Genomic DNA, 140,445 nt, shown 5'->3' with positions numbered 1-140,445 from the left:
TTGCCCAATCTACACTAGCTGCTCTTCTTTCATGTAATCCCTGGAGTGCAGATGTTGTCAACTCGATTACAAGTCCTGGCATGAAAGCACACACTTGGCACGCTGACATTTTTTAGATAAAATATCAGTGTACTTGAGATGACACTTTTAAGCCTGGAGCTGCAAGATTAAATGGCCATGCAATTGTTACGGAACCTGAAAACAATTTTGAAACAATACAGATTAAATATCGAGATCCTCTTAGTTTTCATGCAGACCGAGGGGAAAGTCACATTCTCTTTATCTGACAATTTAACCTAAATCCCCCCGGTCACAACATACTCCTCGCTGTCTATGTAAGGGGATCCAATATAATGTTACTTCCCCAAAGATAATAATGCTTACAACCTTAGAAATGCTGGGTTAAAAACAATCCAATTTGGGTTAAAAAAATTTGCACAGAGCAACCCATTTTTTCATTCAAAACAATGCAACAATTTGGTTCTTTTTTTTTTTTTTTTTTGCAAATCAACAAAGTTGCGGGGTGTGAAATCTTATTTGCATTTCTGATTGGCTATTACACCTGCGATTAACATTTTCAATCACTGCAAAAACAGCGGCTGTTATCGAATCCTAAAAAACAGTTGCCGAACCTCACACCCTGCTCAACAGTTTAGTTGGTTAGTGGTGGGCTTCGCATTAAATGACATGAATTGTGTATTTTAGTACAAATTGCCAGTATTTAAATGTTGATCTAACGATACTTAAATAATTTCCATTTATGTTTTCAGCACTGTAGAACTGCACTGTGTCATACCAAAAGTAAATAGATAGATCATTTTCTCTAACATGATTATTATTTGCTCGTCTGCCATTTTGGAAGTCGAAATTGAAAGGATAGGCGAGGCGTGACACTATAAATCTAGGGGAGTCGATTCGATTCGTGTTTGGTTTCTCTATATAACTGGAGTCAGTTAATGTCCATTTTTTCCTGAATTTTCCATTCTACTACAAGATGGGTGCTATAACTTGAGAGAAAATAAAAAAACTTTGGATCCAGTGGCAACGACATTGTACAGTGACAAAGTGGCAGTCATAAACAACAACGATCCCTACAAAGCACTCCAATTCACAGAAAGTCTCAAATTGTCGACACATTGTCGTTAAGTTGCCACATGGTGCTTTCAACTATTCCCATGGGGTGCACTGTGAGAGTAAGCAAACTACAGCAGAGAGGAAGTTGGCTACTTTCACTAATAGGGTGTGATCTGATCTCCTTTCAATGGAACCTTTCAATGGAAGAGGTTTATCTTGAAAAGGAAATGTTTCAATACTCACTGGAGTCACAATGTCAGTCTTTCCCTTGACAAATGTTAGCTGTGTATTTGTTCTCATTCTAGTTTGGCACATTTATCGCTCACAACTGTATCTTAGCCAAACGCCTAGTGCAGAGGCGGTGAGTTCGATTCCGGCTCTGGCCTTCCTGTGTGGAGTTTGCATGTTCTCCCTGTGCCTGCGTGTGTTTCCTTCATATACTCCGGTTTCCTCCCACATTCCAAAAAATATGCCAGGTATGCCAATTGTGCACTTCAAATTGTCCGTAAATATGTGCACGCATAGATATAATGAAACAGAAAAATACCGAACAAAAATATGCAGGAAAACAGATTAAATCACTCACTCAATGCATCTTGTTGTGAAGTCTTGTGACTAGAATAATCTCCTGTTTGATTCAAGTATTATTGTTTTGTATTATTGCTGTCCATCTCACAGCTGATACGTCTCTTGTGTGCATAATCATGCTAATTACACACTGCTGCGATGTGGAGACACAAAGATTGACAAATGTCCGCTGGGCTGCATTTAGTGCTTGTTGCTAATGTGTGTACATTGACAACGTGGACGTGAGGAGGGATGTGTGTGTGTGTGTGTGTGTGTGTGTGGGGGGGGGGGGGGGGGGGGGGGGTTGGTTTTGAGTGGAAATCCAGAAGAAAAAGTGTCAGTGAGATAACAGGACTGAACATGAGAGATGGGGAAGGTAGGAGGGAGACAAAATGGGTACCTGCCACAAGTCAAATAGTGGAAAAAGAGGGTGTGTGCGTTGTGTGAGAGAGAAAGAGCGAGAGAGACAGCGAGAGAGCGAGAGCCAGAGAGAGAGAGAGAGAGAGAGAGAGAGAGAGAGAGAGAATGTGGTGATGAGAGAGAATTAGTGTGAGAAAGAGAGGGAGGCAAAGGGAGGTGCGATAGAGTCACAGAACAAAAGGAAAACTGAAAATGGGGAGGGAGGGCTGAGGAAAAACTGCCGCTGGAGGCAAGCGCGTGACAGACGGCGGGAAAGTGCTAGAGTGCCCCCCGCAGGCCATCAGCGGTAGCAGGCAGACTGCGGGGAGGGGGGGGGGGGTGGCTTGTAGAAGTGTTGCGCATTGCCTGTTCAAATAAAAACATTACACCACCACCACCTGAATGCTGCTAATAGACAACACGCAATCAATGAAATGGGTGCCATTTATTTTCCAGCAAACAAATTCTCTCCTGCTATAAATCAGACTGTAGGTTCAAGTGTGAATGCAACAGTAGACGACGTAATGACGAGACAACGTAAAGAGTAGCATTCGACATGTTGCCCTTGTGAAGTTCCTGTGTCTTGAATGTAGCCTACCTTCATGTAAAATCATGCGGACATCGACACACCACAGCCCCAAGGTCAACAAGCGCATCACATCCTGCATTGTGTTACCATGAGAACACGACTCCTCGCAGTCTCATTTATATTCACAGTCACACAGATGTAGATTCGCAATATCTATTAACTGTCATTTCCACATTATCTGTTGAAGGATAAACAGCGATATGGCCATGCCATTGAACTTGACGTGTCATGGATTGTTGGATTTGTTGTCATTATATGCACATTTTGTTTTCCCAGCAACATCTTGGATGACATGTTAAAAGGCCAGCGACAGATGTTAATTATTTTATAAGTGAACACTATACAGCTGTACAATGTTATGTGTTGCTTGTGGATGCTCGAAGCTGTCTGTGAGCGGTCAAGATGTATGGTTGCATCTGCGTCCCACACAAAATAGAAGGGAGAAGATGGGGGGTTCACAGACACACAGGATAGTGAGCACGCAAACTGCAAGGAAACATAACAGCATCACAATGACATCGTACATAAAGCTGAGGCTAAAAAACAAATATTAAGAGTATTATTTTAGAATTGATAGCCACTTTGATGGCAGACTGAGCAAAATTATATTTTTATATTGGGCAGGTTCCGCAAACAATCTGTATCGGGCCTATGCACGCTGTTTAAAATGACCAGTGTAGTCTGCTTTACGCTGACTCAGCTGGGACAGGCTCCAGCTTCCTGGGACCTGCAACAGGATAAGTGGTACAGAAAAGGGATGGATGAATGGATCTGTTAACACGACGTCTTACACGTCTTTTTCAATCCTCTTGTGTGATTTCCAGCTAAGACTGGATTTACTGTACAATGTGGATGAAATTCTGTTGTAATGCAAATGATTTGGGGACTCTCTGTTTTCACGTACATTTCAAGTGACATATATTCGATATGGCTGTGTTAAAATTCATAAAAGCATGAAACAACCCGTATGCTCACACAAATTGCTCATAAATAACTCCACAAGTGCCAACACTGAGCAGTAATGACATGGGGGGGAAACATATTGAATCAATAATGCAAATATTAACCCTTACATACAGTACTGTTCATTTTCCATGAACACAGACTGCATTATGTTCCAGATCCACTTTTAAGAATACCCTGACGGTTTCTTTTTTTAAATCAAATTAAACAACTACGATAGATATTTTATTATATATATTTAATTTGAATTGCCATAATGTGATCAAACTTATAAGTGGAAATGTGTGTTTATCATCACACATTCAATCATAAATCTAATTTAAGGATGTAATTAATCCAGTTTGTAGCTCACGTTAGGAACTCAAGTATCGCTCTCAACACCAAATATCAGAATTATCCTGCAGTTTGTTTAACACGCAAAATCTCTATGAGAACAGCGCATATAGAACATGACTGAGTGATACCGTAGAGTTTACACATGATAATAGATCACTTTTCCTTCCTGTTGAGATTTTTTTCATCTGATTTTGTAATACTCAGTGATCCAATTTGTGGGGGTCGGGGGTTGCATGGCATGTGGCTCTCTGCAAGTAATTAGTACAGAGCAAGTGGACAATTCCCAGACCAACCCTGTGGGCTGAACTTGTCCTGTAGCAAGCCACGTATCGATCTGCCTCTTGAAGGCATTACTCAGCAAATAAAGAGCAGTACCTAAATGGTCATGCATTTATTCATAGTTCTGATGACGCTAGTAAGGCACAGATGTAATAAAAGAAGGTTTTTCACCAGGTAAACTGTCCTGAGAAGCGCACACTCGCTGTATTATAGATGCTGGTGTTGATTAATACTTCAACATTTTCTATAATGTAACAAGGCTAAGATGCACTTGAGCTTATAGTTTTTTTTTTCCAGAGTAGCAAGATAGCAATAATGTTTAGTTGCTCAACATGATTGATAAGTAACACATAATAATTGGCATTCCTGGACTATGGAAGTTCTGGCGAATTCCTTTTGGGTTGGGTTGCAATATATTATATATACCACTGCTCCAGCATGTGGATCTGTTTTTGAAACCGTACCTATTGTGGGTATAAGCCACTTGAATCCTACTACCTGTTCAAATGGACGACATGTGCCTAATGGCCATTACAGGCGACTCTGCCGCTGTGTGTAATAGTAAAGAGCGTACGTCGAGTCTCAAAGTACACCAAAATGAATACTTCAGAGATGGCACTTGCACTCGTGAGCAGAAAGGACCTAACAACAATAGCCCATCTGGACTCTGCCACTGCGGCTCAGCGTATTCAAACAATGCACACAGAGAAAATGCAGACATGTTCAAATCTGAAAGAATGACGTTAACGATGAGAGATGAGCACAATGACAGAGGGCTTTGTGAGACAATAAAATCAAGGCCATCCAAGAAGCAAGATGGATTGATGAGTCCATTGAGCGGAGATGGCAGGTGGCCAGCTAGCACAGAGGTCAGTGTGGAAGGATATCTCTTGGAAGGAATGATGCATTTAAGAGCACCAAGGCTGCCAGGGCGGCCTCTCCAAGGGAGGCTCGTATGGTGCGGAGGTGGGAAATGAAGCTGCCATGTCGCTGATGTGGACACATGAGAAATCTTCAAATTGGAGAGCGGCTGAGTGATGAAGCTCAGTGGATAAAGCGGTGGTGAAAAAGAGTGATGAGTCGAGAGCCGGGAGATAAAAGGCAACAGGTGGAGGAAACATGATGTGATGGGTCAGGTTAATTTGAATTAAAGCACTGTGAAATTATGACAAATATGACCCATTTTTCTTAAGACACCGATGCATAGCAGCTTCCTGGACACATTTGCCCAGATAGCATCACGACTGCCAGGAACTGTTTGCCTGTTGTTATTAATCAACCATTCAGTTTTTCAAACACTCACCCAAAGAGGGGAAATAATGGATTAGTGAGCAGGCCCACAAAAATGAAAAAAGACCACCCATATGCCCACTGTGATTCGCTGCGAGGGATCCGGCACAATGTCGTCTGACACCCCGCCTCGCTAATTGAGTTAGCTTTGTAACAATGAGGTCCACAAAAAAATGCATGCAGCACATCTGCCATACAGCAAACATATTCACCAGAGATGAAGTGAGTTGGTGAAAGTCAACTCTTCCAAAGGTCTTAAACAGTTATGCTTCAACTTCTTTTTTAAAGCAACCCTTGACATTCTAGCTTAGTCTACACACTGTGAAGATTTCATTAAGTCCAGCACCATAATTAAATGAGACCCATGCAGAGCTTTAAAAATGCTGCCTTCACAGTGATAACGGAGGGAAAAAGACAGCATGGTGTCACACGACACAATATATGAGCCTCCATAGTAATATAGGGGGGAAAATATTTATATTCAAATAGTTATTTAGGTTTATATTTAGGGTTAAATAGTTATTAGTTCTGAGGTGGGGCAAGTGAACGATCAAGGATGTTGACAGATACCGTATTTGCCGGTGTATAAGTCGACTCGGTGTATAAGTCGACCCCCTAAAACTCGACGGAAATTTACGATTTTATGATATATCCTTTGTATAAGTCGAGCTCAATTGTTGCATTATATTCAACTTCAAAATTCAATCAGAAATATGCGAAATTTATTGACAAAATGTGTTCAAATTCCGGGAGGCCGTGCGCATGCGCAGTGGCGGGAAATAGCTCCAGCCGAGCGGATCGGCTGTTTATAAGCACCGCGGAGGAGATCGCGGAGCCTCATTCGACTTCCAGCGGCCGGCGAGCTCGCGCACGCCGCCCGGCACCACCGGGAGGCCGGAAATAGCTTCAAGCCGAGCGGATCGGCACTTTATAAGCACCGCGGAGGAGATCGCGGAGCCTCATTCGACTTCCAGCGGCCAGCGCACTCGCGCACGCCGCCTGGCACCACCGGGAGGCCCTGCGCACGCGCCAACTGGCCGGAAATAGCTCCCGCCGAGCGGATCGGCTCTTTATAAGCACCGGGAGGAGATCACGGAGCCTCATTCGACTTCCAGCGGCCGGCGAGCTCGCGCACGCCGCCCGGCACATCCGGGAGGCCGTGCGCACGCGCCAAGTGGCCGAAAATAGCTCCCGCTGAGCGGATCGGCTGTTTATAAGCACCGCGGAGGAGATCGCGGAGCCTCATTCGACTTCCAGCGGTCGGTGAGCTCGCGCACGCCGCCCGGCACATCCGGGAGGCCGTGCGCACGCGCCAAGTGGCCGAAAATAGCTCCCGCCGAGCGGATCGGCACTTTATAAGCACCGCGGATGAAATCGCAGAGCCTCATTCGACTTCCAGCGGGCCGCGCACTCGCGCACGCCGCCCGGTTAGAATTTTCTAAGTGCAACGCACAATGAGATGCATGAGAAACGGCCTTGGTTACCATCACATTTAAAACGATGAATACGAAGTTAAATTGTATGACTCGGTGTATAAGTCGAGGTCGATTTTTTTCGGTCGATTTTGGATCGAAAAAGGTCGACCAATACACCGGCAAATACGGTATATAAGAATTATTTAAATCAGCGGGGGCTATCTTATTCTGTATTTAATATGTATAACTTCTCTGTTACCACACCAGTCAAGACAGGTGACAATGCCCGAGTCACTCAAGGATCACTGCGTCCTTGTCCGCACAGAGTGTGCCACATTCAAAGGGAATGAGGGGAGTCATTGGATTGGCGGCAACTTAAGGCTGTGACTGACTTGGCTATGTCCATCCCCACAATGGCGCAAACCGCCCTTTTTGAAATATGTTGGCACGCCGCTGCCAAATTACCATTACAAACCTGTCTCAATGCAATATTTTAATATTTTTACTTTTGCTTTATTTTTACTTTTTCTAAATTCAATTCATTTGCCACACAAAAATAGCCAATGGAAATACAAACTGTAATTATGGGTCCAGAGGTGAAACCAATTTTCTAAATTGTGATTGGAGAAACATTGGATATAATCATTTTAAAATATAATCGTAAAATACCTATTTGCTCATACTAGTGATATTTTGTTATTGGAGCGGGACGGCAGTCCCATCTTTCCCAAAGTAGCATAAATTACCTCACCTTTCATCAAAACTCCAGATCAGAAAGGTGAACACAGAGCTCAAATCCACTTTCAACTTTTCAAAAAATTCTACTTAATCTGTCAGCTCGTCTTATTTACCGCTCTTTAGAAAAGGCAGCGAAAGAATGATGCAACCAATGCCCTCAAGATGTCCTCAAGGGAAGATCCTCCCATTTTTTTTCCTCCTTCCTCCATCTGTCAAAATCTTATTCTCACTTCAATACACAGCCTACGGTGCATATTCGAGTCACGGGCTGCGAGACGTACATTGAGCCTTTTGGAAGTGCGCTTGACAACTAGCAAGGGTTAAATCTCTCACTTGAGGCGCAACCTGTTCTTCAAGCAAAACACATCATCCTTCTAATCCAGGTCATGTGAGAGGCAGCTTTCTGAGCCACGCAGACGTCATACATACATGCATGTGCGCAAAAGATATAAAAAGCATTTTCCTTTGAGGCAAATCACTGAGACGACTCAACTAAAACAGAAACAAATGTTGTTTTTGCATTAAGGTATTCCTGTGTTTCCATGCCCACTTCATACACACAGCAAGAGAAGTGATTTATTGAGGCTTATAAAACTGTAATTAAATGAGAACTCAACCCCAAATTTTCTTTTAATAATATTGTTAGGGTTCGAGGGAAGGAGTGTCGGCAAGGAAGAAAGAGTGGCTGCGGTTGAATCAAAACCAAAAATTTTATTTAAAGGAACAAAAAGTTGAGCACGATACTATGCACACTAAATCAAGAGAAATCCAAAACTAAAGTGAAACAAAATATCTTGGCCATTGTGGTGGTTTTTGCGCGTTCAATTCATATTCCACAAACGACGCATAAATCAGAACACTGGGGTTCAAATAGTTGGGCTGCACATATAATTACTAAGAAAATTTTGGGGCTGACTTCCCCTTCAAGCTTATATTCAAGCCTGTGCATTGCATGGATGCGCCAGCCTTTTTCTGACCTCGATTTGCTGCAGGTGCTCTGCTGTGCTCGGATGTTAGCTGCAAGCAAGCAATGTCATTTCATATGAGTCGCCAGGCCAGCAGCGCTTGAAAGTTTAGGATGCTCGTGCTGATGTTGTTACTTCAACCGCCGCATCGGGTACACTCTCCATCTGCCTGCTCCCTGTCAGTTTGGCAAATGTCCAACAAACCGAGGGCAACTGTAACCCCTCCTTTCACCACCGGCAAAAAAAAGAGAGCAGTGCTTTGATACATTTCTAAAGCGGCTGCCTTCCTGTGGATGATAGAGGGGTGAGTGAGCTAATTCCACCAGGAGGGAAATGTTGGACAAGTCCCACCTTTTTGACCACCACAGCCTCTTTGCAGGCCAGTCTCTACTTGTAAAAGCGCTGCCTCATCTTAAATCGGCTGGAAACAGGCCTTCTGATCCAGGGCTTTCACCAGAGGGCCCATTTTACTAAGCAGTAAAGTGGATGTGATTCTGTGTGGTAGGCAATATTTGGGATTTCCATTGTCAGTTGTAAAGCATCCACTATAAAAAATCTGTATTATTTGGCACAATTCCAACATGGCGTAGCAACGGCCATTGAAGTCTATTTAATGGTTAACAGATAACTAAATACTGCTGGTAAAATGGGATGAACAGAACACAAAAGGTGCTATGATTGGAAATCTCTCGACAGGGTTGAAACAAAAATTATTTGTTCATTCTACAGAAGGGGTCGATACACAGAAACAAGTCTGTAATGAGATTTGTTAAATGTTGGCAGTAGTCATTAATTCCATGTTTTCATTACTGTCTTATTGAAGACGGACTTTCCAGTTTAAAAATTGCAAGCGAGATTTGATTGTAACATCACTTCAACTCATCGAGTTTGACCAAAACTGTACCCCACTCTGACTTGCACCAACACAATTCTTAAACATGACTGTTCACAATTTCATGCAATCGTGAACATGCATAGTGCACAAATATGTATGGATTTTATTTTTTAGGCAGATGCTTTTAAATATATTTGGAAGAATGAATTCCGATAGCAGATCAATCGTCCGATTATTTTTTTTAAATATGTATTGATAATAAGAACTTCTATTTTGGTTCATTAACACTTAGAATAATAAATGAATTACAGGCAGAACATTTGACTCCACAATACTTTGATTTTACAACACAGAGAAAAATTATCAAAAATTGGCCTATTCTGGAGGATAGGAGGGATGTATGCGTCAATATCCTTGTCTTTGCAAAAAAATAGCCGGCCAATTTTTGCAGATTTAGAATTGGCCTAGTTATCATTATTGCGAGTGTGGTATCATTGAGTGCTTGTTTCCTTATTAAAAACCCAATGGGGAAAGATGATTTGAGATACTACTGTTTTGAGTTGAAAGCATGGTCACGGAATGGCACCATTGTATGGACACCATTGTATGGTCCCTTTTAAGCATGATCCAAATTCAGCTGGGACTATTGCCACTCAGCCTCCATACCCCACAGTGGAAACACAAGAAATATTACATTTTAGTCTTCCAAACCATGACATGGAAAACTGAAACAAACGGAGACACTCGGGTCGTAAACTTGGTGAAAGAAGGCCTTCCCTGCCAAAAAGGTGATAATGACATCTCAGCCTCAAGCATGCCTCTGCTGTGCTGCATGCAGAGGTGTGAGTCTCCCCCTAGCCAGAATAGCTTGGCCTACTGTCGTGCCTTGCGCACCAGTAAACACAGAAAGTGCTCACTTCCTCCTCTCGCTTCATCACTCTGCCAAATCACCCCCAAATTTCCAACTCACTGATACAGCCATTGCCATTAGTTATAAAAATGTTGCTCGACTACACGGAACATCTCTCAACAGACTGCACATTGATTTTCTCATTATAAGTTAATGTATTTGCTTTTTGTCGATTTGATTTCCATGGCTCTTAAGGTCAAACGTTCATTTAAAAAAAAAAAATGGATACCACATGTATCACTTTAAGAGAGTAAATGTATGTGATTCCTAGCCAATGAGTGAGATAGTAAAGAGAGCAAGAGAGAGCGAGAGAGAGCGAGAGAGAAAGGGAGAGAGAAAGGGAGAGAGAGAGCTGTACTGTATATTGGGGGTGCAACGGACACTATTTGTTGATGGTCATCCAAAGCACACAGTCTTTAAAAGGTCGGTCTGCAGGCTATGACATTGTGCTACTTTGTCCTAATGTGCACCCACGTGCGAGTTGGCCAGTGTTATCTTAACCTGCTCTGATCTTGTCTCTTTGCTTTGCCATAATGATATTTGACTTTCATGCGCCGACACACTTGCTGCACTGCCTTCCACAATGTGTGTTGTCGCTTTTGTCACAGACATCTTCCTCCCCCTTTTTGCATCTTAGCTGAAGCTGCAAACCTCACATATATTCACCAGCAACACCTGCTTTACCTGCAGTGTGTTGCTTGACTGCATTGTCAAGTCTACTGCATGGTGAGCAATGGTTCAAGAGCCACTTCACTCACTGCACTCACCAAGTGTCGTCAACATTTGTGTGCCAGGCTCCGTGGGGACATTCCAATTTGCCCTCCTCACACCCGTCTCTACAACAGCTGCCCACTGAATTATATTTTGTTTTCTGGAACAACTGGAATGTGCAAGAGAAGTTGACTTTCCACTTTGTGTGGAATTTGGTGAAGAGCAGATTAAAAATGCGATCATCCTATTACATTAAATGATTTCGCGTCGGTCCATCCCCTGACCCACATGTACTGTACTTGACTGACCAACTCATATTTAAATGAAAATAGCTCGAGAAGTGCAATATCAGCGCTATGGGGGACCTCCTGCAAACTCTTTTCTGTATTTCTAGAGATATCTTTCACAGGGGTTAACGTTTCATGCTGGATAAGTTCTGTGAAATGAAGTCTGAAAAGCAACACTGAGAAAAACCTGAAGCAGTTTTGTGGCAGATTCTTGAGCCTTTATGGAGCGTCAAATAGCACGGGGCAGGTTGTCCTAGGCTTCAAGGATTATTAGGTGAATTTGTATTGTCAGGGACATGCTGCACTCTCCCTGTTATAAATGGTCTGTTTCACTCTCGGCCCAATCCTATCAATCTAACACTTTAGGGTATCATCAGTACGTTAGACCTTGGTGTGCTCAGCAGCACGAATGAATGAAATGCCTTTCCCACAGGATGCATGATAATTGCACAGTTTTTTTTTCTCTTGCTCCATCATTCGTTTTAAGATAATTACATTCATGGAATTTGCTGCCTCCTTAAATGTTTTCTAGTTCAGCCGCTATTTAATGACATGTGTAAATTTACAGTAGAAGACCACGCATTGGTTAATGTCTTAATATATATGGGTTTCCTATGCGGGGGGTTGATGCTGTGCTGAGCCTTCTTGTGTTTACTGCTGTAGACGCTGTTTACTGTTGGATCTCAAAATAAATATTTCTTTTGAAATGCAAATGATGGCATGCTCAAAGAACATAAAAAATAAAAAGCATTTAGCCTTGTTTTCTGCTTCCGTCCTCCATGCTGAGGAGCATGTTACATCAAGAATCGAATGCTATGAAGCCAGGGTGGATTCGAGAAATAACTTCTACTTGGTTTTGCCACTATTTGCTGCAGCATTTACATCATGGTTGCACTCATGAAAAATAGATAAATTATGCTCAGTAGTGCAGGGCTAAGTAAGTGAAAGGCTTTTTTAAGCTGCATTTGAATGAGTCTCGAGTCCAGAAGACGAATGTCTCCATAGATTTTCAGGACTGTTAATAATTTTGATTTCCAATGAAAGAATGCATGTTGTATCACATCTCTTGACTCTAAAAGATGATTTGCCCTGCGTATCAATCAGATGAGCTTCTGCATTGTAGTAGAAATATACCACAACATGCTGCACACCTTTCATTGGCTCTGCACATTGGCCTGAAATGTTCATTTCTGTCATGTGCCTGTGCCGACTCAATTATGTAAATATACAAAAATCAGACTATATGCTGTCCAGGAAACTACAAATGGATATTTAATGAACATCATAGACTTTAATTTATCATTTCATGTGCACGTATGTGGGAGGGAAAAAATGCCCCAAAAAAGGAAAATTCTACTGTCCAAAAAAGTAATGTTTCTTTTCTTCACAACAGTTGACAGCTCGCTTAAAGTGCATTAAGTTGTCACTGCCCAAAACTGTATTTCATACAACTATTAAATGACTAAGCCTAAATTTAAGCCCAAATCTGGCACTTGTTACATAATATGAAAAATAACTGATTGATACAGTACACTGACTAACAAAAAAGAGACAGCTGAAGACAAATAATTGACATTTGCACATAATATCAACTGTCTCATCAGGCACTGATAGAAAATGAACTAAACATGTCAATAACCTATGCCTCATTTACATATAAATGGTGCAACTGCTGCAGTTCATCTCTCCGCAAGACTGATTTGGCTTTTGAATTAAATTACACGCGTTCACAAACATTGGTTACTTGTCTATGATCGAAATTATATTGCAACAAGCTGTAGCGCAGCATATGAAGGTGCAACGCAGGACTCTTTCAAGGAATGGTGTTAAACTAAAACAGGGATGTCGACAAAGATGAATGCCGCTGTCCAAGTAATGCACATTTCCTCATTACAGTGCAAGAAACAAAGTAATCCTGCTTCAAGTAGCACTAAGCCTGATTGATGAACCCTACAACTCAGTTGCAACAAGGGGCTGTAACTGTTTTGTTTAAATTAACACGCAACAGTCAGCACATAGTGCTTCTTCTCTGGCACAATACCAACTAAAAGTTTCCAGACAGAACAAGGCTTTTTTCTTTTTTTTTTTTTTTTAAGTTTAATCCACCTCCACATTCAAGCCTCTTCTCCCCCCCGTTGCTGCTTTTGATCAAAAGGCCCGCTGAGTCCTCACAACTCAATGACTAATACACTGAAGAATCCTCGAGCAGAAACTTGGCTTCCTGTCCTGCCTGTTTGCATGTGAGCAAGTACCTTTCAGCATTACAGCCACGTGAGAACAAAAAAAGTACAGGAATGCCGTTAATTTGTGATGCCAAAGTTGTAATATTATGACAAAAGAATTCATGTTTTTTGTTTTCACATATCACAGGTGACTATGGTTGAAAGGTGTGGTCCACCCTAGACTGATTGCAAGCCAATTGCAGATGTTATAAGTATATAAGTATATTCCCAAAGTTTAGGGTTATTAGAAAGATTGTTTTCGATTGACTGTCAACATCCTCCCTCAAATATATCAGCAACATCTCCATCTCGCAACATGCCACATATTGATCGGCTAGAGTCAACTGTCGTGTTCATATTTAATAGATACGTGTCTTCCACCTACTGCCTAAAGTCAGCTGGGATAGGCTTCAGCTTGCCTGCGACTCTCAGGAGGATTAACGGTTCAGATGATGGATGAATGGACAGATGGGCGGACGGACCGAGTCAGAGCTGCTCTATTCCTTCACCATTTTGATCTCCAAACTGTTTGTTATACTTTTCTTCAAACGGATGTCGTTTGCACTACAATATTTGTGGTGGTATATCACACAATACAAAATGAATGTATGTGTTGTGATTATGCAGCTTTTTTAAAGACATTATGGTGAGACTTTCATTTATTTGCTCATATTATTCTGTAATCTATACCGCACTGCATAATACAATGAATCAAGTTTTCTAAATCTGAATGTAAATGTTTTATGTATCAAATTCCAGGTTGAAATGTGTTGGCCAAAAGCAAGGAATGGAGAGAAACCCAGGAAAATAAAGAGTGAAAAAGGTAAACAAGCAAGCTGCAGATGACAAAGATTGTTGGAAAATACAGTTGTTTGGAAAATGGAGACACAGTAATGAAAATTATTATTTTTTTTGTTTGTTTGTTTACGTTTTGTTAAAGTCCAAATACAGACGACCATGTGTTCGGCCAGGCTCAAAACACTTTTGGTAAAAGACTGACCATTAAGTATAGCTTTTTCTCTAACTGAAACAAACATCAATCAAAACAAATGTAATTATTTTATACTGATAAAGTTGTCTTGTCACACACAAACAAAAGCGTAGCATAGCAAAAGATATGATCATGATCATTAAATAATATTGCATCATCATTTTGGTAAAACTATATGCTGTCAAGTTTATCTATAAATTTGTAAAATTAGGACAAGGTGATTACTTTATATATTTAATCATTTGAGTTTTTCCAATTCTTTTTCACAATGTTTTCATGCTAAATTTTTTTGTTTTCTGTGTTGCCCCAATCTGCTTTCGTAAGCAAGACTACAAGCACAGCTTCGGAGAAAAGGAGACACTCAGGAGATTTGCACTGACTTAGTGCACCTAATAGTTTTAGTCACAGCAGTTGTCACCTCATTAGACTTGTCATTCATGTGTATCCCACCAGCTCATCAGGTGATAGACGGATGAAGAAATCTGAAAGACAAACTTTAATCGTTTGTGGTTGCTCATTTAAGTCGACATGGGAACGTGTGATGAAATCTCTCCATTCTTTTGAACATATTTGTTCTCATCCCTGCTGTGAGAGCAAAGGATGAGGAATGAGACACAACCCTGTATAATGCAATTACAAGTTGCTCAGGGGTCTGAACACCCACGTTGCGCATTACAACAGGCCAAATTTTCTTTCTCCACAGTCAGTGGTAGCTCATACATATTGCACTAAGGAGAGATAATGTCGATTCATTTCCGCCAGGCTTTGACATCGTTTCACACTCATGGATGTTCCCACCCACCTCAAAAAAATTGAAGTCAGGGGAGAAGTTCACCAAGACCTGCAGTAAATTATTTTGCATTCGGGGGAGCAATTAAGTGATAATATACAGAGAGACTTACATGAGAAAATGTTTTTACAATGTGGCACAAACCTGCTTGCTGTGTGTTGCGTTTCAGAGTTGCTAGGCAACAGATGTGAAAAGTGGCCTCAGGGTTGTGGATCTTGTGGGACGCTGAATTGACAAACATTTATTGGCCACTGCCTAATAAGGCTCAAGCAATTTTCTGCCTTTACAAATACAGAAGTCTAAAAGTCTCCTTACACCAACAGAAAGGGAATGGACCTGTAGTAATTTCAGTCTATTCAGCCAGAAGACCATTTGTGAGGTCTCAAAGTCAATAGTTGGTTTAAAAAAAAAAAAAAAAACTCGTCTAAATCCTGTATTTTTAATTATATAAAGCACAATGAGTATAAAATAAATGACACAAATAAAGCGTTTTGCCTTGACTAAACTTTAGACCTGCTGGAATCATGTCTATATTCAAATTTCTATTACACTACCTACTCTAGGATGTAGTATGATGCAATTTGAGTGAATTCTGTCAGGCCAGTTGGATACATGTGCTGGATGTCATCATATTTAAATACATGTTTAATCTTTGTACTATGCATTGGGGCCCAGTCATGAAACAGAAAATGGTGCTCCCTGAACTGTTTACTCAAAGCTGAAAGCTTCAGGTGGGATGACTAATTTTTTTATCAAAAGAAAAAATATATATAGGAGTTTCTAATATCTTTTCTAGCTGCATGTGAAAATATTACCAACAGTTCTCGGTCTTATGGAGCACAATTGTACACCAAAAGTATACTAATGTGATTTTTGTTTTTTCAACACAAGGTCACTTACAAGGTTTATAAAAGTGATCTTTCAGTGAATATATATTTTTCCCACAGAGCAACTTGAACACCATTTTTCTCCCAAGCTATGATGATGTTACGCTGTGCAGACGGATAACTTTCATCAGCTCTTCATTACTTCTGGCCTAATCACACATCATAGCAGCTGATGCACCTGGGAGTGGAAGCGCCTTAATAGGGCTGCTGGCAGAGATGAGCTCTCCAGCTGTTTCCTCCCCTCCAAAACTGTCAGACCTCATTTGAGCCAATTGCCCTGTGGAACTCCATAATCAAACCTGTAATAACTGCGCATGCTGTACATTGGGTGTGTGTGTATGTGCCCTGGGTGAGCGGCCACAAACTCTCTATTTGGCCAACATCAGCATCGTACAGACTGATGTTGAAAATGGCAAACCTGCCGTCATTTATTTCACGGTCACTTGCTTGACTTGCAAATGCGCCAGCCTGAGAAATGTATTTCCAGGTTACAGCGCATGACTGGACAGTGTAGGGATGGCATTCCATTTTCAATATTCAAAGCCAGCGAATTGAGCACCAAGATGAAGTCATCGTATGCGCTCTATATGTTGGGATATTTTACTTTCGGATGAACTTTGGGCTTATCAAACTGGGAGCTATTTCTGGGCAACTGATTAACAACAAGGGCTATTAATTCTGATTCAGTGTTGAGCTATTTTAAGAGCAGCCCCTTGAGCTACTTATGTGGGCGTCATGGGCTGTCAGAGGACTTTTTACACATGCACTTTTATTTGTTGTCGATGTTTATTTGCCCAAAGGTGAACCTTTCAATTGCTACTTTGGTGGACCATAAACAATACACATAACCAGGTATGTCATCAGCTTGCAACTTCAAGACACTGCCGAAAGAGATTTTTTGTATGCAGAATCGTATGGCTCCATTGAAAACCTCAAACCCATTCACAATCCCAAGTCTCAGTTGAAATTCAAACCCAGGACCTCTCTACTGCATACTAGTACACGGCCATTTGTAGTTAACTTGGCATAGCGCTTTTATATGTTTGCACGTTTTGGCTCAGATTCAGATTCTAAGCTGGTCTTTGAAGCCACACATTGCGACAACGCAATGACAGCAATACTCAGCATTTCCACTACGCTGCTGATAGCGAGAACCGGTAGCTAGCAAGAAGCCATCCTTTAACACGTGACCCCAACTTTGACACAACATTGATGAAAAGCTCAAACTTTCGGAATAGTTTCCTTTTCTCATTTGCCTAACAAGGAGAGCACTGTAATCCATCTGACCAGAGAGCTTTCAGATGCTCTTTAGTCTCCAAGGTGCGATACCGTGTTGAGATATCCCAAGAGAAGAATTCTGCAATCTGTCGCTGTGCGGAGGATCAAAGCCATTTGGCAAGAATGCACTCACATCAAACGCTGATGTGCCCGTGTTACCTAGCAACTCCAGACCAGGTGTTGTTAGGAATAGGGAATATTAAAGCCCACATTCTTCCTTCCTGTTTTGTGCAAATACAGTTTTAAAGGAAATCGATAAGGCTGTGAATGGGTCCCGCGTACAAAGAGCATAGAGTGTTTTGCCAGGAGCTACAGCACAGCGGGGATGCCAGACGAAAGACAACATGGCGAAGTGACTCATATGCTCTCGTCATACTAATAATGCCGCACATAAACACCCCTTTAAAGTGTGAAGTCATTTGAGGCCACGAGTGGCCGTGGCGCAGTGCAGCTTGACAATAAAACATGTTGCGCGGCAGACACAGGGAGCCCAGCTTGGAGGACCAAGGTAAAGCTGCGGGCGGCTCTTTATCACGATAACAACACAGCTGTCATATTAGAAGCAAATTAAGCAGCACCATCCTTCGCTTTAACAAGGCTGAGCAGCAGCAGGCTGCGACAACTCCATCATACTGCTGGCAAAGTGCGAGGTCAGATATCCCGCAGTGAAGCCAACCATACGTTCGCCACAAGGGATCAAAACGCTGTAATGTTGTTTGACGCGCACCACTGCCTCGGGATGCAGGTAAATTGGTGATTTAAGACCACGACTGTATTTAACAACGGTGTCCTCGTTTGCACGCTGCTGGGTCGTGCCGTGGCAGGTCCTCTTTATTTACCTAAAAATTGGAACGGTCATTGCAGGGCGCTAATGTGGCAAGAGACGTATGCGAGCCCCTCAGGAACACTTGAGAGGGAGCGAGCTGGGATTGTGCGGCTCGGTGGCCATCCTGCCTTGTCTGTCTTAGCCAGCGGTGGCAGGTGTAAGCTGTGAGAGTGCTTGATGAATGTTCTATTTAGTGCCGCTGACTGACTGCCCTTATTCAAGCAGCAGACAGATCCTCTGGCTAAGTACTGAAGGAGCAGACACTGTACATGGCTCACACTGCCTTAGTGCAACACACATACTGTGTGCATGCATACAAAGGGACCTCCAAAGTCAAACAGGTCACCTTCCATGATGCTGGTTGACTTCCAAGTTGTTCTGGCAGTTAATGGATTATGAATTAATTTGTTCCTGGCCATCAAAATATAATATAGCTTACATATTATATATCTATATACAGGTAACGTTGCTAACTTCACAAAACTTTCTTTGGTAAATAAAATGGAAACATACAAGCAGTCTTGGCACAGATGAGTGAATGGATTTGTGTTTTCTTCTCAAACTGCGTCACTGGCAGCTTGCATAACACATTGCGTAAAGGAAGAACGCTGTTGAAGGGATTTTATTGTGGCAGCATTGAAGAAGAGTGGCTGAAGGTAATCATTTAAATGCTCACTTAGATGAACTCTCCGGAGATTTGTGTCACATCATGTGACCTTCAATTTTCTGTTTGCAAAACAGAATGTTTGAACAAATGAAACCACTTTGGGGGCTTGACTTTGAGGTTCCCGTCTACTATATAAACATATAAATACATTTTTATCACACTGAGCTGAGATCGCTTCATTTTGATAAGAGCACTCTCACAGTGAATGTGACCGTTGATTGATTTGTTTTGTTTTTTCTACAAGGGTGATGAGGAACTTGAGCACCTGTAGCTGCCCTCAATGTGTGTGTGTGCGTGTGTGTGCGTGTGTGTGTGTGCGTGAGTGCGTGCATGCGTGCATGCGTGCATGCGTGCATGTGTGTACTGTATCCATATATGTATTATATGTATTATATACCTGCACATATGACAATTTTGACATTGATATGTCATCAGAGGGCACAGCATCACACATGACAAACAAAGAAAAGGACAAAGAATAGGATTAAAGAGGACGTCAAATGTGACATGCGGCCCTCTTTTCATTTTCTATGAATAGAGTCGGAAACAAAAGGACAGGCGTGGATGGAAGGGCTGCTTGATGAAGACAGACTGTTCCCCTCTGGGCTGAAGGGATGACTGACAGACTAACAGAGTCACAATCTGACTCCCCCACCCCCCCCCCCCCCCCCCCCCGCCTGAGAAAGGAAATTAAGAGTCACATTTGAATAGAGAGATTGTAGAAATACGGCTTTCATCTCTTTCAGCGCGACTGTGAAAGTCGAAGCAAGCGAAAAACATGCGCAGGCTTTTGCGTAGACACCCAAAGGCATGGGAACAACAAATCAGCATGCGGCTGCTTTTAAAGATGTGCAACCTTTATTACTTTTAGGTTATTGCTTTTTTTTTCCCCTTGACTGGCCTTTGCCTTCACTTCTCTCTTCTGTTTCCTTTTGATCTCTTTTATGCTGAGCGCAATTATATGAAATGGAAACGCTCAAAGAGAAAGCACACTCCTGTTTTCCCATGTGCAATAACCGCGGGGACTCGTTTCTCCGAGGATATTGATGAATAGATCAGCGTGATGTGATGATGTGATGTTCTTAACAACTGTCGTTGGAGTCATATTTTGCAGAATGCTGTGCCCGGTGGCCTAATATAACCTCTGAGTTGACGCCCAGCCAGAGATCCCAAAGAAACCAATTACTCCCATGTCTGAAGCTTTTCCCATGCTCCATGCACCAACTTTTATCCTTTGGTCCAAGGCCACATTTATTCACTTCTTAACTATGGCTTTCACTGACTTGTTCTTTTGGTGTGGCACTGTGAGGTTTGGCCAAAACGGTGGAAGAAGGAAGCTTGGAATTTGTAGTTTACCCTGTTAGTTGATATTGCACGTTGGTCGGATTACAAATCTGAACAAACAAACAAAGCGTCACAATCTGGTCAGCCCGCTTGAGATCCCTCATGGATTTGCCCGTACTACGAGGTAATATTACCTCGAGTGATTGAGACTCAAGACATTTTGGTTAGAACCACTTTAACCAAGCACATACCGTATTTGCCGGTGTATTGGTCGACCTTTTTCGATCCAAAATCGACCGAAAAAAATCGACCTCGACTTATACACCGAGTCATAAAATTTAACTTCGTATTCATCGCTTCAAATGTGATGGTAACCAAGGCCGTTTCTCATGCATCTCATTGTGCGTTGCACTTAGAAAATTTGAACCGGGCGGCGTGCGCGAGTGCGCGGCCCGCTGGAAGTCGAATGAGGCGCCGCCACCACCTCCGCGGTGCTTATAAACAGCCGATCCGCTCGGCGGGGGCTATTTTCGGCCACTTGGCTCGTGCGCACGGCCTCCCGGATGTGCCGGGCGGGTGCGCGAGCTCGCCGGCCGCTGGAAGTCGAATGAGACGCCGCGACCACCTCCGCGGTGCTTATAAACAGCCGATCCGCTCGGCGGGGGCTATTTTCGGCCACTTGGCTCGTGCGCACGGCCTCCCGGATGTGCCGGGCGGGTGCGCGAGCTCGCCGGCCGCTGGAAGTCGAATGAGGCGCCGCCACCACCTCCGCGGTGCTTATAAACAGCCGATCCGCTCGGCGGGGGCTATTTTTGGCCACTTGGCTCGTGCGCACGGCCTCCCGGATGTGCCGGGCGGGTGCGCGAGCTCGCCGGCCGCTGGAAGTCGAATGAGGCGCCGCCACCACCTCCGCGGTGCTTATAAACAGCCGATCCGCTCGGCGGGGGCTATTTTCGGCCACTTGGCTCGTGCGCACGGCCTCCCGGATGTGCCGGGCGGGTGCGCGAGCTCGCCGGCCGCTGGAAGTCGAATGAGACGCCGCGACCACCTCCGCGGTGCTTATAAACAGCCGATCCGCTCGGCGGGGGCTATTTTCGGCCACTTGGCCCGTGCGCACGGCCTCCCGGATGTGCCGGGCGGGTGCGCGAGCTCGCCGGCCGCTGGAAGTCCAATGAGGCGCCGCGATCTCCTCCGCGGTGCTTATAAAGTGCCGATCTGCTCGGCTTGGAGCTATTTCCGGCCTCCCGTTGGTGCCGGGTGGCGTGCGCGAGCTCGCCGGCCGCGATCTCCTCCGCGGTGCTTATAAACAGCCGCATGCGCACGGCCTCCCGGAATTTGAACACATTTCGTCAATAAATTTCGCATATTGAATTTTGAAGTTTAATATAATGCAACAATTGAGCTCGACTTATACAAAGGATATATCATAAAATCGTAAATTTCCGTCGAATTTTAGGGGGTCGACTTATACACCGAGTCGACCTGTACACCGGCAAATACGGTACTTTAGCTTAGCACAGCTCAAGAGGCATGGTCAAACCCATGACAGGCACATTTGATGTGCTTGCAACCGTCAGAATTTTACCGAAAATGTTCCATTTGTTTGGACTCAAAAGGGCAATTATGAAACACTGACAAGGTTTGTCATGTGCAGTAATGTGAACGTAATGTGACTTAAGGTTTGGGCCAGTGGTGCAACGGGCAACAGCTAGCATTGTAACATGAAAAAAATGTTCTTGGTCCAGCATGACAGCGTCACATACTGAAAGGCAACCTCGAAAACACAATCCTGGATAATACATTCAGCAGTCACGCCATGTGCCAACTTGCAGCATCATGAAACAGTTAAAAATGAATCACAAGTGTATCAAATGCATCCCTCACAAAAAAGATTTTGTCCTCTAGCTTGGTGTAAAAATATAATAAAAGTAGTATTCTGAAAAAAATACCAAGCGCTGAAAACCGACCAACTTCTGTTGCCGTGGAGAGCTTTTTGTTCTCCTCAGCTATAAACCCTTTGAGGCAAAGGCTCTTCTTTATCCGTCTCAACGCAACCGAGCTTTACGCTGGGGATAAACTCTGTACGTGTGTACCGTTATATACCAGCATGGTGGCTGACTTTGTGGAAGAAGATGATTCTTAGCCCTCCTGTAGATTTTGCCAGTAACTGTCGTTTGACAAGTTTTAACTACCAAGACTTAGTGGAAAAATTGTACATTCCTAATAGATAGCTGCTTTAGTGCTATAATAACACAGCAGGGGTGTTATATAAACAAACATTTTGTTTTCATCATTTTTATGGTAGCATGATAACACCAATGGTACAAAATCTATACTTTTTTTGTCAGCATGCCCTAACATAACTATGATGTTCATTTTCTCAATTGCTGAGAGAATTTTTGCAGAATCTATTGCTAGTTGGGAATTGCAAACAGCAGAGTATATCAAAGCACCATATATATAACCCACTTTTACAATATACAAACACATTTAGACATACGTATACATTGGCAGAAAGCAAAATCAACGCAAAACACAAAAATATCGTACAAACATGGTAACTGTATTGATCCCACCCAATTTATGATAAATCCATTTTTCTAAACTAACAAAATTGTGTTAGATGTACATTATATAGCCTGGCATTTTCTGTAACCCTAAAAAAGCAGAATTATAACACATGACATTTAATAAATTTAAATAGAAGCTGGTCTGTGCTGAAATACAGCACATTATTTCCTGTGTTGTTCTTTGGAATTTGCACCATCTGAAACAAAATAAGTGTGCTACCATGTGGTAGTCAAAAGTGCAGTTATGAAGTTTACACACAAAAAAAACAGCAACAAACTCAGCAAGCGGGATATCGATGTTATCATACCCAACATATTTTACAGCTACTTACTGGGACTTACTTAACTATTAATAATGTATGAATCAATATGCAATGGCACACAGTCCTCAGCATTGGTTATTGAGTCCTCTGCTGTCTCAGTCGCCCCACTGTTCACTGAAGGGTTCTTCGGGAGTCCTCATATGAAGTACACTGTCAACATGGAGTCGTTAAGATCTGTCGCAACGATAATAAATTCATTTCTGATTGACTTATTTGTGTAATCGCTCAAATTAGAGGTTGTTGGGTGTGCAGAAATTGAATCTAATTTTGATTTAAAAATTATAGTGATGGGGAAAAGAAAAAAAACTTGAAATAAAAAGCCTTTAGTACAATTCTGTCATTGGTAGATACATTGAATCCAATTGTCACCCTTTGACTATGATTTTGAGATATTTCCTGTACCAATCAGCAGGGACTAACAAGCGCCATGCAAATCTGGCAACGTTTACCATCAAACTCGTTTTATTCGGGGTTTTGAAAGCAGAAGATGCGACGTGAACGCAAACTGCGATATATTGTGAATTCACTGCGCACAGCTTGACAAGAGCTTGACAATGGCGTTAGTAACACCCCTGGTGTCAATTGTCTCATTTCTATTCCCCCCACAGAGCTCATCGGATTGATCTCCCAAGAAACCGCTGCTTGGTGTCAAGATGCCATGCGACTCCGTCAACTCCATTGAAGATGTTGACTTGAGTTGTTTTATTTATTTATTTAGTTAGTTAGTTAGTTTTCAACACAGCACACAATGCCTCACTGGAGTTCTGCAAATCAGCACTTGTTTCAATGGGGAGAAACAAACAAACAAAAAAAAGTATCAAATTGCAATCATGCACAAGTGTTTGGTTCCACTAATTGAAGGCACAGTTTGTTATTAAGGAACTTGAGCCTGTCATGGATCCACACCAGAATAATGATGACTCTCAGAATTGTAATGTGAATAATAGCAGGAAGGGTACACAAAAGATGATACATAAATAGACTTCATTCTTCATTAGACAACATTTATACCCATCCTAAGTTGAGTTGGTAATGCTGTGGGAGAGTTTATTTGTGCTTCCTAACTGAAAATTGAATTAACACAAGTTGCTTATATTTTACTCACAATATATACTGTAGAACCAAATAACAAGAAAGTATCTTTTGACTAGAATGTGAGACCAACAGAATAATCGGTTGATTTTTAATAATTCTTTTGATTTTGTAGCATTCGGATTTTGAACTTACAGAAAAAAATTAAAAACATGAAAATCATTTTTTTAAGATAGTTCTTGGTAGGACCAATTGAGATCTAGATAGCAGCGAGACACATTATTAAGGAGCTTGTGTGGCATTTCACTCCCAATTTTCTGACTTGTTTTCAGTTCCCATTAAATAATAGCAGTGTGTGTGGTTGTCCGTCTCTCTCTGCCTTGTGATTGACTGGTGACCTGTCCTTTGTGTCATCTTTCTTTTGCTAGACCGGTGGGATAGGTTCCAGCAACCAGTGACTCCAATAGAAAATCGTTGGACCAAGCAATACCACTCATGTTTTGTGAAAGTCCAGTTAATTGTATCGTTCCTTTTGTTGTTTTTGCTGTGAAAATGTCATTAATAATAGACAGCGCTCCAAGATGCTTTACAAAGTGAAATCTAAACCTGATGTGAATGTGAACAGCTTGAGATGAATAAAGCAACAATTGCCATGGGAATCATTCAGCTAATGCGCTGAATAGGAATCCTCACAAATTGTTCTTGGCAGGTTGTTAATAGGTAACAATTTTTACTCATCTTGCAGTTATGTTCCCCACGGCGCGAGCTTCATTCAGTCCATAATGAAGATGGTCAATGACTGTGGATTTAGAACAGCAAACGTGAAAAATCTGAAAATGGGTCACTGTGGCTAAATCTTTGCTGTGCATCATAGATTCAACACACTTAACATATCGTGTCAACAATCAATACGTTTCCATCAATTCTTCAGATGGCTCGATCCACTCTGTGCATGTTCTCCTCATGAATAAGTTGCTTTTGTTCCACTTCTCTTGTTTCTGTCTACGCTTCCAATGTGCTCAAGTAAAATGGAGGCTCAGGTGAGGCACTAGTTGGTGTAAATGTCGTGGATTGCAAAGCATGCGATTCTATCATAGCTCTCTCGATCTCCTCAAGGCGTCTAACAAGCTACAGTTCCTCTGTAACATTTATTCCCTCCCACACAAAACAAATGTCAAGGATGGCCCATTTTTACCTGTATAATGTCGATTAGAAAGTTGATATTCCTTGTCTAGTAGATTTAAGCAAAATAAGAAAGTGGTTCCATAAATGGGAGTAATTCTAGTAATCCAGTCAATTGTAGAAAAATAATCCCCCCCTCCACACACACACACACACACACACACACACACACACACACACACACACACACACACACACGCACACACACACACACACACACACACACACACACACAGGTAAATTAAGATATCTTATGAATGTAATGTTACTCAAATATAAACGCCGTCTATAAAATAACCTAAAATAACCTAATATAGACGTCTATAAAATAACCTAATTTAGACGTCTATTTTAGGTCTACGTGTATATATATATATATATATATATAGACATAATTTAGACGTCTATAAAATAACCTAATTTAAAGTCATTCGTAGTAAGAGTAACACCTTGCGTAAATGGGCAGCTACTAGCATCAGTTGTTGTACAAACATCAATTTACTATCTTGTGTGGAACAAATGTGACTAGAACATTATCAATATTATTGTGTTTTTTCCCACTTCTCCACCAAATCTGTTTGTGAAATTCCAAAGAATATTGTTTGTACACTTGAGGTTCTGAAATATTCGAAGAGTAATCGTATTGAATGTCATATGTGCTAACTTTTAGTTTGATTTCTGAAAACTAGTTGATCAGAAGATGAGCAGTCATGTGTTTCCTGCAGTTGACAATTAACAGCTACCTCTCGAGACAGCTAATCATTTTACATGGGCTTTAATTGCAAATGGCAGAGTGATTTAGACACAATTTACAAATCAAGAAAGCTCAGCATTCCGGTATTCGGGCTACATTTGCTCTAGGAATCAAATCAAATGGCAAGTTGGGACTATAGAGACACGCTATACAATAAGAGCAATCATGATTGCATGAAGTAAAAAGTGAACAGCAGCAGAATGGGCACTCTTGAAAAGCCAACAGTGAAAGGACGATTCTACGTGTTCTGTTTCTCCCTCAAAGATAGAGGGAGAGTGAACGAAAATGTACAGCTTGGATCATAAATTAAGTCGGCAGAAAACCTTCCCTCGCTTATTTTGGCAACAGACTCACAAGAGGCTCGGGAAGAATTTACATTTTAATAAAGACTTTGCTGATTGCCATTTAGGCGGTTTCTCACAGAGTGCTGGACTGAATATTCCAGAAAAAAAACTGTTTATATGCGCTATGTTCACCCGAGTATGTATGACTTTGTGTGTAGTACAATACCTACTGCCCGATTTCCCTTGCATAATGTATAAAGAAATAGGCCAGCCAATTATAGACGAGCCTGCATCAGAGAAGAGAGCGTTCTGCCTTCTTGCCAAGAACTGCATTAGGGCATGAAAATCAGGTCTTTCAAGTAAAATAGGAAGCATATTGTATTTATTGACAGAATTTAAACGCAAACCTATGTATTTGTTTAGAGATGCTATCAGCAATGAAAGAGTTCAACTTAAGTCACCACTACAACACCAACCCCAAAGTAGACAAACAAACAGCATTATTTCCCCCACAAGAACCGTTGATAGTTGATTTCAAAGTTCACGAGTTCCTAAATTCATGCCCTCCAAAAACATGGATTTAGTCAACGCTTAATAGTATTACAAACACTCATGAAAGCTCAAATTTGTTTGCGCGAATAAAAGCCCAACTTCCAACATGTGCTTTACCCCAAACCGATGCACCCACCCCGCCCGCCCCAGACACACACACACACACACACACACACACACACACACACACACACGGCCCTAATTTAACACACGCCTCCTGAGAGCTTGTTGCAGAAAAATAGTGTCCTATAAACACAGTGATAGAGCCGAGAGAGTATTCAGGGATGTACAACATCCTCTCCCATTACAATGCAGCACCTGAAAAATATTTCCATGCATTATAAATATGTATATTTTCCAACCTTTGAACAAAATAGTAGATATGAGACCGCAGCAGGAAGATTTGCGGCTCCAGGGAATGAGAAGTTCATGTCTGTTGTGACAGGTACGGTGAGGAGTAGCGGGAGTACTTTGACAGGTGGCACAGTGACGAGCGTCACTGACAAATTTTGATCAAACGAAGACGTATCATGTCACTATCGTCAGGACTTGTCACTTCACTGTCATTTAGCGACAGCCCGTGTGGGAGCGCAGACCAATCCACATGCATGCGTCGTTATCGGGCGTGAGCTCTGACTGCTCGGGGTTGGGTGACCGCTGCCGTTTACCAGTCATTGCTTATGAGAATAGAATAAAAGGCGATGACATTAAAAGCCCTCCCTGCTGCGAAAAACAAATGTGCTCGTGTTGCGAGGCTCGTTGACGCAGTGCGCTGGCAGCTCTGACGTTGTTTTAAAAATGAGCAGCTTCTCCCTTGTAAATGGCATGCATGGGCTCCTGACACCTCCGGAGTAGGAGACATCTTATCTAGCGTTCCCTTCTTATCACCCAGCCCAGTGGAAACTATTGCGAGAAGGCAGGTTGTCATACGGCAAGCAGCGCTGTGACAAGCCGCAGTTCGGCAGACTTTGCCACACCACTGGCGGCTCCTAAGTGATAATACATAACACAACAGTACCTGCGGGCTTTTAGATAGCGCCGAGGGGAAATACGAACCCTGTGGTGATCTGTATCTGTCTTATTAAAGACCTGACCTTGACCAATGGGGAAAACCGGATTAGTCTGATTTCCAACAAAAAGGCAGTGTGATGTTCTGCTGTTGAAATGAAGAGCCTCTTCCCTTTTGTGCCCTCGTCCCGGCTCTCTCTTATTTTACGCTCTCAAAGTCTTGCTTTACTGGCTGTCTTTATTGTCCTGGTGAACAAAAAGAAAAGCTGATGCACGAGCTGATGTGTGGCCGGCCGGACGGCCGCAGGCATTAAGTAAACACCGCAAACACCGACTCGGCACCCAAACAAACAGGCGCACTATCGACACATGAGGGATAGACATGGACCTACTTTGGTACATGTAAGTGAACTTTTGAATCAAGCTCTTTCATCTATTAACTGTGTCTCCTTTATCGTACAGAGAGCTTCAGGCGAGCGTTGCAGAACGGTCTGAATAGTTGTAACCTTGAACACAGTGACCTTTGTTGGCTTTAAATCCATTTTGAACACCAGTAATTGGGGAATGAAAACTGATCGTCTCAAAGGACGAAGGCCAGTTCTTGACTAAATGAATGGAAAGGTATTTACATCGCTGAATTGACTGCGGGACATTGAATTGACCTTACATTAAAGGGTCATTTCACTCATTTCTCTTCTCCCATGTGAGGCATTAGTGCCAGCTTTCCTCCTCCTTCTGTCCTCCCCTTCCCTTTCTCCGACTCTCTCTCTTCTTCTTCCTCTGCGTTCACCGTCAGACGTTATCTCAAAGACCAGATCACTATGGCAACAATTAGTCACATCATCATCGCCCACACTTGCATTTGATGGCTGTTTTTACTTTGGAGGGTTTGTCGAGGCGCTCATACCTAAATGGAACAGAGCCAAGTCCCCTGCGATGACAGAGGAGCAATGTTGCCATCTGTTGGATTGGGATTTTTCCAGGCGGCCAGCGACACTGAAAAAAATCCAGTGTCACTGTGATGACTAATGACTGTCAATCACACGTCAATTAAGTCCTTCAGTTCCGAGTTGGAACAACGCAGATCCATAAATCTCTCCCCTGTGCAAAGGTCAGCTTCCCTCCCCTTGAAAGCTGGTATAAAATGTCGCAGATCATCATGAGAGAGGCATACAGAAGGGACTCAGGTAGCATTCGACAGCAAGGAGAAGGATGGCAGCGTGTCAAATTTAATCTAGAGCATTTGGGCTCATAACCAGATCCACTTTTATTCTCTGTTTGTCATTTTGTATATTTCTTAATGAAAAGAGTTCTCTCATGCAGCAAGAGCCAATCTAATGTAAGAGATAATCTATTGGCGGAATTTTTGGCTCAGTGTTACCATTATAACCTCAGTTCTGTCTGTTGCCTGGAGGCGATAATTACATTTTTTTCCTCATCTTTTCTCTTCTTGGGTCCTATCATTAACTGATGAAATATTTCGCAGACAGAAATAATGTTCCGTGTAGTGGGCAGATCATTGCTTTTGTTGTTGTAATCTTTTCTAGGAAATAGGTGTTATAATGTTTACCTACATTATCAGCAGATCTGCAGGAGACGCCGCCTAGGAAGATTTTTCTAAAGAACTGTGGCTGTGTGGTTGCGAGTGAATTACTGCAGTCTCCAAGTAAATAAACACTTCATATCTTTGGGTGTCTGCTAACATTCCACCCAATGGCTACTTCTTATCTTGCCATGTTATTTTGATCTGTACGGATTATATCAACATTGAAAGCCACTTTTACACATAAGTTACAATTACACAGTTTGAGATATTACTGTCTTTTACTTTATTGAATTGTACAAAAGTAACACTTGGGTAGTTCATATAAAATATTGCTCAGAGTCCAAAGCTTGATGAGTGCATAGAAAAATAATTTTGCATCCATTCATCCATTTTCAATTTATCCGGGTCCGGTCGCAGAGGCAGTCGTGGAAGCAGGAATGCCCAAGCCCATACCAAGCCGAGCCGAGCCGAGCCGAGCAACATCATCTGGCTTTACGGTAAGCCTCTTCCAGATGACCAAACTTCTCACACTAAGGGAGAGGATAGGAACCTCGACCGACCAGTAGCTTTGGCTTTTGGCTAAGCTGTTTCTTCAACATGAATACAGTCTGCATCACTGCCGATGTCAATCTCTTGCGCTATTCATCACTCACTTGTGAACAATATCCCAGGGTACGTGAACTCCTCCTCCAACTCGTGGCAGGATCTCATCTCCGAAATGGAGAGGGCACGCCACCCTTTTTCCGACTGAGTTATCATGGTCTCCAAATTGGTGGTGTTGATTGTCACCTCATCAACTTCACACTCTGTTGCAAACCGCTCCAGTGAGTGTCGAGGACTGCGGCTTGATGAAGTCGACAGAACCACATCGCTTGCAAAAACAGGGATGCAAAACTGAGGTCACTAAAGTGGACACTAAATTAGACACCCTCAACACCTCAGCTGCACCAATAAATTCTGTCCATAGAAATTATGAGCAGAGTCTGTGACAAAGAGAGCCCAACCCTCACTGGACAAGTCCGGACTTACTGTCGAGAATGCATACCAATTTCTGACACGGTTGTACAGGAAACAAATAACCCATATTAGGGCGTGCGGTACGCTATACTTTCAACCCCCTCCCTCAAGATCCCCCTGGACACAAGGTCAAACACCTGTAACAATTTGACACCAACTGTCTTCTTCCTGTTCCAGTGAAATCAATGAGCCTCAACTGTAAAATCGTCAGAAACACAAACAATTGCAACTTTTAGTGTTCCTGTAGGAGGTTCAAACGTGTGCCCAAAACTGTCCACTAATCTGTTGAATATAATGAGATCGACATTTTATAATGACTGTAATATTTAAAATATTCCTTCATTAACAAATCCTGTAAAAGGCATTCAGGGACTAATCACATTTTAAACATTATTTATCGGAAAATATAGAGCAACTTGTGCGATTTTAAATGAAGTCGTCATTCGCAAGTGTGGGAATTGCACAAGTCTGAATTGCTATTGCTAAAATGTATATTTTACCGCATTTCCATTTGCATGTATATTACATTTTCAAAGTCCTGTATATGCTCCAAAATGTACCGATGAATTTGACTCCAAGCCAACAATAAAGAAAATAGACTATTTCCATTTCATTTATTGTCATATACATTATAATTTAATAGTTTCCTCACCAAAGTACAGCCATGTTTGGCTGCATAATGCAGCACTCTGCCTTATAAAACCGCTCACCCCTGTTAAAGGGGGGGTGTTGGCGGAAGACTTGCTTTAAAGTTGTGGTAGGTTTTCTGCATTTTTAGCTGCACAAATGAATACGTGTACCTCATTTCTTTTCATTATTTATTCATTTGGAGCATGTATCCATGCACAGGCTTTTCCATTTTCAGGGTGCCGACATTGAAAAACTTAAGGCATAATTTACGTGGTGAAGAAAGGACCTTAGAAAAATACCTGTTTGCACTCCATATGACCTCCCATCAAGCAGCAGAGTAGAAACATTGTCTTGATAACAACAGATAAAAGTGGTTTATGACATCTTTCAATTATTGCTCCATTTTCCATGCTTCCCACCTCTCAGTCAGATTTATGGTAGTTTTCACGACAGAGATGGTTTGATTGTTGATCCCTTATTGGTTTATGTTATCCATGAATTCCCTTTTCCTTATTACATAAGGAATGCTGGGATGCAATTGGTATGTAATTGGTGATTGTTAATTCCGTTCCACTTGGGTAGTAAACATTCATTATGTTTTGTGCAAGTGCGTGTGTGCGTGTTGTATCTTGCGTACGGCATGAGTATAAAAGTTTTAGATTTTTCTTTTGATGTGTTTTTTTTTTAATTCACTTAGTTTCAATTAGGTTTCAGAGTGGGCTTGTAAGTTTTTATTACATTTTAGCTTTTAGAATAGGTATTGTTTTTTACTTGTTTTAGTATTATTTATTTATTTTATATACACAGAGTAAGTGTCCTGTGTAAGATTAAAAAAAGTCTTAGTAGTATTCGGCATAGTAACCTACAATTCACAAAAATCTTTTTTACCTTCCTTCATTTGTACAACCGTACAGGAATGCCGGGAAAAAAAATTACCGTAATTTTCGGACTATAAGTCGCGGGTTTTTTCATAGTTTGAGTGGGGGGGCGACTTATACTCAGGAGCGACTTATATATGGTTTTTTTTCACAAATTTTTACTTGATCATTAATACATCACTTACACGTATAGTTGACCACTTCACATGTTATTTTTAGTATAGTTGATCACTTCACATGCTTTTATATCGTTATATTGAACATATTCAAAACAAAAAATTGAGAAAAAATCAAATAAAGCAATTAACACTTTAAAGCGCCATATCCAAGTCCACTGTCTGCTGTATGCACACTTGCTCCATTTTTGCTCCTCTTATATTTATGTTATTTGTTTATTTATTATTTATTCATCACTCTTATTTATTCATTGTTTGTGCCTTTTTGGGGGTTTTTTTGTGTTGTTTACTAGTATGCATATTGTGTACTATGTCTTGTCACCGTGGGGTACTGGAAACGTAATTTCGATCTCTTTGTGTGTCTTGGCATATGAAGAAATCGACAATAAAGCAGACTTTGACTTTGATGAAACAACCAAATAAACAAAACAACAAAACGACATCTGGAAAAAAAATATATTTTCAGATGAAACTAGATGAGGGCGCTCTAAATGGGAAGGGCTTAAGAAAAATGGCACCAAAAAGAAACTCATATTTTGCAGGTAACAAACTTCAAGTTGTAAAATATGCAGCCGAAAACAGTAATCGAGCAGCATAAAGAAAGTTTGGAGAACCGTGATGTACCAAAGCATTACTGTAATTTGAATTTCAAGTGACGTCAGTGGCGCGGCGCGGCGCGGCGGTTGTTTACATAAAGGACAAACGTACCCACGTACATACTACCGGCATCGCTCGGCCGGGTGGCTGTCCGCGGACGGTGCATGGGGCTCGGACATGGCTTTTACGCACGCCCGGTCCTATTGTATGGAGCTCTCTTCCACATTGGTGGCTGGAAGTCCACGTCGCCACACCTTTGGAAGTTTGTTTTTTTAAATAAAGAGCCGTTTACCAAACCCACGTCTTTCCTTGTACTTTGTTAACGCTACAATATAGTTATATAGTAGATCTGTGGAATAACGACGAGGCTGACGTCAGGATGCACGCGCCGCGTTGTTGACAAAGGAATTTGATCGATGGATTTAATGATTTAAAGTGCACAGTTGGTTTGATAATATTGCTTATATCATAGTTATTTGAAATATAATTTATAGTATATCGTTATAAGGGCCTGTGGAATATTTTGAATTGCAAGCGCCGTCAGCTGCGCGCACCCATTGTTGACAAAGAACGATCGATGGATTTAATGAATTGGAGTGACACCGATGGTTTTATAAATGTGTTATTTATGTAATAGTTCTCTTTAATAACTATATGTTACGTCAGGCCCATTCTCAGCTCTTCGTTTGTGTTTGTCACGTTAGCATACCTATCGTTTAGCCTGTTGTTGCTATCGTATCGAACGATCGATGGATTTAATGAATTGGAGTTACATAGATGGTTTTATAAACATGTTATTTATGTAATAGTTGTCTTTAATAACTCTATATGTTATGTCAGGCCCGTTCTCAACTCTTTGTTTGTGTTTGTCACGTTCGCATACCTATCGTTTAGCCTGTTGTTGCTATCGTTTAGCCTGTTGTTGCTCGTTCATGACTGTTCTTGGTGTGGGATTTTGTCGAATAAATTGCCCCCCAAAATGCGACATATATGGGTTTTTTTCACTTTTTGGGGCATTTTATGGCTGGTGCGACTTATACTCCGGAGCGACGTATAGTCCGAAAATTACGGTAAGCCCGAAACCTCATTCATGATATAAACTGACAAAAACAAAGGATATTTTTGCTTCATCATATTTATATTAACATAAAATCTAGTTTCAGTTCTATTTTTGGGGGGTACTTTTGTTATTCTTTTATGTTAACAAAAAACTGTTTTTTTTGCTTTAAGTTTTAGTCGTTGTACAAGTTTTCCTTAAGTGTACTAACGTCGGTGTGTGCTAATCGATCTTTGATTTCAATTTGTATTTGTTCATAGTGTTGCTATTGTGGCTGTCTTTAGTGATTCGGCACACCATCTCACATCATCCAGTGCGTCGTCGACTGCGGTTTTCATTGAAAGCCTTTCCCAACCCTGAAAGGTCTACCAAACAAGACGTCCTCAAGACTTCATTGATCTTCTTAGGCACATTCACCCTTCCGAGGAGGAGGAGGATGAAAAGCATGGAGCATATCCACCACCCTGACTGAAGAGGTCACAGAGAAGCACCTAAAGTAAAACCACAAACCACATCAATATTGATGAGATGGACTTCATGCTATGCCGCATCTATCACCGAACAAAGATATCCCGATTATGTATGGCCGCTTGGGTGGCCGCAGCTTTTAAGCCTCTGGCACATGTAGACTATTGGAGCGCGTCCGAGGTATTGATAAGGACACGCAACGCCGTCGGGAGGAAAGAGTCATCAGCCATTGAGCTGCAGTGTAATTAAAGTGCAATGGGGGGGCGCTTGTAGCTTTCATGCTGTCTTTCTCATTGACTTTCATCCATGTGAGAGCAAGGTCACCTGCAAGGTGTTTGGAGCAATCTCCTCAAATTGGTGGACTGGGCCTTGATAATCTCCAAGGTTTTTAATGGATCTAAGATCTGTTTACCAAGTGAGTGCACTTCACAAAGTCATTTGGCAATTGTTTTAACCTCTAACGTAATAATAGAACTGGAATTGGCTTTTTGATCAATGACATCAGCGGTTAGGTTGATATATTCAATAAGCACGACAACCTTGAGCCTCATAGAATTACTGTGTGTTTATGTGTGTAAATGGGCCTGTGTGAATTACACAGAGAGGTGGGCGGTCTCTTTATAGTTGGCTCTTGCATTGCACAGACTACAACACACCGCAGGTATTCACACTTGAAAAGGAATTACTTTCGATTTCTTCCAGCTGTGTAAAGTTTTGATTATTAAATGTAACAAGGGAGGGGGTTAATGAGTTGAGTAGTTATGTTTCAAATTATTCTGATTGCGTGAATTTATTAATTATTCTGCCTTGAAGCAACTGGGACAAAATGGAGTGCACCAATAGGCTGCAACCGGTTGAGGTGCTGTTGACTTCACATCATCCAATTTCATTCAACTAGTGAGCAGGCAAAAGGAAGACTATGTCACTGGCCCTGTGGCCAGTCAATCACTGGGCATGGATTGATTGTCACATTCACACTGTCGGTGAGTGGGAACTGAATCCAGACTGCCTGTTGGGAGAAGAAATCACTGCAGCATATACGTACGTACATGATTCACTGTGTGGTAGTGTGAACATGAGTGTGGATGTTTGTCTCTACAGTACAATGTATGTTCCTTTGGACACAGGGAAAAATGCTGGTAATGACTTTAATACCAGTGCTACTCATTAAATCAGAATATTTTTTTAACCGCAGTTCCACTGTTAACCTGGTAATCTATTTCTTTGTAGCTTTCACTCCAATTTGGCATTTTTGTCTTGATGTGTATAGCTTTGCAGAAACAGCAAATCTAATAGTGGCCAAATATATCTTTGCACAGAACTGAGCTGAATGTGGAGGAGGAATATCTACTGGCATGGCCTACTGTACTTTACTGTCATGTCATGTGTAAGAATGTATAGTGAGGAATCAGTGAGTGTAGAGGAGCAAAGGGACCTTGGTCTCTGCGAGGGCTGTAATGTGTCCTCCGGTCTACTCTCAGGCATTAATGGTTGAATGGATCGGATTGGACGTGCCTGAAGAAAGGACCAGCCTCTAGAGTTGCTGCCAGCAAATCTCAACAGCCAGCATCTTAAGATCAAATAAGCGCTGCGGTCACTGCCCCGCCAATAATTTCAATAACTCCCAAGTGTAAAGTCTCTCTGTTTGAATAGTGACTTTCTCACATCTCTGTGCAGTGCACCAAGACAAACGTAAGTTCGTTAAGATAAGCAAAGCGATAGATGGGGAACAAAAAGATGACTTCCTACTCTCAGCCCATCTGATGATCTCTTAGACATGGATCACATTTGGGGAAGATCATTTACAGCTTTTTTAGAAAACCGAGAGTGATGTTTCGAGCCAAATCAGACTAGACCAAATGGAAAGGGAAGGGGGGGTGGGGGGCGGGGGGGTACAGTACATTTTTAGAAGTCCTCAACAAATGCGGCGACTTATTACATCGTGCTGTAGCTCAGATGCAATGGGGAGAGATGTTTCCAGTCTTTTAACACAGCATTCCTTTACCCACTCCCATTTCTTTGTCATCTTAAGTTCCCCGGAACAATATTCATAAATCAGATCCGTTTTCCTGGCTTCCTTGTTGCTCTCGTGGGGAAAAGTTGCTGGATGGACTCCCCCAAGTTTCCCAAAAAAAAAGTGTCAGATTCACAGGCGTACAATGAGAACATGATTAGGGGACTTGGCACAGAGATGCCTCAAAGGCCCAACCACAAAAGCCTGGAGAAATTGAGGAGATAAAAGCACAAACTCATTAGCTTACCAGGTTTCCTATCATATCCTTTTTTTTTTGCTGGGTGTCTCAGTCTGCAGGGCTCTTGTACAACCAGAGATTTTTTTGTGCAACTTCAAAGGATTCACTGCTCCATCAGAATTTGAGTTGATGTATTGGATTAAAATATAGGTGACAAGCCTCTCCCTCTCAATGTGCTGAATTGGATACTTCTATCAAAAAGCACACGGCACCCCGTCCTTTTCCATTTTGGTGCATGAGCAGAGAATATAGACACCCTCCCTGCTTTTTGCTTCGGTATGACAAACTTACTTCTTCACAATTTTCTTTTTGTAGCCATCCAATATAATACCGCTATGAGGCAAGATATTTCCCCAAAGACACAGCACTTATCCGTCCAGAAACAATAACTGACTTTGTGTCCGCAGCACAAAGTGGCAATGGAGATGCAGATGGATCCAGTAGATTTCACTCATTTTGAATTCCACTTAATAGAATGTTTTGACATTTGTGGATATGATTAGGTATTGAACATCAGAACGTCCGATCAATAAAGAATCACTGAGAAACACCTGCACTGCATCATACTAACAAATGTTTCTATATTATGCCTCTTCAATCAGCCTATGGAAACCATAGGGGAGTATCTGAGCCATTTTTGTGGCATGGTCAGGCGCCACAAAAGTGAAATCCAAATTTGGAATGATTTTCTTTTAACGGTTCTTTTCAACAAGCAATAAAAGTATTAAAACCATGCAGCACTTTCAGATGAAAAACTACAGAAACACTCCCCTTATGCCTAAAAGATGGGCTAACCCACCTCTGCACCACGCAAATGCCCGCCGCCCCCTTTGGGATGTACTTTAAATATCTGATCCGAGGATCTCTCCTGATGTAAACCAAGATATTAGAATCACCTTGCAATGTGAAGTGGGGCATTTAGATATGAAATCACTCAAACAAACATAAACATGAGGAGCCTTAATTGTTAACACGAGTGGGTTTACAGGCATTCCTGTGATTTCTCTCAGCCAATTATTAGTGATAATGAAAAATTAACACAGTCGAATGTATTGAATGATAAATGCCGTGATGACAACAGCTCAAACTGTAAAAATAATTTTATTTTTGACTTCATAGATTAGACGCTCTCTGATGCTGTCGACTGAAACAGAGCATTATACTTTCTTTGAGCTGAATTCTATTTATGCTTCTCTATAGAGATTGTGCAGGGGTACCTAATCAAATGACCAGCGAGTATAGTTATAGAAGCATTTTTCAAACACATGCCTCTGCTTCCACTTGTAAATAGTTTTAGTTTCCTTGACTCCCACAAGATATTCACAAGCTGCTGTGTACAACGCAGCTCCTGGGGATTCAAACGAAATATTATTTTGACTTCCCACATGCACATTTTCTCTCCTGCTTTTGTGTCAAAATGTTAACTCCATGCTTGACAACGATGATTCTTCTCGACGCAGGCTTGGTTGTGAATGACTGTATTCAAAAGTGCATGCATCCAAGTCAGTGTGCCCCACTTTGGATCATCCCCCTGGGTACACCATATGGGTGATGTTGAAAGATACTGCTGTCATTTGTGATTCCGTCTTTTGGGAGAAACAAAATATGCTGCCTGGTGAAATAATGGAAGAGGGACGCTATGAGCCTATTATCCCATTTAGGTGGCCACGTCAGAACATGCAGCCTTCCTTTCCAGACGTCTCATCCTCCTGCACCATTTCCTCTGCCGTTGGAGAAAAGCTTCTCTGTGATGCTGCACTACCATCTGGTGGGCAAGCCACGGGCAGACGCACTCATGGCAAACGTTCAATCCGCCTCCTCGCCCTCCCTCGCTCTCCCCAGACTGATTTATCTGTCTGTCACTGATGACATTGTATAACTGCTGGGTTTAAATTAGCAGCAGTCTGATAAAACCCTATAAATGAATCAAATCTCCTCGGGCCTAAAGTCTTCTAATTAGCTGACCAAATATATTGGAGTGCAGCAGCAGTTACAAAGGCACTATTAATAAGGCTCAGAGTTGACAGATACCTATTTATGATGGGGAGGGGGGGGGGGGTTGCTTGGATAAAGGAGAGTCCGTGGCAGCTGTTTGACTTCTCCAAAAGCCAGGACAACACATTATGTAATGCAATTAGCCATCAGCATTAATAGCAAGAAATTGTGCCGGCAAGAAGCCAGATGGGATGGCGTTATATAACTGCCAAAAAATTGACAAATCCAAGAATCACGGTCACCTTTTTAGCTCACAAAGAGCACCCACACACACACACACGCATGCAGGGACACAAAAAACATAACTTATGGTTATGTTTGTGCACCAGGGCCAGAGACAGCTTAACAAATTGCTATGACATAATTGTAATATTGCTTCCCGTATGTTTCATTGTTAATCTGTGCAGCTTGGTTTACAGTCGTCTCCTCTGTATGGAGGTCAATCATGGAGGAAAGTGCTCTCACACAGATTCATTGAATTACGCCTGCGTGCATAAAGAAGATGGAGAATAGCTGTAAGGACTTCGTGTGTACTATTTGCATAATTCCCTTCATTTGGCTTCATTTTTTTATGATGCCCAAAGGGGATTTTGATATACACACTATAGACAAGCACGCAATAAGTATAATAGATACGGCAGATTACTAAAACAAATATGTTAACAACATATGTTACATAAATTAACATCCATTCTCTTGGGGGCGTGTGTGCGTGCGCTTAAGGACATTCTGTGCCTCCCTAAGGACATGCTAAACAAAACAGAAAAATTTAAGCAACGTCAAATGAAGATTGCTTCAATTTTATATGCTGTATTCATCATACATTCTTTATTATGTTGGATGGGGTGAACATGGTTTTCAAGGTGATGACTTCATGTGTAATTAAATCTCCAAGAAAGCTATAGAGAAGAGACATATTGTAAATATTTCTATGGCAGTGTATGTGTGTGTGCGCATATTAATTCCAAGTGATGCATGGGTGTCCTGAGTATATCTGTAGCATGGTTAATGTGAGGTGAATAGCAATGGCCTCTGCGGAAGTTACAGTCTCTGCTGCCATCTATAGGCAGCGAGTCTCGATTACGATTGTGGTGCATTCTCTTTAGCAAGTGTGTCTAATATCCATGCAATTCATTATTGGGATTCAAGGTCACGTGCATGCACGTCATCACCACCTCATGGCATGGAAATGACTTGCAGTCAGGTCGGTGTAAATCAAAGCAATAGCGCAACCCGGGTCCATGTCAAGGTTTTATAACTCTGATTAATCGGGATTATATAACGATGCCGGTGACTGGATGACTCCATTCAATGAGTCTGTAAAAGGAAAGCTTATCGCGAGAGCACAGGTCGTAAAAGGCCTTAACAGATAAAGGCCAATTCACTCAAGGTGGCGAGAATAGGCCAACAGCTGAGGCTGTGAAATCAGATTGGGAAAGTGAATTTGAGTACGTTGCGCACATTTTATTTTACAATTCACTTTGTAACTTTCAACTGGGTAGATGTGAAAAACAAGATGGCTGCCTTTGCAACCGTTTCATCTGTTTCTCATGTGCCTTTTCATATCTTGGATGAGAGAGACTAAAAAGTGAGGAAAAACCCCTCTAGAAAATGGATGAATAGATTTTAATGAAGTCCACTTCATAAGAGCTTTTCTCAGCAGGTTCTTTGTTCCTCTCGGGAGCTTGTCGTAAGCTTCTAATAACTGTCCAGCCTTTGAGGACACCTTTGTGGTCCATTTAACAAAGATCTTCTTTACCACACTACTTGTACATTAACGTGCACCACACTTCAGATGAAAACGACAGACACCCAGAAATGTGCTACATATGAAATCAAAAGGAAGGAGAAATAGAATCACATTAGCTTTTTAGAAATGAACTTCAGTAGATAATGTGTTTCACGGTTCACTGCAGAATGGCATCAAGTTGGTTAAGTGCTAATGGGTACATTGCAGTGTAAAGACTTCTGGAGGAACATCACAATTGTGCCTTCAGATAACCTCGTAAAGTAGGAATTTTGAGTATCCTCTCACAAAAAGTGATTTATACCACCTGAACACCAAGTTAACGTAAAAAGTGCATCAAAAGTAAGTTTGTCTAGTTTGATACTTTGGCACAGCACTATCACAACAGTGTGTTGCCATAGCTGTCAAGTGTTATTTTGCCAGTGACAAGGAGGTGAAAAATCCTTAAATACAAAAATAACCCATTTTTGAATAACATGTATTTTTTTTAACACAGGAAGTTAAATGAATTTTACAGATAATACACCTAAGTAGTTATATTTAATTTAGGAAGAATGTAAGTATAATTAGATTGGGTACAAAATTAAGTTTTGCAAATTAAATGCTTAACCATCGAGCTGCTAATCACACGCAGGGGAGTCAAGCACAATGAATGACCAAAACTTGTCTGTACCCTGCATTTTACTTCTTTTAAATTGATTAATTTTTATTTTATACACAAAGTTAAATTATTAACAGTCTTCATTTTAATATGTACTTTAAACAATTTTAACAAAGGTTTTAACTAAGGAAGATCTCAAACTTGAGTATTACGTTACTGTTTCGAGCATTAATTGACACAGTGTGCATTTGTTCTTCTAGTATCCCGCTTAAGCCTTTTACAGAGACAATTAGTACAAACTTCACCCACAACAATGTCAGAGGGCGTCCATTTTGACAAGAGTCCACGTGATCTTACCGCTAGGCAATGGCACGTCAGGTTGACAGCCTCAGATCCTCACGGTGTTTGTGGGTGTTTACTGCCGTCCTTAGTCCGGCGCGCCCCATCCGAATGACACATGCACGCATTTATAATCCACCCGGCGTACACCTCTGTTTTCACGTGCGGGCTGGAGCAAACGCAGCGGCCTCCGGTCACGCGCGGGGCGGCAAGCCAGGAGGAAACAAGACCGGTCAGCCACACCTCCGCAGGGTCAGCGCAACAATAGCTTTATTTACAGTGAATTTTCTACCAGAAAATTCTTAGTGTGTGTTTCTTCGGAGATTAATGGCAATTCTCCTCGTTTGCGAAAAATGAATCCCGATCTCAACCACAATTGTCTTTACATTTGTCTAAAGGTACCGAGACCATTTTCACTTACTGTTGTGTTTTAAAATATTGACAATTCAAGTAAAATGTTGTCAGAAAAAGTAAAGTAAGTGTACTATAAAGGAAGTAGTACACCAGTAAAGTACAGATACTTGAAAAATCTACTTTAGTTCCATAACAAAGTATTTGTACTTCGTTCCTTCACAACAGTGAATAGGAATAATGAACGTTTAGTTCGTGTTATTTTAGACACAAGCCTACAGTTACTACAAATGACCACCAGGAGGCAACTTTGGCACACAATTGCGAAAGAAATGCTTTACTATACTGTCCGTTTCTTCTGTTTAAATGTGTCTGGAAAGTCAACTGGTTCAATTGTATTTCTATTGTAGTATCGTGCTCTTTAAATTAAAGATACCGACGGGTATCTCCCGTTCTGGTTTTCGCAACACATCATGGTAATATGTTTCAGCACCATGGACAGAGCCACGCTACCAGCAAGGACAGCGCCACATAAACATCGAGGATAGAGCTACGGTCTTCCACTATCAAATACAGAATCCTTCCATCAATTCGTCTTCAAATTATTAAAACCACAACTTGTGGTTTACGCTCTAAAGTGAAACGCGTGCTCACACCGTCGTTTTCTACTCTACATTATTCAAATGTAGGCCAAAATGGCGGCCGCGTGGTTCTTCTTGTTTGCCTATCATGGACCACTAACGACTAAAGAGGGGGGATAGTTCCGTTCGGGTTGAGCTAGCTGGGATTTCCTTACACCGGAGGGAAGTTTGGGGGAGGAATTCACGATCACTCGCCCATGACTGCGTCACTGTATTCACGTCAGAGAGGAGCAAGGGTGGGGGTGGATTCGACTCGTAAAAAAAAAAAAAAAGGCGTGCATCCCGACAGGATTAGCACAGTCCCCCGTGTGGTCTTCTTATACTCCTGAAATGCATCAATATAAAATTCATATAGTCAATGACGCCACTGACCTCCAATTACCACGCCCATTTACATAAAAAATAAATAATTATTAGTATATGGTAGTTCTACTTCTATTTTTACGTGTTTTTTTTTTATTCACAACCCCACAACTCCTCCACTATTAATATTAAAATATAGTAAATTAAGCCTAGGTAGTATATGATTTTTCTAATATGGAAAATTCCCGAATCAAAGTGCAGAACATACAATTTAATTGTCCAACTGTATTAGGTCTATAAATTATCTTGTGCATAAGGCTTTTTATGTTCGTGTTATCTTGGAGGGGGTAAAAATGAGTCAACGTGCAATGCAGCCTTCATGTTAATGAAACCATCCACCACTGTCTCCTCGCACGATATGGACCAACTTCATGCAGGAGCACAGCTTGTCCAATGCCCAATGCAGATGGCGTGGCTGAAAGGCTGGATCGTGAAAACGAATGCTATGCACTGAGACTGTGTATTAGAACATTTGAATAAATCGCCTGTGATGCGTTTGGCATCGCATTTTAACCACTCTTTATCCACAGTGTCGAAATCATCGAGTATATTCAACTCCCAACCGGGACTTTGCACAAACCGACACAACCCCTTTTTCAAATAATGATCACGACCTGCTCACGTTTTTTTTAATCGGGTTTTGTCGGGCCATTGCTCAAATTTAAAAAAAAAAATAATAATAATTCACCAGACCACACTATATCGTGATATTTAAAGTCCCTTTGCTCGCCGTTGCCTACCAGATGACATCCAGCCTGGGGTGATCAATATAGTGGAGGAGGCTGGCGTTGAGGCGTGCAGAGGGAGGGAGGGGGAACAAGGGGTACGTGACGGTCTCAGCCTCACTGTTGGTGGAGATCATCGCGAGAAAGGCCCACCGTAGTGATCGTTACAAGATATCTCTGCTGAAAAGACGATAGTTCCACTCAATCGACCACGAAGCGGACAAGTCGAAGCTATTTGTAAATAGGTAAGGGCCACCTTTCGTTTACTGACTTGCAAGCGTTATTTCTCGGCGCGTTTAGCGACGACCGTTTGAGGACGCAGTGTTAACATTAAGAATACTTTCATTTCAGATATTATGCTGTATGTTGCATTTAATGCTTTCGCCCAAACTGCTGCATGTCATCAAATAATTCATTTGTAGCTCATGTAATGGTGTCCGATTCCTATAATAATTGAATATTCATTTCTTGCGCAAATTGGTGAATATGGTGTTACCTTCCATGTATGTTTTGCACCGTGATGCGTGTAAATAAGGTAGTGTTCCCATCCCCCAGTAATAAATAGCACCACCACGAATATGCTGTGCATTCCTTATTGGAAAAAAAAGGAGAAAAAAAATGACCCCGTTTGTCCAGGCAGGCATCTCCCCGTGCACTGATGAGCGTAGCATTACAAGTGAGCAATAATTAATGACCCCCCCCCACAATTAACCATTTCATTGAAATCTTTTGGCTTTTTAATATTTAATGTACGGTGGGAGGATGCTGAAAAGGTGTACGAATGCATGCATGAGTGAACACAGTGGCTATTTCAAGCCTGTTGGCCGGACTGCACCTGTCGGAATCCACCACAGGCGGCGTTGTAGCTCCCATTTTCCCCAACACTTACGAACCCACCCAATGTATTATGAATTAATACAGTGAGTATATTTAACAGTTTCAGTGGCCTCTTTACTAGCATGAGATCCTTTGCATGGCTCTGCATGGTGATTGAACCACACACGTGTTGCATTGCCCACAGTTGCTCCACCAAGATGGACGTGTTTATGAAGGGTTTGTCCAAAGCCAAGGAGGGCGTGGCTGTGGCTGCAGAGAAGACCAAGGAAGGAGTTGCCGTGGCCGCCGAGAAGACTAAAGAAGGGGTTATGTTCGTAGGTAAGATGATCAAAGTAGGGCTTGACACCCATTGTAGAGGAATTGATTAGTGTGTGACTAACAACTATTGGTCACACTATTTCTTCTACTTGTGCATGGACGCTGCCATATAGGTTCAAAACACGTAATGTAAATGTAGAAGATGGATCCACTGGCAAAAAAAAAAAGTTTCATCACCGCAGCAAGCCAATTTTTCATTCGTGAAGACAAACAATCAATGCCCGTGTTTAACGTATGCAGATCAATTCACTGTGCCGTTAATTATAGAGGCTGTTTTAACAAGCAGGTAGTGAATAGCATCGGTATCAGCACTTGTAAGATGTAGTGTAGTGCGCTGTAGTGAGGAGTAATCGTAGATGATGCAATGCTTTGAATATCCTTATGGCCTATCGCCTCACTTGACCGAGATGGGGTGGGGGTGGGGCGGAACGGGCCACATGTCTGTGCACAGGCAAAGCCAGTAGACTGTACATAGAATATGACATGCATATCACATACAAGACTTCATGAAATATATAATCATCATTTGTGCAAGACTTGCATGTTGCGCTTCCATCTAGCTTCTGTTTTTTTATTAAGGAATATGGATACTCGTGACATATTTAACGTTTCTAAATATTTATTTTTAGTTTTGGGATTTGTTAATGCCATCTTTCAAAATTGCCATATTACAATTATAGCAGATAATTTAAAATGATTGGGGTACAATGGGTTTTATTTTGTGCTGTGGATTGTCAAAATATTTATTCTTATTTTCAAGCAGGCACATATTTGCTCATCTCCCGAATTGTAACGCTTCAGGTGCATCATTGTCTTTTAATAGAAGGCCCAAAATGGAAACTCCTGGTAGTTGTCACTACTGATATGGTCACATTGTGTTCCATGAAGGCGCAGTCACACGTGATGTGCTTGTGGAGATGAGACTAGAAGTTGTCAGATGTATCTGCAATGAGATCTAAGCTGAAATCCAATTACTGCGTGCCTGTCACTCGTCATGAGCAGCAAACATGTCAGACAGCAGTCAAACTGCATGCTGGCTCATTTTCACATCCTCCTCAATCATCTTGTTGCCGTGTACAAAATGGAACTCAGCATAGCTGAAATGTGTCTGCAATTATGCATTCTGTTGTTTGTCATGCTGTTGGGCAGAAAGTGTAATGCAATCTTCATTAATCTAAGACAATGATGGATAATGACAGTTAGGACAAATAAATGCTAATGCTGTCAATTAGATGGCAGAAGCCTAGGGACAGGTCTCCACCCATTGCCATTCGTACGACAAAATAAGTCAAGCCGTCCAGTGTGTTGAAGTAAATATGGCCAGATTTCAAATATGGCCAGATTTCACAAAAAGTCATTTTGTTAGCAAATTGAGATGGGATCATCATTACTTCAGGTTTCCTAAATTTGAGACATTTGCTTTGAGATTATTTTTAAGAAAAATGGACAACTTCGCACACATGAGATGTATGTATGTACGTATGTATGTTCGTATGTATGTACGCATGTATGTACACATGTACGTACGTACGTACGTACATACGTATGTGTGTATGTATGTATGTATGCATGCATGTATGCATGTATGTATGTACTATGTGTGTATGTACGTATTGTATGTACGTATGAATGTATGTATGTATGTATGTATGTATGTATGTATGTATGTATGTATGTATGTATGTATGTATGTATGTATGTATGTATGTATGTATGTATGTATGTATGTATGTATGTACATACATATGTACGTATGTATGTATGTATGTATGTATGTATGTATGTATTTATTCATTTATTGCAATTTTATTGCAACTTTATTATATATATGTATATGCACAATCAAATTAATTTACTTTTCAAGCAATGTTTATTATCATAGTTGATGAGTGTCCATCATCACTGTTAGTAAAGTATCAACAGAATTGGCTCATATATAGTCAGACTGTTTTCACTGTTGTGGAACAAATCATCACCAAAATCAAATTGATTTATACCAATTCATAACTGTTGTGCATCTCTCATAACACGATTCGATGGATGGATGGATGGATGGATGGATGGATGGATGGATGGATGGATGGATGGATGGATGGATGGATGGATGGATGGATGGATGGATGGATGGATGGATGGATGGATGGATGGATGGATGGATGGATGGATGGATGGATGGATGGATGGATGGATGGATGGATACTTGTCAAAAAAAGCAAAAAAAGATTTATTCTGACCTGTTAACTGAGTTGATCTTGTTTCATTTGGGTTATGTATTATTTCCGGGTAGGCAAACCCACTTTTAGAAACACGTCAAGAGTTTGCCTTCCCTTGCGATAGCCATCAATTGTGGGACTGTAGGCGTAGTTCTTCCAGGGCACTCCATGAGTGTGTTGTTTTCACATGGATGCATTTCCTCGATTTAAGTTTTCTTTGAGGCTGCCGTTTGTAAAAAGCTTCATCATACGGCTTCTCCCTCGCTGGCTTTTAACGGTCCACAGGGACCGATAATGCATGTGGATGCTACACAGTTCCACTGCCCTGTACAGATTCAGGACCACTGGTCACACAATGTAGTACATTGGCCAAATCGCTCAGTGGAGTAAAGTGCAGATTGATGATGGTCTGCCAAAAGGTCAAACAATTGAACAATGCTGTGGCTGTATTTTAAGCAGGAGCAGTAACGTTGATTAAGTCTCTTAAATAAATTGCTCCCTGGTGCTTTCATATCAATGGCTAGTTTGGAGATGTGAGCAATGTGGGAGTCTTTAAATATTTATGAAACTAATCATTACATAGCCATGCACTTTCACACACAGCTCATGATTGTAGGAGGATAACAACCCTAAACTATTGCCATTTATTGTAGCTATGTTTTAATGGCCCAGGTTAGAATTTGCTCATTGTTTTTAGTACCAGATCCATGCATCACTCGTAGGTTTAACAATCCACTCCCATCAAAATTTAATTTAATACGCATTGAAACTCGCAGATATTTAAATGCTCTCTGCTTGTCCTCCACTGGACCATTTCCTCATCCAAAGTGAAATAATTAGGAAATTTCACATTTTAAATTGTTCGAAATAGACATATCAAATCAAATTTATATCCAGGACCTCAAAACAAAGGTGATTTTACAGGCAAATTAAATGCCAGTATTAAATTCTATTTTAAAAAAATTGTGCCTAAATGATCTCTATTTTTCTTTATTGTTAACTAGGTAACAAGGCCAAAGACAGTGTCGGCACAGGTGAGTTCTTATTTTGAATATTATTCAGGTGCTATAATTCCAATCAATGCTGCAAACACTCTGCTCACTCTGCTTTTTGAATTTTGTGTGTGTGTGCGCGTGCGTGCGTAGTGGCTGAGAAGACCACTGGAGCGATGGAGAATATTGCTGCCGCGACTGGCCTTCTGAAGAAGGATGAATTCCCTTCTGACATGAACGTACGTGTGTTATGCCACAGTTTACACTAAGATATTTCATAACAGGATATTTCAATTTAATACTGTCGTCATGACAATTGAAGTCATGTTAGTGTTTATCAAACCCAACTGCACTTTTTACATTGAAATATGAATCACGATTGAATTGAGATTTCAACGCGTCTTGATCAAGGCTTTTAAAATTGATTCATTGCTCTTTAAAGCAAACACTTAAGTGCACACAAATTCACATACGAGTATACACTGTACTACAATAGCTGCTCACGTTATTTGGTTGAATAGGAGTTAGTCGTCTAATAAAGGGGCTTTTTAATCAATTTTACATTACTATGGCTGATACGTGCAATGGTAGACAAATTTACTAAAGCACCTGCAGAGCATAGCATCTGTTAAGCCGACGTGTGTCCTATAGTTGAAAGAAAACGTAATGGATGAAGCACAGAGCATGCCTGGGCATTTTAACAAAACAAAATAGAAGATGTGACATGTGCTGCTAAAGTGGGTGCTGCTAAGAACAAAGTCAGCCAGGAGTTGGACAGAAACTCTTAAGCTATTTTTAACCACAGCAGAGTAATTTCCAGAAAAATAATAATGTGGTAGACACCTGAATAAATAAACACCCACAGCCTCGATACGATTTATTTCTCCAAAATTCTCATTATACGACCTCGTTCAACTGTATGTTTGTATTGGATTCTGAATTGTCTTAACTCTTATTCGGACCAACATCTGTAATCGATTCGTGTTCGGAATTGTGCTACTCACCCTAAATAACCTTCTAATGCATGAGAGCTATCACATGTTGACAGGCTGCGAGTGAAACAGAGTTCCTCGACCTTTTCTTAGCCTTTATCCTCACAGTTGGGATCCTCTTCACTGCCTGGCAAAGATAGTGAACCTTACTGGCTTGTTTACAGTTTTGGAGGAGCAACACCACAGCTCATTTTTACACCTTGGCAAAGTCTTGCTTACAAACGTCATTCATATCATTCATGTCTGCTAAACCATAGGCCAAAACGACACATGCAATGGTATTCCTAATTTTCTACCAAAGCAGTAAAATTACAAAATGTTGCCATTACTTGTGTCAAATGGTGTAGGACGGTTTTGTAAAAGTAAAATAAATCCTTTATTATATTTACAATAAATTGGTGTAGGACTGCACGACACACTGTTTTTTTTCCAATATTTTGTCACACTTGTCTATACTGCAACCCACAGTCACAACAATAAACAGTTTTAGGTAACTGCCTCTCCAGCAGACAATTTATTTCGAGGTCAAAGTTAGCCTATGTGCCAAATAAAGTGACATTCAAATATGTTAGCTTTCATTCGAGAAGTCTCCTCGGCTTTCTTCTCTTGCAGTCAACTTGAGCACGGTGCAAGATTAGGGCCTGGTGTCCACCCTAATTGACTTGATTAGCGGAGGTTTAAAAATAAGAGTGGTGACCCACTAGCTTTCTATTCAGGTCTCATTGTTGCACAGAGAGTGATGAGCAAAGTCCCAAGAAAGGAGTTAGTTGATGCTTTGTTTATAAACTACTGTGTCGGCAGGAGGTCATTTAAGTGAATATTCCACCTGTATTACGGTTGTAGTTTAACACAACAGATTAAAATTGTTTACCTGGGACTGAATCCTAGGAAGAGGGCTGTCTGGTTTATGGCTGCTATATTAGAATAAGTCTATGCCTGCAACACCTGAGGTATATTGTACAGTCAATTGTTCTATTTGTACATAATTCATTTTAAAATTTAAAAATAGGCTAATTTTGGCATTATATACTTTTTAAAATTAATTGCCTTATTAGTAATCAGTTTTGAGAATTTTTTCTGGCCAAAAATCAGATTCCCCATCGACTTGAAAAAAAAATCCATATTTGTCGGATCCTTCTTTATAGTATAGTTTATAGATCCTTATTCAGAGCTGCGCTGCAACTGACTGATTACTTTCTAATATATTGCCTCTCATGTAGGGGGGGGACCAAAATGTCATGAAAAGCTCTCGTTATGTTGCAGTCTGCACCACAGTCTGCAAGATAGACATACTTGTTGAAATGCTTAATCACTGACATAAATAATCAGCAATGCATATTTAATCTAGACAGACAGTTTTGTCAATTTTGTAAACTGACGGAGGCCATTTGGGCATCAACACATCCGTCTCCTATCAGTCAAGCTTTGTATTCCTTGCAATGAGGTGCACCTGACCAGTGTATGGTTCAATGTCAGACAATGCAAACTAAAACAGCCTCCTTGAGGACTAGTTTTCCAATGCTAGTGCCATATTTATGAGGGAAATTCAATGACATGCAGTGTAACACACACATTGCGGGAGCGCTTAGGCCTCGATTAAAAATACAAAATAAATTGTGTGACACTACCTGCACTGCAAAATAAACCTGCTCTGGAGAAGTCTAAAATGTAGTGTTCTTTTGACCAAGAAATTGCTGCTTGTGGCAGGGTCGTGAAATATAATACGCCAGAGCACAAACCATTATTGCATCTTTTCAGCCTTCATATTTGTTTTCTGTCTGTGCCATACAGCCTGAGGAGTATGGGCAAGAGGCCACGGAGGGCCAGTCTGAGGGAATGCCAGAAGGAGAGACATATGATGACACCCAGCAGGTAATCACCTTGCACCACACACATTATGGAGTCTTGTGTTGATGGATATTTTTTGCAACACTAAATTATTATGTTTTACAATCAGGGGTGAGTCCATTAACTGTCAGTAGATAATAGGCCCGTTAGTATTAATTGGCTCCGTATGCACATGACTATCAATGCAATATTTGCATTTGTTTTCTTATTTTCCTCTTATCTTCTTTTAACTGAAAGCTACAAAAGCTCTTGGCTACGGATTAGCACGGAATTCTACTATTTTGATAGATACATTTTAAATAAATGTGCTCAAATTACCTTTAGTCATATTATTGATATTCATTATGTGAAGACAATCATGCTTATTTCTCACTTGAACCACATTTCTGGAAAATCACAATGTCCCATCAACTGGTGAGCTATTTTTTTTAGAAGAGGTCCACTGGGTACTGATATGGTCATTGAGGGCTGTCTGGTGTCCACATTGATGACCCCTGCTTTAGCTCATACGCACTCAGGGACAGAGCCAGAACCTTTTCAGTGAGTATGCCTTAAGGTGCACATTCACATATCCACTTTGGCCAGTGGGGTGACGCCGTCCACGCTTGTAGATTCATCCCTGTACTCATTTCACTCTGCACCATCGAACACAATTTTGCATCAAACTGATTCTCGATTACAATCAGACTAAGAGGCGTTTATGTTTTAGTTATCTCAGAGGGATCAAATATTTTTAACACCCCCGAGTATGACTCACTACATCATTGCAAGATACACTCACAGTCTTGTTAAATTACCTCTGTCATGGATCGGATGGAGCAGGGCGACCAAACGCAGCTTGGACCAGGGTTTATTGGAGAACACAAACTAACAGACTCGGCAAACTGACATGACTTAACAAACAAAACCAACAACAGGACTGAGCGACAAAGATGTGCAACAAGAAGACATTAAGACAACAACACACAATGGGGCTTGAGGGGCAGACAGGACTTATATACACGACAGGTAACAAGAGGCAGGTGAGAATAATCAAACTAATCATGCGCACACAGGAGGGGAGGGGCGAGCACACAGACAGAAACTAAGACATAGTAACACGGCTGGGGACGAGATGTGACACTGTCAATACAAATGATTATTTTTGGCTATCACTTACAATATGTTTGGTATGGTTCTTATTGAGGATCCTACTAAATTGCGTACACATTAAGTGTTTTCAAATTAAATTACAGGGTTGTGTGGGACAGCATACAGCAAGTGTGACGTAAATGGTTTATATTTGGAAATTACCCGCTCAGGGAGAGAATCAACTATCCTAAATATGTTGCAATGAAAACGTTTAAACGCCTTTACGCTCATGATGATATTTACACCACGTAATTTTCTAGCATTTTATTTGTAATTGTATTGATTTAAAAAGGAAATAAATATTTTCTATTTATTTATTTTATTTTCTATTAAAATATCCATATTTATCCAATTTGATCTTATTTTGTCTGGGTTCCATTTCCTTTTCATTTGTTCCACATTTCTGCACCAGTCAATGAAAAAGGCAACACTGCATTTTTCATCATTCACATTTCATGCCATCCATGTTCTCTTAGTCTTGCTCCTGCGTGTCCTTCCCTTCCCCCATCCTTCTACACTCAGCAGCGTAACATGCTCGTGGTCTGAGTGGGTGCGGTGATGACGTTCACAGCCTTGGTGCATTGTGGGTAACATCCGTGTCTCCCTGCATTGCTGTAAATGTGGAATCTGCTTAGGATAGAATTTGCATTGAGCCCCTCTCTGTCTGAATTGATGGGAAAACCTCCCTGTTAATTCTAAAGACGACATCAAATGACCAAGGAGTATCACACCCGGAGCCTTTAAGGCTGTCATAATGTTGAGCAGTTGGAAGGATGCTGGGGATGAGCTCACAACTCGTCCTTGAAGCTTTTCTGCAGCCCGGTGCTGCCCTCTCTAGGCATTGACTAAGCACAATCCATGCACTGACGTCATCTTTTATTTTTGTACATGCTGGGTCATAAGAGCTGTTTGCAACCCATGAGTTTAGGTGAAGAATGATGAAGTTATATTTGGGACTCATTTAGCTACATAAAGGGCCAGAACAGTTTCATATCCTCAAACTCCTTGTGTTGTGAATGATGAAATATTTTATTGCCATGGTAGATGCCAAAAGGCTGACATAGATCGCATAAGAACACAGTATGTAATCTGATGTAAGAGTCCTGTTATATTTGTTGCAATTATGTATTCAATTTATTTATCATTTACTCATTGCTCACAAATTCACACAGCCATGAAGTCATTTTGTTTTTTGTAGAAGTGGATGACATCACCTAATATGAGCCAAGACCAAACAAATTATGACTTTGATGTAGAACGAGGGTGCTGGAAAATATCAACACAAAACCTGAAATGGCAGATAAAAAATGGAGCTAGAGTTTGGCAAGATAACACCAGACTCTGCAATTTCTCGTTATTTTCTTCTTTCGTCCTTTCTCTTTCTTTTTGTTTGTAATGTGGAGTTGGCCTGATATCTTTTACATACCCACTCTGTAGTATAAATGCTGCTCTATCGATCGATCTGCCTATATATCTATCTATCTGTCTGTCTATCTATCTGTCTAGCTATCTGTCTGTCTATCTATCTATCTATCTATCTATCTATCTATCTATCTATCTATCTATCTATCTATCTATCTATCTATCTATCTATCTATCTATCTATCTATCTATCTATAGTTGTATGCAAAAGTTTGGGCACCCCTGATCAGTTTCATGATTTTCCTTTATAAATCATTGAGTGTTCAAATCAGCGATTTCAGTTAAATATATCATATAGCAGACAAACACAGTGATATTTGAGAAGTGAAATGAAATCTATCTATTACACCCCCTAGTGTTGTGAGCAGTGTTGGGATCCAGGTGATTTGGATAGCAAGAAAATGCAGGAAATGCAAATGAATTGTGATTCTGTTCCTGATTTGGGCCATAAACTGTCCAAAATTAAGCAAAATTAAAATAGCAAAAAAAAAAAAAAAAGCTGTGTTTTCTAAAGTAAAATTTGATGTTTGCAAATGTCTTATTTTGAAAAAATACATCAGTCTTTTTTACTGGTGAGAGGCTTAAATTCTGATGGTTTGGACGATTTATCGAAAATATCTATCGATCGATAAGTTGTTGATTCATCTATTAATACAATTCACATATGGGATACAATTCAAAACAGGTTGCAGCGCATTTTTCTCTTTTGGGTGACGCTGCTGCTATTAAACATCTTAAAAACACTTCTATACCCTCCTACTAACAATATCTTATAAGAAATTCCATTTTGTATATGTAGCTGACAACTCATCGCACATCATGTTTGTTCACCCTACAGGAGAGCCAAGACTACGAACCGGAAGCATAAAAGCGTCAGTGAGCCACCATTCAACCAGCAGCACAATAATATTTATAATAATAAAGGACAAATGCTATTCCAATTATTCTCCTGTTTAAAAAAAACTCCCAAAAGACAAGAATTCCCACAGAAAAATGTTCTTCCTTCAAGACAAATCTTTTATGATTATATATTGTAAATGTAATTAATGTAATGTGTTGGGTGTCGGTATTTATTGAGCTGTAGGATTGTCCTTCACTGTCTCATTTCCTTGATTCCCTCCCAATGAAATGAGACCAGAATCAGGGCTTGTGAATGTGTATTTTGTGTGAGTGTGTGTGTGTGTATATGTATTTAGACATGTGTAATAGATGTTCATCAACTTCCAATGAGACATTGGGAGCCGAAAAAAGTTACAGTCCAAGTTGCAAGCAGATATTTACACAATATCCTCTTTTAAGTGTCGACAATGCTTGTTTGTGGGGTCCCTTTTTTTTTTTCCATTTCCTTTTGGGATGTTTTTAAAATAAGAATTTGGGATTTCTTTTTTACTTTGTATCTTTCTAGTTGCTTGTGAAATCATTCCAGTAAACTATCTGTTGGGACATGGACAGTATACATGTTTGTGTGTGGACGTGTTTGTGTATACTGACGATTTTACCAACTTAAAGTCAATATAATATGTCTTGAAATCATAATGGTTGTCATATGAAAATGTGCTTTAAGTTGCAGGACTTGTCAATAAAAAGGTTTATGTGTTAAGCCGGACATGCAAATCCTCTGTAAATAAAAAAAAGGAAAAAAGAAAAAAAAAAAAATTTCCTCAATTGAGAACTTTTTCATTTCTCTCATTATGTAACCATTTCAGTCATTGAACCAGGCTCGTCTATTTTGCTTGCTTCTGTCAGACGGGTCGGGATGTTTAGAATTTGCTGCGACGGCTCTTGGCACAGCTGCCAGGATGCCAGACCGACCGTGCGGTTTTGTCCGTGTTAATCCGACTGGAACGTGCAGGCTCACCAATGTCTGGCGCAAACCGAGGGTATTAAACGGTGGCTCGGGCTGCAGTTGCCTCAGACTCATGCCGTGTAGCCAGCGGGGGACCAAGAGTGGAGCCATGGCCTCGTTGAAGAAGTCCTTTGAGGGCCTCAAAGGCAGCAGCCACTCTGCAGTCAAAGGAGTCACGGAAACTGCAGGTAAATCCGCTCGTACGATGATGACACGTTGAAAATAAATACGTTTCGCAAAGCAACATGGTGTGGTCTCAGTGCAGGCAGCTCAGGAAGCTGTGCAGCAGGTGGCAGATTCATCCAAAGAAACAGCCAATGCAGGTACCCTGCACGTTTCAGCCATTTGTCTTCTCACTGAGTGCAAACGTACGTCGTCAGAATGTACTTATGGCCAACGTTTTCCTCCGAAAAATACAAAGAGGCTAAAGAGGCCCTTTAGCTAATTCAACAGGATAAAATCAATCAATCACGCATGCACTTATACTTTGTTGATTGAATGTGGTCATTTTGAAAAACTGCATGTTGACCTTTTCTGAAATGTTTCTTATTTTTAAAACGGATGTAGTTGCTCAAGAAGCCAGCAAACAGAGCCAAGCGGCTATAGGCAAAGCTGCCGACAAGGCCACGGACACCATCAAGGAGTTAGGACAGAAACGGGACACCAAATGATCCCTTCATTCATCTTGTTAAACTGAAGCCCACTCGTCATCATCCTCGACAGATTTTCGACGAATAACTATGCTAAAGGTTAAGAACCATTACAAACATCACATAACTAACATTCCAGAAAATGCATTTTCCCCTCTCACTTGATTCTACCTGTTTTCTAACCACTATGTATTTTGTATGTGTGACTTTTGAAGGGGAAATAAAACCAGAATAATTTCTCTTTTTTATGTCTACATACCTATGGAGAGATAAGACGGTGGATAGTCCCCACTGTCGATAAATTGTTAGAAGTAACACTTGCTGATAAGATGGCCTTTGGTGGGCTGATGAGCGTGTGTTGGTTCACCTTGTCCCTAGGCGGCACACCTCTCTCCATCACACTATGTGGTTGCTAAGCAACAGAACTCCGTGGGGGCCAGGGATTGATGGAGGCCTTTGAAATAGCTTCAGTCAGCACACCATGTTCTGGCCAAGCTCAAACTTATGACTGTGTTTTTGGTCATCAGAAAAAGGAAGTCGTGCAAATTAGGAAAACATCGATACGTACTTGTACACTCAATGCACACGTCGAGTCAGGCTTTTCAAGTCTTAAATAAGAGAGCGTGGATGTTGTATAAAAGACAGTGTGGTGTGCAAGTGTTCATGTGTGGGTGGCTTCCTTCAGCCTCCTTCAGGCTCCAACCTCCTTTTCTGCGCAACACAGCAATTTCAGCAATATTTAACGATAGCCACTGCTTTGAATTCATCTTGTAACAGGTCTGTGAAAAACAATATTAAATTTGCAGAGAAAATGTATTTGTCATCTTTTCATGATGAGCTTGCTTTACACGTGCTATTTCCAGGAAAAACACATGAACAGTTGTTCAATACTAATGTGCCACATGAATTGTTCACAACTCACGTTCTCTTCAGAGGGTGATTCTGTCATCAGATATTGTTATACATCCCATTGTTGAACCCCCCAACCTCCTCTGAATGAGACGCTAATTACTATGAATGGAGGAGTAGATGAGAGCTGAACATGGATTTTTTTCCTCCCCCCCGTACATTACCACTCACCACAAGAACTCCAGTGTGGTTTCCAGGGAAACTGGAAATGTGAAGCTTTTCAACAGGCACAGCAGCCAGAACGACAATTGCCTCAGACAGATTCTTCTACAGACAAACCTGTAGCCACAGCAGTCAGGACCAGTCAAGAACAGGAAATTCGAGCATGTCGATGAGCGTGAAGTTTGGACCATGTTTGACCTGAATGTGACAGATTGTTTTGCGGAGGCTTCTTGAGTCTGAATCGACTGCTCAGGTACGTACATCTGCAGCTCTCTGTTTTATCATGTCGTGTTTGTATTTTGTATTTTCTGATTCGATCCACGTTACTCTCGTGTATTCCCTTGGTTGAATTTACCGAAGGTAATCGTCGAACATGTTGTTTATTGCATATCAAATGAGACAGCCTATCACAGTATGTTGTGCTAAATCAAGCAAATAATTGCAAAGAATTCCATGTATATCCCAGTGCATAGTGTCCTAGTTGATGACTTTTTTCCATTTCAAATCGCCAAGAAATTAATATGGAGCAAAATGTGCCCGTTGGCTCAGCACTGTGTTTTTCCATGCAGGAACATTTTGCACAGGACAAGATGGGAAGTCTTAAGGATGAGACGAAAGGTTTTGGTAAAGAGAGTGGAGAGCGTTCAGCTGGTGACCCCGCGCTCGAAGGTCCTCTTATGAGAGAATCAACAGGTCGAGGAGGCGCTCAGATAGAACTGCTCCATAATGTCAGCACCAGCGATGCCAATGAGAGTTTTGCTGAGACAATAGAGGAAGCACAATCGGGGAAGGTTTGCGACAGTAGTGTTCGTTCAGATTTTCCAAGCGTGAAAGACATTGAGCAGACTGAAGCTGTCCGTTTGAAACAACAATCCGACAGTGACAGGTCAACAGTGGCGGATGGGCCGCCCAACTGTGGAGTCGATGTAATTCAAAACACTGACAAGGCGGCTGAAGAAAAAGTCTCGTTTTCTTTTCCGCCGACTGCCGATCCTTCTGACCCAAATTCCCCAGCACCTTTTGGGCAGCACCATATGCGCACGCAGGTCAGTCTAGAGGTGGTCCAATGTCACTCAGCTGCCACGAGCCCAATGACCCCTCCGGAAGGCGGTCATGCTTTCATTTTCCCAAGCTCCTCTCGCAGATCTGGAGCTGATGCAGGAATGCAGACCGGTACGCAAGTGGAGCTTTGCTCCGTGGCCACATCTCCCATGACTCCAAAGACACCCTCGACCACAGCTTTCCCAGCACTCGCCGAGACAGATGACGGGACGCAAACGATTACTCCCAGAACAAAAGGTCCACCAGAAGTTGAGTTGTCTTCTACAGAAAGTGCCGCCTGTTCTCCTGCCGAAGAGTCACAAGTGGAGCATAGCAATCACCAGGATAAGCCACAACGGATGGGAAGTATGGACCAAGATATTACCATCTTAGTGACCCACTATGATAATGACAAGATGGAAGAGCAAGAATGGGAGGATCAATCTTGTGATCCCCTAGAGATGAACAAAAATGAAGAAAATGCTCACAAGAATTTTAAGAGGGAGACAAGTGTCTCGACAGAAAGTGCAAATCCTGATCAGGAATCAAACGCAAATACAAATCAAAGCAAATCACCGAATATCAACCAAGTTATACACGAGGAAAAAGAAGTGTCAAAGCCGGCTGTCCCAGAATCTCCAGCTCCTGACGGCTGCCACAGCATCCGCACACAGGTGAGTCTGGAAGTGGTGCGGTGCCAGTCCGTGGCCACCAGCCCTATGACCCCACCTGGGGGCGATCACGCCTTCCAGTTCCCAACTCACTGCGAAAGAACGGCGGCCCAAACAACAGATGCAGAGACGCAAGTGTGTCAGCAAGTGGAGTATCGTTCCATTGCTACAGCACCCATGACACCGAGAACGCCCACCGCTACGACTTTTCCAGAGATCGCGCAGGAAGCCGGCGCAGTGAAAAACAATGATGAGGGGGAAGAGGATGAGAAGGCGGAGAAGGGAAGCCAAGTTAAAAGTGAAGAGAAGGAAGACGTGACTGTGGAAAATGCGGTGGAAGAAGCTGAAGGGGAAAACGACTGCAAGGAGAAGAGTGAGGAGGTGGTGCAGGAGGTGAGCTGGGACGAGAAGGGCATGACGTGGGAGGTGTACGGGGCGGTGGTGGAAGTGGCTGTTTTGGGATCAGCCATCCAGAAGCACCTGGAGAAACAGGTGAAGAAACAGAAGAGGCAGCCCTCGTTACCTCCACCGCCACCCCTCAACCCCTCAGCCACACCGCTGGCTTATGAGGTAGCCCAGGGAGGGGCGAGCAGGTGTCGGGCAGGGAAGAGGAGAGAGCAGGACGACAATGAGGGCCGTAACAGACGAAACCCATTTCGGCTTCTGATGGAGAACATGCAGCAGCCGCATTGTTGCTCTCGAACGCACACCACAGAGTGACTTAAGGGGAGGGTTAATGACGATTTACTATTTACCACCACCTAGCGTGTTCAGGGTCTTGAGCAGGGGTAGGCAAGTCCGGTCCTCGAGAGCCGCTGTCCTGCCTGTTTTTAAAGTTTCCCTCCTTCACACACCTGATTAAAATGATCAGGGTGGTTATCGAGCTTCTACTGAACTTGCTGATGAGCGGATTATCTGAATCAGTTGTGCTGCAGCAGGGCGAATTGGAAAAAAGGGACAACAGTGGCTCCCCTGGACAAGACTTGCGTACCCCTGGTCTTGAGTGAACTGGAGCCTATTCTAGGTAACTTTAGGGTGAAGGGTGGTAGGGGACTGCATGATACCTCATGTCTTGGCCAGGCATTCTGTAGACTTTCGTTCAAGTGATACAATCGAAAAGCTTCAATGGCATACCCTCCTCACAAAAGTTTGGGATTTTTAGTTTTCAGGTGTTATTTCAGGATGAACGCAACGTCTATCACAATCCGGTACAATCAAGTAAACTCAATTCGACCTTCTCAAAAGTTTTTTCAGCTATTCAATATTTTAGATGTTTTGAACAACTTGCTCTTCTCTAACAAAGACAATTCACAATAGATGCTTGAGTTAGGAAATGACCAGTTTCAAGTCAAATTGGTATTTAAACATGATGTTAACTGTTTGACTTAATAAGAGGACACTAACACAACATCTACCAATTGATCAATGGTAACTTGAGAGAGACTGTGAGAGTCACAAAAAGTTTTATCTACTTTATATTTGTGTAATTTATGTCATCGGTAATCAAAGATTCCATGTTTGTATGATGAACACTACTGAATTAAGTAGAATTTACATGAAACCTGGTAGACGTAACATTTAATAGATGATTTTATGTTGATATGACATTAGCCAATCATGTTTCTTTGCTGAAACATCAACAAGCGTGAACTGGTTCAAAACTTTGCAATTGTACCGTTTGCAGTGTCAACAACCCCGGCAACAAAGTAGACGACTGGTTAGCCAATCCACCTCCCAGTTTTGAGGTCGTAGGTTCAAATTCTTTCCTGAATTTTATGACGTTCAGCCAACAATGTATTTCTTTGAGTGTACGATATTTTCGCCCTGGCCAGGTTGAAATTGAAGCCATCATGTAACTTACGTTCATTTTTCAGGCAATTTCATATTACTTTCTAAGTACGTACCAATTTAGTCTTTTTAACCGTAAAGCAATGCCAACTGCTAACTCACTTTTTGAAGACGCTAGCTAGACAAACCCAAAATGGACATAGAACAGGAAGTCTTAGAACAATGTCCCTTAGTGGAGTTTTCTATTCTTGCTGAAATTATTAAATTCATGTTTGTCTATCAGCAACAATCCAGTAGTCTGATTTTCATCCAAAATCAGACGGAACAGGCTCCAGTTTCTCGCAACCCTAAACAGTGAGCATGTCTATCAGCAGGCAGTGTAACACACATCTTGAGCTTCATGGTTGCTTTGTTGGTCAAGTACTGTACAAGTAATATATGTGTTGTGAAATACTGTGAACTAATGTTTTCAGTGCAGTAGAAATAGGACGTTTATTATATGTTGACAAGTTTCTCTGCTTATTTTAATGCTAGTCATTGTTATCAGCATGCTATTCATGCTAATCATATTAACATCTCGGTAAACGTTATTTGTGTAATTTTACACCATAATTTTATTGTAAAGTCTTGAGCACCCAGACTATCTCACAATAAGGTTGACTTTTGATTTCATGGTGCTAGCTTGCTAGCTAGTAGAATTAGTAGATTGTATTTTAATGCTTTTGCTTTTCTCTCTAGATGCCCAAGTTCTATTCTTCTCTTTTTACTGTTTGTTTACAGCATATAGTAAATTTCATTGACAAAACACTACATAATTGAAACTGAAACCAAGTTGCCCCATGTAACAAGCTACATGGACGGTTCTGGAACGGAGTCACATTCTTGAGGTCACTGAGCTTCATGTTCTTAAATGAGGGCAAGTTTTGTGTGGAATGTGAACTTCAACTCTAAATGTTGTGTGAGAGGAGTCCCTATTGTCTTGTACTTTGCTTTTCAATTTTGCATCAATTGTATTGCTTAATTGATGGTTTTGTGGAAATGTGGATAAATCAAAGCACAAATGCACAATCGTGATCAGAAGTGATGACTTCAGCTATGCGGGTCGTAGTCACAGCCATTTTTGCTATTTATTGTTATTTAGTTGTAATTAAAAATGATGAAATCTTATCTCTATCTTACTGTCATCATTGATGTAGTTTGGTTTTAGAGCTGTTGGTCTGTGATATTTCTGTGCAGATAATTAATCACATCTACATTTGAGGTGTGTGTTTATTCATTTATTGAACTGTTATATATTAATTTAGATGTGACTATTTTTTTCTATGATTCTAGTTATGAGCTCAAGCCGCATAAAGTCAGAAAAAGTCAATGTAAAAACCAGCAAACACATTTTGTCAGCTGTAGAATCTTGTTTCATCCACTAAGGCAATGCAATACACATTTTTTTATATCTAAGGGTAGCACTCGGTGCTGGTGGGTGTTGCTCGTCTTACTGGTGACACAGTTCATTTGAAGGCAAACCAATTTTCACCTTGCTGCTTTGCAACATTGACCGAAATAAAGACCACAGTCTGCACAAAACGTGTTGCATCTTTTTGCAGCGGTTTCTGTCCTCTTAATTATGTGAATGTTATGACAAAGAATATGTGACCCAAAAAGTTTTACACTCATAGTTTTAGACAGAATGGGATACGTTGACGGGAAAGAGTAAGTGTTGGGTTAAAAACTGAGTGATTTATTGAAATGGCATATAAAACAAACTAAGAGTTACATGGGAGATGTATTTGGACAGTGGCAGGGGTTTGGGAGTTTTGACTTTTGTACAGGACAACAGAGTTGAAATGATACAATCAAGACTGTTTGAACTGCAAACTGGTTAAGAACAAAGAATGCCATTTTGAGCCCCTTAGGTAACAAGCCTTAAGTCCAGGGTGTCCAAAATTTTTGCAAAGGGGGCCAGATTTGGTAAGATGTATAGTGGCTGACCATGGCCTGACATTCCTCGAACCATTACAATTGTAGATTAGCTTGTAAGTATGTAACCGTATCCTTTGCAGATAGGTTGATATTATCAATTGCATTACCATGATAGTTAAAGATTAAAATAATAATAAAATAAATACAAATGAAAGTTGAATGATTTTTTATTACATGTCTTGAGTTTGTTTTATTATTGTTATTGTTGTTATATTAATGAGAAGGGTGATATTGGTGTTTCGACTGTAGTAAAAAGGCCAGGTTGTATCATGTCATATTTTTAATCCAAATTAAATCATCCTCCCTTTCATTTTAACTTCATACAACACAAAATACTTCATAATCACAAAAAATAACCCATAGTCTTTTTGTTATTTGCGATCACTGTGAGTGGGCGGCGCGGACACGCAGTAGCGTTTGTAGAGTTAGTAGTAAGTAGACAGAGCGCTCACCAGTATAGTGCGTGGGTTATTTGCCTTTCCCAGTGCAGCGTCACTGTCAGCGTCTCTGATTTTAGTGTTGCCTGAGTCCTTGGTGTGCGGACATTTGAATGAGGAAGTGTCTGTGTCACTGATAATCTTGCAAATGGTGTGCACGTGAACTGTGAAGGGACGGGGTAGAATGCGCTCGCTCATGTGCGCGTTCCCGTTCGTACGCGTTTGGCTGGCTCTGGAGTGCGCAGGTCCCCGAAACAGTCCCAGCGGGCCCCATATTATTGATTTTATGACACGATGCTTCGGGTAGGTCTAAATTTAGACACGGGACGGATTTGGCCCGCGGACCCGACGTTGGGTGTTGCCGTAAGCATTCCGTCTGCTCATGTTATCATGTGTGTGTATCACTATTGACTATGTACAGTATGTGCATGTATAAAGTGTATTTTATCATGAGAATAAATTTGATGATGAGTATTATGATTTCAGGTTTAATTTACAGTTAGAGGTTTCCAAAATCATGGGGTGAAAAGTCAAATCATTTAACTGTGTGACAAAATGACAAACAAATCCGGTTCATATTATTCAAACAAGAATGTACTGTAAATGCATGGGTGGCATTGTGAGGATTTTACAACGTAATTTTTGGTTGTTCTTTTAGTTTGCTGAGAAGATATCCTCACAATACTCAGTCCACCATTTAAATGTTTTCTTAAACAGGAATCTCAGCAACATCTTGTGTTAGAATTGTCAGTTTCGTTGCGTGATTGTAAAGAAGTCCACGGATGCGACTGGATGTCCACCATCACATCACGTCACAGGTCTGTTGTGCTGAATGCAGGGTTGCTGTTACCCACTCTGTGATCGTCTGAACCTTTTTTCTGGGTCCGCTCGGCCAAAGCCGCGCCCAGAGGTTCGATGTACTCGGGGGGCCCGACATCCTCCGGTTCTTCTTCTTCCTGGATTTTCTGCTATTGAGGAGCAGCTTCAGCATTAGGCCACTGTATTTAAAATAAATGTACAAAATGGAGCGGGTTTCAATCTGTTATTTACCATAATGGGCTTTGTATCCATCTCAGATGTGTTCATGTCATCACTGTAGTCCAGGGAGTCAAGGCTTGGATTGGCAAATGAGTGGAGGGATAAACGAAATGTAACATCAGTATTTGAGAAATAACGTCAGTGTACAGACAGACATCCTAATCAGCAATGTCATTCAATTAGTTGACCATAAGTCGATTCCACTTGAATCTTAATTCTTGATTCTGCCAAGTGATATGGGAAAAATTCAATGTTTCCGAGTGACTTTGCGTTATCAGTTTACCTGACTTTGTCAACATCTGAGCTGTCTCCATCCAGATCCAGCACCATGGTTGTGTCAATGTTAAGATTGAGAACTGGGTTTGCCCTAATGGTGTAAAATGATGACATGGAGTTAGGAACAAAGTACATTTTCTATAGTTCACTGATAATGGCTGAGTTATGGATGATGGTGTTGTCATCTAACCCCTCCATGGTGTACTTGTTGGTCCCTGGCACCACAGGGCCACTTTTAAGGTTGTCAGATGCCACCATGGTTGCAGAGTTCATGGCTTTGGCTGCCTTGAGCTTCCTCCTGTAGCTGCAGCGAGAAGAGAGTTGATGATCGCAAGTTGCAGACCAATGACTGAATGAAGAGCCCTTTGTGTCCCGTAGTACTTACTTTCTGCGAGTGCAAACCAGTGAAGTAATGAGCACAACAAGGACAATTATGAGACCTGCCATGATGCCATACGGAACGTATTTTAGAGGGTCAGACTCTGTAGGTTTTATTGATGAATCAGTCTGAGACAAAGCACAACATTCTGCCATTAGTATAATGTGAATTATCAAATGCATTTGGTTTTCTATGGGTTCTCTGGCTTACTCCAAAACAGCTATACAGTAAACCTTCCTTCAACCCCCACAGTCAGACCACCCGCACAAGGAGTCTGAAATCTGGCCCGCCCACAGTCTCTGACAACGCTTCACAGCTACCATGAAGCTGAAGCAAAATATAAAATATGTGGTGCTTTCACCTTGAAAGCTGTGCTTTTATTTTACGTGCATTAGAACAAGCAAGGCATCAAGCAAGAGCTACCATTTGTTTCTTCAGTGCTGCTAACATAGCAACGTTTTTGCTACATTTGTCAAATTTGCAACCCAACAATTTTTCCAAGAATGAAACTAGCAAAACGACAACACTGATTCTAAATCTTTGTAAATTATGTCCTGCTCGTGCATTTACTATAAATGAAATCCATTTTTCAAGAATCTAATGATATACATCAAGAATCATGCCCAAAAATGAACATTATGAACCCACAGCCCTCGCTTTCTGTAGGTTTATAAAAATAGAATTATAGTGGCTAACATTCAATAATTTCCAACATGAGCTAGGGCTAGGCTGTGCTGAAATCCAATGCTTTCATATTTTGTCTCAAACTTAAATAGCCTGCCACCATCTCGTGGTCAAAAGTAGAGTTACAGTGCACCCAATATACAGTTAGACCAAAATTAGTTATCAGCTGTAAAAAACAAACAAACTGGAATTTGCGATGGCAAGGGGTTTACTATTATGTCGTCTGACTGTAGGCTGAAAGAAAAACTTGGGGTATAAAAATTAAGATATCTCAAATCATTCATTTCCAAAACAAACCCAATACTTACAATGTACATGAGGCCTAACTGGTCCAACTGGTTAGCATGCTGGGGTACGGAAATCATTAGCTCCACTTCATTTTTAGTGAGAGCAGTCCCATTGGAATAGAGAAAATATGCCACCATTATTGCACCAACTGAAGAAGCCCTGTGAGGAAATAATACAGCCCATGCTTTATATCAAATACACAACGACAATATATTTGATGACACTTGCACCCCCTTCTGAGTAAAATTATCTCTCAGTTTTCATTATTGTCCCCACTAGCCTGTAATTTTTGAGTTGAGTCAGTTTTCAGATAAAGTAAGAGAATAAAAATTCACCTGGATGTTTCAGAAGGAGCTTCCTTGATGGTAATAACCTCAACCACAGCTTTGGTGGCAGCTGTGAGTGTTCTGGGGAGAGATAAAAGTGGTTGGCTGGATGAAACACGGGGTTTAGTGTTTTTGCCTCGAATTTAAGGAGCCATATGCTGTCATCTTTTCTTGTGGTTTCTTAGCTTTTAGCCTTGATAAAATGCTAATTCTTCATCAGAAACACTCTCAAAGTTGTGTTTTCCCTCATTCACTCATCTTGGAGCGTTCCTCCTCGTTCCTGTCTCAGCAGAAGCCCAGCCGCCCTGTCCAATTAAACGACCAGGCAACCCCAGGAGCTCCCATGCAGACTAAAAAACAAACACCCAGTTTCACAGAGCAGCTGTCTCTGCAACTGGAGTTGTCACGAGCCTGTTCTGATTTTGATGCGTCAAATAAACTAGAAAATGTGGAGCATTAAATGATTTTTACTATGTAATTTTGAGATGTCCTTATTTGTAAGCAGCCACTGAACGCACCTCAAGTCTACCGACCAACACGTGTGAGTAGAGCAGTCAACCAGTAATATAATATCATATATTTGCCTAAAATTCAAGCTTAAACTAGCGTGATACAGGTCCTGGAAATCACATGGTATTATGCTGCCCCCTTATGGTTTGGAGAGGGAAATATGGTGACAGTTTAATATTGTCCACATACCTGATTATAGCAGGTTTGCTTTCTATGACCTCAGCCTGGGTTTTTCTAAATTGAAGGTCAACTCTATAAGATGTGTCAACTGTGAAAATCTGCAATATTGAAAGGAAAATTTAGAAATGCTGGAATTTTTTGTTTATAATATAGTGGGGTATATTTTCGCATTGGTGATAGATGAGGATTCGTGATGCATTCATTCACTCACCTCCAGTGTAGTGTTGGTGGAGAGGCCGCCAGAGTCAGTCGCGGTCACTGTTACCCAATATTTCCCTTTCAAAGTGACATCAAGCGCCTCGCTAGTTCTGTATGCGGGAGGCAATAAGATGTCTGTGAGAAGACCCAAACCTGCTCAGTAAAAAAACACGCAGAGAAGCTGCTGACTTTGTACTTACTGAATAATCCCAACGTAAATGTCCTTTTGCTGTGTGGTAACAGCCTCAAACAATGACCGGATGCCACTTGTGTTTTTGTTGATGTCCTCAAATCGCGCTTCACTTACTTTAAACTGAAGCTGTGCATTAATTTCTGTATCCCGGTCTGTTGCCTGAGAGTAACAAGACGTTGAACGGCGTTACGTAGCATTCAAACATAGCCTACAGGACTTTGAGTACTACTCACAGTGACTCCTCCAACTGCTGTCCCCTTGCTTGCGGACTCTGATACGACAACTAAGGAAGGTAGAACATACTTTTAGCAATGCTGTTGAATTAAGTTAGTGATTTATTTTGATATGATGCTTGATTAAGTAAAGACATTACTGATATTATCTACAGGGTGCCTTAGACCTTTACTATTGTGAACTGGAACTGATTATAACCACTTCATGTAGTGTGACAAATACGTACACGCAGACTGTGTGATATAATCCGGCAATCAGCAAATGTGCTACTTGTAATAATTGACATGACAGTGAGCAGTGAGGTACATTTTAAAAAGATTGATCATATCAAATGAAAGAGCGCAATAACCCACCGAATATCGAATCTGAGATGAGGAATTGTGGGGCGTTGTCATTGATGTCTTCAATGATGATCTCCATTTGTCCTGAAATGTTGCAAAGAAAGTCGCAGCGCAAAGTGGTGTTATTCAAACAAGTGTGCTCTTGTGCATACTCCACAAGAAGAGTTATTTGTTCTTGTTTTCAAAGGGGTATGGACAAGGACAATGTTTGCTCAATGTGCATTTTGTCTTAGAACTGGTTTTCTTCTTTATTGCTCTATTTGCCATTTGTGTATTTTTTTTTAATTTCTTGCAAGACACGTGATAGGCAGAGGTGTCAAATCCCGGTCCAGAAAGTAAAAACCCTGTCACAGTTTGCCTTTAGCCATAGGTGCCTCTAATCAACCTAGTTGGTAGGTAAACAAACTCCCCAGAAGCTAGCTTGTTTATCTTCGAGGCTCCTGTGGCGAAAGGCAAATTGTGGCAGGTTTTCTACTTTCTGAACCTGGATTTGACGCCTCTGTTTGTAGAGATGCAAGCAATGATCCTTAAAAACTATCATTGTTTGACAGCTGTCGCTTCCAAAAACTTGCCGAACGAAACTTCCGTGAATACTTCCAATTCCTAACACGTCACGCAAGACAACAATTGATGAGATTGTGTTCTTGCAGCCCTGGGAACAAGAACAAATTTCTCTGTGAGTATGTACCGCGTACGCTTTAAGTGAGCAGACCTGCAATGAGACTGGAGTTCTCCCCTTTCTCTGTGTACTTGTCTATCACCTGAGCTTCCATCACCGCCCGGTCGCACAGCTCATAATCCAGCGTGTGTTCCAGATTGACCCGAACGTCTCCTGTCGGCTCCAGGACAAACCAGTCACAAGGTGACAGAGACCCATTGCATCTGCATTTGAGGGACTCCAACTCATAGATCAGCGAGTGGTTTCCGTCTTCATCCCAGCCCTCAAATCTACCAATGACCTCAGTCAGTGTTGTGTTTTCTTTCACTTTCACGGGCTTCGAAGGCAAGAACACGGGCCTTTCATCGTTCACGTCCAACACGTCCACCTCCACCGTCACCACTGCTTTTTTCTGTCCCAGATCTGTGGCTTCTACCTGTAACGTATATTTTTTCCGAGCGCTCTCATAGTCCAGGTCAATACCCAGGTCCACTGTGATGTTTCCCATGTAAACTTGCTCTTCAGGAGTGGTGAGAATGGCAAAACTGTCAAAACTTCCAGAGATGATTCGAAAAGCTATCTTGTTGAAGTCTGTTGTCTGGTCCAAATCTTGAGCCAGGACTGTACCCACAAATGCACCTGTTGGCAAGAAATAGTTTATCAATTAGAACGTGCATTATAAACACTCAAAATTGACTAAAGTCTACTGACCTTTATCCCCTTCTTGGACGCTGAATTTATAAGAGGGGTTCTTAAATTCTGGTACATTGTCATTGACATCCTGGAAATAGATGACGTTAATAACTTTTTGCAGTTCAACACAGCATTCCAACTCAACCTGCTGCAGACATACCTCCACATAGATGAACACGCTGACCATGGTGGACAGGGAAGGCGTACCCTTATCTGTGGCGGTAACATTGAGCTCAATCTTGCCATTCAGCTCAGCATCCAAAGCCTCACGGTCCAGTTCAACCTTGTTCCTCAACACGCCGGTATCAGGGTCTATGATAAAGTCATCGCTGTACTTGCTTGGCAGTATTGCAAATGTGATTTGACTGTTTAATGTGTCTGGCTCATCTGCATCAGTTGCCTATTGGAAATGGAGGAAAATGGACAAAAACAACAATAAAACCTCAAACTTTTCAACAAATCCCTTGATCCGAATGAATACTCCAAATGTCTCTTACCTCGACTTGAAGTTCGAACTGTGAACCCTCTTTCACAAACCCCTGATAATATTCTTTGTTGATGACCGGAGGGTGATCATTGATGTCTGTCACTATGAACTGCAGTAATGCGGTGGCAGGCTTGCCATCCGAATCCTTGGCCTGAATGGTGGCAGAGTACGACGGTCTGATTTCGCGATCCAACAAGGTCTTATTTTTCACATAAATCACTCCCGTCTTTAGCTCCACATCAAAATAAGTCCGTCTGAAACACAAATATGATTTGATTTGTGGTGTTCCTCTGCAAAAAATGTCATCATTGAGGTCACTGAAGTGTCATCGAGACGTACATGCTTTCCGGGAGAAGCATGTAGGTGATGTTGTCTCTGTCCATAGTGTCAGGATCATCTGCCTGTAAATAGAGATGGTCTTTTTTTAATTTTTTACCATATCATACTCGTGTGCATGAAAATTCCACAGCTCAGAGGACTTACGGTAATAATAGTCACGACGGTGCCAACGTCAGAGTGCTCAGTCACTTTCAAGTTCATGTAGGAGTCCTTTGGGAATGTGGGACTGTTGTCATTGATGTCTGTTAGCCGAATAGTAACTGTGGCAGTGGAGACAAAACTGATTTCTTCTGGATCGCTTGCAATCACCTGTGTGTGACATGACAGAGTCAACACCTTATTTCACACCAAATACTGCGCACGGGTGACAAAGAAAAATGACATACATACTCGTACATAAGGGCAGTAATAAGGAATGTTGTTGACTTATTGAGTAAGGGTACACAGAGGTAAAATGTCATGTTTATGTCAGTCCCAACATTTCTTTTTCTGAAATCCGTTGAGGTAAGACTGCAGAGTGAAAAGTGATGATGTGGCAAGGAAAGCATAGCATTCACTAGGTGTCATCCTCATATGTGTCTTTTGTACTTTTCTCACCTCTACAACCATTTGCTGTGTTTTTTCATAATCCAGTTTATTTGGCTCTTTGACCACAAGTTGAACGATGCTGTCGGCCGTAGAAAATCGTGGCTCGACAGAAAACACATCCTTGTCAGCTCCCTTCAGGGTTAGTTGAATGCTTTTAATCTATGAAATGACAATTCAATTGAGCATTAGCACAAAACCGAGTGACAGATCCTGTAGGAAGTTGTTACCTTGTCTGCGTCCTTGACCATCATGTTGATGGGCACACTTCCCAGTGAGTGCTCAGCTATGTCCACTTCAAATTGACTTGCTTTATTACACGTTTGCAGCTCTCCTGAGCCTTCACACTTATAAAATTCGGGTTTGTTGTCATTGATGTCGTTGATGTTGATCAGTATTGAAGCTGTGGCGCTAGCGTACACCCCATGGATGTCAAGCTGGGATTCAGTGGCCTAAAGTCAACAAGCATGTGGACATATAATTATCTCATTTATATAGATGAATAGTGGCCTTGGAAATTCCACCGTTATGTTCATAATGACTTTAAATGTCACGCATACCTTGATAATCATGGTAACAGTATCACCAATTTTTTCTCTGTCAATTTCCGACGCCACAGAAATAATGCCATCATTGGTCGAGATTTTAAAGAGGCCAGCTGCAGTGGAATCTGTTAGTCGGTGAGAGAGGTATGACATACATTATATACAGACAGTAATATCTTTTAATGTTATTATCAAACCTTACCTTCAATGCTGTAGATAATCATGTCATTGATTCCTGTGTCTTGGTCTATGGCAGTCACGGTGTAAACAGATTGGTCCTATCAACATTTTCAAGTTAGAGTGAAAATGTCTTTGACCAAAAATTACAATACCGGAGAAATCATGACTCATTTCCTCAATGCAGATGCTGATAAGCAAGAACTCACCACTGCAGAATTTTCATCAACACTCTCAATGTAGGGAAGACTCAAGAATTTGGGGTTTTGATCCGGGACATCCAAAACGGTAATAAAGTAATAAGCAATTGTTGAGAAATAATTAGTCTCATTGTAAAAACAACGGCCTCCGCCATCCTGTAATGGCAAATGTAGAAAGTTAAAATTCCATTGTACAAAGTAAATGCAAAAATGTCCTGCTTTTCCAAGTAATTCAGATATTTCAAATCTTTGTCTTTGACCGCAGACATATTCGCGGACGTGTCGCCATCGATTATCACTTGCTCAGTCTCGTATTTAACGAGGCTTCCCGCTTACATTGTCTGTTTCCACACCAACAAAGAGCAGTGACAATGCTCCAGTCATGCATGGATCGTTGCATCCTTTAGCTCACAGAGATGTCTCCATGCGAGATGTGAGTATGCCATATTTAAAGAGAATGGTAGGAGCCACTTGATTTGGCAGTGAATGGAGTCGGTTTTGTTCACTCCTTCAACGGAGCAACCACCCCTTTATTAATACACCAACTTCCGCGCAGCTATGAGATTACCAACACTCGGACAAACACGCTTGTTCACAGATTCACGCCATGTGTAGCACCAGATTTGCGTTGGTCACAAAAATAGACCTTTGAGGTGTTTCAAAAACACAAATATTATATAAATATAGAGGCTCAAGATACTTTATGATGCATGTGGTATGTCTTTCGAAATCATCCAATATTATCTAACATCCAAGCAATTGAATGAATACTCACAGTTGCCTTTATTTTCAACCTATAATAACTACTCAGTCCAGTGTAATTTAGTGCCCTGGTCAATGTGACATCACCGGTTATGGGAGCAATACTAAACAGATTCAATCCATCCCTCGGAGTGACCTGGAAAATGAAGCGTAAATTGCAATTGACTGAAGTTTATGGAAAACTGTAGAATAACATTTTGATAGACATACTGTAAATTAGGGATCATACTCACATCAGCGATGCTGTATGTAACCTGACCACCTTGTGAAATGTCATCATCAGTGGCCACTACTTTAAACAGACTTGTACCTGTTTTAGTATTCTAAGAAAATGCAAGGGAAGAAATTATCAGATAACAATAACAATTTTTACAGAAAATGATTGATGATAGCAATAATAATGTAGTCCAATAATAGCATCCTTGTTTACACAAATGATGATTGGTGAACATAATTTATCATACAATGTAATTAGAGTATTGGAGACATCAGGCAGGTACAGGCACAAACATGATTACATATACATGTTTAATTTAAAAAATATATATGAATTAAGATAACTCAATAAAATACATCTGACAAACCTCTTTCACTGGGGTGTCAAAATTAGAGTCTTCAAATATGGGTCTATTGTCATTGGCTTCCCTCAAAAGTATCTCTATTTCTTTGGTTGCCTGAAACAGTGTGCAATGTAAATTAATTTGATATCTTATTGATTTTTTTTTAAAAAAGTGTTCCGCGTTACTCACAACATAGTCACCGTCTGAAACTGAAATTCCGAGTGGAAATACATTAACACTCTAGAAAGAGAGAGAGCAAGAGAGAGAGAATACGTGATATTACTCAGGCCAATTTAATTTAATTGTATGTATGTTAATTTAAAAACAAATAAAAAAATAACATATACCTCTCTATCAAGCTTTCTTGCAATAAACACATCTCCGTTCGTTTCGTCCACCCTGAAGTATATACGATTTTCCCCAGAAAGTGAATAGGTCAGTCTATCATTATCCTTATCCGTGGCATCTATTTTGAATGCAAGGTGATCTGTGGAAATGTTGTGATCCAAAGTTAGTAATTAGTTGAGTGGTAACAATGTGGTAAAAGCAAACCAAATGTAGAAAAACCTACCTTTTGGAATATCTTCACACAGCTTAGTGAGGTCATTGTGAATTGTAGGAGCGCTTTTTGCTACAAAAACAAAACAAAATTATTAAAAGTGATGTATACTGTCACTCTCTCCTGATAAATTATTTAAGAAACAAACACACACCATCAATTAGGCTGATGACACAAAACAGCAGAAAGCCTCCAGGGATACACTCCATGGCTGTGAAAATAAAAATACAAATAATAATCTACCTTTGACTGCTTTTCTGGCTGATGTCAGTCAAAAGAAAAATACTTGATTTGATTTCCTTCTGTACGTATCTGCTGAGGTTCATATTTTGATTGAGTGTATGTATATATTCCATCTGATTTTTACCTCAATTTAACCCCACATTCAAAATGCTTTGTCCTGTGTTTTAAAGGAAGAGCATGATTGTAATGCAACTATAATCATTGTTAAGTCAAGCAACAACAAACATATTACCGCTGAATGGCATATTTTATATTGCTAAAATTTTATAATCCTGTATAAAATAAGTTACTAATTGTGTAAGGGTACAGACACCTGACTTCTGTGTAGGCAGTGTGGGCTCTGTGGTGGAGCGAATGGTGGTCAGGTGGCTGGGTGTCGCCTGTCTTTATTCAGATGTTAGCTGGGATAGAATGCAGCTCCCTAAATGCTTCTATACTGTAAATGGTAATCTACAACTACTCACTGTACAAAATGGATGGATATAAATACCTTTCCTAGCAATTACATTAAAGATATTAAAAGAAAATCTAATTGTCACTAAACCATGCCATCAGTGACTTAAATAAGATGGACACAAAGCATGTTTGGCTATCGCAACCAATTGTTAACAATGTTGTGTCGTCACTATGTTGGGTTGCTGCAATAACAATGGGAGTGTGCGTAATAACCGTAAAATGACTGAACTTGCTTGATACAAAATCAGTAAGTTTATTTCTGGTGAATTAATCAACAGTTGTATACTGTGCTGTATAACCACATACAATGAATCTATATGTAAATAACGACTCTTGATGATGAATAATAAGCAGTGGATCACATTTGATTTTGTAAACTGTGTTGTATAACCAAATATAATGAATCTATATATAAATACTGACTCTTGATGATGAAAAGTAAGCTGTAGATCATATTCGATTTTAAAATGCTTTAATCAGACTTACCTGGCAAGACGCACAGATGGCTTTTCTTTCTCAAATGGGATGGAGACCTTTGGCTCCTGTTCCTTCTAGTGATAACCGCCTCTATAAATATAAATGATTAACATATCCAAAAGCTATTCACGTGGCAACAGTCCTCCTCCATGGGCGCAGAGGTAATAAAAACAGCAAAAAAGCAACTCACTAAATGTAAACGTAGACACCTGATCAAGTTTCCCACTGTTGTTTTGTCTGCCTAATATGTGGCCGAGGAATCGTGAGAGATGGAGGACGACATGGCAAGGTTCCATACTGGGTCCGATGTAGAAACACCACAACAAAAGGGCTCCCACTGGTCAAACATGGGAGCTTGGCCCATTACAATTTGTATGATCATTCAAGCATTCTGATGAATCACTTTCCAGAAGACCTCTCTAATGAGCTCCTCCCAATAAAGCCCTCCCAAATAAAGAGGTTCACACAAACACTCTCTGCACTGATACACACTGGCTTCATTCACAAGCCACCATTTTGTTTCAAAACAAAAGCACAGCCCTTCCCCGTTTTGTGACAATGTATTGTTTTGCCACAATTACCAGGTCATGTCATCTTTAGGATCAAACATGGCTTAAATGTAAAAACAAACACACAGCATTTGAATTTAACATGATTAGCATGTTAAAAAAGAATACGCACTAACAAACACGCTGACCATGGTGAACAGGGAAGGCATACCTTTATATATAGTTTTCATGATTATGGTTCTGTTATTTTTTTTTATTTTACTTGAACTCCAACTTTGTACAAGGAATACATGATGTATGTTGCTCAAATTCTAAGAAACAGGGTTACTGTTATTTGAATAGATTACATAATAACAGAGGGTAAATACCAGAAAATGTTAATGGATCTGATATTGTAACATCCATATCGACATGGTTTTAAAACAAAACATCTTGGTTACCTCAGAAAGTGCTCAGAATAAAATGAGCCACTATCAAGGTTATTTACAAATTACAACAATACTGTCTTTTACATTGACAACGGAAAACAAGTTAAGAATTATGGATGGCATTTGTGTACTCTCCCCTTAATCTTATCCAATAGACTTTGGTTTATGACTTTTGGTACTGAACACATCACTGGCGCGCCTCTTTCCACAATCAAAAGACAAATTAAAAGGGTGTGGTGGTTATAAAAGGCTGCTGAAGCCCTTCCGATAAAGGGAAACTCAATCTTCTACTTGTGTAATGTTGACGTCATCATTGATTTTGAAACAAGAACAACATAAGAACAACATGTAAACATCTAATTCAATTCAAATCAAATATATATTGTGTGTTAAATGTTGTCCACTCTGCATCCATTGCAACCGGCTCATTCTGGAAGTGGGATCCTGCCATCTACATTTTCAAGGTTTCTCATTTTTCCCCAATTGGGGTTTTGTGAGTTTGTCCTCGGACTCCTAGGGGTTAAGATCAGGGGATGTCGAGAATAAATATTAATTGTGGCCATTTGAGACGTTTTTTGTGATTAGAGGCTGTATAAATTAACTTGACTTGACTTGATATATATATGCAGATGACGTGGTGCTGTTGGCTTCTTCAGGCCGTGATCTCCAGCTCTCGCTGGAACGGTTCGCAGCCGAGTGTGAAGCGGTCGGGATGAGGGTCAGCACCTCCAAATCCGAATCCATGGTCCTCGATCGGAAAAAGGTGGAATGCCCTCTCCGGATCGGGGATGAGATCCTGCCCCAAGTGGATGAGTTCAAGTATCTTGGAGTCTTGTTCACGAGTGAGGGGAGGATGGAGCGCGAGATCGACAGGCGGATCGGTGCAGCGTCGGCAGTAATGCGGACCTTGTACCGGTGCGTTGTGGTGAAGAGAGAGCTGAGCCAAAAGGCAAAGCTCTCAATTTATCGGTCGATTTACGCTCCTACCCTCACCTATGGTCACGAGCTATGGGTCGTGACCGAAAGAACGAGATCCCGGATACAAGTGGCCGAAATGAATTTTCTCCGCAGGATGTCCGGGCTCTCCCTTAGAGATAGGGTGAGAAGCTCGGTCATCCGGGAGAGACTCGGAGTAGAGTCGCTACTCCTCCACGTTGAGAGGAGCCAGATGAGGTGGCTCAGGCATCTTATCAGGATGCCTCCTGGACGCCTCCCTGGGGAGGTGTTCCGGGCATGTCCCTCCGGTAGGAGACCCCGGGGACGACCCAGGACGTGCTGGAGAGACCGTCTCTCAGCTGGCCTGGGGAGGCCTTGGGATCCCCCAGGATGAACTGGATGAAGTGGCTGGGGAGAGGGAAGTCTGGGAGTCCCTCCTAAAGCTGCTGCCCCCGCGACCCGACCCCGGATAAGCGGAAGAAGATGGATGGATGGATGGATGGATTGATATATATATATAAGGCAAAAGGCAACTTTTGTTAAATTTTTGTCATCTCTGATAAGAACAGATATCGTTGTATTTGAGAAGGACCAATTAAATTACTACATCCATGCAATATAAAGTATTACATGCACTGCATATTGCATACCTTGTCGCCTACAGAATGTCCAGAAAAGCACGAAATACAGGTGAATGTCAGGGGCGTGTCCTCGGGTGGGCGTTTCCTAAGCCGTGCCCACCCAGAGGAATCATCTACCCATCCAATGAAAACTCTCCAAAAAATACTGTTATTTCAACTTTTTTTTGGTGAGTGTTCATAGCTTTCCGTCATTGGCATCAAAATGCACCGCTACTAATTGGCCATTTTGAAGGTGTGGGCATTACTCGTGCTACTCCTTTACATCAGCGAACCACAGCGACACTTACATAGTAATGCGGTACAGACGTGGTCAAGTGAACAGCTAAACCTTCAAAACAACCATCATCTGCATATATGTTTGAATGCACAGCACTGGAAAGTACGCCATAAAATGCAAGAAGTGTGTTTTTAGTCGGCTCATATATTTCTTTCTATCTTGATTGATTTTTCTGGTATATACGTCTAGTTTAAGGAAGTGCAGGTCGCTGCAGGAGGAACAAGACAGCAGTGGGCAGGACTACGACTTTCAAAACCAGAAAATGGCGTGTGTAGAATGAACGTGCCACACAGCAAAGACAAGTCGCATTGTGTGCACACACGACGAGGTCATTCGAGATGTCTGATGAGATCTGTCATTTGTAGCGCGTTTTTGTTACAGCAGAGGTGTAAATCACGCAATGTTCCACGCGGGGACATTTGACCACAGGACTTGCTGCATGACTGACGAAATGTGAAGGGAAATATCAGCGATCGGATGTTTGCACATTAACAATCAGGTAATTACGCTTTTGTCCGAACGAGATACCGCGGGTAGATTGCTAGAAATGTTGCCTGAGGCTGTAAATTAAAACGTGTTGTTATTATGCCGCTCATTGGGCTCAGCCTCCATACTCCACAGCCCCTCCTTGTTTTGCTGCTGACTGCGATGTTGTGTTTACGTGCAATACAGCCTTTTATCGGTGAGCCTTACGTGGTTTGATGTTGACTTGACATCCGATGATGGAATATGTTTTAAAACCTTGAAATGGCGGCGTTTATTAACTGTAAAGACACAAACTGGGCCTGACAGCGATGCTATGGGGCCCATAGCGATGATAACAACATTGTCGTGTGTAAACAATCCATGCTACATTTGCCGGTGTGCAAAATGTTGGAGGAAATTGAAGGTGGTTTTTTTTTGCCTTGATCATGCAAGTGCAAAATTACATAACTGACTGGATAGTCCTCATCGGACACCGTGGCCTCCAGTCATAGCAACAAACATTTGAACATTAATTTCCGGTAGCACTGTTAATTGTTATCTCATAATAATTCTCAGGGAGAACCGGTTAAAAATATGTTCTAATAATAATTTCACGTTCACGTACAATTGTGATGGCATTTCTTCGAAGTGGCATCAAACGGTGTTTACAAAGTATGTTGGGTTTTCCAGATTAGTTTGTTGTGTCGCTATAATGTAACTGTACTCATAATTAACCTAAACAAAGTATGTATAGTCCTTGAATAACAGCGTAGGCACACTTTTCAAACACGCATTGGTTGATCAAGTATGTTAACACTAACGTTACTACAAACTTGTAGTTGAGCCACTTGTTTATCGCGGCGATCTTTTGTTTCCATGTCGGAAAACAAATGTTTGTTGGTACGTAGCATCCATCGCTGTCTGGACGTCTGCTGTCTGTGTTTGTCGCACTGTGATTGGCTAATCGAACACAGGGGGCGTGGCTTCGCAATAACAATGCAGTGTTGGGAGCGTGCACGCGGCAATCGGGATTTTCTTTCTTCGATTACAAAAGAATAACTTGTTATTTCTGTTAGTATCATTAAAGCTACTCGGAATACACTACTTTTAACAGGTGGATTTATTTTATTGTTTACGGTTGCTGGGGAGACGTAGTCCCTCCGCTGCAAAAGGAAAGCGTCTGTTAGCAGTCTAGCAAGCAGGACCGTCCGTCCGCTAGCAGATTGGGGGATATTTATTGGCAAAGGAAATGGTTTTGGACTGAATTCGTAGGACGATATCGTATCGAGTGACATACGTCGTTTGGAGGCTGTCATACACAAGGATAAGTGGATGGGAGACGGTATTTTGCAAGCTGGAACACCTGCCATCTCTTCTCACGGAGCGCCCAAACTAGCCACGAAAGTAAGCGCTTAAGCTACACTAACTCGTATTACCACTGAGATTCATGCATACCGGGTGGATACTTTTCTTTTGTGCAACCCTTTTTTTGAGACACTTGTTTTTGTTTGAACACTAATATCCCGTGCTCCCCGACTGTCCTTGCTAGGTTGGACAAAGCGTTAGCATAGCTTTGCTAATGTTGCTAGCTCATCTCTCCTTCAACAGGGGACATCGACTTATCCCAATCAGAAAGGAGCCCTCAGCTGCCGCCATGGTCCTGTCTCGAAGACAGCCGGTTGTGCGTGCACAGCTTCGTGCGATAATCCGAAAAAGTTGTGCAACATTAAATTGGAGCGAAATGGAAGAGAGGCGGTTGCCGCTGCAGCTTTTGTTGTTGCTTTGTCTCGTGAGCACATGGCTTCCATGTTTTTGTTCAGCCATGTAACAGCGACCCCTATTATGCCCCGAGGACGGACGTTGTTGTTTAAAAATTTGTATTATTATTTTTGCACACCAATTGATGAATATAATACTACAGGATTTTAATAATTTACGAATTCAAGACTGGGCAATGTTTTGCATGTGAATATATGCAGACGACGAGTTTTAAGATTGAGCTTGAATCCTGGCTTTGACCATCTTGGAGTGGAGTTTGTTGTTTCAGGCTTCTAATTTTCTACAGTTAACTGACAATGGCTGGGTTATGGCCTGAAGTTGGAGACTATTGGCTACTTACCTCTCCACGGAGTACTTGTTGGTCCCTGGTACTGTTAAGGATGTCAGAAACTACTGTGGTTGTAGAGTTCATGTTTTTTGCCACCTTGAGAGTCCTCCTCTCGCTGGAGTGTGTAGCGAGTTGATGGGCAGACTAACAGCAGACAAATAAATGAATGAATTTCAAAGTACTCATCACAAATCAGTGAAGTGGTGACAACCAGCAGACAATGAGACCTGCCATGATGCTAATCAGGGTGTATTTTGGTCAGGGTGTATTCCGGACAGTCAAGTTTTATTTTATTACGGGCAACCCTGAAACAAGCACACCATTGTTAATTTCGGGCATTGGTTTTTTTTTCCCCCTGACCTCCTTCCGCATTCCAGTAATATGCACGCTAGGCTAATAGAAAATGCAAAATATATAATCGGTGTAAATGGAAATAGTTGTTTACTGGTGACTAGTCCAAGGTATACTCTGCCTGTCACCTAATGTCATCTGCGATGGGATCCTGCCCAAAACCCTGACTAGGACAATCACTAATAGAAATTAATGAATGGACAAACAGTCTGAACATGTTGTTCCACATGGGGCAGAATCAACCACTGAAGATAAAAAATCTTGACCGGAACATCACTATTTATTGTCTGGACTTTTGTGAAATAAAATAGTCTCTTCTTTTTCAGGGTTAAGACAATCGGAGGCAACATCCAAGTGCCTCCTCCACTGTGTAGTTTCCTTTCCCAGAGAGTGACTCGTCTGCACGACGTCACCAATGCGACCATGGGAAGTAGCAGTAAATAGGCTGCCCCCAACAGCCCCCTTGAACCCGAGGAGGTTCCTTGGAGAGCCCTGCAACGCCCCTGTGCATCTCAGGAGAAGGTACAGTTGAATACAGTATGTTGTGCAGTTTTTTGTTTGTTTTTCAATACTATTTGTGTACGCCAATCCTACTGCACATGAAATTGAATAATTTGTGTGTGATATCTTGCATCTTTTGTTTTCTGACACGACAGTCCACCAGTGAGACGCCAGTGGGGGCTACGAGACAGACCTGTGCTGCACACTTCCCTGGTCCAGGATGAAAACCGCCATCTGCTTTTCTCCCAACATCACCGACCGGTTCCTTTAGATGAATCCAGACAATATAGCCACACCAGCACAGCGCCACGCATGCTTCACCCTGCGGCCCACCTACCCCAGCAGAGCCCCATCATGGTGGATCTACATGAGCAGGTAGGCAGGGGCCAGCAATTATTTCACCGGTGTGCCCCCGTTTTGTTTTGTTTTTTGGGAAACGGGCGATATTATTATTTTTTTAATTAAAAATGAAGGCTTCTAAAATTCCCCAGCGATAGTGGCGTTTAGGTGTGGTTAGTCGCAACCGGAGATTTACATCGGCAGAAGATAGACGCTCCCTCTGATTGGACAGTATTTGGCTAACTACTGCTGCCTAGAAGCCTGGCGTGTTTGTTAACACGCTTAAAAACGCACCCATGCGGTTTCCTGTGGATGTGTGTCCACTTCCGTTTTTTTTGCTCTTATTTCAGATGCCCCAGGGATCTGTTCCAATATCATACACTGTTACGACGGTGACAACCCACGGATTTCCCATCCATACCGGGCAGCCTTTACCGGGATGCAACACTCAGCAGCTCCCAGCATGCTCGGTAATGTTCAGCGGACAGCTCTCTCTGCTCTGCTGCCTTCCTCCTCCTGTGAGTTTGAAAGGGGAAAGCCCAAATGTCAGTGGCTTTCATGTAGCGCTCGATAGCAACCGTGCAGTCTGTCTTTTTTTTTTTCCCTGATAAGATACAATGTGTCTTGTGAAATAAAAACATTAGTGGCATGAATTTTTTGTCGACGAAATGAAGTCGGTTTAAGTTGTGTTCTGTGCTGCCTGAACATGCCTGGCATTGGGGCAACACTGTTGGTGCTGTGCGCTTATGTAATATTGTCACTTGGTGTATATCGATGACATGCTTTTAACCAGGGTTGTGCGATGTGTCTAACGTGCAAATTGTCCCTTCGTAGTTTAGCAAATGAAAAACAAACTGTTGAATGGGAATCTTGTTGTGATTCCCTCCTACATTTGTTTTTCATTCCTCATGGAAGGAAGGAACAAGGAAAGAAATGTTCACTGCGCAGTGAAAAAGATTCTTCATGATGGTTAATACATTTAAATGGATAAAAATAAAAGTATTGTACTTTTATAAAATGAATATTTCAAAGAAATTTCTAATTTATTTATTGAAACTTTAAATGGAATGGGATGATCCTGCTCTGAATTTCTGCATAGATTATTGTGTGATTTTGCTTGGAGGAGTTGTAGTGTGGAATGGGTCATCTTGACATTAATGACTACATATTGTTCTCCTTCACATCACGCTTGAGAGGCAATTTAATGTGCCTCAGCTCATTGCGGCAAGTCGTGTGCTCCAGTATGTCCAATTGTCAGAGTTCTGTTGATTGATGAATCCCTTAAGCTGAAATCAGAATCAGCACGACCATAGAATGAAGACAAGAAAATCACGAAAGAGTTCAGCAAGCTTTCCTTTACATCGCCCAGCCCTACCTAAAGCATGTTTTTGAAAACAATGAAAAAGGAATTTTTAGAATAGGTGGAAGATGAGTGTGAAGTATGTATGTGTACATAAATATGGTTCTCTTGCTGTGCTTTTGTCTCCGCTCAGCTCATACAAGCATGTACCATGCAGCATCTGCCGGTGTCTTACCAAGCCTTCCCACCCCTGATCTCCAGCGAACATTTTGTATTGCACCCAAGCCCACCTGTACCCCCGCACCAGCCGCCGCCGCACCTTGCTCCTCTGAGCCAATTTGTCCCTTTACAGCCTCAGCACCCACGCATGGTGAGTAGTCCTCACCAGCCGCCAGCATCTTTGTCAAGGCTTTTTGCTAATTGAGCTGATTTTGTTCAGCCTCTACAGAGGGTAGAGAATGAAGTTGACCTAAGAGGGGACCAGCACCCATTGGGAACCTTCACCTACCCTCCCTCACACCACCCACCAGCGCTGCCTCCTTCTCTGCCCATACAGTATCTTCCTCAAGAGCCTCTGCATCAGGAGCTTCCCTTCGGAGTGGTAAGTAGCAGGCCTCTGTTTGGGCGTTCACACACAGTCCACATTATCTTCCCCCAGTGGACGCAACTTTCCCCCAAGTGATTTACAATTTAACCATTATATATGATGTGGATTAGGAAGTGTCATTAGTGTGATGAGAAGAAGCATTAAAAAAATATGTAAAAGCACTTATCAGTGTTATATCCGTTGAAGAACGCATTTTATTTATTTATTGTCATCCAATGTCATGTCTCATGTTTGTACGCATTTTAATCCACGATTGTTTGTTGCACCAGCCATACCCCCACATGCTGCCCCGGCGAGCAAGTGGACAGAGATACAGGCTGCAGCAGCCTCTCCCTCCTCCCCCGCCGCCTCCATCCTACTACCCAGGCTTCCTCCCTTACTTCCTGTAAGTGTGGACAAAGATCATATCCCGAGAAAGACGTGACCAGTGCACGTGTGGCACTGGCCTATGCTTTTGCTAAGGACTGCATTAACCGTTTGTTGTTCTTTCTTTGCGCAGCTCAATGCTTCCTGTGCCTCCAACCGCAGTGGGCCCAGCCATCAGTCTCGACCTTGATGTGGATGACGTGGAAATGGAGAACTATGAGGTGAGTTGGCCATCCTTTTATGGCTCAAGATTTTGGAACACAATGCTACGTACAAGTGTACTTCCAACAGAGTATATCTCAAAAACACGTGAATATAATATAGTAGGTTGTTTGCATACATTTGGACGGTGCAAAAAAAATATATATTTCGTTTTTCCCCTCAGCAATGTTATTAAAGATAAAAGCAATTTACTCATAGACTCAGCACTTCTTTAAATACACTTTGTAGGAACCCCACTTTTTGTACACTATACAAGCCATTTAAGAGTGGATTTTCTCTGCAGGCTTTACTGAATCTGGCCGAGAGGCTGGGTGAAGCGAAGCCACGAGGACTCACCAAGGCCGACATTGAGCAACTTCCCTCCTACAGGTTCAGCTCAGAGACTCATCTATCGGAGCAAACGCTGTAAGCCACCCATTTCTCTTTGTCCAGTTTTTCATTGAAGTGTATTCAAGCGCCCCCGCTGTCATTTTCTTGCCAGTATTGATGTCCGCAGCTTTTTTGCTAATTGACGTTTGTCATTACAATTGAAGTTTGAGACAAGTATTAGCTTTATATTGCAATAATGACGAGTTGAAGGTGTAGGATTTCGTCTGAAACGATTGTGACAAATTCACTTCACGATTAAAATGGGTTTTCATTCACTTTCCATGTTTGCAACGCGGTATTTTTTTTTTTTTCCTCAGGTGTGTTGTGTGCTTTAGTGACTTTGAGTGTAGGCAGCTACTTCGGGTATTACCCTGCAACCATGAATTCCACGCCAAATGTGTGGACAAATGGTTAAAGGTAAGAGGACGCGATCACGATACAGTTGGGGTGTGTTGGTACGTGACTTTGCTCCACTTGCCCTCCAGACCAATCGCACTTGTCCCATCTGCCGGGCTGACGCATCGGACGTGCACCGAGAGGCGGAGTGAGAGGCGGAGTGGGAAAAGCTTCGCCCGTGCCAGAGTTAGTCCTAAAGCTGTGGACACCCGCCACTAACTAACCACCGCTAACAACCCACCTTCTAAATAATAAGCAATCCGCGATGGTTCCCGGAGGCCCCGGTACCTCTGCTGTGCTTCATTTGTCCCGAGTCTTGTGAAGAAAAAGAAAAAAAAAAAGTCCCGCTGCAGCCAGAAGGCGGAGCGCTGGGATCACCAGCTGGTTTTTTATCTGGCCTCCCCACTTCCTTGTTGCAGATTCCAAAGAGTTTCCCCATCCGTGCGCATTATTTGCTGCTTTTGTTTACAGGGTTGCATTAGTTGAATTTAGTGGTGAAGAATGGGAGGCGGGGACGCGATTCAAGACAAACAGGATGCGTGGAGAAGCACCGTAGATGCATGTTAGTGCCGGCGAAACCGACTGCTTCATATGTATGTCCTGCAATACTCGATCGATCCTTTAGCCCTCTTTTGTTAAGCCTAAGCTTTTAGACTGCAAGTGATGCGCGTCTGCCACACGCTCCTTTCTGGAACTTATGTATCCAAAAAGATGTCCCGGGTTCACGGACCGGATCACTTCGAAGTCATTGAGTGTAACTGCACAAGTGCTACAGCTATCTGCGTGCGTGCGCGTATGTGCGTTTGTCCTGTTCACAGAGCCAATGTATTGTGTAACCACTGGATACAGGGCGGCATGCTGGGATTTGCATGAACTGTTGATTCTGACTAGCAATATTTAAACCAAGCATTACCACCAAAATGAACCAACTTGAGGGGAGAAAAAAACAGTAGAGGCATACGAAAAGAGCAGCTTGCTTTATGTGGGAAAACGAGCATTGAAACGGATGCAAGTTGTCCCATCAGGGCAGCAATCTGTTGCAAAGGGGCGGCTTTTGAATGGACTTTTTACTCTTCCTGTTTGAGGAAGACGTGGCCATCGATGTTTGTTTGTTTGTGAGCCAAATCTAATATATAGATATCGCCTACTTTTCCAGATGTTAGACCTGCCTTCTTATATGACCTTGACAAGCACAAACCTATTACTAATCCTGGCAAATACTGTGTCATTTTCACCATTTATAAAAAGGTTTTATTTATTTGTAATCTCTTTGAGAAAATGAGTTGAAGGAGAACGTGTTGGGAGCACTAACAATGTTTTGTGTTTATCTTCTGGTAACGTGGTCATCAGCTTAATGGTGGTTTTGGAGAAAAAAAATGTGTACGTAGAACTTGCGTGTGAATGCTTTTAGATTTGAAGACAGAAGAATGTCATAGAAGTCACTGGTGTTCAGTCGTGCGGAAACGCTGTTGGACTTCTACTTTCCCGCTTGTTTTGCGACGTTTTGAGGAAAAAAAAATAGCAAGCACTAACAGGCAGTTGTAAGCGTTGCTTTTGCGTGTAAAGGGATCTTGCCTTTTTCTTTACTTCAGTGTCTTAAGTGAATGTGAGTCTTTGACGTGTGTGCCATCTTCAAAAGAAAAGAAAAAAAAGAAGCCATTTAATGAGTTCTACCCACAGCTTTGAGAATTAATCTACGTGTACATACATATCTATTCGCAGGCTATATTGTACATTTAAAAAAAAAAAAAAAAAACTCAGGGCCACTCGGTATATGAGGATACAGGACGAGTCTGTCAAATGGAAAGGATGCCATGAAAAGGAGCTGAATTTGTGTTGGTCATTTTCCTCTGACCACAAATAATTTCTTGTAAGCAATTATTATATGCTCTTATGTCTGAAATAGTACACAGTTTAAAGACAAGGCATGTTTTCAAAAGGAAATAAAAACAACTTAAAAAAAAAAAAAAGAGGCAACATACCGAAGTCATTTTACAAACCAGTTTGACTTTTTGCTGTGGTCCAACTTCTCAATGTGCGCACACTCCTACCTAATCACTCCAGAAGGTGTTTGCATGCTTACAAAAAAAAGACAGAGCGAGAAAAAGAGAGGCGAGCAAGCGTGTGAAGGACAGCTTCAAATTTGCTGGGGACCTATTTACCGGCGCACAATATGCATGCTTGTCATCCAATTCCAAGTCGGCTTCTGGAGGTTTGGATCTTATCGCTCAGCTGATAACTGCCATGCATTGTACTGCACATATTTCTAATAATAGAACTGAATGACTACAAGATTTTATTGCGCTAACTTCATTTTGTTGTGAGAAAAAAATGGATTGGATCCATCAATTCTTAACATGCGTTGTGTTACTGTTATTGCCCTAATGACTGAAAACAACCTGCTCTGAGACTACTGTAGTTTGATCAAAAAGCCATAGTGACAAGGTGCTAGATGTTTTGCTTTTAGCTACAAAAACTCACTTGCGTGAATGCAATAGTTTGTCATGGATCTCATGTATTCTTAAAGCATGTTATACTAATAGCCCAGTGGAAATCATTATAATTATAGTTTAAGGGTTTAAAAAAATTAAGTGTTGTCATACATATGCCAGTGTAGTACTGTACCTGCCTCTTGGGCACTTGCGCTCAGTGTATCAATATCTTAAAATGTATTGTTCACACGTATTTCATGTTTGATATTAGCGCTTATTTTTGGGAGTATCTAATAAATTGACATTATCTAGCCACCCCACAAAGGAAAAAAAACAACCTCCCACTGAAGCAGTTTATGATTAAGACAACACAGAATAGAGTCTTGTAGTCTTTCTGTTAACTTTCTTCAATAATCTCACATCTTGTCTGGTGCAAAAAAAGCAAGTGTTCCAATAAGCAGCTAAAAATTGTTGGATTTGTGATTGATTGCTTTATAGATGCCATTTAAGGTTTACCTATGATTGTTTTTTTTTTGGGGGGGGGGGGGCTGTGGTTGGATCTTGGTTTACTGTTCTTACCCTCCCTGGTTGTTAAAAGGGGTCCTCAGCCCACCCACCAACAGAGCCAGGGGCACGTGTTGTGTGTTAGGCAAATATATTTTTGCTTTGGTACTTGCACATTTACAGTTACCTCATTTCTCCATGTTTGTATTGCGGGGGGACGGAAACTAATATATATATTTACACACATATATATATATTACTTAGAGGAAATGGTTGTTTTGATTTTTCATTCCATTGGAATCATTGTTTGTAGCATTTAACATGAACTAGTTAGTGTATTATATGCATCTGTATACTGTTTGAACTTTTTAAGATTTGTACTTTTTTTAAATGAAAGTTGCTAGTTATGCTTTACCAAGTAGTGCAATCATATTTTTTTTAATTGTTGTGGCTGATTGGAGAGGGTTGTTCACTAATAAATGTATTACATATACAAATATGCTTGTTTCATTTCAAACTGTGACAACAACCACAAGTGTTCAATAAACCCAGATTTAATTTTATTTCAAATTTATAGTTGGGGGGAAATTACATCTTTACAAGAGCTTATTCGGAGATTTCAAACAAAGCGTTGATGATGGCAGGCTAGCAGAGCATGCCTCATGAAAAAAGCCGTGGCCCCTTCTGTGAAACTTCAGCCTGCTTTGTACAGTCAACATGCATCTGGTCATTTAATGACACAGATGAATTGGGGGGGGGGTCCATGTTTATGAACACTTATGTACAGGTCACTCGTTTAAAACAGGGTTCCCATGTTACGATTAAGTCTAAATCTTGCTCCATCTAATGATTCATATAGAGGTTAAAAAAAGTAAACTCAAGTGTCCATCTGCCAAACGTTTTTTTACAATAGTAAAACAAAGCTAAGGCTTTCGAAAGTCTTCATTTCCCAGTAGCTCAATAGGTACTCTAAGGTCATTTTGGTCATGCATCTGGTTAAGCGAGAGGTTCAGCTAGTTGTTATGAGTACTTTCTAAGTGGAGGAATCACCAGGCTCTTCAATTACTACTGGAGTTGTGGGTAAAGACAAGATGAACAGTCATCTGATACACATGATGAGACTTCCGAGGATAGAAAATGCTCGAGGAAGAACTTCAAGAAATATTTATTTAATAAAATCCAAGACTTTCCAGGCTACTGGGAACCCTGCCCAAGGGGAGTTTTACATTAGTCCAGATTTCTACTCAATGATCCCATAGTGGCCATTCAACCAAAAAGGACAAAAAAAACAGGGGGGTACAGATGTTCCCACACAGAAGTGGCTTGAGGTCTTTTTGTTTGTGGTGTTATGTTTTAATCGTCCGTAAGATCCTGAACAAAAAGGACCTCGGAACGACTAAGTCCTGCCTCTTTCAGCGTGGGAGGGTTGGGCTGCTCCTCGGTCGGAAGGCAGGGTAGCACCCGGCGAGGGAAATTGGTGACGATCTGAAACTTCTCCGGGCTTTCTTTCAAGGAGAACAGGAAGTCATAGATTACCTGAGAAAGTAAAAACATAATGAATACATGATATATATTGTAGTAAAGACATTAACAACCGACTTGAAATAAAATGTGGGCCATCTTGTAACTATGTTTCAGGAAATTGAAAAATTAATTGAAAATAAATTTGACATAACACAGAGAAGATTTTTTGTTCACAACCTTGACAATTTGGAATGATTAAGAAAACTTTCCAGTACATAATACTAGACTTGAAAATGCTGATAACGAGGTTGCTCTTCATTGGCCACGCACGCCAAAGTCAAAAGCCCATGAGATTATGGAAAAAATACAGAACAGAAATCATGCACTGCAAATATAAAAAAAATCATATAATTACAATTTTACTCTACAATGGCAGTTCCACACTTTTATAAATTCAAAGGTATATATATATATATATATATATATATATATATATATATATATATATATATATATATATATATATATATATATATATATATATATATATATATATTTTGCACGAATGTCAAGTGGTTAATTCAAACTTGGTTGTGAACATGAAGTATCAAATAAAAAGAATCTTAAGTACTGGGTCCAGATTTGGCATACACAAAAGACATGCCCCCGAGTGTAGACTCACTGTAAGTGACTGCCCAAAGAGGAATCGTCTTTCCACCCGCGTGTCATTGGGCAGCTTGAACACTATTTTGACACTTTCTGGATCGTCCGCAAGCGGCTCTGGTGGAAGACATTCAGACTTCCTCTCCTTCTCCTCTTCCAGTGTCTGGTGAAAAACGATAGCAATGTGACCCGGACTGTTCGTTTAATTGACCTTATGAGTCATGATGCACACAGTGAGACTCACTCGTCGTCTCCTCTCTTCTGCGAGAGCGCACTGCCGGACCTTCTCCTCCTCTTGCCTCCGTTGCTCCTCCTCTTCCCGCTTCTTTCGGTCCTTCTCCTGGTCGGCAAGAAGGGAGATACGGTACGCCATGTCTTGCTGTTCTCTTAGTGCTTGGGTCTGACTCCTCTCCTCTCTGAAAACATAAAACATTCACCCACAGTGAATCCTTGCTTTGACGCGGTTCATCTTTTGCACCTAACCTATATTGCAGAGGCAATATTTTTATATATTTTGTACAGTACAGTACCTATACATACATACACATATATTACATATACACACATTAAGCGTTGTCACTCTAACAGCTTCTTGAAACAACCCTCATCATAAACATGAGGTTCAAACTAGAATTCAGTTTGAAATACAGTAAAAAAAAAAAAATCCATTGTGGTTTGCCCATTCGCAGTCCTATCTCATGTCACGTAAAAGCATGCATCTGAATGTTGAGCTTTCAACTCTTGCATAGACTCTTACGAGTTGTTGCGCTATTGTCAGTACCGTTCAAGGCGCTCAGACGTCAGATACGTTTCGTTGGCATCCATAATGAAGGTGAGCTGACTGACAAAGTCCCCGGGCTGGATGAGACCCTCAAGGCGGCCGACGACTGTCATCTTGCGGTCCTTCAGCATGATCATGGCCAGGAATGGATAAGTGTTCTCGCGCAACGCTTGGGAAACTAAATGGAATGGACAAAAGCACTTAGGAGGTGACACTGCGACTTGCAGTTGATATTGTCACTGTGAAAATAAGACATGAACACACGTCGGAGAAGTTTTAAAACATGTCAACCTTGTCTATAAATTTCACCTCATTTTATACAATTGGCACAAATGTGTAACACGCCAAGTCCTACAACAAGTAGGGTTTTTTTTGCATTTTCAAATGTTGCCTAATTTTGGTCACAAGGGCCTGTAATTATTATGTTTAGAGTTTATAGTGGAGGAGAACTGCACTGATTCAGACTCAGATAGTCTAACTTCGAGGAACAGTAGCAAAACCAAGAACACAGTTTCCCAGATTCATACTTCCCTTTGTCCCCAACTGAAAACAACACACCGTCAATATTGCTGCTGAATGTTGAGTAAAATAGGACCAATTGTTTACCTCTGTAGCCCTCAGGCTTGCTTGTTGAGCATGCCCAGAACAGCATTCGAGTGTTGACGAAGGTTACCACCTCTTCTGTACATAATGTGGAGCTACAGAGTAACAGAGGAGCACAAAATTAACCTCTTCTTAAAAAACAAAAAGGCTCATATGCTTTTAGAACCTTTGGAGATAACAAAATGCTAACAAGCACATTTTCCTGAGAAGGCTGAGGTCGTTTAATGTTTGTAATAGGCTACTGAGAACATTTTATCAGTCAGTGGTCTCTAGTATCCTGTTCTTCACCTCCTGTTCTTCGCCGGGGGCTGCTGGGGAGGCAACATCTGCTACCAGGCTGAACAAGCTAGTGAAGAAGGCCAGCTCTGTGGTGGGGACCAGGTTGGACAGCCTGGAGACGGTGGTCGAACAGAGGATGGGGAAAAAACTGGCGGCCATATTGGCCAATCCCTCCCATCTACTGCACATCGAGCTGACGGGGATGAGGAGCAAATTCAGCAACAGATTTGTCCTCCCCCGTCAGAGCACAAAGAGATTTGGACAGTCGTTTATTCCAGCTGCCCTCCGACTCTACCATCAGGCCCGCAGGCGCGGGGAGACCTGGAGCTAGAGACTTGGGACTTTTTATCTGCACATGATGCACTTTAGTAAACTACCAGCTTGCACTGCATGTTATTGGATCAGCAGTGTGTTATATTTATTGCATTGAGAACTCAGTTTTTTCTGTTGTCTTCTTCTTTTTTAAATGTCACGAGCTGTTTGACAACTAATTTTCCCCAGAGGGGACAATAAAGGTTTCAATCAATCAATCAATCAATCAATCAATGAGACGCAAGCGTCAACATCATGTCTTTTGAACGAAGGTTTGATGGAAATTGGAATAAGAATCAAGACACGTACCGGCAAAACTCATCAGTGTCTTGATGATCGTCTCCATGAAGGTACACTAAAAGGTAGCGGAGCTCTCGTTTGGCATCATTTAATGCCTGTCAACATATAGAAGAGAAGTCATTATAAAATGGTGTGACACTAAACGATAGGATTTTCTAGGCCAAGACAGTTTATATACCTAATGTTAACGTACTTGCAGCCTTTTAAGCGTTCACTCCCACAGTTTCACAGAATTCTCCCAAACAAGTGTGGTGTAAACAAGTCAGTAAATAGTAACAGTAATGCAAACAAAACTGTGGCATTATCACTTCAACTTTTCAAGTTTCAAATAATGGAATGTAAACACGGACTGCACTTCTAAAGTTCGGAACTTCTCGAGACACTATAAAATGAACGAAATATGTAGATTCAAACGATGAACGAACGAAATGAAAGAAAGGTTGGTATGTGTTTTTCAAATTTGTAGCCTGTGCTATTTGAAATTTGCATTCTACTACATTGCGATGTCAATGAAAATTGAAGTAACTGTTCACCCCTACAATCGACACATTTCTTAACAATTCTGAGCAAGTGGCAATCAATTACTCAAGCAAGCAAATCTCTGAACTCACCTGGCTGTACGCTCCCTGGTAAAAAACAGGATGTGAGCGACCGTACTTTTCCTCAAAACTATGAATAAATGAAACAACATCCCCAACGGGGTCTGTAACACGACCACGGGGGTTCGGCCTCACAAACCGCAGCGCAAATCTGGAAGACAAAAGATAGCGCTTCTTTGTGATATTTCCACAAGCCCCAGATACATGTCAATATGTAATTCTTCTTACCTGAATATGTCCAGAATCGTGTAATATGTAAATCTGAAAGGTAGCATGATCAAGTAATAACTCCATCCCAGCAAACCCTAAAATACAAAGTCAATTAAATCCATGAGTGTACAAACATTAAAACACTTTCATTTGGAAATCTTATCAGGGTGTTTAATTTTGGACTTGATGGGCACTCCAGAGACTTATTTGTATAAAATCAATAAAAAGTAATATTTTCCAATAAAAGACGACAGACCTACCCTGGGTTGTGGCCGGGAGACAATATAACTATATACTCTGTGGTCTGTTGTGTTGACCTCTAATGGTCTAGATGGCTGAGGGTTGAATACTCTGGGCACTCCTTCCTCCTCATTGATCCTATCTTGTACTGCAGCCTGAAAGACAAAAAAAAAAATCAATTATGGCTCCTTACAAGAAAAGTCACATAATGACCACGCACAAAAAGTTTAGGAACATGGGGGGAAAAAAAACTATGACCCCCAATGGCGGGATCATCATCATTGGTCACAATCAAATCTCTGCTATTGCTTGCTAATTGGATATGGTGTTTAAAATTGCATACAGTGCATGTATTTAAGGCTATATTTTTTAAAAAATTAAAAATTTCTTAAGCTCTATGAATGTGAGCTGTTCCAGTGCATATCTATACCAGGCCTAACTGCAGCCACAATAATTTAGATTTACAACGTTGAACATTATCATCTTCGTAAAGGCCAAATGTTTGATGTTTGAGGCTCACATATATGTGGTGTGGGGAAATGTGTGACTTGTCAGTAAATGAAAGCGTTGACAGGTTACCTACCTCAATGTTCCAGTTATGCTGCTCTAATGTGCGTCGACATTGATCGATTGATTCCCAGCCAGTAAGATCCTGTCAGAAACAGAATAAACGCCAAACGGTACTTGACAAACTGCAAAATTAACATCAAACAACATTTCTATCACAAAGCAGCAACACACAAGTGAGCTAAGGAGATGCTAGTTCTCTAACTGCCCATCGAGGAAACGGCACTGTGGTACGACGGCGGATTAAAGGATTGCGTAGGATCATTTTCATTATAATGACATAGAAAATGGCCAGAAATTACTTTAAAGACATGTGTCAAAACTTTAGTGACAGCTCGACGCTGACTATAGTGATAAACTGCACTCATCGAAAACAAGGAGACGGCGATATAGTGAAACCAGAGCCAGGATCTGAGGAAAGCAAATCCAAACTAGTGTTTAATTGACACGGGGACATTACGTCGGTGTCTCTGATAAAGACAATCGATCGTCTGCGATTCAGATCAACTAAGCCCTCTTTAAAATGGGCTACCTTGTAAGATATGCAAGCTAATGCTAGCTTAGGTACCAACGTTAGCTCTGAAGTTGACCAATATCGAAGTTGTCTGTGTGAAGTAGCAGTGACAGTTTGGCCCGACGGTGCTAGTTGCTACTCAACGGGGACACCCCATTGCATGATGCCGCAAACAAAGTGGTTTTGGATCGTGTATTTGACGTCGTTTACCTGAAAATGTATGAGTTTTTCGTTCTGCGCCTGCGATAATTCAGGCTCGTCAGGCGCCGCCATCTTAGCTCGCCAATCACCTAGCCAGGCTCGGCAACGTCAAAGCAGGAATTCGCTGAACAAGAGAACACGTTGCTGACACCTAGTGGGCTGGATGACAGACCTTTTCCACTAACCGCAAACCAACCCGAGGAAACTCATGTGTCAAAAATGTTTTTGATATTTTTTCTAATGCAACACATACATGAAAATTGGATCCATCAATTCGCAACATCACTTAACCTCGTCGAGGGTCACTAAAACCTTTCATAACTGAGTTGGGCGAAAGCCAGACTTCAATCAGAACTTGTTGCCATTCACAGGGCACATATAAACAATCATTCGGATACTCCACACAGGAGGGCCAGAGCTGAGATTCAAACAGAGAACCTCGGTCAAAACTGGTTTTCTTTTTACATGTGATACATTATTGATATTTCTTGGGCACTGACATGCATTCATCATAGCCAGACGATAAGTGATCAGCACGACTCACTCATTTCATATTGTGTGCAACCTTCCAACTTTAATATTGTCCATCAAAAGCAGCCTCATACCTTTAATGGGCTTGCCTACGTATTAACTCACTACTTGAAAAAATAATGGGGTAGTGTACAAATAACAGAAATAAAGTAGTTAATTTCATTCACAATGCCTCATGGAGTCTGGAGTAATAACATTCACAATAGAGCACAGTGTAAAACTGAATGTTCCAATTTATTGCTGTGCCGCGTTACTTTTTTCCCTCCACCATAATGATGTGATAACCAAATTTGGTCTTGACAGGGGGATCTGTGTAAACAGGCTTATCCATGGAAGAGACAGCCAAGTTGAAGGCAGCCTCTTGGAATGGTCCAACCATGGATCCTCGTGTCATCCAACCCAGATCACCCTGCCCAAAACATGAAACAGCTAAAACAGCGGAAAGACATGAATTGGCACAATACTAAACTCGGTATAGCAGTTAATTCAAAGGAATGACTTGAATTAAGGATGGTCTTACTCCTTGTCTCGCTTTGTCTTCACTGTATTGTGATGCGACTTCGCTGAAGCGAACTCCCGCTTTCAATTTCTCCATGGCCTCCATGCATTTCCCATGTTTTTCGCAGAGGATGTGGCGAACCTGGGTAAAATGTGCATGTGACTATTTTGTCTTAGGTTACCCAAGTAAATAGACAGAGCAATGAGATTTCAAACCTTTACAGCAGTGCCTCCTTTAGGCGTCTTCTCCTTCTTCTCAGCTTCTGCACTTCCCGATGCACCCCCTGAGCACAACATTCAGAAATGACGATAATATATAACAATGGTAATACTAATATCGCTGCAATAAGAACTAATATCATGCGATCTAGTGCAGAAGTAGGCTAACGTCGCTATAAAGACAAAATTACACATTTTAAGAAAAAATGCACAACTAGGGGGGCACAAACCTTTGGCACCCTTGCTACCTTTGCCCTTTGGTGGCATTTCAAGAGATTGTTCGGTAAAATTTAAACTAGCGAGAAAGATGTAAACAACACTTTCGAGTACAGGCTCATGCTTTATTTTGTTTGCGCGTGCGCAGTGGACGTGTCTTCTTCTACTGCGAGGCATTGCTACTTTAAAGCCAGTTCATGTTTATTCTGCTCTCTAGTGTACAATGTCTTTGACGCACAAAATATTTTTTCTAAATATTTGAATGATTTTATTCTGTGGCATTATAACCCTCCTAACCTGATCACTAATTTACCCCCCCAAAAAAGGTAATTATGTGAATACTCGAAGCATTTTATTTTACATAATTTAAATTCTACTATTTTTTTCCGACATGCTTCTTTTAGGTTTCTCGACCGATTCTCATCATTCCAAATTCAACAAATTCCAAAAATCCACACTATGCGGACTGTTGTTTTTTATTTCTACAATCACAGTGTTCCCGCAATGCCACGTTTCCACCCAAAAATTCCCCATTGATTCCCAAAGACCCTTGGAATGATTTTCAACATCATTAGATAATAAATTCCACATCATTTAATACCCTTTAAGAGCATCTCATATCATTCCACATCTACATATTGCACTTTTTCCACCAATATCATTCCACATCATTCAATGTCATTCCATATTATTCCACATAATTTCATACGTATTCATTATATTTATGCATAATCCAACATTTTCTTGGTGTTCAGGTGCTTATCCACATTGTTTTTATATTTGCTCAACTACATCTGGCAATATATATTTGACAATAAATGATAACTAATTAGCTTTTGTATTGTTCGGTGTGTCACAAAATCCATTTACAATATTGGAAAGTGATGGACCTAGACACAACCTAAAATCATTCATTAAAGTGTGGCATTTATAGTTGTTGTTCTGGATATAACGTTTAATCCTTTGAAACACACAAGATACATAAAATGAATGATTATGAGCCAAAAGCACACAAAAAGATTTACCTTTTAAGAGGGATACAAATGGTTAAACACCATAAACATTTATTAACACAACACAAAGAAACCTCTCAGTTTTCAGAGCGTCTGGTCTCCATAGCAACAACCACACAAAAGACCTTCCCATGCAGTCGTCTTGTAATAGGGCAGATGGCCCAACGGTTTTACTTGAGACAATGGACAAGTACGAGAAGGTGATGTGTTTGGGCCGAGGGGCATCAGGAGAAGTTTTCCTGATGAGACACGTTGAGTCGGAGAGGCTACATGCAGTCAAGAGAATCAAACTGGAGAGCGCTCGGACGCGGAGGGCTATTCTTCAAGAGGCGGAGATCATCAGGAAACTGAAGCAGCCTCACATAGTGAACTGCAATGAGGCTTTCGTGAGCCCTGATGACAGCTTTATTTATATTGTGATGGACTACTGTGATGGCGGGACATTAGATGACAGAGTCAAAGAGAGGAAACCTAATGACTTCTTCGCAGAGAGTACTATCATGGGATGGTTTGTGCAGGTCGCTCTGGCTGTGAGTTACATACATGAAGTTAAAATACTTCACAGGGACATCAAAACCTCAAATGTGTTGCTAACAAAACAAGGCGTGGTGAAGTTGGGTGACTTTGGAGTATCCAAAATGATGACGAGCACAGCTGACATGGCCTCCACGTGTGTGGGAACTCCTTGCTACCTAAGCCCGGAACTCTGCCAGGATGTTCCTTACAGCTCCGAGTGTGACATCTGGGCTTTGGGCTGCCTGCTCTACGAGATCTGTGCTCTCACGCCTCCATTTGTAGCCTCCAACCTCCTCAGTCTCTTAAACAAGATCACCAAAGGAGAGTACGAACCGGTGCCTGAACTTTACTCTCAAAATGTTTCCTCTTTAATCCAAAGGATGTTAAACATTGAACGCCAAAACAGACCCAGTGCTGCCTGTATAGTTAACAGCTTCTTTGTGCAAGATCACTTGCAGAATATTCGACGTAACGACACGCTGAATAACGATACGGATGTGGAGGAGGATGGTGCCTGTGCTGGTGGCTGCCTCTACCCTGACGACTTTGACGAGGACGAGGAGGGAAGTTTGTCTCCTTTGGAGGAACAGAGCTTATATTCGTTCTCATCAACAAGGACACATTCTGCTGAGCTTCTCGGTAATTGATAATGGAACATTTAAACGCTTAGGGCAGCGTTTCTGGATTTTTTTTTTACATCAAGTAAAATGTCAAAAAAATACCTTCCTTTGCATTGCACTTAAAAGTCAAAAGCAAAGTCAAGTAAAAAAAAATGGAGGCCAACAATTTGTTCTATGCGGGCCCACGAGTCTAAACACGGTATTCTGCTTAAGATTGTGTGTGTGTGGAATTTGAGTTAAAGATAAAAATACATACACGGTTTATCATCATCCTCATCTCAGCCTTGTTCATTTTGTGCAGACATATTGTAATACCATACAGCATACATTAAAACCCTTCTCATATTTATTGGCAAAGATAAAAACAAAGGACATTTTTGCTGTAGTTAAAAAAATGTAAAATTGTAGTTTCCATTCATTATTGTTTGTTTTAGCACTTTTGTTTTTATTTATTTGCAAAAAATAATGAAATGACCTTAGTCCCATCTCTCACCTCAAGTCAGCTGAAGCTCACCTCTGACACGTAATGAGGATGGAAAATGGATGAATGGGGTTGAAGTTAAGACATTCAAATGCTTCCACATCACACTATATCTCAGTAAGATGAAGCTTATTGATTCCAGGAGAAATTTATGAACTAGCCCAACAACTCTTTGCATGTCTGATTTTATTAAGTATGACTCATCACTATGTGTGAACAGTATACAAATCTATTGTCTTATTTCCTGTAAGTGTAGATTTGTGTGTACTAATTGATGGTTTTCAGATTTGCGTAGCAAGTATTTTTTGAGAGGGGATGATTAGACCTTCTCTTCTTCATAATTGGCTTTCTGAATTTTGAACCCTGAAATAGAAGCTACCCAAGGGAAACTATCTAAGAGGTTTTGAAGGGGAACTCAAAAGTGTCTCAACTGAAACTAAAAGCTTCCCTTCAGGATTGCTTTGCATGTGTGACCTTAACCTAAAAGTTTACTTGTCATAAATGTGGTGAATGAAATGGAAATGTGCACGAAACTACCAGTTCCTCAAAACTGCAACACTATGACACTCTAACAAGAATGTTCGTCTCCGTGCTATTAAAAACAGTAATCCCTGATGTATGCTTTGTCATACCGCACAATTTACATAAATGCCATGTCAGTGTTTCGAGAGTCCTAATTTGAATACAAGCACAGATACTGAAAATGTTCCTTGAAATCTTAAACCCCCTAAATTTAAATTTACATTTTTTTGTTGACAATCTCAAATCACCTTAGATTTAAATTTCCAATTTGTTAAATTTCAAATTTTGCGTTGACAAACTAATCCTTATTCTCTCACAGTGTTTTCACAGTCTTGCCAGAATGTTACGGACCAAATTGAATATCCGGATGATTTTGAGGAAGATGAGGAAGAGGACGAGTGTGCAGAAGTGGCATATGGAAATCACACTTCCGCTCTTGACTGCGACGATTCCCTGGTTGAGTTCCAGCTCTGTGATGCTGGAGGAATGCTCGTTACACTGAAGGCCTTAAAGGAGAAGGCCTAAAAATGCACATTTGAACAGACTGTGATATGTGGGTGTGCGTGTGCGTGTGCGTGTGCGTGTGGGTGTGCGTGCGTGTGTGTGTGTGTGTGTGTGTGTGTGTGTGTGTGTGTGTGTGTGTGTGTGTGTGTGTGTGTGTGTGTGTGTGTGTGTGTGTGTGTGTGTGTGTGTGTGTGTGTATGCGTGCGTGCGTTTCAAACTATGTTCTATAGAGCATTTGAGGTCAGAGGCTCTTTTCAGAATGCATGTGACAGCATAGTTGTTGTTCTAACTTTGGAGCCAAACACACCACACGATATGTTGGTGCAAGTGAAGCATGAAACATTCATTTGTGCATTGACTCTAGATGTACTGTGACGAGGAGTAAATAATCATTCTTCTAGATGTACGATCTCACAGAGATCAGGTTGAGGACCGAAGCAAACATGGTACAGCATACGGATATGGCTGCAAAGTTGCAGAAGTTTGATAGGAATTTAGGATGGGTAATTTAAGTCTTTCTACGAGAGTTCTGGAGCATAAATCTCAATTTTCAAACATAAGTGTAAACATTTTGTTGAGACATCTATACAAAACATTACCAATGTACTAAAGTGAACTCTGGTAGTTTTACTCAGGATTATGCCAGCCTAGATTTTGCATACGTTGCAATAGTTACAATAAATTCACTAATATGAGACATGCGCCAACTTTTTCGGTTTTTATAGTTTATTCCCTTCTATTTGCATGAATTCCAGTTTATTTAAAAAAAACACTCTAATTTCCACCTCTCTTCCCCATTAATGAGGCCAATGCTACACAATGTTGTATTTTACATGGCTGCAGCTAATTATTATTTTAATAATAGATTCATCTGTCATTCATTTTGTTGATTAATTGATGAATCAGAAACATGCTTTAATTTCCACCCCTTTATTAAAATAATATGACATTATTTCAAATTGGCTGTGCAGCAAATACACAAATATCGATTATTAAAAAAAATCACCAATTACTTTAGTTGTCCATTAATGGATTATTTGTAACACCTCAAGTCTTTGATTATTACTCACTGGCATTAAATTACCATGGAAAGTCAACAAGTTTCGTCTAATTCAGCAACAAGTCGATCCCCTGAACATGCAGGTAATCTACATTCAACTGATTGTCCTACCTTTATGAAACATTTGAAATTAAAAATGGAAGCCAGAAAATGTCATGCGTCAAGTGTAGTCTCATTAGCTTGTCATAACTAACATGGATGATTTTGTGAAATGTGAAGTGGGTGTATTTACTGGTACCAAAGCCAACACAACTGCAGATACAAATGGAAACCAGTCAACTCAAGTCAACTCAAACAACAGAAAAATGTTCTTTGCCACAAAAAGTATTTAGCTAGTCAAACACACGTACACACACAAAAAAAAAGTTAGTCTCTGCTAATAATATAAGTAAATATCTGTTGCACTTTTACATAAAGGTATATGCAACTCTCATGTCTAAAAGAAAAAAATACTAAGATGGCTTAGTTGGTTTTGTATGTGCACACTAGCCTCAAGACTTGGGCATCTTAACGGAAATGTCAGATTGGTTAATCACCACACAATCTCTCAAGAGATTACGAAAATTACACCTATTTGCATAATACTTGTAAAAACATGCATTTCTGTTTCCATACGAACACCACTCATGGTAGTCATGTTTTCCCTTATGATCATCCGCTCCCACACAAAGCTGTCTGTGGTGGTGACACATGAGAGTTGGAGGGTTACCCATGATTAGTTTGTGACGCTACGAGGGACCCACTTTTTTTGTATGAAGATTTAAAGTAGAAGCAATCGTCATTGTTTTGTAACCCATCATTTACAACATTTTTAGGACTGACTGACCAGCCAGTCATTTCCTTTTCTCACTATTCTAGTAGTGAGAAGCGGTCACCAAGGTCATCAGGAGTTGATGAGACCATTGCTTGACAACACGTTTCCAGTCCTTGAGTCCTTGAGTTACCAAGAAACACCAACAAAAACATGTTTTGCAATTGCATACTTATCTCCATTCCCTGTTTGAAGTGTCTGTCAAACAGTGTTTTTTCATTTGAGGCCGCAGCTCCACCATATACTTGACAAACAATACGTTTATTATCCAAACAAGCTGTTTGTCATCACTTTGTTTTAATGAAACAAATTTGGGACAGATGGATGAGAGTGCATTTTTGGAGAGTCCTGGTAGAAGTTACTTTTGCGCCACATTTACCTCCATGATTATAGCAGAACTGTATAACCGTGTTTGTGATAGTGCATATGTCTAATTGCAGTTGTTTGCAGTATAAATTTACAAACAGTTAGCTGAAAATGTTTTCTAAGTTGAAAAAACTAATGGTTAGGTAGTTCCATGGCTTCATGAAGCAATTATGGTTGAATTCACTGAAGTCTTCCTCGCAACAAGTGAAACTGCTCAGAGGTGCCTTATCAAGTGAAAAATAAATCTTTACAAAACATGCATTGCTACTATTCTAATGTTTGTTGTATTGTTTTAGATTCCCTACTTGTATGAGGATTTGGACAATTCTTTAATGCACAGTAATGACCAAAACTCAAGTAAATGTTCCACACACAATATTATACATACCTTATTTTCCGTACTATAAGTCGCTACAGAATATAAGTCGCACCAGCCATAAATTGCACAATAAAGAAGAAAAAAAAACCATAAATAAGTCGCACCGGAGTATAAGCCGCATTTTTGGAGGAAATTTATTTGACAAAGTCCAACACCAAGAACAGACATGAATAGGCAACAACAGGCTGACCGGTACAGTATGCTAACATTACATAAACACATGAACGAGAAACTGAGAATGTGCCTGACGTAACATATTAAGAGTTATTCAAATAACTATAGCATAAATAACATGCTAACAAGTTTATCGAACCATCCGTGTCACTCCAAATCATTAAATCCAACTAAATCTTCATCCTCGTGGTCACTTATAAACAACTCCGCTAACCCTGGAAGTACAAGATGCTTCCTCTATTACGTGGCTTACTTCAGACTCATCGTCAGTTGCAGTTCCAATTATTCCACAGGCCTAAAGCGCCCTCATGCAGTTTAGTGGGAAAATAACATGTGAAGTGATATAAAATGTGTTAATAATTTCACATATAAGTCGCTCCTGAGTATATAAGTCGCACCTAACTATGAAACAAACTGCGACTTATAGTCCGGAAAATATGGTACAGATGCAAAATGATGAAATAGATGATTCAGAGATGTATGAAAGTTGTGAAAAGTTTGTCACTACATCCTGCAAATATCCCCCTCCTTACACGTGCCTTTCATCATGACACCCGTACACTCATCAAACAGAATGTGTCAAGACAAGTGCACCACAGTTGTTTCCAGGATGACATTCACATGCTACAGCCAAATTGCCAGTATCACAAAACAGCGACTCCTTGAATTAGTGTAAGAGAATATGGAGCAGTATTGGTAGTACAGTACAACACATCAAGACTTATTTGATTTGATATATTACTGTCACAAAGGTGCAGGCTTTTGCTTTTCTATTCAGTAATATATCATATGTGCAGGCTTTTGCTTTTCTATTCAGTTATATATCATATGTCATACTGAGAAAAGCAGAACTGAGTAATACTTTGATTCATGTTGGAGAATCATCTTAGGTCACGCACATCTTAGTGCATTTTTCTGTCGAATATTATGACTATAGGTCTTCATCTATTCTTTGTGTGTAGGTCTTGTGTAAAAAATGCCTGGCTTGCACACCATCCAGCGACACGCATTCTCCCGCCTCAGTCTGATACTCTCTAATGGTATCCTAATTATGTGTTCCCAGGACTTGTGAATCTCTCAAATCTATTTGAAAAACATCAGACTCCCAGCCTTTACTACTTGGTTTCAAATATTATTTACAAAGTCCCCTATGGCCTATTATTCATAAGCCAATAGATAACCACACAAAGTATTACTAAGTCACAGTCATCATCAATAAAAGTTATATAATTGTAATGTGACCATGTTTTTTTCACATGATTTTGAAGAAGTATGATGACAGGTGGGGAGTGATCGAAAAAAAAGCAGGTTTCCCCTCTGCTTTATATATATGTATATATATATATATATATATATATATACATATATATAAAGCAGAGGGATATATATATATATATAAAGCAGAGGGGAAACCTGCTTTTTTATATATATATATATATATATATATATATATATATATTTTTTTTTTTTTTTTTTTTTAGAAGGAATCTCCTTATAATGAAATGGTTTTCTTCAAGCATTAAGCAATTCTATTGGTCTAGCTTATTGTACTAGGCTGGGTCCAATTTAATTTATTCGGGTTCAGTGACCTTAATTTTCGCAGATGTTTTTATTTATACAGGTTCAGTCTATTAAAACTAATATACAGGTAACATATTCACATGATTTAGAGCAGGGGTGCCCAATACGTCGATCGCGATCGACCGGTCGATCACCGAGCCACTACTGGTCGATCGCGTGACATTTCAATGTTTTTGGTTTTTTTTCGCACTTGACGCGTGCGCAAACAACGGCGCTACCAACACAACACTAACGCTCGCGAGTTCCCTCCAATTGTCAGATCCCTGTTTTTTCTCTTAAACTTAAGAAAGGGTATAAAAAGGGCAGCTGGACATAGTAAAAAGATTATTAAAAAAGTATCACTTTCATAGGGAATGAGAGGGATATATATATACATATATAAATATATACATGTATATACATATAAAATATATATTTTTTTAGTGGGTAGATCTTTGTGACTTGGTCATTTAAAAAGCAGCTCGCGAGCTGAAAATGTTTGGGCACCCCTGATTTAGTCGTCAATTAACCCACCATGTGTGTTTTCTAAACGAGAGCGAAAACCAGAGTACTCAGACAAAACCAACACAGGCACAGAAAGAATACAGTGAAACCTCTACATACGATTGCTTAAACATACGAATCTTTCAACATACGATGTGAAATTCCGAAGTAATTCCCAACATACAACGTCAAAATGGTTTGCCCGCTTGACGGTGGTACGTCGGAATGAGGTCAGTTAGCGTCCCATGAAGGCTAACGCAAATTGTAGTCGTGGTGAAAAAAGGAAGAAGGTGATGATTTCCTGACAATTAAAACAAGAAATCATAAGAAAACAAGAGCGCGGATTATTGTTTCAACGTGAATGAATCCATTAAATGTCAAGTTGAAATTCTGCAGGATTTTAATCATGTTCATTTTGCAAATCATTGATTACATTAACGTAAATGAAACAAGCAGCCAATATACATTTTTGAATGTTTACATAGTACCATCTAGTGTACATGATAGTGACCCGAACACTTTTTATGGTCCATCACTTCACATTATTCGCAGAAATTGCACCTCTTAGTGTCACAATCTCATCAGGTGAGCGAAAGTGTGGTTGAACACGATCGGTGTGAAAAGTGAACGGGAAATTGCGTCACTGACTCGGTAATGAACAGAAAGTCCCGCCTCCATCTAACGCTCTCTGCTGATTGGTCGTTCGTGAACATTCACATGTTGAGCAATTTTAATTATGACTGCGTTTTCATTTTGAGGAGGTGTACATGGATGACATCACTGGTTTCCTTTTCCGCGATGATGTGGTGAATCAAATAAAATGGGCTGATGCCGTCATGGGAGTGAGTGGTCACACTTAAGACAAAGCTAATCTGTTTAGGAAGAGAGAGCGAGATAGACAAGAGTACAGTATGATGAAGTGCATGTTTGCCCTTGTCCTCCTGCTGCATTTCTGCTACAGTGTCAACTTCAACCTGAACAGCGAGATGATAGCTCGATTGGACAAACTCAACAAGCTCTACAGAGCCAAGCAACTCAATATCACATCTGTAAGTATTTATTTTGTTGTTGCTTATCTGTCAGCAAAGGTGCAAGGACCATTATGGGTATTACATTTTTTTGCACTTTATTACATGGACTGAGAGTACCATGACCTGGAAGTCAATTACTTCAGGCATGCATCCGTAATTTCAGCCCCCCCCCCCCTCTCGTTTACCTGCCAGTTGATTAGATGGACTTTGGTGGCTCAAGGCTTTCTACGTTTTGGACCTTTTGGACGTTTTTTATATACTTCATGTTATGAACCAAATGTTTCTGTCCCTGCAGCCAGACGCAGTACGGGTGCCATCTGCGGGCATGCACAAAAACGCGGTGGGTTCTTTTTCTTTTCACTTTGTGTGGCGGGAGGGAAATAAAACCTGATGACACAACCCTGTCCATTTCAGGATTTCTGTGTGGATGTTTTCAACCACGAGCTGGGGCTTCTTCTTGCCAATGTGTCGGTGCACCACAAGAATGGGTACATCCTCACAGAGCTCCAGGCAATTCGGGAGAAACTCAGGCCTCGTCTTCCACAGGTTCGTTCGCCGAACCACACAGTGTGTAAATGTCGTTTCTGGCATCTGCATCTCAACTCAACTTTATTTTGACGGCAATAAACATTACAGGATTTGTTATACAGGTGTGTTGTTTCATGCCAAAACACCCAAACAAATTTAGATTTTAATGAAAGTTGCTCTATTGTTTATAATGATGACACAACACAAGATCTCAAATTTTAGGTCAATCAAATACCTATTTTGTGAAGATTGACCTATTAGTTCCTGATATAGTATTAGCGCTCAAAGGAAGTCGGCCACGCCCTCAAAAATATACATCTCTTTGCATTATGTCGATCGAACATTCCCCTCATCCACAATAGAGTTGTGTTGAGACTGCACTCTATCTGCATTACTAGCGGCGAGCAACATGAAACCTACTTTCCTCCTCCAGCCTGACCATCGGTGCGAAATGCGTCCGAACCCACAAAGCCTGTCGCCTTTCAAACCTTACTCACTTTTCCTGAAAAAGCTGAACGGAAGGAATTGATGAAGTATCCCAGGCAGCTGCAATGCAGTTACTTATTCCCTTTTTGACAAAGGACTTCAGACATCCAGCAGTCTTTTGCTAAGATATTAACATATAATGGAATGTTGTTGTTTTATTTATTTTATATAATATTTATTATTTCTATTAAGCTGTGGAATTTCATTCTATAATAAAACTATATTTAACACACAATAAAAAATATTTTTCTATATCTGTTGCTGTCTTTAAAGCAAAATATACCCATCCATCCGTTATCTGTACTGCTTGCACGCAGGCACGGGGAGAACATGCAAACTCCACACAGGGAGGGCCGACACCCTCTGAACTGTGAGGCGGGCGCACTAACCAATACACCACCGTGCTACCCGTAAAATATATATATATATATATATTTGTTATTATTGGCTATTTTTGTTTGTATTATTGTAAAGGGAGAAGAAAAAGTGCATTTTGCTTTAACTGCAACACAGTGAGCATAAATCTCCTTGTATCCATTTCAAGCATCTAGAATACAGCCGGAGTCGCAATGCTTACATAGTGCGTGCTGACATGATCTCACACAACACACACACACACGTTGCAGCAGCACAGAAAGGCTAAGAGCTGAGTTTACATTTCTGTTTTAAAATGAACAAACAAGCCATGCTCTCAGCTAAAGGTGTTTCTTGTGCATATTTCTCATCCTCGCAATAAAACCAAGACTTTATTTTAATTCCCAGGAGAATGTGAAATATGTTGACACATGGCAGTGTGTGTGCATATTTCTTTAACATGACTTTCAGACATAACATAACATTTTATATACATGTCTTTTTCAAGTTGTAAGTGGTGGAATGAGGTTAGCTTACAACACTTACATTCAAAAGATCTGTGATAACAGTGCACAGGCTGTGGCATGTCCGGGCAGTAAGTCACAGTTCCCCTTGTTATGTCTGTGTCGTGGGACACTTGATCAGCCAACAACTTCCCTCAGCCACACCCCTTTCATCACTCTGTCACCGGCTTCCTCTTGTTACCTTATGTCAAACTAATTTTTTTCGCGGGCCGCATTGTTGTCATAGCTTTTTTTGGAGGGCCATTATGACTGTCAACCCAAATAAATGTATGAGCACCTCATATTATATACACTAAAAGCTACAAAACAAGCTGACAAATAACTCGTTTTCAAATCAGATGAGTAAAAACTGGTCAAATATTTAAAAAAAAAAGATATTAAATGTGAAGACAATTTGCAATTCTAGCAATGACATACGAATTTGATGCACAATTTGTCTTCGCGGGCCACATAAAATGATGTGGCGGGCCGTATCTGGCCCCCAGGCCTTGAGTTTGACACCTGTGCCTTATGCATTTAAGCCCTGCCCGTGTGTTTCTCCCTTTTGGTGTCTACTACAGTCTCCCATCTGTGTTTGCGCCTAGTGTTTCTGTCCTGGTCTTGTCTGGAGGCTCACGGTCAGATTCTGTTCCGTGTCCGAGTGGACTTCTGTTTCCTGTCTGCTGTCCTTGAGTCTCTATCCCGCCCGTGTCTGTGTTCGCCCACATCCAACCCCTTCAACAAACCCTGGTCCAAGCTGCATTTGGTTGCCCTGCTATACTCATCCATGACACCGCTGTGCAGTATTCAATTTTCCTGCTGTACAGAGCGACGATCTGAGTAAAAAAAAAACAAAAAGCTTTACACAGTTCATTAATGCGATAGACTCTCTAAAGTCGTAGTACAACAATGGAAATCTTAAACCATTGCTCAAAAATCAAACAAAACCTGGGACGGTATGTGAGACAACTGTGGTTGTAGAGACGGCTGTATCTCGTTACATTTTTTCAGGACAAGAAGAAGCCTCATACATGAAGGCACAAGACATTTGTAAACTAAATAAACAGTCAACATTTTCTCATAGCAGAGTCTTTCTCTCACCACAAAGACAACCTGACAAAATAATATAGGTAGCTAAAGTTTCATTTGTAAAATGTACTTATTCACAGCCAAGATGTGCTCCATTGACAATCAATGCCGCTATTGAAATGGTAAGAGCAACACAAGTTCATCAAGAAACAGAGCAGGGGTTTTCCAAAAGATGACAGCATACTGTACATTCATCAGACCGAATAGCGGAATAAAAATGCACTAATATGTGGTTTGTGAGCATCACTCAACACCTGTAAGCAACCAAAATTATTATGTGGAAAATGAATATACTTGGACAGCAAAGTCTTCAATTAAGCTAGCATGTCCTTTGAATGTTGGAAAAAGACAAAGTACCTGCTGCAGACCCCACACTCACATTTTGCTAGTAATTAAAACATGTGATTTTATTTATAAATCGAAGAGAAGAGAAAACTATGTCCTCTCAAACCTCAAGTCCATGGTTAAGCAATCAACTAGATGATTTCTGCTGAGTCAGAAGCTCTTTTTTTTTCTTTCCCCAAGATGATGAAAAACGTTTTTGTACCAGGGTTGTTTATGGCCAGAGAAACAACTTCAGAGCACAAATACATCTGGACCTCAGATTTGCATGCAAAATCCACACTCACCATTCATTTACCGTTTAAGCATCAACTCCCCAATCAACTCAAATGGGTTACTAATTGAAAAACACGTTAATTGCTGTTCTCATCAGCAACTTTTCTCTCACAGCATATTATGAAAGAGACATGACAGGGACTAGGTGATAGGATATCTTTCTTTACATTTAAGATTTACATTTTGCTGAAAGCTGTCATGAACTTGAGCCTATGGCTTTTTATAAAAAAACTCACACAAAACGCTCAGGCCTATGACCTGGCAAAAAATCTGAAGGTCGCACTAACATTAAGCTTTGATGTCAAGTAGGAGGCCCCAAATCCTCGGGCTGCGAGTTTGAGACCCTTGCTCTACATAAAGCTCTTCCAACCCTATGACATAATTTTGAAAAGGTCAACTAGGATGACTCTGATTCTGATTACAGGAAAACGTGTCACAGTTGGCCCGGGAATGCCGTGGTATTCCCCCCTCGGAAACTAGAGTAGTGGCAGAAAACAAAAATGTCTCAGATAAAATAAAGCTTCCTTTGTGTGCCAGTGTGTGTTTTTGAGCGTGCAAGCCAACCTACCCCTATTAAAGTGTTAGTGCAGCACTGTTAATTGCACAGATTAATCTCAGTATTGCAAACCATGCACTCGTTTAAAATTTCTGTAGTGTTTGCAAATTAACTGTCATGCACGATTTGTACTGACAATTAAATGCAAATGGAAGATTAAGATGTACTGTAAGCTATTGTTCTAATTTTAGCCTCTTATTTGCATCACTCCTCTGCTCTCACGGTCAATCTTATAAACTGCTTATAATGTGAATGCAAGAGAGGGAAAAGGCTAAAAGCTGTCGCTCCAGCTCCCATCAGAACATGCATGGATGTAGGGCGACAGCTGGTATGTCACGATTGTTCTGAATTCCATTACACGCTGCATGCAATGAAGGGAATAAAACAAGCGCCACTGCGGTGATGCTGACAGATTTTTCTGGAATTTGTGTGCCTGAGAAGAGTCAAGGTGACGTTTTGACTATTTTGTCACGAGGTGATAAGAATTCAATTGTTGGGGTTAGAAATGAAAAAATGTCAAAATCTGTTTCAACGGACCGCGTTCCCTTGCAGGTGACTATTTTGTCCGCAGGATGGCCACAGTGAGCCAGTGTCGTTCTTGCCTGGCCTGGTGTCCTGATTTTTACAAGGTGGATGGATGTTCCTTGAATGTAACTTGTACAGCGGTGCACATTTAACTGGGTCAGATAGATAGATAGATAGATAGATAGATAGATAGATAGATAGATAGATAGATAGATAGATAGATAGATAGATAGATAGATAGATAGATAGATAGATAGATAGATAGATAGATAGATAGATAGATAGATAGATAGATAGATAGATAGATAGATAGATAGATAGATAGATAGATAGATAGATAGATAGATAGATAGATAGATAGATAGATAGATAGATAGATAGATAGATAGATAGATAGATAGATAGATAGATAGATAGATAGATAGATAGATAGATAGATAGATAGATAGATAGATAGATAGCCTGTGTGAGAGAGAGAGAGAGAGAGAGAGAGAGAGAGAGAGAGAGAGAGAGAGAGAGAGAGAGAGAGAGAGAGAGAGAGAGAGAGAGAGAGAGAGAAGGAGAGAGAGGGGGGGTGGGCGGCGGAGTGTGTTAAAGAGCGCACATGTCATTGCGCTTGTCAGCAGAGACGCGCTGAATCCGCGAGAGCACGCAGACTCCAATCCGTGATGCTGAGTGTCATTTGCATGCAAAACAACGGGACTGCTAAGGATGTTCAGGTTCGTGGATGTTGATTGGGTGGACTTGATGCTACTTTGTTCTAAATGGAAGATTTTTGGAAAAAACAGCCTTCTTTTGCATAAGATTTGAAAGACGTTTACAACTGGATGCGGACGAAGGTATGTGTGACTCTTAAGCAGTCTTCGGGAATAAATGCACCTGTATATATGTAAAAAATAAACTCTAAAAGACATTTGATTAGGCATACCTGCACACTCAAATGAGTGTCGGTGTAGCGAACATAATACAAATTATGACAATGCTCACATTTGATCACACAGCTGATAGTGAGATCAATACAACAGTGTATCAGAGCTACATTCGCATTCATGTAGATGTGTATCGCATCAGATTCCCTAATTTTCAACCATTGAGCTAACCAAGATGTTCAAAACAGAACTTCTTTTACGGTCAACACTATAGAAGTTGTTTGATTACTACTATGGAAAATGTCTGACTATTATAAAAACAATCCTTTTTTGGTTTATGTCTCTCACCCAATTTTAAATGATTGAACTCGTCTCCTCCGTATACCGATATAGCCTACCGGTATTGATCATTTTATTGTATATTGATCTGGTCCATGATTACCATTTCTTTTATTTCTTTGTCAGCAGGACCAAAGCACATCGCAAAGAATAGTCGGAGAGAGAATGTCTGGGAACAAAAACATCCAAAACCAAGTGTCATGTCACTGATGTTGTACGTCCACAGGCTTGCTCATGACCTCACTGTGCAGACAGCTGATCTCTGAAACTGCCGAGGTTTGGTTACACTGAGGATTTGAATTACCGTTACCTGTTGAGCACTGAAGCTGAAACTACTATGACAAATCTAAAGTGCCCATGCCGAGTGGCTCGACCTTGAGAAGCACCTCTTTCATCATTTATTAGTAGATAAACTGATTCTGTGGCAGGGAAGCCTGGAGACATGTTAACGTGCAGTTATGATGTGGCTGTCTCCCCGCAACATGACTTGAATGACACGTACAGGGATGGATGTCAGGAACTTCACAACGGCCATCGACAGCGCCTCTTCGGACGAGGCTTCTTCAAGTCGAGTCCTGACCGGCTGTTTCCTCTCGCTGCTCATCCTCACCACACTGCTGGGCAACACGCTTGTGTGCGCGGCCGTCACCAAGTTCCGCCACTTGCGCACCAAAGTCACCAACTTTTTTGTCATCTCGCTAGCTGTGTCAGACCTCCTGGTGGCCATTTTAGTGATGCCTTGGAAGGCGGTGAGCGAGATTGCCGGTTTCTGGCCGTTCGGTTCCTTCTGCGACACCTGGGTTGCCTTCGACATCATGTGCTCCACAGCTTCCATTCTCAACCTGTGCGTGATCAGCCTGGACCGCTACTGGGCCATCTCCAGCCCCTTTCGCTACGAGCGTAAAATGACGCAAAAAGTGGCTTTTGTGATGATTAGCGTGGCGTGGACGCTGTCTATCCTCATTTCCTTCATTCCAGTGCAGCTCAACTGGCACAAGGCTCAAAGCACGTCTTTCAGCTCACTCTCCTCCCACCCGTCCACCTTTTTGAGAACAAATGTCACATCGGAGAACTGTGACTCCAGCCTGAACAGGACCTACGCTATCTCCACCTCGCTCATTAGCTTCTACATCCCCGTCGCCATCATGCTGGTCACCTACACCCAAATCTACCGCATTGCGCAGAGGCAAATCAGGAGGATCTCCGCCTTGGAGCGGGCGGCCGAGAGCGCCAAGAACCGGCACGACAGCATGGGCGGAGGCTCCAGCATCGCCGATTCGGAGAGCTCCTTCAAGATGACCTTCAAGAGGGAGACCAAGGTGCTGAAGACGCTTTCGGTCATCATGGGCGTGTTCGTGTGCTGCTGGCTCCCCTTCTTTGTGCTCAACTGCATGGTGCCCTTCTGCGAGCAGTCGAGCGGAGAGGAGGCTCTCCCCTGCATCAGCCCCACCACCTTCGACGTGTTCGTGTGGTTCGGCTGGGCTAATTCCTCCCTCAACCCCATCATCTATGCCTTCAATGCAGATTTTCGCAAGGCCTTCTCCATCCTGCTGGGCTGCCACAAACAATTTCCAGGAGGCCACAACATCGAGACAGTTAGTCTAAACAAAAAATGACTCACGACTTGCTCAACCGCGCTGACTCATCCCCAAAGGGGTGCAAGCGGCCCCCCGCTAAGGCCGGTCTGATTGCCTTCAAACAGAGATGCTGCTCTGTGTGTGTCAGAGCGACTGAAGGCGCTGACCCTACGTGGACCCTGGTTGTACTGGGCAAGTGGCCCGACTCCGGGGCGGCCGTCAGAGTGAGTGCCCTCACTTCATGTCTTGGCGCGGCGAGAGAGCCCAGATGAGAGGAAGGGGATTTGGGGATTGGGATTAAGACTCTTTGCTGTTACGCCAGCGACTGCTGCGGTAGTGAGAGGCCAGTGGAATAGATAATCCCATGGCTGGGCAGCGCACGTCCGAATGTTTCCGGCCACTGCTCGCTTCAGTACCATCACACGCTCGGTGTACAGCGGCATGGCAACCGCCCCGGAGAGAGACCGTAGATTAAGAAAGTATGTCAGCAAGCCGATTTTACACTGGAAATTTTTGGAAAATGCACTTCACCGTTCAAGCACTGATTTAACAATAATGTGATTTTATTCAAAGGCATTTTCAGAGCAGAAATCTGAACTGCCTTACAAAGCTTTAGATGCATCCAAACATGCATGTTGTTTCTTATTGTTCTCACCTAAAAACAATATTTGACTCTTTTGTTTTTAACCTCATCATCGATGGTCTCTCTGTTTGAAGTGGTTTTACAAAAAGTGTCTCACATTGTTGTGTATTTTAGGGAAAAAGCAAAGACAACCATTGTACATCATTTGTCTTAAATTGATCACAGTTAACAATTTTGGATTATAATTCAAATTTGCTCTTACTTTAACAGCTGAGCATCATTTGTATATAGACAATATCTCAAGTTTAAAGAAGACTTTTTAATGTCTTGTGTACAACTAGTTGTGTGTCTCGAGTGCCTGCAAACCCATCAAGTGTGAAATTAAACAACCGTGTAAATCTTTAGTTATATGCCTGCTCCTAAAAATGTGTCATTTTGTACTTACTCCCTACTGTTAAGAAGCAGTGGGACTAATTAACATAACAACCAACCCCTCACAGAGATTCTTGGCGAGACAAAGTTCCAGAGCAATTGACGTACTTTGAAGCAGCAGTTGCAACGCAATCATGTCAAAGTTGCAAGGAGCTGCAGTGTTTGCACTTAGCACAGTTTAGCATGAGCTGTTAATGTTGCCTTTTGAAAATAATGTTAGAATAATGCTTAGCTAAGGCAGTGCTTCTCAAACGGTGGGGGGACCCCGCTTAATTATATTATTAGTTTTGGATGTGATTCAGAAGCGTACTTATGACACTTTTATGGACAGATTATACTATTTATAGTCACTGAGGAGAGTTGGGGGTGAAATATGTTCTATGATATATATTTGACATACAAGCAGATTTCTGCTAAAGTGGATATACATCACTGATCATAAAGTCTATTTGTTAATTTTATGTCCTGTTGAAGCACAAATGCCCTCCAAACGTCAGAACGTTGCCTATTTCAGTCCAAAGGGCAAAATTTAACAAGCCCAGCTGAGTCTCACATCTAAAATTTCCCTCTCAAATAACTCTGGTGCAGTGGTTCTGAACCTGGGTTCGATCGAACCCCAGGGATTCGGTGAGTCGGCTTCAGGGGTTCGGCAGAGCTGGTATGTCATTGCGTGTCACTTGCGTCCGGTGATGTAGCGCTGTCATTAGCAATGTGACAGGCTCAAGATGGAGGAGTGAAAAGCCCAGAATAATAAAGCTGGAACACCCACCGTGGGGCCGTTTTATTCCTACAACTGCAATTGTTTCTTTCGAGTCATTACAAAAGCAATTTTTTATCCTTAAAGGACTGACAGAACATGAGTTATGACTTTGCTGTGCATCAGTAACTTTGTATATTTAGTATGATGAACCTGAACGTTCTACTTTTTGATAGTCAAGAGCTGAGATGGTGAGGGGAGTGACGGCTGAGTGATGAGGAGCTTCCTACCAAAATCTGTCACTGTATACCTGACAACCTTGAAGCCGTATCCAAAGCTCATCTGTGATTTATTGTCTGTCTCATTTCTGCTAAACCTGGCCACATGTGTCAAAATTGGCTTTAAAAAAAAAAGAAAAAAAAAAAATCAGTCACTTCAATTTAATGCTCAGTGAGGTGGACACTGATTCTGTTTCACCCTAGAGACTCCACACACTTGGAAACGCGGAGAACAGCAGACACATTGGATAGTCGTCACGGGATTCATTCATCTTCTATCAACATGTTGACATAGCCATTGACCATTCAAATAATCTTGGCAAAAAAACCTGAACACAATGTTGACAAAATGTAACAAATAAAACATCTAAATAAATAACTCATCTCCAGATCCGCTTATTCTCACGAGGGTGGCGGAACTTTTCAAGTTGTGCTGTATTACTACAGCCCTGAACTGTCCCTGTCTGATGAAACCTCCCCAAGCAGGCTGCCAGAAGGGATCAATGATTAATATGACTGATTGTGATGAGTAAGGTGGCAGTTTCACCTGCTTCCACCGCCTGACCCAGAATCCTCGCATTGTCAGCGACATGGTGTAAACACAGAGAATTTCTTTGCGTTTTCTCCTTGGGGAGCTGGAAGGCTTCTTAAAGTGCTGCTGTCCTCCTGAATCGGCACATCGGAGAAGTGATGTCAGACATGGTGACATCCCATGATGCTAACGACCCACCCTGAGGAAATGATTTACTGAGACAGGGCAGGGCGAGAGGAAAGAAAGTCTTATGTAAGTATCAAACAATGGCAGCTTCGAGAGAGGAAAAAGAAAGCGAGAGGATGCTCTTTAAATAAAACGCAACACACAAGTATCAGCAAGGTCGGACTGCTCTCACGTCTATCATGAAGTGTCTTCTGTTGTCACTTGCTCCCCACTAATAGATAGGCACAGCTGGCCATGCGAGCAGCTTGCTAATGTACTTAATGATTTCCTTATCACTCACTCGCCGCTGGCACGTCCTCCGGGGATTCAAATGCAACCAAACAATTTGCAATATCTGTATTATCCCCAATTAAAAATGTATTATTCACAACTGGCAGATTATAATTGAGCTGGAGCCTAATGCATTTTTAATTAGTCATAACACACGCAAGATAAGCATAATTAAGAGGGTGCATGTTAGCGACTTGAACCAAAGTGCATCCGACACGAATTCGCTTTACGGGTTGTTCATTACAGGGTGCCGGTATATTTCATTCAGAAGAAGACGTTTTGATCTTTAGTGTTTGTCCTTTGCAGCGAGCCCCGCCATCGTCTTCAGTTTGCTTATGACACCACTTTCCTCCTCCACCCAGACTCTGTTTACTGTTTACGCTGCAGCCCACTGGCAGTGCCGCGTCGCCATTCGTCACTCTGGCTCCAGCAGAGAGGACGGCGCTTGTGACCCCACCACCGGGAAAGGAGCAAAGCAACGAGGGCAAAGGGACCAGAGAGGAATACGAGATAGCTGATGCAAGGGACTGCAGTCACACTGTATAAGAACCAATCAGTCAGGAAATGATGATGGCTGATGAAGACCAAAGAGCTTATGTACGTTAAGAATTGACTGTAAGGATTTAAAGTGCATAACCATTTTCAATAGCGCTTATCCTGTTCAGGGTCACAGGGGATGCTGGAGCCTATCCCAGCTGACATTGGGCAAAAAGTGCCCACAGGTGTAATTGTGAGTGTGCATAGGTGTTTGTCTATCTGTGCCCTGCAATTGATTGACTGGCAACTGGTTCAGGGTGTCCCCCGCCTACTGCCCGAAGTCAGCTGGGATAGTTCAGGTAAAGGATGGATATTTTATTCTTTTTTCAGAGCACAGTAATTAAATGTAATGTAGTTTACAACAGTTTCCTGTATTCTAATAAATTACAATAATTGCCTGGCAACTAAAGTTGTCAGTAAATACATGAAAATAAATAATAAAATATGCCGTTGGAAAATGTTTTTAACTGCTAATAATGCTTTCTGTTTTGCAAGTTATGTGGATTGTGAATGAACCAAATAATAACACAGTGTTCAGAGCTGCTACAAAATAATTTTATTAAACCTAGAGCATTATGGGTTTTGTTGTTGTTGCTTTTTACGCAAGCATATCCACAACAAAGGCTTTCCCTAACGTGTCTTCTCTGCCTGGTACCTAACTCACAGCTGAAAAGCAAATTGCAATGTTGGTACACTACCTGGCCATTTTTGCTTGTATGCAATCGGCACAGTGGTTCAGCTTTCATCCTGCTAAAATTCTTGGAAGAACTCTTGCAGCAGGTGTCAAATCATATTGACAAACACAAAATGTCTTTTCAACATGTTAAAACATGAAACGCATTATGTATGGAGTTGCATCATCAAAACAATAACCTGCACATTTAGGACATTACTATATACAACATCATTCATTCACAGGAAATCTTGGTCAGTGATATTGTTGAAAAAGGTGACAAACAAAGCAAGTGACGTAATGTTTTGTTGCTTAAAGCTATTTGTGGAAACTCAATGGCTGATGTCAGCAACTGGCAAAGAAGCGGCAGCTCGGCTCCCTCACATGCTTTCATTTTTTCAGTAGAAGACGTGTATGCTTTCGAGTCATGACTCATACGAAATGTAATAAACATGTCAACTTTTCCTTGTTGTTCCAATGGCAGCGGATGTTGATCCCCCACAACCACCACAACAGTCAGAATATATTTGTATATCTTCCACCAAAAGTCTCTTCTGGTGCGTTGATTTGAAAGGCTAAAATGAGGTTTTAATAGTAACTTAAGTCACTATGATATGATATAATTAATGGTAAATGAAGGATCTTTTTTGATGCATAATCGCTCAAGCTAACAACCTTGGACCTTTTACAGCAATGTATTCTCATATAAAAGTGGCGATTGCTGGAGTATGTCTAATTTCATTAAATCACCGTTCCCAGCATGTGTATAGTAAGTGCTGAACATACATACTTTTTTACAATAATATCACATCACTAACATATTTTTAGGCGATATTAAGCTTGATAAGTCCCAGTAAAAGTGATTACAATTAAATAATTGTAAATGTTTCTGTTATTGTTCCTAACCTTTGGCATTAACACAAAAGAGTAAAGAAAAAGTAAAGTTTTTTGTAGTCTATCTTCTGATAGTAGCTACGTGATAAAAACAAAAAAATAAAAAAATAAAGTACATTAACAGTTTAGACAATACTAGCCAGATGCATTTTAAAGATCATGCCGTGTTTATCTAAAAAGTGCAACAACAGTGCTGGAGCACTCAGCCTCCCACAGCTGCGTGAAGCAGAACAAACATCCCCAGCTGAGACACAGAGAGAGTGAGAAAGCATGATGGAGTGTGAAAAATGTTGCAGGCCGGTTGAGGCAAAGTCTAATAAATTTCCATCCATCCATTTTTTTCGCACTTCTCCCTTGAACCGCTCAGCTTCCACTTGCAGGGCACATATGACCAAACAATTTGCAGCTACCTAATTTCTTAAGAATCTTAAATGAACATAACATGCTTATTGTTAGAATGAGGGAAGAAGCACACAGGAGAGCCTGACCTGAGGTTTGAACCCGAAACGATTCGACTGTGGGGCAGCCATGCTAACCCCCAACGGTTGTCTTGAAATCAATGTGCAAAGTACACTGAAGGTTGTCACAGTAGATTCAAAAAACAGAATGGGGTTGTTATTCTTTGAACCCAGTGTACTTTGTATTCATTGGCTCAGCGTAGCCACCACCATTGTATCTTCAGGTTGCATTCCAGCTCTGCCATGCATGAAATTGTGTATTGTAGCATCAGGACACACCAATGAGCAAAGAGAGTATCATATTATTTTTCAAATATTACTGAAGAAGTAACTTATAATTGCGTCGTAGTGCACCAAGTTGTAATCAGCCCTAGAGAGGGATTTGGAGACAATTTGTTGGAAGATGGGTATTTCCAAACGTCTATTCAAGCTTGCTTTTATGATTTGCAAGTTCTGTTCAGTTGAGGCCAAATAATATTTGAAACCACGAATCATGGCAGGTATACGGATGAGCAGAGGGAAAGACATGATAAGAAGAGGAGGGTCCAGATAACGTGAAGAGAGGGAGGAAGTGGCGTCCCCAGATGGGCCAGGAATAGAAACACCTCAAACATTCATTGTTGCTGGAAGATGGTGCTGCAGCCAGCCGGGCATTTGTGCCGCTGTTTCACTTTCATTGGAGCAGAGCAGACAGCCAACACATTTTGGTCTATTACGGAGAGGATACATGTCAAATAAGAGCACAGAAGGAGGCATGGTCAATAAGCCCTCAGGAAATTTGGGATGGGCCCATTCACAAACCGCTGCACATGAAATGGACATATCCAGTGAACCAAAATATTTGATCACATACTCTTTTCTGTTTATGTGAGTGTTAAACCTCAGGCTGAAGCATTCCAAGCCAAAGGAGTTGCATGGATATTTAATGGGGAAAAAACAATCTTTTTTTTTTTTTTTTTTTGAGGTCCATCAGTCAGTGAGAACAAATTGAATGGTTTATCTGTCAGTGAGAATTAATTGATTGGTTTAAGGTATCGGTCCTCTGAGGTAGCAGCATGTTGGAAATCAGTATTTCTATATTTTATCTATATTTTCTCTATATCATAGCTTTGTCTGCTTAAATGTGTTTACGTAAAATACAGTACGCTCTCCTCCATTGTTGGGGTTATGTTCCAGACATCTCTGCCATAAGTGATATAGAAATAGTCAACTGCCTCTAGTACACTTTGATTACACATTGAATTAACGCTACCTGCACTTATGTGAAATGAGCATTGAGGGCACATGTCTCATACCAATTGTGCGTTTTCTACAGGAATGTCACTGAAATACAACAATAGCCCAAAGCCATCCATCCAATGCAGTCATTTGGCAATGACATTGCAGTAAATGGAGCTGTAAACTAAGCCACGTAGCTACTGTGATCTGTGTTGGGCCACACACAGCAAGGAAGAATGTAATACGACTCCAGCAGGAAACATCTCATGTCTCCCTGTGGATTCAGCGCACAGAAATTCAGAGGTCGATGGAAGAACGTCTCGTATGTTCATCATCACTATCCGAATGGATGCTTATGTTCACTACATTCAACTGTGACATGGTGCCTTCCAACACAAAGTCTTTGGCTTTGTTCACTGCCTAGCCACGATTTAGTGCCCATTATAGTGATTTTGCCATTTTTGCAGTGCTATCCCTTGTGTATTGTTCTCAGTGTATCCCACAATGCAGACAATCAATCGTCAGTAAATCCCATGATGCATTGTGCAGCTATAGAAAAAGGATTTAGTGAGTAGCAAATGAGTGAATAATTCTGAACAGAGCCCGTCTCTCTCTATGGCAACAACACAATAACAAATCAACCCATGATTCAAATGGTAAATTCAGTTCATCAGGATGAACAGCGTAGCAATTGGATTGTAATTGGATAATCCTTGTAGAAGATTATAAAAAACATTAACCGTCCTGTCATGTCTGTTTCTTTGGAACACAAAATATGTTAATTAAGAAAAGATTATCTATTATTCTACACACATTTATTTATCATGATCTTTCGTGTTCTTCTTGTTTCTTTTTGCTGTTCTATTTTTTCAGCCTTTCAAAGAGAAAATAAAACAAAACAAAACAAAACAAAATCTTTAAACCACAGTATGTGTGTACTGTATTTCTATGAAATGTGTCAGAAATGTTCCAGGACTTATCACAAAAGCAAACGCGAGAATTATGGCAGGACAACTCGTAGCTGATTTTCCATATTAAAGCGCCTAACCACACAATATCAGTATTATTATTATTATTAGTTATTATTATTATTATTATTATTATTATTATCATGCATAATATTTATAGTGAACCAGTAGTTACAACGTCTGCCTCACAATGTTGAGGATCGGAGTTCTGCCTTTCTTGAGTGGAGTTTACATTATTTTCCCTGACCAAAAGTAGGCTTTCATGTCATCTGTGGGTCAAGTCACAATCCCAGCCACCTCTCCACCGCTCTCAACCCTCAACAGAACTGGTTGACTGCATCATTTGTCCCCAAAAATCACATGATGACATTTCAATCAACTACGACAAGAGTTGAGGCTAAAAAATAGTAAGTGAAACAAATACACATCCTTCGCTAGCCCCTTACAACCTCTTTGCACAAACATCGATGGGGACTGGAGGAGGAGGAGAGCGGAAGTGGACATGACTGCTTATTCTGAGCACAATGTTAATCCTCTTTAATTGTCCCATCTGGAAGTCTGCTCCCCTGCGTAGCCGACCTGTTTTTAAATGAATCAATATGGAGCCAGAAAGCATATTAAAGCTTTTGAATGATTAAATATGTTTCACAAGAACCTTGATTAGCATCTGTTGGCCAATACTGAATTTGGGGAAAAGGTTAACATTGCTAAATTCCTGGTTTTGAGAACAAAAAAAAAAAACTGTGTAGACTATCTACACGATAGATAATATCTATTTGGTTTGGTTCCCAAACTTTTTCAGGCTAGCCCCCCCCCCCCCCCCCACCCCCCCCCACCCCCCCCGTTAACTGACTCGTCCTACCGCACAAGTTGTGTACAAATCGTCGTGAGGGCAGAAGAAAGAGAAATGAAAAAACACACTTGGTCATTGACGGTCAAACAGTGGATGACCCCCAGCAAATCGCAGATAAGTTTAATCAGTTCTTTGTCGAAGTGGGGGCAAGACTCGCCCGAAACATTCCTTCTCAGGAGATAAACTGGAATGTTTTTGATCGTGGAATAGACAATACTGCTGACGACTTTTCACTGTCCCAGATAACTTTGAAGGAAGTCGAAGATACTATACTGAGTTGTTCAAGCAAGAAATCAATTGACGTTGATGAACTAGACATGAGGACGCTAAAATATATAGTGCATGCCATTTCGCCTCCACTTACACATATCTGCAATCTATCATTCAACAGTGGGATATTTCCTGATAAAATGAAAATTGCCAAAGTTCTACCCATATTTAAAAAAGGAGACAAACACCAGATCACCAACTATCGCCCAATCTCTATCCTCCCCCAATGTTCTAAAATCATTGAGAAATTATTCAATAGCAGGCTGGAGAATCACATTGAACAAAAAAATATACTGTCAAAAAATCAATATGGTTTTCGCAAAAAACATTCGACTGCACATGCACTTTAAGATTTTGTAGAAACCACTAAAATGGCGATGGATAGAAAACTATATAGTATTGGAATATTTCTTGATATTAAAAAGGCCTTCGACACAATTCATCATGAAATATTGATTGAGAAATTGTATAGATATGGGGTAAATGGTACAGCCTTAAAATGGATCAGGAGTTACTTAAAAAATAGAACCCAATTTGTACAGGTAGAGACCAAAAGGTCACCTAGATTGAAAATAACGTGTGGCGTCCCCCAAGGGTCAATTTTGGGCCCTAGGTTATTCACGCTATACATAAATGACATCGCAAAGGCATGCTCCCTCAAAATGGTAATGTTTGCCGATGACACCAGTGTATTATGTACTGGACATAATTTAAGACACATGGAAGCTTGTATAAACTGAGAAATGTCAATTTTACAGGCTTGGTTCAATGCAAATAAATTATCTTTAAATCCATCCAAAACTAAATATATGCTATTTGGGAAAAGAAAACCAAGCGAAGACTTAAACTTAGTGTCAAACGGTATCAAGATCGAACAAGTTAATGAGTATCAAATGCTTGGCATAACACTTGATTGTTTACTTAACTGGAAACAACAAATTACAAACTTGTGCAAAAAAATATCAAGAAATATGGCCATTCTGTGGAGGCTGCAAAATAAAATTAGTACATCTGCTTTAAGAATAATGTATTTGACACTCATAGAGCCACATCTATATTATTGTTCAGAGGTCTGGGGTCACGCATACCAGACATCATTAGAACCACTTTACAAACAACAGAAAAGAGCACTGAGGATCATTTGCAAAAAGCCGTGCAATTCTCACACGAACGACCTCTTTATAAACACTGGAATACTGAAGCTCCAAGACTTAATCACTTTTGCAGGACTGTTAAATGTGTACAAAGCTTCTAGATGTATGCTACCAGCAAATATTCAAAGCCTATTCACCCTGAGGGACACAAAACACGACCTCAGAGGATTATTAAACTTTGACCAACGACAAGTGTCCAGTACACTTGGAGGTCAATCACTGACGGTTGTCGGTGTAAGAAATTGGAACAAAATGAACTCTGACCTAAAACTATCCGAAAATTTCAAGGACTTCAAGAAGAAACTGAGAGCCTCTTTCATATCTAATTACGTAAGCTGAGTCCGCGGCAACCCTGGGACGAAAGCATTGACAGCTGTTTGTTACACTCGTTACAAATCATTCAAATTCCAAATATTAGTATCATACATAACCATAAATTTTTTATGTTGGCTATTTTGAAACTAATGTGTAAATGTACTAATGTACAAATATTAGCATCATACATAACCAGAAATTTTTATGTTGACTATTCTAAAATTAATGTGTTCCATAATATCTGTGAAGACTCTCATGAAATTGCTGTGTGATAAATATCTGTGAAAACACGAAAAATCTTTGGATGAAAGTTTTGGGACGGGACTCGATAAGCAAGGCTGCTTCCACCCATTCCGTTTTCGGCAAGTACGGAACGAACTCTAAGCTTTGTAAAGAAAGTGTGACTTTGATGATGTCTGTGTACAAGCTAAAATAAACAAAAAAACAAAACAAAAAAAAACTGTCACTTTTATCTTTAAAAAGGAATACAATTTAAAGAATACTTAGTATTTATTTCTATTAAGTTATTCGACTCTCCATACATATATAGGAATAGGACTTAACGTCTTTCGTTGTAATATAACTGATTTTAATGTAGGAGCTTAACAGATTTTTGTTGGCGGTGTGCCGCGAGATTTTTTCCAATGAAAAGGTGTGCCGTGAATTGACTAGAGTCTAGTCAATGTGTGGAACAGCCTTATTATTTCTTGGAGGGCTGGGTGGAAGCTACTTCACTTTCCAGGAGCCATAAAGGGAGTAAATCAGGACAAACACTCACAATTGTCAAAGCCTCAGCTAACAGTGAGTAGCTATTGTAGTTTTACGGATTCAATTAGTTGACCAGTTGAATTTGCTAATACACAGATACAAACACAGACACACACGCACGCGGTGACCATATTTGATGGGACAAGTTGCCATTGAAGGAATGAGAAATTTAAATCGGTCCAATTGGTCAAAGCTGGCCTTGTAAGAAGCGACATTGCCTTTAAAGGTAACTGTTTAAACATTGACTATGGGCAATGGAATTCAGTGCCTAACCATATTCAATTTGTGTATTTTGCATGTGACGCTTTTAACGACAGTCCATTGGAGATGATCTGTCTGCCCAAACAAAAACTTACATCATGGTTTGAGAAGCCAGATATTAAGAATCAAATTTACACAGCAGTAACTGTACAGAATTCATCCTGCTTCTCTAAAATGGATACATACGTTCTGAGGCACCTTTTTGTTACAAAGTAGAACTCAGGAACTCGACCAAAGCAGTTTGATATCTCTTGAGCATAACATACAGTTGATCTCTTTATACATGCTTATTATTGCGTGAACTCAACTCTTCAGCGTGATGCCCCGTGATCTTGTGGTCAGCTTTCCGGAAGCGTACCACACATGACTGCAGTTTAAAACCCGCTAAACAAGAACGAAGCTTTGTTCGAGATCAGAGGCAAAGATTTCCCGACATTTTGCGTTGAAATCCGAATATGTGAAGTTTCAAGGCGGTCGAGATCCCGGGTTCCAATGTATTTCATTTTATTTTTATCAATTACATTTAGTACCTTTCAAGGAGACTCAGGTGAGCAGGAGGATGGTGTCCTAGCACTCCCCTAATGTAGACGTTAATGCCTCAGGCCCCCAAAAATGTACACACTGTACAGGTCAGAAGGTGGAATTAGCATAGATGGGGCTGTTTTTAGATGACTTATAAACATGATCTGCCCTTCAAAAATCCAAAATACTTTAAAAGGAATTTTATAAACAAACAGTTGGGAAGCGGAGGATGTTATGTACAGTACAGCAATTGTTTGAATGCCGTGAAGTGTACAAAATGCTAGACTCCAGAGTGAGTAGTTTTCCCCCCTAATGACAGCTTGGAGAGCTGAGGAGAACTGAAAAAGAAAGCGCAGCAGAATAAATAAATAAATAAAAAAGAGGATTTTGTGTTTCAACCCATTGAAGAAATCAATGTCTGTTTCTCTTGTGACTTGCTTTCCTTTTTGGCTGCTAACTGTGCTCGAGAGTTTTAAATAGAATTTCAAATAAATAAATAAATAAATAAACAAGCAAGCAAGCCAGGTTTAGACTGTGACCTAAAAGCCACAGCATTTTGTGTCTTTCATTTTGTGTCTTTCTGTTTCGACGGGTCATGTCTGGCCAACCACATTTACGAGAGACGTCCCTTAGAAAGCACTTGAAAGAACTCAACAAAAGACAGAAACTGCTGGAGGTGCCATTGGGGATCTGCTGTATTTGTGTGTGTAAGAGCATGCGTGTTCCACACCAAATCAGTGAACAACTCACCAAATCAGTGAATAACTTTTTACTGAGTGTAAACGACTACAGAAAATGTTGCTTCAATGATGAAGCCTATCTGACTATTATAATAATTTATACTTACCTTCAAAAGGAACAAAATAAATCACTATGTTGATAAGCTGACAGTGGTAACACATGAAGGACAGAAGATGGCTCATATGGAGCATGTAGAGACACCTGGTGTAAGCTTTGAAGACCAGATAAAAGCACGCACTTGCTGCATCACTGACATTTTCATGGTGTGTGAAGCCACAACCTGACTCCATCACCATTTTCTTTTCATCATACCCCAGATTGTAGGACCTCTTTTGAGAGAGTGATCCATTCGATTAGTTTTTCTGTGGCAATGTGAAGTGTGTAGGCTACTTGTCTTATCTTCAGTGTGCACAGAGATGCTTTGTTGGATTTCACTTTTGCCTAATTGAACGGAATAGGACAGGACAAGGGAGAGGTGAAGTGATAAAGCCAAAAGTATTTTTTCTTTTTCTTTAAACATAACAGGTATGATTGTTTTGTTTTTTGCCCAAAAAGACAATGGCCACATTCAGCATTCCACAACAAAATGGCAAATTCATAGAAGTAGGGGTTGACTGCTTATCAAACATTCTCACCCTTATTCTCAATTTGAACAGATAAAGGTAAATGCTGGTTTGCTTTGTAATGCATGACTGACTCATGAATTTTATGTATTGTTTTTCTCCTTGAGTTTTTCTAATTATTATGGTAAAGATTGTATTTATCATTATTATTATTATAATTTAGGTGTCAATACTGAAATGATGGAAATTTTGCTGGGACGCTGTGACACCCAGTGGAAGTATGGCAGAACTGCAAAACCCAAACAATCACGTTTTGTGTATAGTTTAATTTTAGCAGTCACTCTTAATAGATTACTGGCTCAGTGGAAGTGTGGTTGTCTTCCAGTCCAGAGGAGTTCGAGACAAAGCACAGCTCACGCAAGCCCCTTATGAGGAAAAACATAAATGGACTTCGTTTTCCCTCGCCCGGACGCGGGTCACCGGGCCCCCCTCTGGAACCAGGCCTGGAGGTGGGGCTCGAAGGCGAGCGTCTGGTGGCCAGGCCTTTGCCCATGGGGCCCGGCCGGGCACAGCCCGAAAAAGAGACGTGGGTCCCCCTTCCCATGGGCTCCCCACCTGTGGGAGGGGCCAAAGGGGTCGGGTGCTAAGTGAGCTGGGCGGCGGCCAAAGGCCGGAACCTTGGCGGTCCGATCCCCAGCTCCAGAAGCTGGTTCTCTGTGAAGGGGGTATTGTAAAAAAGAATTATGAAATAATTTTTGCTTGGTCTCTTTTTTATTTCACTTTTACTTAAAGAAAAAGAGTCAAATCGGTTCGGCTACTCTTCGCCGTCTTTTTTGCGCACTGGTGTGTGATTTTTTTTTAAAGTACGGAGTGATTGTGGTTGCCATCTGTGTTTATGTCCTATAGAGCACTGTATATTTTACATTTTGTATGATTTTTAAACAAACGGGCAATTCCACAATGGCCTTTAATTGGCGGTAACAAATTGGGTAAATCCACCTGTAGCCTTTAGGTGGCACTAACGCATCTTCGACCTAAGGTGAGCGAGTGATAACAAAACAAAGAAGAATGCATACATGTTTCTGATAGCTTCTCAAAGTATCTGTGAGCCCGCTTTTCATTTAAGGTGAGCCTTTTCGTGCCGACTTGAAACACGACCATTTAAAGCTCTTACGCGTATAAACATCTTGAGAGTATTTGTGTGTTTATGTTGGGAAGTATGTCCGCAGACGAGCATGGTTAGATTAGCTGTAACGTCATATACACTAGCAGCGTTTGTGCTAACCGTTTATTTTATTTATGATTTACCCCGTACTCATTTATGGCGCTATAATGATGTTCAACAGCTCGTCAAACACTCGTTTAAGCATAGGGTAATGTTCAGTTATGTCGACCGTTTAACAATATTTATTATTGTGGTTGCTTGTTTGCGGTGTTGTAGACCGAGAGCTGTTTGGCTCTCAAGCAACAATTTGATGGAGCCAAATTATTAAACACACATTTGACGAGGCCTTGTGCTGGCGTGTAGCTATGCTATACAGTGCTCTACATAAATGACAGATTTAATTGAAACCCTTGAGTTTCCTTTTAGACTCTTTGGAGTCACTACACTCTAGAATGCACGCACAAATGCGAGACATTGATTGCAAATGGCATTTGTCAATGTGAACACACGAAATTAAACGTTGAACTTAATATAGTTGTAAGCTTACTTTTGAAAGAGGGTGTACCTATGCTGAACATGCGCAACTCATGATTACTAAAGTCTCGATGATAATAATATTGAGATGGTGCGTATTTAAAACGAAGACAGAAGGCTCTGCTTAGTAAATTGCAAAATGGAAAGTCATCAAATTATGTTTATTCTTACATTTAATATGTATCTGTGTTCATTGTCAACATTAGGCTTGAATCACTCATCACGCTTGTTTTGATGACACTAATATTATAGAATTTTTTTCCCTCAGTAAAATGACACTGCCCATGCTATTTCATTTCAGCATATGAGCTCCGCTCCAAAAATGCAGGCTAACGGAGGAGAGGAGAGACCTGCAATGGCAGGAGCTGCTTCAGCTGCTTTAACGCCAGTCTGGTCTTTGTTGGAAGAAGCGGGGCAAATGAAGACGGAAGGGAATGCTTTCTATCGGGACAAAAACATTCGTGCCGCTGTTGGCCGTTATCACCGTGCCCTTTTGATCCTTCGAAGCCTCCATTCTGAAATGCCGTTGACTTTAAAAGGATTTGGACCTGAGAGGCCAGCGCTCACAGCTGAACAAGAAACATTCTTGAGAAACACACAAGTGGACTGCTTCAACAATTTAGCTGGTATATTCAAACATGGCAAGGGTGCAAGTGTAACTGGCGATATTGTTAACATCACACTCCTAGTGCAGTGTGATAAAATGTTGTGAGCGCTACAAAATATGTGAGAGTGTCTGGACATAGACTATTTTTCTTTTTCAGCCTGTTTGCTGCAGAGAGAGAGCGTGGACTATGCTCGTGTCCATGAGTACAGCATGAAGGTGTTGGAGCAGCGGCCAGCTGATGCCAAAGCACTGTACAGGGCCGGCGTGGCCACACTAGAGCTTGGAAATGCACAGAAAGCCAAGCAGTACTTGACGCAGGCCTGCATGGTGCAGCCTAACGGTAAATTGATTTTTAGTGCAGGGATGTGCAACTTAAATAATGAAAGGGGCTAAAAAAAGACCACACACTTCTTAACTGGATGTAGCACAGAAATGGCATTCTCAATATGGGCAAAATATATATGTGTGTGTGTGTGCGTGTTTTTTTAACTGCACCAATGTACATCGTGTCCTAATATATTCCATGTTCAAATGCATGTATAAAAAGGTCCAATATTGAACTAGAAAGGGAGAACGGTGGTGCCCAAGTCCAATCCTCAAGAGCCTCTATTCCTACTGCGACACACCAGAGTAGTGAAAGCATAGGTAATGCTTGTAAATCAATTGAGGAGCCACTCTGAGTGTGGATGCGGGCTACGTCTTCTGCGGTTTATCAGCATGAGGGCATTCCAAACAGTACAGACGTGCAAAAATATACTTGTGGTCAGTCACTGTTAAATTGATAACAGTAAAATGACGAGAAATTTCTTTCTTCATTTGCAAAAGTCTTCAACGTATGAATTGTTGATTTCCTTTGTTGGATCTTTTTTTAACAGACGTCAACGTCAGGAAGTACCTGCAGAGGGTCGAAGAGAAGCTGAGCCATGAGTTAGTCCGGGAGAAAGCCATGTACCGAGGCATGTTTAACTCCAGCACAAAGAGTTGCCCTGGAAAATAGAACCAGACAGATGCATCAAGCGAGGTAGTTTATTACACTGTCTCCTAATTTGCCTCAGCCGAAACCAGAGACTTTGTTTAAGCTGAGTGGATGACAGACCAACTCAAGAATGTTCTGAAATGAAAGCCTGAACCAATGATGTCTTATTTTTGAGGTACAGCAGTAATTGGACACTACCAGTCAAGATTTTGGACATTCTCAGAGGAAAAAGTGTCCAAATGTTTGACTTGCAAGTTGATTTTAAACAAAATATAATGTTTCATATGAAGAGTTGAGACAAGAAATGGTGTTCCCAAAAATGGTGTTCCCTAGCAACAAGAAGAATGCTTTTTGAACCCAAAAGATCAGACACGGAACGGAGTTCACAGATCTGACTCAGAAGGCGAATGTCAACAGTGCATTTTCATCCAGATTGTTCTGTTTCATAAATTCTATTGGACTTATCAACCAGCTCTGGCTAGTGTATGGGTTTGTATGACACATGACACACTGTTTGTTTAACTTGACATTTATTTTATTCATTGAAAGTTGCACTTAGTCACAAGCAACAATTCTTTCAAAATCCTGAGCACATTCAAAATAAACAAGTTTGGTTTTGGTCAACATTTGGCCAGTATGATTGTACTTCAGAGGCAGTATTGCCAGTAGTAAAAAAGAATATCATTTTCACAAGAACTTGTCACAGAGCAGCATGCAGAAGCGTGTATATGAATATATTTATTCTTTAGTTACTACATCATTCAAGTCGCTGATGATATGAGTATGGTCACTGCCTTATTTACTATAACTAGCTACTTTTACCCAGATAAGTTCTCTACAAGACTTCACAGAAAAACACAAGATGTTTATATGGGTCTTTGCATCGTCAGACGCTGATAGACTACAGTGATTTTTTTCTGTAGACCAGGGGTGCCCAAACATTTTCAGCTCGCGAGCTACTTTTGAAATGAAATTTTGAAGGTCACAAAGATCTACCCACTAAAAAATAATTAATTTTATATATATATATATATATATATATATATATATATATATATATATATATATATATATATATATATATATATACACGTGTGTGTGTGTGTGCGTGAAAAGAAAGTCCTCCCATTCCCTATGAAAGTGATACTTTTTTAAAAATCTTTTTACTATGTCCAGCTGCCCTTTTTATACCCTTTCTTAAGTTTAAGAGAAAAAACAGGGATCTGACAATTGGAGGGAACTCGCGAGCATTAGTGTTGTGTTGTTAGCGCCGTTGTTTGCGCACGCGTCAAGTGCGAAAACCCCCCAAAAACATTTTAATGTCACGCGATCGACCAGTAGTGGCTCGGTGATCGACCGACCGGTCGATCGCGATCGACGTATTGGGCACCCCTGCTGTAGACGATGCAGTGCGGCCATTGAGGTCAGACTGCAAGACGCTTGGCAAGTAATACATTTTATAAATCAAGGTGCCTGAGATGAACTCAGCAGCTAATGTGTGGGTTGTTGAGAGAACATGGTTTCCGTATCTCCTGTCCAAAAGCAATACTTTTTTTAAAATGTTGCAATATTAACACACCAAGAAGCTGAAAAGTCACTTAGATGGTTTCTGTTTGAGGCTTAAGGATCTCATAGAGCCAAAAACACGCCTGCCCAAGTCCCTCAGGGATCGAGAACGTTGGAGGGGATGTCTGGGCGGTGGGGAAGGAGAAAAAGAGGGAGAAGAAAGAGGACTGAATGAGTGACAGCTGCTCTCGAAGCTCTGAGAGCAGGAGAGGTTAAAGAGGCTAGCTGTAGATGAGAGGTGCTTGTTCTCCGCTGCGTTCAGCAGTCTGGCACCCTTGTCCCTGCCAGCACACATCGCACTTTGCCCCACATCGAATGAGGAAACCCAGTTTGACTGTCTTGTGGGCTCATCCTGGTTGCAAGGCACCAGCAAGCCCTGAGACTCGCTCCTGAACAGAGCCCTCCTGGAGCTCCTGACACTGGAGCTTCGCTTCTCTCCACCCTCCTTTCCTCTCGTCTTAGAGAAAATAGGTGAGCTTTCTACCTTTGACCACCACTCATGAGCGCTGGACGCTCTCTGTTTACCATCTGCGTTCCTTGTCCATCCGTAGCCGTACTCTGCCCTATCCATCTCCTCCCTCTCACTCTGAGTGTCCTTTCCCCAGAGGCGCCGCTCAAAGGCTCTGCTCAGTTTGTTTGAGGTCTTGCTGCGTGATTGTGTCTTCTCATCCTCACGCCAAGCAGAGCCAGAGTCCTCCCTTTTGGCATAGTTGCTAACAGTTGCTGCCCTGATTAGCTTGTGAGACGCATGCTTGCCTCTGTAGAGCCCGTCGCCCTCCACCCTATTCCAGCCCCCGCTGTGTCGGAGGGACCCACTCCTAGGATGGATGCCACCAAAGTCCACAGGAGATGTGCCGGTGGTGGCACGGGGCAGCGAACACTGAAAAGGGGTGTCCCTCCGGAACACTGAGAGTGGGGTAGCTCCCATCGGGGAGGGTTGGAGAGGATGTGGAGGAGAGTGGGCTCTTTGCGTGGGGCGGGAGGAAGGAGGAGAGGAGGCTGTGGAGGAGGGCAGGTCTGACTGGGAAGGGATCTGTTGGTACTGGCACTGTGAAGAGTAGACTGGAGAAGTAGCATGGCTGGACAGATAAGGGTGGACTGGGCTGCTGGAGTGTGAGAGGGGAGGACTGACACTGGACTGGGACTGCGGCGAGTGGGTGACGCTGAGAGACAGCTGGATTGGTCTTTGAGCGGTAAGGTCGGTCCGTCTTATGACATCATGTGCTTGTTTGTGGGCTGTCGGGAGACCTTTATGTTTCTTCAACTCACTGGCTGCTTCTGCCTGGAAGCAGTCGATGTCCAGTTCCACACCTTGCTCCATCAGCCCGACCACGACGGCCCTGGACAAGCCAGAGATGCGAGAGATTTCCCCCACCATGGGAGAGTCCTCGACCAGTTTGAGACTGGAGCTGGACTCCTGTATCAAGCTGCTGCGCTGGGACCCCACCGCTGATCCAAACACTGAGGTTCCGGCTTCAGGTGGCTGTCCTGCACTCCAGTCCAATGAGCGAGAGAAGGCTGCTGATCCAAATGCAGAAGTGGCTGCAGGACCCGAAGTGAGCTCCAGGGAGCTGCGGTGATTGAGGGAAGTAGGACAGGTGGAAATTCGGGGCCGTGCTCGAAGCGCCGGGCCAGGCGTTGAAGAGGGTTGTGATGGCACTGAAGCAGCCGAACTCGCAGAGTCAACCCCCAGATTGACATTTTGGGGTTTTTCAACAATCCCCCTGTTAGAGTTTAAACCAGGAGTGAGGTTCAAGTTTAGGTTGAGATGCAAGTTGATGCTCAAATCCTCTGCGGTCGCAGAGGGAAGGCTACCCAGATTGATCGAGTTTCTTGTGGCTTTTTTCCCAGTGGCACTGAGACTCACTCTGGCTGAATTACCCAGTAGTGATTTGCACGGTGTTGCACTGCCCCCTGTCAGCGTGAAAGGTGTACTGCGGCTTTCAAAGGCAGACAGGGACTGAGTGGAACCTTGACTTTTACCAGGCGTGCTAAGGCCTCTGTGTGTGAGCGGAGAGTGTGCAAGATCAGGGATGGAGAGGTTCATCCGATGGTGGTATTGATGAGCTAGCCGAGAGATGTACTGCTCCAGCTGCGTCAAAGACACTGGGTTCGAGGCATTCTGTCGTCGGAGAGGCGGACTTACACCACCGATGGATTCTGTTGGCTCATCTGCTTGGTTTCCTTCCAAATATGGAGAAGGAGACCGCGCTTGTGTCTGAGACGTAAAAAGGGGACTCTGGAGGGCAACGGCGTGCAGGGGGCTGGGATATGGGTACACTTCTTTTGTCCGACGGGATATGAGGTCTTCGCAGTAGCACGGGTCCAACTGTGGTCGTTGTGCATGGGAGTAGATGGGGGGTGGAGAGACACTGCCAAACTTTAGAAGAGAACAGGTCGATGAGTTGTCAAGGCCTGGGCAGAGGTCTGACAGAAAGCTGAGACCACACACTTCAGGCTCACTTGAGACTGCTGCAAAACAGGACAGAAGGACATTTTATTGCAGTAACTGTCAAATACATTTCATTTTCCACAATAATCTTCATCTCACCTGACACTGACTGCTCCTGGGTTGGCTCTGAATCCTTGCGTCTATCATGCGGACCTGATGGTTGCACCGCACAATCTGACCATAAGATGTCGGTGTTGCCCACTGAACCAGGGATCTGTTCCCAAAACTTTGTGGGTCTGTTTGCCTGTATCAATCCTCCCTGGGCAGCATCACTGGACACTGAGTAGCATGAGTCTGACAGTGAGCTCCCACTCACTGAATAGAAACCTTGAAAAACAAAACCCATCAGATCATGTATGTGCATGTCCAAATTATAAACTAAAGGTGATGTCGGTGATGGATAGGTCAGAAATGACAACGTGGGAATGCATCTAGTTTCGATTCAACAAACTGGACACCACAGAATTCAAACAAGTGGGAGAATATCTTTGAACTTAGAGATTCTGAAGCACTCAAAAGAGTTGTGAATAAATGCAAATTGTGAGAGGAATGTATGACTTGGATGGCAGCGAGTACAATGCGTTTGCCAGGAAAGGCTAAAACGTCGAGTGAGTCAGGGCTAAGTCACACAAAGTGCAAGTAAACAAAGTAGAAAAAAGGCACGTTAATCTTTACAAAGACGTCTTGCACAAGACGTTCACACACTTCTATTGGTACGTCTTTTTACCTGAGCTCGGTCTGGAATCACTGTCCAGGTGGACTGCACCGCAGGGGTCGGGCGTGGGTGGTGACAGCAGGTCAGAGGGGGCGTCCCAGGACAGAGTGGACCAGCGGGAGTTACTCCCCCCGCCTACTGAAGAATGTACCGTCCCGTCGCCAGAGTTACAACAGGAGTTGTCTGGGTTACTCTGACTTGACAGGCCCATTGTCTCTGAGGGGGAGGGCGCCTGAAATAAAAACAGTACAAGACAGGTGCGGGCTGAGGGATCTCTATCAAAAGTCGTCACAGACGAACAGTCATTTTTCCAGGTTTTAAGACTCCTATCATTCCTTATTTATTTAGACTTGAAAAGTTGGGTTGGCCTGCCCCACCCCAACATGAGGTGAATGTGAAAAGTTAGACATAATTAAAGAAAGATGACCTTCAATTTCATAATTTTGTTCTATTCTTAATACTTTTGGCTTTCAGATCAGAAGAGTAGTATCAGACAAATTCCAGCTTTTATTTCATGCTATTTATATCTAGATGTGTTAATATTGTCTGTTCTAACATATTGCTCACTTGAAATGTGGGTGGCTTGGTGCTCTGGCCTGACTTCTTTAAATGAAGTAAAAATGCAATATTTCATTTTTGATGGCATAACGCTTTACTTGCAATAACTGCATCAAGCCATTCACTACACCAGACTGTAAAAGCATTCAATGCAGACCTTTACTACAGTCTCTTTGAGTTCTTCTTTCGGGGGGTTTCTCCCTTCAGTCTCCTCTTCAGGAGGTATAATGCATGCTCTATTGAGCTAATGTCCAGTGTTTTTCTCAGCCTTCTACTTTTCCGCCTGATGAAGTCTTTTGATGTGTTGGCAGTGTGTTTTGGTCATTGTCTTGATGCATGATGACATTTCTCACAGATGATCTTGACTAGATTGGATTTTCCAAGGAAGTAGAGCGATAGATGACCCACAAAAGCTTTGGAACAACATCATATGAACTGATGAGAAGGTGCTTGGTGCATTGTTGAACACACCTGGAGGTAAATAGCATGAAATAAGAGCACGACTTCTTTCTGGATCTGAAACCTAAATGTCTTTATCATACAACAAAAAACAAGGAACAACAACAGTGCAACCTCCAGAGGTGTTGGACGGGAGTGTATGACATCATTTTCAGCTCCCCCGATGACATCATCAATGCACATTTTGTAAACGAGGCCCCATCCCCATACAACAGGATTGACAATCACTCAAGTCAGCAAAGTGCTTCCATTTGCTAGATTAGCAAAGGCATGGAGTAACCCCCAACAACCATCCCTACCCCACCCACTCAGCCACCTCTGTTCAATTATTCTCCAAATCCCCCAACCCACCTCCAAGCAGTGCGGCCAGTCTCTGCATGAAGCAAGAGAAAGCCTGTGAGCTCTTCTGATCAAGAAAACAATACAGGTAGTGACTCACTGCTGCGATGACAGGAAACAGGAGGGGTGGGTGGCAGGGGGCTTGAGGAGATAATGGGAGAAAACAGATGACGTAACAAAGACAGAGCAGCAGAGCGGCAGAAGGAAGGGGGAGGGGGGTCGTGAAGAGGATAAAAAGAAAGGCATATGAGGAAGAGATTCTGTCCATCTCCACCTGTCACCTTGCAGATGAGGAATGTGGTGGAAAAAAACTGAAGTGACTCATTGCCTGGTTAAAGGAAGGGATGGTGGGGGGCAAGTGGTTGCTGGGGCAAGGTAGAAGGACCCAACCACCACCCGTTACCACCATGCTCACTCTCCCCTAACTCCCCTTGACAAATAATCCCCCCCCTCATTCCCATAATATCCTCTCAGCCTGCTACCCCCGACTCAGCACTGCTCCAACTCTAAGTTCTCGCTTCTCCCACACACCAGCAGTGAGCAACAAACTCAACCTGCACTTTTCACTCTCATTCTATTTCAAGATTCCAAATGTGTGACGCATCGTTTGCACGCATGAATCTGGGTCTCTCGTCCATCCGCAGTGCACATTATGGCATATGATGTTGCACACGGCCCAGCCAGTGGATGATCAAATCATAGGAGAGTTAAATGTGGGTGGAGGAGGAGGAGGGGAGGTGCAGTTGTGAGCAATGTAATCTGATATTCATTCATGTGAGCACCAGAGCACCTCTGGAACAATGAGGTAGGACACATACATCAGTAGACGACGTGCAGCCAAACAATGTAGAACGTGTTTTGTTGAGCGCTATTTATTGTTCGTGCATTATTAATTTTAAACATGCGCCTACGCTGTGCCTCTGCAAAACCTTCACTCAAGTGGGCTCCTTTTTTTGTGTGTGTTTCAGCTCCTGAGGCAACAAGCAGAGACAAAGCCTTACTCAATCCACAAGTCAGTCTAATGGCTCCGTGTAAGGTGATGCTTCCTAACACTAACCTCATTTTGTAGACTGACAAACACGCACACACACGCACGCACACAGCAGATCATCCATCTTTCTCTGACATGCCGCTTGAGCTGACTGGGCCTCGATCTGAAAGATAAATTATGCCAACATGACAGCTTTTAATGTTTAGCAAAATGCCTCCAATAAAGTATTTATTTAACCCAAAATTTGTGAACATGTTTCATTTGGTTCAAGGAGCCTATTATAGACATTTATTTTGCATGAATGAGAAAGATTCAATTCAAATGGAATGTTTCTTTGCCTCTGCCTGCTTGCAAGATGTGAATTTGCTCACTTTTTAGCACTAGTGAGGAGAAAACGTTGAATTGAATATCAAGCAACATGATGAAAACTAAACAAAAATGAGTGGTACACATTGTAACATGACTTAAAGGGAAAGTTAAAATCATTCTGGTCTAAACATGACATTTGTGAGAAATGAATTAGGCATCAAAATCCACTCATTTCACCATTTGCTGTCGACTGAAAATGACATCACAGTGCCTCAGGACTGAGGTATCGGCCACTCACCTGTTTGCTGAGTTTGTTCAAGTGACGTTCACAAGCTGATGTCATTTTCAAGTGACCGCAAGTGGCAAAATTGCAGCTCACTGAGCTGGAGAAAAACGAGTGGACTTCATATTTTACAAATACAATATTACTAATCTGAATGCTGTTTATAGACCAATGTCCAAATCATTTGTGTATCATAAATCTGAAATTGTTTCTTGTAATTAGGGTGGATTCATTGCTTGTCCTTGATTTAAAAAAAAAAAAAAAAAAAAGTGGAGAGGACATTGATTTATTTTTTTTTTAATTCAAAATAATTCCCAAATTGGACGATGGACAATGAATAGCTGTGGTATGGAACCACTAAGATATTCGTAATATTTAAAAGACCGTTTGTTACATACAGTCACAAACTTAGAGGTACTGGTATCAGAAAAGATATATTTCAAACCTAAACTACAAACTAAATGTTTTCAGAATCTTGCCTCCGTATGACACAGGGGAAAGTACAGGCCACTAAAATATCACAAAGCTGAGCCTTATTTTCTTGGGTAAAGCAAAATTGTTGATAAAACTCTTATATTGGAGACAGGCTCTAATGAAGTTGCCAGTGAGCATGTTTTTGGGGAAAAAAAACAAGTCGTTATATAATTGCAAAGCACTGAGTCATGCAGTCGAATGTGTCTGAGCAAGAACCTATGTGTAAAGAGATCATTAAATTCAATGTTGTTCCATCTACACGCGTCTACATGTCGGACCTCATTGCTGTTTACGTGGGCGAGCGCAGAGGGTAAGGCGTCAACCTGCCGGACCGCTGCGACAGCTACCTTCTGAGGTGAGAATGAGGAATGCTGCCTTGTCCTCTCGGCAGGGCACTGCAGTACCAAATGGTTGTGGGGGGGACAAGGGAGGAGATGGTAGTGGGTAGGCGGTGTGGAAGGCAGCACTTCCACCGTCATGCCCTTGCTCACACGCCTCTCATTTCTGTCCCCGCTTTAAAACAAGTTGTTCGTACTTTCTGCCTTCTCCAGGTTTTATGAGCATGTTCTGTTCTAATTAGATTGTCTGGAGTTTTTCCCCAGGGTGTATATGTGGTCCACAGTTCTCCACCCCTTCTTTGGTGCAGACAAGTTATTGCACTATTTGTACTGAAACAAAAATAAATGAAAACTTGATGACACTGAAGTGCATTGTGCGTTGTGCAGCTCAACTTCTGAGAGATAACCTTTCCGTCCAGTTGAGAAATTTAGAGACCAGCCATGTTTATAAGTGTGCTGTAACACAACATTGAGGATAATTTGACTGAAGGAAAATGTAGTTCACGTTCACAAATAATGTACAATATCACTATTACTGTAGGGCACAGCTCCAGGCAGGGACATTGTGTCCATCTGGATTGATTATATGCCAACTCACATTCTCCAACGGGTTTATCATAATATGATCTGTATACTGGCCACAACATAAGGTACACCGAGCAGATTCAAAATTTGCCTGTGCACCGATAATAATGCTCATTACTCTGAAATATGTTTGGGTTCCCCTGCCACTTGAAAGATATTTTTAATCCTGTGAGGGAAGTGAATTATTAACAAGAAAAAAAATTACACACACACAATGAATCGACATAAACTAACTACACATTTAAATGTAAATTAAATATGTGGGGGAATGAGATTGAGAAGTTGCACGTTGGTATGTGTTAATAACTATACTTCGGTGATATTTGTACAATTGCTACAAAGTAAGACGTACAATATTGGCTGAAATCATTATATACTATAGTGTTGGTGTACCTTATGAAATGTCTACCATGCCAAAGTGACCTTTACAGCTAATGGAGCATCGGCTCCAAACGTTCTCACTGGAAATAAAAGCTGCACCAGCCCAGTGTTGATCGCCACAGCCACGCTTCGATGACATTTAATGCTCTTGTCAATCAACTTGGAGGGGAGGGGATGGGGTACCGCTTCATGCCACTGAGATGCGGCATGCATACTTGGAGATCTAAAACAACCTTGACATGGTTGCTGGATTGCGGATTGACTGACCTGTTGCCCGCGGGGTGTCGCCGCGTTCTGCCCGGTATCGTCGTGCGCTTCGCTCCCACCCACCGGCTCTGGCTCGGTCGCGTTGACTCGATCCCCCAGAGCGGCGTCCACCATGTCGAGGTGTTTGCATCGGAGTAGCTCCAGCTCCAGGACCCCGGCCAGCGTCGCCTTGAGGCGCTCTCCGATGCGAACGCGCTCGGTGCCCGACCATAGCGAGTTGACGCAGCCGCGGCGGCCGGCCGCCATCCTCGCTCACGCCGCTGGCCAGTTGGCGAGCAATAGGCGACGAATCCTAGGGTGACGGTCCTCCTATCGGATAACGCATCCGGGATTGCAACATAGCAGCCGGGTCATTCAACGCAGTATAAACGCACATTTAAGCCAATAGTGGAGCATTCCAGCGAGTAGATCGCCCGTGACCGGATCCACGAGTTGTCACTTAATTGCGCAGATAACGAGCGGGTGTCGTCATGGTGCCAAGCAGGCTGCAGTAGTTCCAAATTAGACAATGCAACACACGCACAACGTGGGAAGCAGCGGTGAAAGGGGCGGGGCCAACAGGTCCTAGCCGTGTTGCTATTGGCTGGCAAGTTTTTTTGAATAGACGCATGGGAGGAAGGAATAACGAGGCATCCAACTTGGAGCGAGGAGACTAGTCCATAAAAAAAACTCGCATTCCTGCTGAGTTCCCATAGAGATAGTGTGACTCAACAGGTGACCTCATCACAGGGGTCTGTTTTATGTTCCCAGGGTCCTTTGTGTCTCTCGGTGACGTTTCGAGTGGACTCGATTTGAAGTGACATGTATGGACTTCCATTGTGAACATGTTCACACACAACCCAAGACCTGAAGTCCAATTTCTTCTATATTGAGAAAAACCCAACCAAATACATTGCATAATACTATCTTATATGTTAGGGAACACGGTGGACTATTGGCTATACATCTGCGTCAAAGTTCTGACCTTTGTGTTTTGAATCTCGCTTCTGGCTTTCCTGTGAAGTTAATTCATTCATCCATTCATTCATTCATGATCCAAACCGTTTATCCTCACTTGACGACAGCTATTTGGCCTAATAGCTATGAATCCCAGTGTCCAGGGCGCATAACCCCTCTCACCCCAAGTCCGGCAATAATATGCTTTAAGGTTCTGGATATCCTTATTCTCCTTGAGGTGTAATTAGATTTACAGGTGGCAGTAAAACATACAGCACTGTGCATCCATCACATAAATCAGTATGAATCAAATTAGGCCCTAACCCTAACCCTAGTTTGGAACTTTACTCTAAAACCCTAATCCTGGTTTGAATCCTTAACCCTTGTTTTAACCCATACTGTGAAACACTACCACTAATATGAAACCCTAACCCAAATAAATAAATAAATAAATAAATGGATAAATAAATAAATAAATAAATAAATAAATAAATAAATAAATAAATAAATAAATAAATAAATAAATAAATAAATAAATAAATAAATAAACATTACAGTCTTCAGCATCCACATCCATTCATTTTTTTGAATGATAAAGTCAAGTTATCCATTTCTTTCTGGTCCACAAACAGCTCATCCTTGACATATTTATGTCGTTGACAAGGAGCATCCATTGACCATCAGATGGCGACCTTCTCCGTCAAATGATGGAAATTTGACTTTTGACCTCTGCTGCACTTAGGACCATATTAGAAGCGATAGGTTTGTCATCCACAGTTGAAGAAATGACTACATTACAAATAGCTACCTCTAATATAAATTAAATCTGTCTTATATTCAATTTCATTTTAACAAGTCTTCCATGTTGAAGTTATCAGGAGTAGCAAGTTAGAGTCATGTAAAATTATACAAATGTTAATAAAATAAAACAGTGCCATTTGCCTGTTTTTATATAACAAGCGATTGTTAAATTACTGCCTATTGACCACCACCCATCAGCAAGGTGATTAGCACGTACGCAGTTCTAAGGTTGTAGGTCCGGGGGCGCTGAGTCATCAAGGAGAGCTACTGGCACTACTACTTTGCTAACAATGATTTTAATGTTCACCTTGTACTTCCCATGTTATGTAAAGTAGTCGCATCCAGATGGTGAGGTCACATTCTCAAGCTGGGACAATCAAATAATAAAGATGTTACCAAGAGGTTTGTCATGAGTTGTATGACCTCATTTGCATTCCTTTTCCTGGCCTTGGTATCCCCTTCCTGACAGCCCACAAGATTGTGAGACTGCTAAGTCAGGTAACCAGTACGTGTGAAGCCACCAGCGAGGACCACAATTTGTTTTTCTTTTTTCTGGGAGGTTCGGGAGCAAGCTGGGGCAGACAGACTCCT

The 140,445-nt window shown here is 41.4% G+C and overlaps 12 protein-coding genes and 1 long non-coding RNA gene across 25 annotated transcripts; 8 read left to right on the top strand and 5 right to left on the bottom strand.

Annotated features, from left to right (window-relative positions):
• Positions 1-43,467: 43,467 nt before the first annotated feature.
• On the top strand, positions 43,468-54,750 carry sncb (synuclein, beta). The gene is made up of 6 exons (XM_088386736.1): positions 43,468-43,636; positions 44,413-44,546; positions 47,764-47,793; positions 47,905-47,990; positions 50,535-50,615; positions 53,983-54,750. Exons 2-6 carry the CDS (start codon positions 44,426-44,428, stop codon positions 54,010-54,012), a joined length of 348 nt encoding a protein of 115 aa, XP_088242862.1. The 5' UTR covers positions 43,468-43,636; positions 44,413-44,425; the 3' UTR covers positions 54,013-54,750.
• LOC148404608 (uncharacterized) lies at positions 45,459-48,916 on the bottom strand. Its single transcript, XR_015860767.1, has 3 exons — positions 48,756-48,916; positions 46,781-47,084; positions 45,459-45,489 (listed from the first exon to the last, which is right to left on the bottom strand). It is a non-coding gene; the product is annotated as an uncharacterized LOC148404608 (long non-coding RNA).
• A 268-nt stretch (positions 54,751-55,018) lies between the features above and the next one.
• adirf (adipogenesis regulatory factor) lies at positions 55,019-55,884 on the top strand. The gene is made up of 3 exons (XM_088386725.1): positions 55,019-55,178; positions 55,251-55,313; positions 55,558-55,884. Exons 1-3 carry the CDS (start codon positions 55,064-55,066, stop codon positions 55,659-55,661), a joined length of 282 nt encoding a protein of 93 aa, XP_088242851.1. The 5' UTR covers positions 55,019-55,063; the 3' UTR covers positions 55,662-55,884.
• An 807-nt stretch (positions 55,885-56,691) lies between these two features.
• gprin1 (G protein regulated inducer of neurite outgrowth 1) lies at positions 56,692-61,792 on the top strand. Its single transcript, XM_088386712.1, has 2 exons — positions 56,692-56,964; positions 57,281-61,792. Exon 2 carries the CDS (start codon positions 57,302-57,304, stop codon positions 59,141-59,143), a length of 1,842 nt encoding a protein of 613 aa, XP_088242838.1. The 5' UTR covers positions 56,692-56,964; positions 57,281-57,301; the 3' UTR covers positions 59,144-61,792.
• Positions 61,793-63,099: 1,307 nt separating this feature from the next.
• On the bottom strand, positions 63,100-74,568 carry cdhr2 (cadherin related family member 2). 4 transcript variants are annotated; one of them, XM_088386688.1, is made up of 31 exons: positions 74,023-74,556; positions 72,992-73,048; positions 72,850-72,909; positions 72,626-72,765; positions 72,468-72,518; positions 72,303-72,392; positions 71,952-72,041; positions 71,732-71,854; positions 70,966-71,112; positions 70,782-70,857; positions 70,595-70,704; positions 70,265-70,486; positions 70,047-70,196; positions 69,594-69,758; positions 69,450-69,511; positions 69,121-69,364; positions 68,784-69,023; positions 68,642-68,711; positions 67,985-68,569; positions 67,285-67,356; positions 66,931-66,980; positions 66,705-66,856; positions 66,518-66,614; positions 66,316-66,404; positions 65,626-65,697; positions 65,311-65,449; positions 64,325-64,446; positions 64,130-64,243; positions 63,947-64,030; positions 63,676-63,739; positions 63,100-63,590 (listed from the first exon to the last, which is right to left on the bottom strand). In XM_088386688.1, exons 2-31 carry the CDS (start codon positions 73,044-73,046, stop codon positions 63,438-63,440), a joined length of 3,888 nt encoding a protein of 1,295 aa, XP_088242814.1. In that variant the 5' UTR covers positions 73,047-73,048; positions 74,023-74,556; the 3' UTR covers positions 63,100-63,437. The 4 variants fall into 4 exon arrangements, with proteins under 4 accessions (XP_088242814.1, XP_088242804.1, XP_088242823.1 ...); XM_088386678.1 differs by having other exon boundaries at positions 63,100-63,593; positions 74,023-74,553; XM_088386705.1 differs by lacking the exons at positions 63,100-63,590; positions 63,676-63,739; positions 63,947-64,030; ... (1 more) ...; positions 64,325-64,446; positions 65,311-65,449 and having other exon boundaries at positions 65,631-65,966; positions 74,023-74,568.
• A 2,445-nt stretch (positions 74,569-77,013) lies between these two features.
• On the top strand, positions 77,014-87,260 carry rnf44 (ring finger protein 44). 3 transcript variants are annotated; one of them, XM_088386645.1, is made up of 11 exons: positions 77,014-77,303; positions 80,054-80,249; positions 80,384-80,603; positions 80,918-81,085; positions 82,061-82,237; positions 82,307-82,468; positions 82,744-82,859; positions 82,974-83,061; positions 83,346-83,467; positions 83,749-83,848; positions 83,917-87,260. In XM_088386645.1, exons 2-11 carry the CDS (start codon positions 80,143-80,145, stop codon positions 83,977-83,979), a joined length of 1,323 nt encoding a protein of 440 aa, XP_088242771.1. In that variant the 5' UTR covers positions 77,014-77,303; positions 80,054-80,142; the 3' UTR covers positions 83,980-87,260. The 3 variants fall into 3 exon arrangements, with proteins under 3 accessions (XP_088242771.1, XP_088242766.1, XP_088242781.1); XM_088386640.1 differs by lacking the exon at positions 77,014-77,303 and adding an exon at positions 77,350-78,673; XM_088386655.1 differs by lacking the exon at positions 77,014-77,303 and adding an exon at positions 77,354-78,673 and having other exon boundaries at positions 80,918-81,037.
• A 41-nt stretch (positions 87,261-87,301) lies between these two features.
• faf2 (Fas associated factor family member 2) lies at positions 87,302-93,663 on the bottom strand. The gene is made up of 11 exons (XM_088386627.1): positions 93,506-93,663; positions 92,798-92,866; positions 92,235-92,369; positions 91,993-92,069; positions 91,777-91,915; positions 91,175-91,260; positions 90,278-90,369; positions 89,672-89,849; positions 89,135-89,306; positions 88,910-89,053; positions 87,302-88,299 (listed from the first exon to the last, which is right to left on the bottom strand). The coding sequence occupies exons 1-11, from the start codon at positions 93,566-93,568 to the stop codon at positions 88,117-88,119; spliced, it is 1,338 nt and encodes a 445-aa protein (XP_088242753.1). The 5' UTR covers positions 93,569-93,663; the 3' UTR covers positions 87,302-88,116.
• A 579-nt stretch (positions 93,664-94,242) lies between these two features.
• On the bottom strand, positions 94,243-95,129 carry pin4 (protein (peptidylprolyl cis/trans isomerase) NIMA-interacting, 4 (parvulin)). The gene is made up of 4 exons (XM_088386665.1): positions 94,975-95,129; positions 94,742-94,809; positions 94,548-94,667; positions 94,243-94,436 (listed from the first exon to the last, which is right to left on the bottom strand). Exons 1-4 carry the CDS (start codon positions 95,009-95,011, stop codon positions 94,278-94,280), a joined length of 384 nt encoding a protein of 127 aa, XP_088242791.1. The 5' UTR covers positions 95,012-95,129; the 3' UTR covers positions 94,243-94,277.
• A 989-nt stretch (positions 95,130-96,118) lies between these two features.
• Positions 96,119-99,795, top strand: nek12 (NIMA-related kinase 12). The gene is made up of 2 exons (XM_088378843.1): positions 96,119-97,128; positions 98,432-99,795. Exons 1-2 carry the CDS (start codon positions 96,156-96,158, stop codon positions 98,635-98,637), a joined length of 1,179 nt encoding a protein of 392 aa, XP_088234969.1. The 5' UTR covers positions 96,119-96,155; the 3' UTR covers positions 98,638-99,795.
• A 3,740-nt stretch (positions 99,796-103,535) lies between these two features.
• LOC148404599 (uncharacterized) lies at positions 103,536-105,738 on the top strand. Of its 3 annotated transcripts, none has more exons than XM_088386559.1 (5): positions 103,536-103,700; positions 104,432-104,519; positions 104,797-104,841; positions 104,916-105,047; positions 105,463-105,738. In XM_088386559.1, exons 1-5 carry the CDS (start codon positions 103,696-103,698, stop codon positions 105,556-105,558), a joined length of 366 nt encoding a protein of 121 aa, XP_088242685.1. In that variant the 5' UTR covers positions 103,536-103,695; the 3' UTR covers positions 105,559-105,738. The 3 variants fall into 3 exon arrangements, with proteins under 3 accessions (XP_088242685.1, XP_088242674.1, XP_088242663.1); XM_088386548.1 differs by lacking the exon at positions 103,536-103,700 and adding an exon at positions 104,202-104,312; XM_088386537.1 differs by lacking the exon at positions 103,536-103,700 and having other exon boundaries at positions 104,322-104,519.
• Positions 105,739-109,796: 4,058 nt separating this feature from the next.
• Positions 109,797-112,938, top strand: LOC148404598 (D(1) dopamine receptor-like). Of its 2 annotated transcripts, none has more exons than XM_088391041.1 (2): positions 109,797-109,999; positions 110,498-112,938. In XM_088391041.1, the coding sequence occupies exon 2, from the start codon at positions 110,860-110,862 to the stop codon at positions 111,982-111,984; it is 1,125 nt and encodes a 374-aa protein (XP_088247167.1). In that variant the 5' UTR covers positions 109,797-109,999; positions 110,498-110,859; the 3' UTR covers positions 111,985-112,938. The 2 variants fall into 2 exon arrangements, with proteins under 2 accessions (XP_088247167.1, XP_088247175.1); XM_088391049.1 differs by having other exon boundaries at positions 110,495-112,938.
• Positions 112,939-122,832: 9,894 nt separating this feature from the next.
• On the top strand, positions 122,833-135,684 carry ttc9c (tetratricopeptide repeat domain 9C). Of its 5 annotated transcripts, XM_088386590.1 has the most exons (5): positions 126,279-126,491; positions 127,119-127,443; positions 127,582-127,764; positions 128,300-128,445; positions 135,458-135,684. In XM_088386590.1, exons 1-4 carry the CDS (start codon positions 126,354-126,356, stop codon positions 128,419-128,421), a joined length of 768 nt encoding a protein of 255 aa, XP_088242716.1. In that variant the 5' UTR covers positions 126,279-126,353; the 3' UTR covers positions 128,422-128,445; positions 135,458-135,684. The 5 variants fall into 5 exon arrangements, with proteins under 5 accessions (XP_088242734.1, XP_088242742.1, XP_088242727.1 ...); XM_088386608.1 differs by lacking the exons at positions 126,279-126,491; positions 135,458-135,684 and adding an exon at positions 122,833-123,064 and having other exon boundaries at positions 128,300-128,871; XM_088386616.1 differs by lacking the exons at positions 126,279-126,491; positions 135,458-135,684 and adding an exon at positions 126,056-126,157 and having other exon boundaries at positions 128,300-128,871.
• On the bottom strand, positions 129,499-138,770 carry LOC148404596 (uncharacterized). Its single transcript, XM_088386574.1, has 4 exons — positions 138,118-138,770; positions 133,146-133,365; positions 132,518-132,745; positions 129,499-132,438 (listed from the first exon to the last, which is right to left on the bottom strand). Exons 1-4 carry the CDS (start codon positions 138,361-138,363, stop codon positions 129,995-129,997), a joined length of 3,138 nt encoding a protein of 1,045 aa, XP_088242700.1. The 5' UTR covers positions 138,364-138,770; the 3' UTR covers positions 129,499-129,994.
• Positions 138,771-140,445: the final 1,675 nt, after the last annotated feature.

The sequence above is a fragment of the Syngnathus floridae genome, chromosome 1, assembly GCF_059516105.1.
Source record: "Syngnathus floridae isolate MCC-2025c chromosome 1, RoL_Sflo_1.0, whole genome shotgun sequence".
NCBI classification, from domain to species: domain Eukaryota; kingdom Metazoa; phylum Chordata; class Actinopteri; order Syngnathiformes; family Syngnathidae; genus Syngnathus; species Syngnathus floridae.
The sequence above is the reverse complement of the archived record's forward strand: the minus strand, read 5'-3'. Positions and strand labels throughout refer to the sequence as shown.

Excerpts from the sequence above, each read along its gene's own strand:
- sncb (XM_088386736.1), top strand. The coding sequence starts at position 44,426 with ATGGACGTGTTTATGAAGGGTTTGTCCAAAGCCAAGGAGGGCGTGGCT. Across the intron at positions 47,794-47,904 it reads CAAAGACAGTGTCGGCACAG|TGGCTGAGAAGACCACTGGA; the intron begins GTGAGTTCTTAT and ends GTGCGTGCGTAG. Across the intron at positions 47,991-50,534 it reads AATTCCCTTCTGACATGAAC|CCTGAGGAGTATGGGCAAGA; the intron begins GTACGTGTGTTA and ends TGTGCCATACAG.
- adirf (XM_088386725.1), top strand. The coding sequence starts at position 55,064 with ATGCCGTGTAGCCAGCGGGGGACCAAGAGTGGAGCCATGGCCTCGTTG. Across the intron at positions 55,179-55,250 it reads AGGAGTCACGGAAACTGCAG|TGCAGGCAGCTCAGGAAGCT; the intron begins GTAAATCCGCTC and ends GTGTGGTCTCAG. Across the intron at positions 55,314-55,557 it reads CAAAGAAACAGCCAATGCAG|TTGCTCAAGAAGCCAGCAAA; the intron begins GTACCCTGCACG and ends AAACGGATGTAG.
- gprin1 (XM_088386712.1), top strand. The coding sequence starts at position 57,302 with ATGGGAAGTCTTAAGGATGAGACGAAAGGTTTTGGTAAAGAGAGTGGA.
- cdhr2 (XM_088386678.1), bottom strand. The coding sequence starts at position 73,046 with ATGGAGTGTATCCCTGGAGGCTTTCTGCTGTTTTGTGTCATCAGCCTA. Across the intron at positions 64,447-65,310 it reads AGTTAGGCCTCATGTACATT|ACTGATTCATCAATAAAACC; the intron begins GTAAGTATTGGG and ends GCTTTGTCTCAG. Across the intron at positions 64,031-64,129 it reads AACAAGTACACCATGGAGGG|GGCAAACCCAGTTCTCAATC; the intron begins GTTAGATGACAA and ends TTACACCATTAG.
- rnf44 (XM_088386645.1), top strand. The coding sequence starts at position 80,143 with ATGCGACCATGGGAAGTAGCAGTAAATAGGCTGCCCCCAACAGCCCCC. Across the intron at positions 80,250-80,383 it reads CCTGTGCATCTCAGGAGAAG|TCCACCAGTGAGACGCCAGT; the intron begins GTACAGTTGAAT and ends CTGACACGACAG. Across the intron at positions 83,468-83,748 it reads CATCTATCGGAGCAAACGCT|GTGTGTTGTGTGCTTTAGTG; the intron begins GTAAGCCACCCA and ends TTTTTTCCTCAG.
- faf2 (XM_088386627.1), bottom strand. The coding sequence starts at position 93,568 with ATGGCGGCGCCTGACGAGCCTGAATTATCGCAGGCGCAGAACGAAAAA. Across the intron at positions 92,070-92,234 it reads TCTCCCGGCCACAACCCAGG|GGTTTGCTGGGATGGAGTTA; the intron begins GTAGGTCTGTCG and ends TTTGTATTTTAG. Across the intron at positions 90,370-91,174 it reads GACACTGATGAGTTTTGCCG|CTCCACATTATGTACAGAAG; the intron begins GTACGTGTCTTG and ends GTTACTCTGTAG.
- pin4 (XM_088386665.1), bottom strand. The coding sequence starts at position 95,011 with ATGCCACCAAAGGGCAAAGGTAGCAAGGGTGCCAAAG. Across the intron at positions 94,668-94,741 it reads AAGGAGGCACTGCTGTAAAG|GTTCGCCACATCCTCTGCGA; the intron begins GTTTGAAATCTC and ends CATTTTACCCAG. Across the intron at positions 94,437-94,547 it reads AAGACAAAGCGAGACAAGGA|GGTGATCTGGGTTGGATGAC; the intron begins GTAAGACCATCC and ends TGTTTTGGGCAG.
- nek12 (XM_088378843.1), top strand. The coding sequence starts at position 96,156 with ATGGACAAGTACGAGAAGGTGATGTGTTTGGGCCGAGGGGCATCAGGA. Across the intron at positions 97,129-98,431 it reads ACATTCTGCTGAGCTTCTCG|TGTTTTCACAGTCTTGCCAG; the intron begins GTAATTGATAAT and ends ATTCTCTCACAG.
- LOC148404599 (XM_088386537.1), top strand. The coding sequence starts at position 104,382 with ATGATGAAGTGCATGTTTGCCCTTGTCCTCCTGCTGCATTTCTGCTAC. Across the intron at positions 104,520-104,796 it reads AGCAACTCAATATCACATCT|CCAGACGCAGTACGGGTGCC; the intron begins GTAAGTATTTAT and ends CTGTCCCTGCAG. Across the intron at positions 104,842-104,915 it reads CGGGCATGCACAAAAACGCG|GATTTCTGTGTGGATGTTTT; the intron begins GTGGGTTCTTTT and ends TGTCCATTTCAG.
- LOC148404598 (XM_088391041.1), top strand. The coding sequence starts at position 110,860 with ATGACACGTACAGGGATGGATGTCAGGAACTTCACAACGGCCATCGAC.
- ttc9c (XM_088386590.1), top strand. The coding sequence starts at position 126,354 with ATGGTTAGATTAGCTGTAACGTCATATACACTAGCAGCGTTTGTGCTA. Across the intron at positions 127,444-127,581 it reads CTGCTTCAACAATTTAGCTG|CCTGTTTGCTGCAGAGAGAG; the intron begins GTATATTCAAAC and ends TTTCTTTTTCAG. Across the intron at positions 127,765-128,299 it reads CTGCATGGTGCAGCCTAACG|ACGTCAACGTCAGGAAGTAC; the intron begins GTAAATTGATTT and ends TTTTTTTAACAG.
- LOC148404596 (XM_088386574.1), bottom strand. The coding sequence starts at position 138,363 with ATGGCGGCCGGCCGCCGCGGCTGCGTCAACTCGCTATGGTCGGGCACC. Across the intron at positions 133,366-138,117 it reads CGACACCCCGCGGGCAACAG|GCGCCCTCCCCCTCAGAGAC; the intron begins GTCAGTCAATCC and ends TTTTTATTTCAG. Across the intron at positions 132,439-132,517 it reads CCAGGAGCAGTCAGTGTCAG|CAGTCTCAAGTGAGCCTGAA; the intron begins GTGAGATGAAGA and ends CCTGTTTTGCAG.